At 31.1% G+C, this 144,179-nt stretch overlaps 1 protein-coding gene across 1 annotated transcript; it reads right to left on the bottom strand.

Moving 5' to 3' along the window:
* Positions 1 to 74,201: 74,201 nt before the first annotated feature.
* On the bottom strand, positions 74,202 to 130,267 carry LOC148313305 (orexin receptor type 2-like; the record flags this gene model as incomplete). Its single annotated transcript, XM_088264509.1, has 6 exons — positions 74,202 to 74,634; positions 93,315 to 93,427; positions 104,528 to 104,684; positions 115,463 to 115,581; positions 129,414 to 129,555; positions 130,114 to 130,267. Coding segments are annotated over 6 exons (996 nt in total), but the record flags the coding sequence as incomplete, so codon positions are not given.
* Positions 130,268 to 144,179: the final 13,912 nt, after the last annotated feature.

Genomic DNA, 144,179 nt, shown 5'->3' with positions numbered 1-144,179 from the left:
AGCACACTTATAACTTTTGGAACTTACATATTTTATCCATTAGTTTTTTTAATGACTTCATCAATTGATTCGGCAGTCACTTTGTGGTAAAATCTTTCCATTTTTAATTAATGTTTTACTTAGTAAATACCACTATTTCTTTAAATCTACTGTGACACGTGTTTCGATGCATTCCGCATCATTTTCAAACACCGTGTTTGAAAATGATGCGGAATGCATCGAAACACGTGTTACAGTAGATTTTAAGAAATAGTGGATTTACTAAGTGAAACATTAATTTTTTTAATGACATAACTAACTAACTAACTAACCATCACGCCGCTTCCCCGCAGGGGTAGGCAGAGAGAATAGAGCGCCACACCACTCTGTCCTTGCAAACATTCTTCGCCTCTTCCACGTTCATGCATCTCCTAATACATAACCGCCGATTGTTACGACTCCTAACCTGACCACTTTCAAGTATTTGGCATACCTGATCGTGCCATGTTTGTCTCGGTCTTCCTCTGCTTCTTTTCCCGCTAACATTCGCCTCATAAATTTGTTTTACCGTTCTTTCCTCACTCATTCGTTCTACATGTCCAAACCATCTCAACACACCTTTCTTAATTTTATCCATAATGATATTTATTTGTTAAATACATGAACAAACTGACTTGCATATATGTATTTATGTAAATACATTAATTTAAAAATTCATAAACATAATCACCATTTTAATTTTTGCAGAGACCTACCAAACAAATTAACTGCCTTGTCAGTGGAGTTCTTCGTACAAAGGTTTTTAAAAATTATTATTTAACATAATTTACACATATAAAAGATAGAAAAAGTCATATAATTCACACGTCATTTCATATGTGAGTATCTATGGTTTATTTATGTTGAGTTGAGTAAGTTTTTTTTATTTAGTAGAGACCCTTATAATTATTGTATTATATTTTTTGAGATCCTTACCGTGTTATTTCGAAATTCGTCTAGCTCAATTCTACGAAATAAACTAATTTTACGTTTGGACTCTTATTCAAATTACTTTTTTTGGAATTTTCTAACCAATTGTCAATCCAAATTAACTAAAAATAGTAGCAAGAATACGAACAATTTAAAATTCCTGAAAACCTGAAAGCTTCTGAATAAATTCGTATTCAGTCGGCTGGGAAGTGGAGTGGTGCCAAATGAATGTATTCACGACGCCTGGCGCATAGGCAAACTGCACTACTCCATACTACTTGTAAACTCCATTAGGTGGGTTTAATGGGTGCCATTCAAAAATACGACTGAAACTAATATTTATCTGTACATACCATCCACGTTTGGATGGAGATTTATTAGAATTTGTACGTGCACATGACAGGCGCAAGTAAATGGTCTTTTTATGAATTAATGAATCGGAAATCCAGTGCTGTAACTTAAAAAAGGGAATAATAATAGTAATTTCAAAATTACCATGTTCAAGATATGAGAATGATTAAATGATAATGATTACTTTGTCCGCTTCCGTAGTGTAATGGTCAGCACGCTCAGCTACCCGGGTTCGATTCCCAGGGGGGTAAAATAAATATTAGTGATTTTTTCACTGTAATATTTATTCAATATTATCCTGGACTGGTACCTGAAGCGGATGGCTGATCACCTTTCCTTCATGTGTAAACGATCAAGATAACACTGCGTTTATATGACGCAGTGCCCTATGCACCATTGGGGTGCGGATAAGGGTTTTATTTATAATTATATATTATATTGTACTCATTACTAAAATCAGTCCAGCTTTTGTTTTCATTAAACAAAATTATTATTATAATTCCCTAATGTTAATAAAAATAAATACTTTCATTTTGTATATTAAAAGCATTGATAACCTTGTGGTATGGTAATAAAACACTCTCCTTATCATCCATTGTTTACTTGCGTAATACCAATTTTAATATAAATGTGGTATTATACAAAGTTAACAATGGATGAATAGGAGAGTGTTTTGTAACTACTTTTATTCGCAAAGATGGAAATCATTCGCCGGCCAACCGCCGAAGACGTAACACCTCTTTCCATGCCCGATTTTTTTAGAAGAATGTGTTTTTTTGTTTTTAAGAATATATCGGAGTCATACAGGAGAAAGTGACAAAGTGCATTTTAAAAAAAAAACCTGATTATTCACTACTTGATATCTTACTAGCTTAATATTGCCCTGACAAATTCGCAAAGCGATTTTAAACTTGGAAGTATAATATATTGACTTGTTAAAAATGACTAACTACATTGATGTTTATTTTCTTGCTTAGCATAAGTGACTTAAATGGCCCTCCTGAAAATTTTACGTTTTGTCAGTTGGTCATTTTCTTCTGTACGACTACGATATAAAAAATAAATCTTTTCACATATTTCAAAAAAAAATCCTAACCTTTAATTTAAATTTTACTTGGTAAATGCCATTTTTTCTTAAAATCTATTGTAACATGCGTTTCTATGCATTCCGCATCATTTTCAAACACCGTATGTGAAGCTAAGCATAAATTAAGAGTAGTGTGCTTGGGACGTTGAAGGTTGAAGCAGGGTAGGAGCTTTTTTTCGAAGATTTTTAGGAGGATTTTTTTCTAATTAAATAAGTTCAAATATCAAAATTATAAAAATTGTTTTCATTTCAATAATGTTTCCCAAAAAATGCTAAAATCACTAAGGAAAACATGAGTGCTGCAAAAAATGAGTGCTGCAAAAAATGCTAAAATCACTAAGGAAAACATGAGTGCTGCAAAAAATGAGTGCTGCAAAAAATGCTAAAATCACTAAGGAAAACATGAGTGCTGCAAAAAATGAGTGCTGCAAAAAATGCTAAAATCACTAAGGAAAACATGAGTGCTGCAAAAAATGAGTGCTGCAAAAAATGCTAAAATCACTAAGGAAAACATGAGTGCTGCAAAAAATGAGTGCTGCAAAAAATGCTAAAATCACTAAGGAAAACATGAGTGCTGCAAAAAAATCATCCGAGAAATAATATTCTAAATTTACATTTGAAATTGCACATAGTCCACAAATGGTGCTAAAGTTTGAAGAGCTTTTCGTGAGCTTTTATCAGCTTGCACGAAATGGTGCTGCATGAAAGGAAAATGGGTCTGGTTTTACCAGAGACTAGACATACTTTAGTCCAGGACCGCTCAGGAGTTATTTTAATATGCATTTTCACTTATTCTCAACTGAACAATACCGGCAGCCAAATTCTACAATCTTTAACAGTTACAGCTCACAATATTTTGAGTGTAAAAAGTGATGATTTAAACCAGCCATTACTCGACAAATACCCAAACTTTTATTTTCTTCTTCATCCATGTTTAGATGTATATAAATATATATATATATATATATATATATATATATATATATATATATATATATATATATATATATATATATATATATATATATATATATATTTATATATATAAATATATATATAAATATATATATATATATATATATATATATATATATATATATATATATATATATATATATATATATATATATATATATATATATATATATAAATATAAATATATATATATATATATATATATATATATATATATATATATATATATATATATATATATATATATATATATATATATATATATATATCTATATATATATATATATATATATATATATATATATATATAATTATATATATATATATATATATATATATATATATATATATATATAAATATATATATATATAAATATATGTATATATAAATATATGTATATATTTATATATATATATATATATATATATATATATATATATATATATATATATATATATATATATATATATTTATATATATATATATATATATATATATATATATATATATATATATATATATATATATATATATATATATATATATATACATATATATATATATATATACATGGTGTCCCATAATCAGACGTATACCTTTTAAGGGGTTTGAGGTCAGCTTATGTCTCACCAAAAAATTAAAATATGACTTTAGTAAAAGTGCCTTGGTTTTCCAGATATTTCCACAATTATGAATTTTCTGAACACCTACGCCTGAGATCAGTTTTTTGAGTGTCACTTTTTGAATTTTTCGTATTTTAGGATATTTATGGCAAATCCAGATTCCTATACAAGGAATTTTGTTTAAAATTTGAAAAATTTGTTAAAATCTTGTGAATAAAACCGGTCAGTTTATAAGTAATATTTTATAAGGTATTTTTTGTTTTTTTTTTCATGCGCATGTTAAATAATTCGATACGAAATTGTATGGTCATGTTCAAAAGAATCTTTGCTAAATTAGAGCTAACTCAACTCAACCAAAGATGCTGCTGAAAGATAACTCACACGTGAAAAAACGTGTCAATTAAATGATGTATACTTTCCAACTACCAAATATTTGAGCACCGTAGAATGGAGCTACTTGAACTTTGATGTGTTACTTGAGTCCAGTACAAAAAAATTTAGATCGTGGTATCGATGTTTATTATCGTGACAATAAGTGTCACCTGTCAGGGAAACAATGAATCATGTCGATACGTTCATTATTGTAGACCAAATACAGATTATTTTTTTTTGTATTAGGCTCAAGTAACACATCAAAATTCAAGTAGCCCCGTTCTACGGTGGTGTGGTCGAATGGTAAATATTATTTTACAAATATGTAAAGTGATTACATACATAGCCGTTTGATAGGTCGTAAGCCCTGCAAATACTCAAAACGTTCATACGCCCATTTATCTATGTTGAGATATCAAGAAAAATGACTTCTAATTGGAGTTAAACACAAAATTTGTGAAAAAAAATAAGGACATACTCTAAACATTGTGGCTAAAATTTTGCCTTGCAATATGGACTAACAGAAATTCTGGAACTCCTGTATCGGGCCATGGAATGACGCTGAAAGTTTCAAATATTAGTGCAAATGAAAATGTAATTCCATATTCCAGCAATGGTGTGGAAAAGGTCAAGAACAGTCATTATATTAAGAGGAAACGTGACAATTTAAACTAGTTTTATTTCCATAAAGCGCATTGTAGTGCTTCCCTTATTATCCTCGGTATCTGAGACAGGACTCCTAGATCCCAAGTGGGTGTCGGGGTTCTTATTTACCGGTGGCTCCTCTCCACTCCCAAATGAAAACAAGTTTACATTTTAACAGTAATTTATTATAAATAAACAAAACTTATTTTGATTAACTAACCCTAAATTTATCTAAATATAAAAAGTACAAAAAAAATGCAAAACTTAAATCTAAAAACTAACCCTAAATCTGATTGTCATGATAACCTGATGATTTAAAGAACGGAATGCACAAGGATGGTACTGACTGGTGCGTGGCTGGTGTGTGGTGACGGAGAAATCTGAGTGGTGAAGTGAAGATTGGCTCCAGGATCGCCTGATCCCGGCGGTGGGACGTGGCTGGAGTGTGGTGACGGAGAAGCCTCAGTGGAGACCTGAAGTGAAGATTGAAGTGAAGAAGAAGACACGTTCACACACTGATCTTCATTTGACGCGACGTGTGGTTATACTTTTAGGTTAAGTCACTTTTTCTGTATGTCGAATTGACAACTGAATCCTCACTCCCTATCGCACTCACATAAACACCATTGTTAGATTAACGCAGAGAACATCATAGTCTAAGCTTAACTCGAAGGTGCACAGTTTACAGCGTGCTTTTACCACCACGCCGTCGTCACGCGCGCCAAACGAAGGAAGAGTCAGCGGGGGGGGGGGGAGACAACGGCCGCTTGCAGTTTTTTGAAAAAGGGATAAGTAGGAATCTGTTTTTCTTTAGTCATGCGCAAAGCGCAGTTTGAGTTTACGTAACAGTTTTTAGACTGTTACACATCCTCCTAAGTTGTATTAAATAAAAAAAAGTGTCTGAGTTACAGGTTATCATGGCAATTACATATTATCAGCATAATTACTAGAACACAAGTTATAAACATAAATTAACCTAAAAGCATTACAGAACAACATGACAAAGATAACGAAGATATACGAATACACAGATAAAATTAACACCAACGAAAATTGATATGGTAAACCTTCAGACGTCTCCATTGGTTAATACTCATACCTTCGAGGAGTCTCTCCTCACGACTAGTTATAAGCTGTCAAGCTATCATGTTAATAGAGGAATCTCTCCCCGCGACTGATTATCAGCTGTCAAGCTATCATGTTTACAGAGGAATCTCTCCCCGCGACTGATTATTAGCTGTCAAGCTATCATGTTGACAGAGGAATCTCTCCCCGTGACTGATTATCAGCTGTCAAGCTATCATGTTTACAGAGGAATCTCTCCCCGTGACATTTTTAACTATACAAAATAAACAACAACAACAAAAATACAAATAAGAATTAACTAAAATTAACCGTATTCAAGCAAACGGGGCACGTTCACTCTGTAAAGGTCCAGTACTGATTATTTATGAAACTGCCAACTAATGCGGCTACAGTCTATTCAAGTGGTCTTTGTATCACAGGTAGGACCAGTGCAGAACGAAAACAGGGCGCCAATGTTGTGATAATATAATATTGAGGCATATAAGTATGTTAACAAATATGGCTTGTTTTAAAAATAAAATTATCCTAGATTATAGAGTGAACCGGCAAGAAGGATGTGTGATTGAGTTTTACAAACTCAATTTGAATCTAGAAGACGGGTTCCTTTTCTTTGGTTGATACTAAGGCATTTATACAATACAATTGGCCAGAGCCTAGTCAAGAAAATATTTGATAATCCAAGTTAGTTTAGCAAGAGAAAGATTGATTTTTTTTCTTAGCCTACCATAAGCAGTGAATGTAACAATCCAATAGTACGCTCGGAGCATATGGAGGAAACAACAACACGATATAAAAGACGATTATGATAATGGTTCACTCCTTGTAAGATAAATTGGTTTAATTCGGTACACATAGTTATGCACAAATATACAAAAGTTTATAAATACAACAATCTGGTGAGATGGATCAATCTAAAAGTCCACTCAAAAGAAAAAGAGAAACACAAAACAAGAAAAAATACGAAATCTTAAGTTAACAAACATTTTTTGTGAGATGGGTCAATACAATAGCCTACTCGAGAAAACAGTTTTAAATCACATTTCGAACAGAAAGGTTCGAGGTTGAGGTAAAAATTTAATATTCAACTCTGGGTATGACACATAACAATACAAGACTCAAGAAATAAGTTAAATGGTCAGTGGACTGTTTGTACAAGTGAGTTTAACAATCTAATAGTAAACTCGTAAGTATAGTCCACTGCGAGAGTATCGCGCGTATGGAAAAGTTTGAGTTGCTGACAAGAAGTGCAACTGGGAATGACAAAGACACACAAAATCAGGACGCAATGCAATCCTTATATGGTTCGGTAGTGTTAGTCTGGCCTACGCAAACCAAGGTAACGTAACGTTCTTTCCGATCGGTGAAACAGGTAAAATTAACACAGGCATACATCTCAAACGTTTCTCATACATAAATCACGCTGGGCATACAAAGGTTTCAACTCGCAGGCATCTATCATTCAGACGAAAACTTGGTCTTCAAAGAAGACGTGACCGCATGGGCCAGACAAACAAGAGAAACAACGGAAGGACAAAAGGAATAAGGATAATGTCGTTACTGGAAGTGTGTAGGCAATTATCCGAACGTATGGATTGACACTCGTGAAGAATAAATGTAACGACAAGAGCTCGGGGAACCTGGGAGCGCGACCCAAATTCAAAACCTAGGAAGTGTCAAAATTCCTGGGAAGATCATGAATCCCCTGGGGAACAGCATCTACATTATGCTCTCCGAATGGTTTATACTCTAGAGGATTTGTACCTCATGGGCAAAACAAAACCTAAAAAACCAGCCTCCTATTCCTTTTCCGGGAAGGTCACGGATCTTCGTAGCAAGGTTATTCTTGTTTCGCAATATCTTTTATGTGGAAGCGACCTAGAGGCCGACCATTGAAATCCTTTAATTGATACATCACATCAGATATTTTATGGGAAACAATACATTTGACAAAGCGGGGGCACAGTTTGGCCGATATATACTTTGACGCATCCGACTGGATGAAGGCACGTCTCCAGACAGTTTGTCCAACCGTCAAAGCTCCTGGCCTCCGTCTCAGGTTATAGCGTGCCGCGTTCTGTTGAAAGGCTTGCAAGAGGGCACTAGATACTTCCTCGTAGATTACTTCCATCTTGCGTAGTCCCGCAGCGTATGTGGAAATGGACTCGTTTTGGTTGTCGGGATTCCGTTCATCTGTATACACATCGTGGAATGAGGCATGTGGAGCGCTTTCGAAACCATGGACCAGGAAAAACGGAGTATGGCCAGTGGCCGCGTTGACCGTGTTATTCAAACAAGAGGATATCCTGGGTAGCTGCGAACACCAGGTCCTTTGGTTGTTACCAACGAGGATGGCTAGGGCCGTAACAACATTTCGGTTGTATCTTTCAACAACATTGTTCTGAGGGTGGTAATGGGCATTGTAAAACAGATCGCGGATACCGTACGAGGAAGCGAACGCTCGGAATTCTTTGGACACGAACTGCTTTCCATTATCTAAGACAATTGTTTTAGGGACAGAATATGGTAACAGTATTTTCTCCTCGAGGATCTTGATCACCGATTTCGAGTTGGCGGTTCTCAGGGGAAATGCCCATAGAAACTTAGTAAAGTTGTCGACCACTGTCAATATATGCATATTCCTTTGGTGGGACAGAGGCAAGGGTCCTACTAGATCAACTGAAATGGACATTAGCGGTCGCGTTAATCGTTTAGGTACTGTCATTAATCCTAGGGGCGCCTTGTTGCTAGATTTGTATTTTTTACAAGTGTCGCAAGCAGATACAAATTTTTTCACTGAATTGAGCATTCCTTTCCAATAGAATGTCTTAGAGAGGGCTTTAAAGGTTTTTTCAGAGCCCGGGTGACAGAGGTTAAGGTGAAAGTCCGATATAATGGAGATTCTTTTTTCCTCGGGCACTACGACTTTCCAAGTGAGCCCGCCAGAGGTCGATGATTCATCGTTGCCTCGTTTTGAATATCTATAAAGATGTTCATTCCTGACCATGAAATTTTTGACAGACTGAGGGTTGGTAGTACATGCTCGAAATAATTTTTGATACTTTTGGTCGATCGTGCCCTTGAACGGGGGCGGGAACGTCAGTGGGGAGACTTCGATACGGCTGAGAGCATCAGCCAGGTTGTTTTCCGAGCCCTTCTTATATACGAAGTCAAAATTGTATTGTGATAGACGGCAGGCCCACCTGGCTAGTCTTCCACTAGGTGATGACAGATTGTCCAGGTACTTGAGGCAGCCGTGGTCACTTTGTACTGTGAAATGCGTCCCATCCACATAACTTCGGAAGTGGTGTATCGCATCTACAATGGCCAGTAGCTCACGTTCAGTAGTGCTATAAGATCTTTCCGCCGGTGACAGCTTTCGAGAAAAGTAGGCAATGACATGTTCGGTTCCGTTGGGCATTTTTTGTGACAAGAAGCCCCCGATGCTAACGCCGCTGGCGTCGCAGGTAAGTATGTATGGAACAGTATAGTCGGGTGGCTTCAGTATCGGGGCGGTGGTCATGGTAGTCTTGAGGTCGTTGAACGATTTTTCCGCTTCCGTGGTCCACACAAACGCTGATCCTTTCAGTTTAATGCTAGTTAGCCTGCAAAGGGGGGCCGCGATTTCAGCAAAGTTAGCTATGAATTTTCGGTAGTACGACGCACAGCCAAGGAAAGACTTGACTTGTTTCACGCAGGTGGGACGCGGGAATTCTAACATGACTCTAATTTTGTCGGGGTCGGTACGTATTCCCTCCCTATCAATCACGTGCCCGAGGTATTTGAGTGATTGTTTGCAAAATTCGGACTTGTTAAGTCGGATAGTTAGATTTGCCTCCTTCAGTCGTTGGTGAACTAGGCGTAGGGTCTTCATGTGCGAGTCGAACGTTGGTGAACAGATCAGGATATCGTCCAAGTAACAAAAGACGTGGTCGCCGAGATCCGAAAAGAGGCTGTCCATCAGCCTTTGCATCTGGCTTGGTATGTTGGCTAATCCAAAGGGGGTTACTTTGAAGCAAAACTGTCCTCGACCTTCCACAAAGAAAGCAGTTTTAAGTTTAGAGTCATGGGAAAGAGGCATCTGCCAAAAGCCCATGCTCAAGTCGAGTGCCGAAAGGTATTTAGTGTCACGCAAATTGCTCAAAATTGCATTGATGTTTGGAAGCCGGTAGCAGTCAGCCTTGGTGACAGAGTTCAGTTTTCTGGGGTCTAAGACAAATCTTCCCGTACCGTCCTTTTTAGGGACCATAAACACGTTGTTAAGCCATGGACTGCGGCAAGGTTCAACTACATCTAGCGTGATCATGCGGTCCAGTTCCTCAATCAGCTGGCTCCGACGCACGTGCGATTGCGGAAAGGTTCTTTGCTTAACTGGTGGGTGATCGCCGGTGTCAATTACGTGCCGCACGAGGTGAGTGCGTCCTAGGCCGACCTTTTCATAAGAAATGTCTTCAAACTGGAGTTTAATTTGATCTAGTTCTCTCGACTGGGCGAGTAAGAGGTCATTGGAGGAGACAAGACAAGAGGGGTGGGTTTCTAGGGAACCAATCTCACGGGGCGGACTGTCCTCCAGAAGATTAACTGAGGGGCTATCAGGAAATAGTAACGGGGCCAACCTAGAATTTCTAATGAATGGGACGCCTAATATAAAGTTATCGTTAAGTGACGGGACAATAGCGAAACGCACTTGCGTTACTCGGCCATCGTAATGCAATGGTAGTATCATGTAACCTAAAACGGGATGTGGGCTACTATCCGCCGTGTGTACCATACTATCATCTGGTTGGATCACATAGCCGAGTTCCTGGAATGTCTTGTGCAGGTGTCCGCCTAGGACATTTATTGCGGCACCCGAGTCGATGAGGGCTCTGAACGGTATTGAGCGGATTTTAAAATGTAGAAAGGGGCGGTCGTCAGTTCCGTGGGATATCCGTAAGGTGTGGAGGTGGTAAGTCTTCTTAAAGAGCTCGACCGAGTTAAGCCAGTCTCTCCATTCCGGGGTCCGAGACACGGAAAGGGTCGTCGGGGATGACCGGCTTGCTATTCGTTTTTTGTCCAGTAACTCATTTTAGGAGGGGGTTGTGACGTATCGGGAAAGGGAGAGCGGCGGGGTTCACGCTTCTCTAGTCTGGGGGAGCGGCGAGGAGGGTTTGTTTGGCGAGAACGGTTTGATTTACGGGGACACTCTCGTGCAAAGTGTCCAGGGGCTCCACAAGAGTAGCATTTACGAATGACTTTGTCCGTGGGTGACACTGATGAAACAGTGGGGTGAGGTTGACCATAGGGTCTCTGTTTCGTGGTGGTTTCTGTTTTGGGTCGGTGCAGGCCCTCAAACGCGCGACACATTTTGTCGAGGTGTATTACCGAGGTCGCAGGGGCCGCCACTAGGATAGGTGCAAAGGACACGTGGAGGCCTTTAACCAGTACCTTGATCAGCTCGGTTTCTGGTAGGCTGTTACCTCGTAGCTGAGCGTTGAGGTTGGCTGTCCTCGCGATGTACTCGCTCGAAGACTCCGAGATACCCTGTTTAGAGTTCCATACTGAAATTTTCTTTGTAATCATGAGGTCGTCGTCCTCATACCTATAGAAAAATTGGTCCTTTAAGTCAGACCACACCGTGCAATTCTGGCAATGAGCCCTGAAAAAGGTTAATGCCGTTCCCTTTAAAAATTCCGGTAACACGGTAGGTAGATTGGCTATATCGAAACGGCGAGCCTTCGATATTTCTTCCAATCTTACGAAAAATTCGCGGACGTCACCGGAACCATCAAAATGGGGAACAGGCCACGAGGAAAAATTGGTATTGTACGGGGGTGGTGTGCGGGCGGAACGTGCAATTGGAGGGTTTCCCATGGAAGGAGGGACGATGTTTACTCGGGTCGGAGAATCATTCTCTGTTGAGGGTCCCGTGGATGTTTCGGGAGTCAAGGGGACGTCTCTTAACAAATCTAGAGAAGAGTTGAATTCTAAAGCCTGGTTGCGTAGGGACGCAAGGGTGCGGGCTGGCACTATTCCCCGCTGTTTTAAGGCCTTTTCAATGGTCTTGAAATGTGAGGATTCTATTTTCTCGATATGTGCCATGTTGTTTTCATTTGTTCGCGGAGGAGTGCCGACCAATATTTTTTGACCCGCGTTGAGGCGCCAGTGTAGTGCTTCCCTTATTATCCTCGGTATCTGAGACAGGACTCCTAGATCCCAAGTGGGTGTCGGGGTTCTTATTTACCGGTGGCTCCTCTCCACTCCCAAATGAAAACAAGTTTACATTTTAACAGTAATTTATTATAAATAAACAAAACTTATTTTGATTAACTAACCCTAAATTTATCTAAATATAAAAAGTACAAAAAAAATGCAAAACTTAAATCTAAAAACTAACCCTAAATCTGATTGTCATGATAACCTGATGATTTAAAGAACGGAATGCACAAGGATGGTACTGACTGGTGCGTGGCTGGTGTGTGGTGACGGAGAAATCTGAGTGGTGAAGTGAAGATTGGCTCCAGGATCGCCTGATCCCGGCGGTGGGACGTGGCTGGAGTGTGGTGACGGAGAAGCCTCAGTGGAGACCTGAAGTGAAGATTGAAGTGAAGAAGAAGACACGTTCACACACTGATCTTCATTTGACGCGACGTGTGGTTATACTTTTAGGTTAAGTCACTTTTTCTGTATGTCGAATTGACAACTGAATCCTCACTCCCTATCGCACTCACATAAACACCATTGTTAGATTAACGCAGAGAACATCATAGTCTAAGCTTAACTCGAAGGTGCACAGTTTACAGCGTGCTTTTACCACCACGCCGTCGTCACGCGCGCCAAACGAAGGAAGAGTCAGCGGGGGGGGGGGGAGACAACGGCCGCTTGCAGTTTTTTGAAAAAGGGATAAGTAGGAATCTGTTTTTCTTTAGTCATGCGCAAAGCGCAGTTTGAGTTTACGTAACAGTTTTTAGACTGTTACAGCATAAAAGGTGCTATTCTCAATATTTTGTTCACTTTTTTAAAATTTAAATATGTGTTCAATTCCAAATCGAAAAACAGCCAGAATCAAACGCATTACTGAAAATCATTCATCATTAATCTGTCATATTTGAATATCGCATCGGAATTATGTGCTATGGTTTATTTGATATTTTAAGGATATGAAATGGTGTAAAAAACATTTTTTAATTAAATTACCCGCAAAGCCTTTTTGAGAGACTTGTCTGAGGTAAGGATTGGTAAGAAAATGTGAAAAATATATCACAAACACCCAGAGAAAACTGAAAACAAATCGATTTTTAATTTATTTTGCATTTTGTGAGAATCGAACCCGTGACGCCTGCTCCGTAGTCGAGCGTTTATCCAACTACGCCACAGCGCCTGTCGAAAGTCAAATAAAAAATCCAGGTCGTCAGCCCCGTAAATGCCCAGCCTTCCATATTCTTCTTCATCTTAGATGAGATGCCAAAAAATAAATCCTATAATTGGAGATAATCCAGATTTGTGAACAAGTATTTGTACACACTCAAAATGTTGTAAAATGATATATGCTATATAAAGCTTTCTAAATGCAATTATAGATGGCTGTTGCGAACTTAATCATAGAACGTCATGTGATTGATCATATATGTATGTCTAATAATAAAATTAGTAGTGTGGTTGTCATAAGTAGAATGGTATATCAAGATGTTTCCGAATAGCCCCAAAAGGTTGATCACTTTTATAATGAACTTCAACTTGTCAACTGAAGAGGTAATTCTACTCTAATGGCTTCGTATTAAAAACGTTTACAGATACAATTTATTTCATGAAACTCATCGCTCATTAAAATCTGCCAAATTGCTTCTCAACGGCATAAAAAATAAATAATTGAAAATACAAATTCGTAACAAATTTTGGCAATTCGCTCACTCCTTTCAAGAACGTCATAAATCAAAAATCGTAAATTTTCAGTTGTGCATGTTTTCGGAATGTCCAGAAAATGTAATGTATCCCAGCAAAAGAGGCATATTTTTAACTTAATATTTACCCGCTACAGGTCAGAAAGTGTTGTTTTTGCATTTTGAAGAAAAGGTATTGTTTAATGATTTTTTTTAAATATCTTAAATATTTTCAAATGGGGGAAAAACCTTCAGGGTTAACCTAAAAAGATCTGTTGCACAGTAAAAAGTTCAATAAGTGGCTTGATAATTTATTTTAATACATTGTATTATATTTTTAAACTTTAAAAACGTTCTCCTGAAAAATCAAGTATTTTGATTTATGACGTTCTTGAAAGGAGTGAGCGAATTATGAATTCCGGAAATAATTTTTTTTTATTTTTCATTTTGCGATTTTGTAAAAGGGATCATTAAGGATTCGTGATTCTTAAAATTGTAAATATTTATTGTACATAAAAAATCATTTACTCAATTATACATTTTGATCTATTCTATATTAATTCATTCGGCAGTCACTTTGTGGTAATATCTATTCATTTTAAAAAAGAAATTTATTTGGTAAATATCCCTATTTCTTAAAATATATTGTGACACGTGTTTTGATGCATTCCGCATCATTTTCAAACACCAAAATAAGATTTTTGGTAATCGTAATATTTATCGTAATATTTATCAAGTTTTCATAGTTTTAATAGAAGTATTTATTTATTTATCAAGTTAACTTTTAATAAAAAAATATTTTCTAATATCCTTATTAAATTTTATTTGATAATTAATTTAAATTAAACTATATTATAGTGATATCTCAACAAAAAAGAATTAGGAAAGAGTATTTATAGGGCTTACGGCATGTCATTTAGTGATCACTTCATACACGCGTAACATTGACCATTCTGACAAATAGTGATTCTTCAGGCGTTTATTGAAAAAAAGTATTCAGAGGTAAATATAAGATATAAAGAATATGAAAATATGACGTATGAGAAATAACTTAGTAGCGGTGTATAATGTACCACCCTCTAGAGAGAAGAACGCTTACGTGGGAACTTTATTGAAGGCTATATCATGTTATGAAGTTTTATTTACGTAGCTGTTAGATCGAAAATACTTCTTCGCTACTTGTAGAAATATTTATAATCCTTAACCTTTGCGGGACTTGTTTATTTACAGCTAATAATATACATGTATTTTTTAATTTTATAAAATAAAATAACTTTGTTTTAACCACTTTTTATTGGTACACTTTTTCCAACCGGTTTCTCAGGGTTTATGTATGTTTAGTACATAAACCCTGAGGATGACAAGGTTCTTGTAGAAACCGGTTAGAAAAAGTGTACCAATAAAAAGTGGTTGAAACTAATTTGTTTTATTTTATAAAGTTTATAAAATGTGCCACAAATTCATGAAATATAATAAGTATGCCTATTTTAGTACAATTTTCACCTAATGTTTAAAATTAAGCGATGATTATTAATCTAGGTTTTACTTATTTTAAAGTTTTGCATTTTTTTAGTACGTATTTTAAAACGGTTCCATCGCTAGAAAGTTTGACAAGTACTGCGGTAGATAATTTTATTATTTTAACACTATGCGTATATTACATTCCTTTCCATGCTAATAATTTATGCGAATAATAAACACCTCCAAACCTTTACTCTTCACTTTTCTCTACTCCATTCACAGTGTTTTTCACGTATGATTCAATTTGGAGGATAAGTAATCGACTGAGAGATCTTCAGAACTAACAAGAGTGCTAGTATTATGTATATTGCATGATTTCAATACCTGCCCACAGTCACGACCCATTTTATTGTAACCAAAATTACTATTATTTTTTGTATTATTTCAAATGCTTATTCATATCTAAACATCAATTAAAGTCAATGATTAAAGAAAACACTTCGTTTTTTACCACTTGAGTTTTATTATAGACTACATGTTTCAGAAGTTAAACTTCCATCATTCAGGTCTGTATAATAACTAAAATATAAAACACAAAATTGTTCTATAAATAAGGAGAGGGGAAAGTAAGGGGAAGGGGTTAGTCAAGGGACGGAGTTTGAAAACAAAGGAAAAATGGAAAGCAATGGTGAAGAATTTTGAAACAACATATTATTTAATAAATTATTATAAGAATTCAGGTTTTTTGGATTTCTAAATTTTCAAGATAATTTATAATTTGGCCTTAATATGGAACAAGGTGTAATAATTTTAATTTATGAGAGTGAAATGAGTGATTAGTATCTATTATATGATTTGCAAATTTCGAAAAATAATTACTAACAAGACCGCTATGATGTTCAATTAAAGTCATTTCCAAAGCTTATTTACTGTTTTCGAAATTCCTGTTTAATATTCTGATTAAGTCTGATATAAATTGCTATTTGAATGTTATTAAAAGTCATTTTCAAAGCATTTTTAAAATAACCAAAATTTACGTTTAAGAATGTGATTAAGTCATGTTATATATTGATATCTTAACATTGATAAAAATAATTCTCAAAGCTTTTATACTGTAATAAAAATTATTGTTTTTTATTTTATTATTATTTCATTTTATTATTTTCACCAATGGATGAGGACGTCAATAGTTCTCGAAACTAGTCGTGTTCACGTTAATAAACTCAGAAATCAAGGCTTTTCAAAGTGTTTTATTTTTATATTTAAATCAAAAAATTTTACAAAGTCATTGCCAAACCAATAATAATGATGACAAAAAAATGTAAAAAAAACTCCCAAGTAGAAAAATCCGAGATTTGTGAACAAGTATTTAGACACACTCAAAATGTTGGGAATAACAAGGCGTTATACGTCTACACTCAAGTTTGACTAGTTCTTTAAACTGGCAAATTTTAACAGGTTTCTAGAATACCCCCACTGACGTGATATATGTATTCATCCCTACAAAAATGTGATCATCCCCTGTATTACAAGATGTGTGAATTACAACATCTGAGGGTGTTTTTGATGCTTTCACGACTCGATTCTCAGAAGAATATTTTGATAACTTGTTATGATGGTAATTTTACAAAATATTCAATTGAATTTGACGCAAAGGCTTTTTTGGAAGAAATCTATGTTAACAAAATTGCAAACAAGATTAAGATTTGCATATTGTTTTAGCTCATGCAAAAGGCACTAAGTACTAAAAAATATAAAATTTTGAGTGTGTCCAAATACTTGTTCACAAATCTGGATTATCTCCAATTATAGGAGAATATCTGTGAAAAAAGATGGAAGTCTGGGCATCCCTGGCCTTACGACTTGGCACATGGCTGGTTTAAGTGACCATTTATAAACTTGTGTAACGTTCACCATTCTGCCCATTATTAAACATTCATATTGCAATACTAATCATTGTTTATGGCGGGAGGTGTGCTTCTTGACAGCTCATGTCACCTTGCATTTAAATTCATATTACACAGCACTGGGAAATTGAAGATATAAATTTGAAATGTTCGCTTTCTATTTTCTTATTTCCATTTAATCAGACTGAGCCACAGTAACGTGCGACCGGGTACAGCTAGTAGTTATTATCTGTTTTGAATATGTGAATGATGTAAATATATATTAACCCTTCTCACACTTAGTATAAAAATTACATACTCTCCAAAGGGGGGTATTTAAAAGACCCCATTGCCATTCATAGGAATATTGTAATGTAATAATAATAATACGGAGCTTACGACACGCGACGTGCAGTCAGTAGGACGTGCACAGATCGACTGCGTGAATCATGTCACGAATGATTGGAATAATTCAGTTTACGATTCCTGTCTCGCTTCCACACAATTGTAGCGCGCAGTAGTCAGAGTGAAATAAATAAATTACTAAGGTAAATATAAATAAATGTTTTGTATAAAAGGCATTGTTGACATTGTGTAATGGTAATATAACACTCTCTTTATCTTTCATTTAACTTCAAGTTCGCTTTTGAAAATATTCCCATTGTGATGCCTTTATATTCTCTCTCTCTCTTTCAAATCATAAATTAATATTAATTTATTTTATTTTATGTAAATAGTAGATAGTAGCAATTTCATTTTAGTTAACTATTGCCCTTATAATGGTTGCCATGAAGTAGTGTTTTTAGGTGGTAAGTATTACACAAAGTGAACGATGAATGATAAGGAGATTGTTAAATATAAATAACATACGGTGACACGAACCGTTCGATCATAGGATCACGGATATTTGTATTAAACCGTGGATTGCGATAGTATTTATATAAAAATCATAAATCGAAGATGGTATGTTTTGAATTTTGTAAAACAAAACGCACAGTAAAACTTCAATATAACGGACTAATTGTTGGAAATGGAAAAAAGTTAGAATTAAATAAAAAACTTTAAAAAAAAAATATATATATATATATATATATATATATATATATATATATATATATATATATATATATATATATATATATATATATATATATATATATATATATATATATATATATATATATATATATATATATATTTATATATATATATATATATATATATATATATATATATATATATATATATATATATATATATATATATATATATATATATATATATATATATATATATATATATATATATATATATATATATATATATATATATATATATATATATATATATATATATATATATATATATATATATATATATATATATATATATATATATATATATATATATATATATATATATATATATATATATATATATATATATATATATCTATATATATATATATATATATATATATATATATATATATATATATACATGAACACTGTATTTAGATGTAAATAAATCGGTAATCCTGCTTTGATAAAGGAATTACGTTTTGTTTTTACTTTTGATGTTTTGAAACAAAATTTGTGATTATCACGGCTGCTTAAAATTGTTTAGTTGAATTGAATTTAAGCATGTAATATATAATATTAAAAGGGAGTATATTTTTTTAAGTTTGACTGGACTTTTCGTCCGTTATATCCAAAGTTCGTTAAATAGAGATCCGTTATATCAAAATTTTACTGTATTATTTTAAAGATTTAAAAAAAAAAAACTGCTTCAATGATTATTAAGTTATGGAGTATTGTTGTTTTAGGGGGTTTTGAAATCCCCCTCCAGGTCTGGGTAGATTGATAGTCCACGAAACAACGGGACCACAACACACAACGTAGGTACAAACGTAGTTTGTGCACTTGGCAAGTTTTGCCTGGAGGGCGACGTATACGAGTAGTATGTAAATAAGTGTACGAGACATTATCATATTACGAAGATGCCTTATTCAAGAAAAGGAGCTATCTACCAAATATTCATGAATGTTATACGTTAGTAAAATATATTTATATACTTTGTTTATTTCATCGTAAACATAGATACAAATAAAAAAAAAATATATCCACAATGTGCCCTAACTGAACTTTCCCGTGCAGAGGGCATAATTTACAAAATTTATTTAAATTGAGTAGTAAGTGAAACTATTTGAACAAAATAATATTTACAACATTTTGAGTGTGTCCACAAAATCTGGATTATCTCCAATTACAGGAGTTATTTTCATTTTATTTTTTAACATCTCAACAAGATGAAGAAGAATATGGAAGTCTGGGCATTTATTTGGACACACTCAAAATGTTGTAAATAAATTATCTGGTCAAATTATAAGCTTAATAATAAACATGAAAATTGTATTTTCTGGCGTTTCTCATGTGTGTGATTATAATCCAGGATTCGGACCTCACATACTAATATAAGAGTTTCTGCTTAGTTAAAAGCTTCTTTACATCTCACCAATAGATGTCTCAAGTGAAGTTCTAGTGATTCAAGAACAAGGTTTCTAAATTGGTTCATATATATAGAACTTCCAAGAATTTGAGTAGTGTGGTTGTCAATAATGGGTAGAAGTGGTGAATGTTACACGTGTGTAAAGTGATCACTTAAACCAGCCTATGACGATCGTCAGCCCCGTAAATGCCCAGACTTCCATATTCTTCTTCATCTTTGATGAGATGTCAAAAAATAATATAAATAATATTTAATTTAAAAAAAATAATATGTATGTTAGACTATCCCTTGTTATTGAAAATGATAAATATTTGCGTCCAAATCAGAAACACGAGAAACCGTCATATATTTTATGGGTAATAACAGCCGGACAGTGTCTGGATTCAACACTCCCATATACCGAATGCAAAACCTCGGCAATGATTTCACGGACCATATCGACATATGCATAATTTCTTGCTTTTTAAATGTTCATCCTTGTTTAGATAACTACTTTTTGAACCAATAATAAACTTAAAAAGAAAAGAAACATTTTTTATCATAAAATATACATGTAATTTATTATGTACAAATTAGCTACGGCTAATGGCAATAAAGGAAAAAAATGTTTTTTCAAACAAATTCGATATGGGTGAATGATCTCACTTCCATTGTTCAATTTTATACTAAGCTAATCTTTTTAATGACTTTATAGATAAATAAGCAGGTTGTATAATTTTATTGCGTAATAATCAAAGTTCTTTTGACCAAAAGAGGTATGTGTAAAAAAAAAAATTAAATCTTGATATTTGTATGAAAAGTTTTCATCATACACTTGAAACCAATTTAAAATTTATAATAAATACTAAATTGTTTATTAGTTTATTATTTAAAACGTTTTAGTAAAGTATTTTTAACGTTTGTTCGAATTATTTATTTTCTATACGTTTTTTCCTCTGTGAATTCAGAAAATTAAATTATTATTAAAACTAATAAAATTTAATATCCTGTTAATATTTGTAGAGAGAGTCAACATAATATTCTCATTTTTAAAACATAATACAAACAAATTAAATGAAAATTAATTAAGCTTATTATTTCAATAATTGCTATCGGTTGTTCCTGTTATAATATTTACTGAGTCTTGAATTGTTTACATGAAAAATATAATTTCTAAACGTTATTGTTAAATTATACATTATCGCTTTTTCACATTAGTTTTTTTCTAGAGACGTTTTGTATTTAAAATAAAATATTCATTTATTTTCTCCATTTTAATTTATGTATTGAATGTTAAATCAACCACTGATTTTTTTCGTCTACTAAGTTGTATTTAATTGTTTAAAAAAGATATACAAATCAATGGACAATTCGCTCACTCCTTTCAAGAACGTCAAATCAAAAAACTTGATTTTTCAGGAGAACGTTTTTAAAGATTAAAAATATAACACAATGTATTAAAAATCAATATCAAGCCACTTTTTAAACTTTTTACTGTGCAGCAGATCTTTTTAGGTAAAACCTGAAGGTTTTTTCTCCATTTGTAAATATTTAGTATATTTAAAATAACAATTAAAACATACCTTATTTTTTTTGACATCTCATCAAAGATGAAGAAGAATATGGAAGTCTGGGCATTTACGGGGCTGACGACCGTCATCGGCTGGTTTAAGTGATCACTTTACACACGTGTAACATTCCCTAATTCTACCCATTAATTCTACCCATTATTGACAACCACACTACTCAAATTCTTGGATGTTCTTTATATATGAACCAATTTAGAAACCTTGTTCTTGAATCACTAGAACTTCACTAGAGACATCTATTGGTGAGATGTAAAGCAGCTTTTTACTAAGCAGAAACTCTTATATTAGTATGTGAGGTCCAAATCCTGGATTATAATCACACACATGACAAACGCCAGAAAATACCATTTTCATTTTTATTATTTAAGCTTAAAATATTCCATATTCCATATTCTTCTTCATCTTTAATGAGATGTCAAAAAATAATATGAAAATAACTCCCGTAATTGGAGATAATCCAGATTTTGTGAACAAGTATTTGGACACACTCAAAATGTTGTAAAACATACCTTATCTTAAAAATGCAAAAACAAAATTTTCTGCCCTGTAGCGGGTAAATATTAAGTTAAAAATACACCTCTTTCGCTGGGATATAGTACATTTTCTGGGCATTCCGAAAACAAGCACAGCTGAAAATTTACGAATTTTGATATATGACGTTCTTGAAAGGAGTGAGCGAATTGTTTATGGCATGGCACGCCTATGACATTTTTAAACCAATGTCTAGATTCAAAATAAATAAGCAAGTTATATGAATCCGCAAGTAAATATGAAAAATGAAGTAAAACTAGTTACTTTAAAAATGTAATCTCAGTATTTTAATTAACTTGAAGGAGAGATAAGAAATTCAATGCTTAGCAAGATGAAAAACGAACGCAGGCGCCTTCAGCATTAAGTTGTGAATTATGTCCAGATTGCAGGGAGGATTAATATCAAATCCTGCGCAGGAAATATTTATAGCACAAATTAAAAATGACAGAGGAATACATACTTCCTTTTGAGTCAACTATTTTGAACGCTGAGTTGCTTCTAGTTATTTTAAAAGTTATTTTCAAATATTTCTTTAATGTTTTTCGCTAATAATGAAAGCGAGTGCTTCAATATAAAAACGGCAGCATCATTTCACGACAAGTGTTCGGAGGCAATAATTAGAATTCTGTTTGTATTTTATATTGCTTATTAAAATAAATATTTTCATATTTTATGTGTCCGCCTCCGTAGTGTAATGGTCAGCACGCTCGGCTACCGTTCTGGTGGTCCCGGGTTCGTTTCCCAAGGGGGGTAAAATAAATATAAGTGATTTTTTCACTGTCATATTTATTCAATATTACCCTGGACTGGTACCTGAAGCGGAGGGCTGATCACCTTTCCTTCATGTGTAAACGATCAAGATAACACTGCGTTCATATGACGCAGTGCCCTATGCACCATTGGGGTGCGGATAAGGGTTTTATTATTATTATTATAATGTGTTTATGTTTTTCTGCCACTAAAATAAATATTTTGGTTCCCTAATTTTGGGACACTCTGTCTGGCAATTCGTATGACCATGTTAATCAAGATTAACTGTATTTATCTGAAACATTTATTGGTAGAATATACTTGGATGATACAAAAATCAGTGATTTAAGTTATACCTGCTCCGGGCCAGACATTGTAGCCTACGGAACTGCCTACTAGATCATACTGGCCAGAATGTCTGGCCTACAGAGTGGTAAGAGTAAAGTGATGATCTAAGATTGAAGAATTAGTTCTCCAGCCTCCAACCCAGAAGCTTGCCACCTCAAATGCAAAGCTGTTATGATGTCAGCCTCTGAGTAGCATGCAGGATCTGTAGTTACTTATTGTTTCGGCATTCTCTCTGTGCAGTGGCGTGCACAGAGAATTGATTAGGGAGGCAGTAGAGGTAGGTAATGAGAAAATCTATACTACTACTAAGGATAGGCAGGAGAGGTAGTTATTGAGGTAAGCTAGGTACTACTTCTCCGCCTCCGGGGTGCAATGGTTAGCACGCTCGGTTACCGTTCTGGAGGTCCCGGGTTCGATTGCCAGGGGAGGGATCAAATAAATATCAGTGATTTTTTAAAATATATTTTTCATATATTTTATTTGACCATTTGATCAGTGACCAAGTTTCGTCATTATCAGCAGCATCAGACTGAGAACTGATAGACCTGGATAAGATTGAAATGTATCCTTTCTCAAAAATACAAGCGAAATATTATTTATTATTTTATATTTAATATTTTAGGCTACGTTAGTTTTCAAACTATTATATTTTTTTTTGACATCTCATCAAAGATGAAGAAGAATAAGGGCATTTACGGGGCTGACGACCGTCATAGGCTGTTTAAAGTGGTCGCTTTACACACGTGTAACATTCACCAATTTTATTGTCAAAAAATAATATGAAAAATAACTCCTATAATTGGAGATAATCCAGATTTGAATTTGTATTAAGTATTTGGACACACTTCAATTTTTTCAATTTTTGATATTTTTTTAAAACTTAATCTTATTTGTGTTGAAACAATTTACACTTAATCTTATTTGCACTTAATCTTATTTGTGTTGAAACAATCACTCATCTTGGGTCTTGTTTGCCAAGTCCCAAAATGAGTGATGGAAATTACTCATTGGGAATATTATAAACATGACTTATGTATGTTATAAGTTTTTATGAAAAATAAATAAATAATGCGAGATTCTAACCGCATTATTTTACGTAATGCAAAACACATGAAAACATGATCTTCACTTTAAATACAGCTTATAATTTGACCAAATTGTGAATATATTATGTACATACACATTTAAAAAATTAATGTAATACGGATATCCACTAATGGATAAAATGGTGAACTTAACACAAATTTAGTTATCTCTCTCATAATTTGGTTAGATTATGAACAAACGTACATCTTTTAAAAATTAAAGAAATATGTTATTTATATTCTTATTTTAAACTTCTTTCGCAGAAAAAAATCCTTTGATCACTCTCATTCATTCCTCTCCTTTCCTTTTCCTTCCTGCAAATTATATTTTTCATAACCTTACCCTTTTACACCCTTTCTCACACACACACACTACCACTCTTTTTTTATCTTTTAATGTTTGAATAGTTATTAAAACATAAATGTGGAATTGTTTATTTGGCTTTATTTTTATAAATGTAACTATTTTTGTTTATGTAATGTAATGTTTGTTATTGTTAATGTAATTTTGTTTTATTATAAACTTTTTTAAATGTGAAGCTGTATAATTCCCGAACAAATAAATAAAAATCAATAAAAAAATATGGATATTTACTAATGTATAAAATAGTGAACTTAACACAAATTATTGTGAACAACGTACATCTTTTTATTAATGTAATCTGGATAATCAAATTTTGATTATTTCCAATTACAGGAGTTATTTTCATATTATTTTTATTAATGTAACTATTTTTGTTAATGTAATGTAATGTTTGTTATTGTTAATGTAACTATGTTTTTTTATATACTTTTTGAATGTAAAGCTGTACAATTCCCGAACAAATAAATAAAAATCAATAAAAAAGTATAGATATTTACTAATGTATAAAAATGTAAACGTTACACAAATGATTGTGAACATACATAATAATAAAATAATAAAACCCTTATCCGCACCCCAATGGTGCACAGGGCACTGCGTCATATAAACGCAGTGTTATCTTGATCGTTTACACATGAAGGAAAGGTGATCAGCCCTCCGCTTCAGGTACCAGTCCAGGATAATATTGAATAAATATGACAGTGAAAGAATCACTTCTATTTATTTTAATCCCCTTGGGAATCGAACCCGGGACCTCCAGAACGGTAGCCGAGCGTGCTGACCATTACACTACGGAGGCGGACAAACATATATACATCTTTTAATTAATGCAATCTGGATATTCAATAATAAGCAGAAAAATGAACGTTACATACACGTATTAAGTGATACCATAAGCAAGGCTAATGCCAGGTCGTTTGGTCTGGGAAGCTCAGACTTCCATCTTCTTTAGTTTAAGAAGAAAAAAAAACCAGAAATGCTTTATCTCAAGCTAAGACACCAATAATATATATTGATAGAAAAATAGAGAGTTCATTTATTATATTTTCTTAAAAGCTTTTTGTACAAATATTCTGAATCCACCCTTAATTCTATTGAAAATTTTGCAAAACATACCCCTTTGTTAAGAAATCTTGCTTGTTATGTTCCACTGGGGGTAGTGAAATTTCCAGAATGAATTCACTCGAAATTTTTCTATCGGAGGAAAAATTAAATTAGGCTGTGTGTGAAAGCTAGAACGTACAATTGTCGCGAACGTAGAACACCCTTTGTTCGAAAGAGAAATTGTACATTTTAGTTAATGCGGAGGATGCTTTTTAAAATTAAATTATATTAAAATCGAGGTGCAGTGTATTCTGTGTTAAAAATATATGAAATAAATGAAAAGTTCATGAGTTTGTTTCGTAAGAGATTTAACAAAATATGGTGCTTACGAACCTGACCACGTCCTGGAAATACAAGTAATAATAACTATTTATTGATTTGCGTTTAATTTGTACAACTCCATTGTAATTTATGTTTTAATTTTAAATCAAACACAGATTTTTTGAGTCTACTAAGTTGTATTTTATTAACAAAAACACATAAAAAATTATATTGTGACAACTGTTTCGCCTTGTTAGGGCATTATCAAAATTGACATTCGTTTCTAAAAAGCCCTAACAGTAGTAACTTAGTAGAATCAAAAAATCTGTGCTTGATGATAAATGAATACAGAAAAAAGTAATAAAAACACATAAATGCAATAAAAACTTTTCTTAAATGTTTTTCGCAGATACTTTGTGGCACATTTTATGAATTTTATAAAATTAAACAACTTTGTTTTAACCTCAAAAAAAGAATTAAAACAAAGTTGTTTAATTTTAAAAAGCAATAAAAACTGCCATAATATATATATATATATATATATATATATATATAATATATATATATATATATATATATATATATATATATACATATATATATATATATATATATATATATATATATATATATATATATATATATATATATATATATATATATATATATATATATATATATATATATATATATATATATATATATATATATATATATATATATATATATATATATATATATATATATATATATATATATATATATATATATATTTATATATATATATATAAATATATATACATAAATATATATATATATATATATATATATATATATATAAATATGTATATATATATATATATATATATATATATATATATATATATATATATATATATTTATATACATATATATATATATTTATATATATATATATATATATATATATATATATATATATATATATATATATATATATATATATATATATATATATATATATATATATATATATATATATATATATATATATATATATATATATATAAATATATATATATATAAATATATATACATACATATATATACATATATATATATAAATATTTATATATATATATAAATATATATATATATATATATATATATATATATATATATATATATATATATGTATATATATATATGTATATATATATATATATATATATATGTGTATATGTATATATATATATATATATATATATATATATATATATATATAAATATATATATATATATATATATATGTATATATATATATATATATATATCAATACAACAGACAAATCAATGTTTTTTAGACAAAGAAGTTGAATGTTGTGAATATCACACAAGTCTTGAGACTTGAATATAGCAAATAATACGCTCGTTCCTGATATTCATAAGAGTTCTGAGAATTCAATGCTTCTTTTTATGCTTCGAAAACGAAGGCAAATATCGTATTTCCCATAGGCTAAAGCATACTTCGATTTGTATATGTTTAGTTTTGATGAAATGGAAAGTTCGTTCGGAGATTTTGTGTACTTTGCGAGTGGAAAGAACTCAAATTTATTACGTACATAAGTAAATTTGTTCAAATCTACGCACTTTGAACTGGATTATAAACGTAAATACTGTAAATGAATCTAAACAGATTATTTATCTTTAGCCAACGTAGACTCAAAGTTGTCTCATATGGTATATCTACGTACTGTTATATCCTTATTCATATACATATTTATTACCTGTGAATGTTGTTAAAAGTATAAAGTTATATTCAAATAAACTTTATAAAATTCAATAACTTTGTTTTAACCACTTTTTTATTATTGATACAATTAAACCTACCGGTTTCGACAAGAACCTTGTCATCATCAGGGTTTATTTTAATTCTAAAACGTTGAAATACACTCATCAAAAACTTCCACACACTCCGTTAAAATCCTCACGGAGTGTGTGGAAGTTTTGGTGAGAGTATTTTAATGTTTTTAATGTTAATTAAATTTACTTGGAAATTTAAGAGATCAGTTTTTATTTTAATTTTTTTAAATTAAAATTAAAATAAATACTTGAAATCTATTGTGACACGTGTGTCGATGCATTACATATTTTCATATTTTTATCATCAGAGTTTATTTTAATTCTAAAACATTAAAATACTCTCATCAAAAAATCCACACACTCCGTGAAAATCTTAAAAAATAAACCACGATGATGACAAGGTTCTTGTGCAAAACGGTATGTTAAATTGTATTAATAATAAAAAAGAGGTTAAAACAAAGTTATTTAATTTTATAAAGTTTATAAAATGTGCCACAACGTATCTGCGGAAAACATTCAAGAAATATTCAAATAACTTTACACCTATTAAAATACCTTCTTTATTTTTAATCATAGTTTTACTTGGTAAATGCCTTTTTTTTCACCGTTATCGACTCCCAATGGTGCATAGGGTACTGCGTCGTATTGACGCAGTGTCATCTTGATTGTTACTTATATGAAAGCAAGGCGATCAGCAGTGTGCTTTTTGTACCAGTTCAGGGTTGTTGTACCAATTTTTATTTTGACCTCCCTGGGAATCGAACCCGGAACCTCCAACACGGTAGCTAAACACGCTTTTCGATGGAAGATGAAGATGTTTGAAGATCATTGTTATTAAATATGTGAAAAAGCAAGATGTGAAGCCTAAAACTTGAAAAATAAAAATTATTTAAATGTTTAAAAAATTAAAAGATGATTAAAGAAAACACTTCGTTTTTTACCACTTGAGTTTTATTATAGACTACATGTTTCAGAAGTTAAACTTCCATCATTCAGGTCTGTATAATAACTTAAATATAAAATATAAAATTATTCTATAATGTATATTTTATATTGTTATATATATGTATAACATTAAAAGTCAAAAGTCTTTCAAACAGATAGTGCTCTTTTAGATTTCCGATTAAAAGATGTTGTCGAGAAAAAAATAGTCGAGTGATCAGTCTCTAAAAAAATAATCTCCATAAATCTGCTCCAACTGGATCAGAGACTTAATAATTGGGGGAAAGAGGACTTGCTTTATTTTTAAATAATTATATAGATCACTGGAGCAAAAACAATTTTTTTCAAGTAAACTCTAAGTAACTTACTTACTAACCACCACGCCACTTTCTGCAGGGGTAGACAGATATAATAGAACGTCACATCACACTCTAGCTTTATATACCCACCGATTATTCTTAACACAGCTTATATTTAGACCTGAAGATGGAAGCGAAGTTTCCGAAACTATTCGTCATAATAAAATAAACTCAAGTGGTAGAAAACAAGTGTTTTTCTTTTACAATTTCTTCATCATGTCTTACCACAAAGCGAATGCCGAAATAATAAATAAAATATTCTTAAAAAGTAGACTGAATGCAATCGAAATGCGATCTCACAGAAGAATGTGCGACAAAACAATGTATGATAGATGTTCGAATAGTGAAATAAGGAAGGAATGCAAAGCAGAGATAAGCATTATTGATAAAATTATGAAAGGTGTGTTGAGATGGTTTGGACATGTAGAACGAATGAGTGAGGAAAGAACGGTAAAACAAATATATGAGGCGAATTTATTTGGAAAAAGGAGCAGAGGAAGACTGAGAAAAACATGGCATGATCAGGTATGCCAAATAATTGAAAGTGGTCAGGTTAGGAGTCGTAACAATCAGCGGATCTTCTATTTTGCCTTTTATGATTAGGTGCAATAGCTCGCACTTGTCTCCTCTCAGCACATGCCCCAGATAGGACACCTTCCGGACCTTGATATCAGTCAGCAACTGTCTACTACTCTTGCTCTTTGGAGCACATTTGCTTTGCTGACCATATCGGTCATGGCACTTACATTAATTTAAAAAAAAATAAATGTAATAACAAAAATCCTACATAGGTAAACCTGTGCGTAGATAAACAATATGAGTAAAATATCTAGTAAAAATAATTTTAGGATTTTAATGGAGTACGTGGAAGTTTTTGGTGAGAGGTTCTTGTGACAAGGTTCTTGTCGAAACCGGTAGGTTAAATTTTATTAATAAAAAAGTGGTGAAAACAAAGTTAATTAATTTTATAATGTTTATAAAATGTGCCACAAAGTATCTGCGGAAAACATTCAAGAAAATCAATTTTATTAATTTAAAACAAAAAAATGGTGAAAAACAAAGATAAAAAATAAAAATGTGAGGAAAAATACATATAAAATGAAATTTTAATGTGAAAATCAAGGAGTTTTTGGATTTGAGTTATTTTGATATTAATTTAAGGACACAATATAGAGAGTCCTCCGTAAGAAAAATCTATGAATAAAACGCAAACCCTCTTTCTCTCCCCGTCGTTCCGTTCCAATCACCCCAGGACATCTGTTCCGTTTTCAAACTTTGAAATTCACGATTTTAAACTCGTACTTTTCTTATACTTGTCTCACTACCCTTATTTATTAGTGAACTTTAGAGTAAAATAAGTTTATTCTTATAAATATTTAGAAATTTAAGAGATCAAAATATATTTTTAATGTAAGTTTAACATGGTAAATACTATATTTCTTGAAATCTATAGTGATACGTGTTTCGATGCATTCCGTAATTTCATCAGTATTAATTTACTTATCGTATGGTCATTAGTTAATAAGGTTATCCGCCTCTATAATGTAATGGTCAGCAAGCTCGTCTACCGTTCTAGAGGTTCCGGGTTCGATTCCCAGGGGGGGGGGGGGTCAAATAAATGTAAGTGATTTTTCACTCTAATATTTATTCAATATTACCCTGGGCTAGTTAGTACCCGAAGTGGAGGGCTGATCACCTTTCCTTCATGTGTTAATCATCAAGATAATACTGAGTTTTGAATTCAATTCAATTCAATTAAATTGAATTCAATTTATTCAATAATTAATAAACGTTTTATTTTTTGACATCTCATCAAAGATGAAGAAGAATATGGAAGTCTTTGATGAGATGTCAAAAAATAATATGAAAATAACTCCTGTAATTGGAGATAATCCAGATTTTGTGAACAAGTATTTGGACACACTCAAAATATTGTAAATTAATATATACATTACAAACTAATATTTAAGGCGTATACATTAATAAAACAGATTAAAAAGTAAGCAAGAAGACTCTTGTTAAATGTGTAGAAGAATCGCGCTTCGGAAAACTCCTTCGGACACATGGAACAGATCAATATCTAATGTGATATTGTTCAACATAGCGGTAGCTTTTCCTACAGGCATTACCATCGGCAGGTTGGTCTTGTTTATATGATGCAGTGAGTGCCCTATACACCATTGGTGTGCATATAAGGGTTTGAATGAAAAATATCTTGTAGTTAGTAAATAGTAGATAGTTAAAAATAACAAGTTAATAGTTTTTTTTTTACTTGTAACTTTCCAAATGAAAAAAATCCATAAAATAAATTGGAAATAATGGCTTTACTCAATTTGACACATACCAGTACTTCATATTTTTTTCAACAAAAATTCTTTTAAAGGAAAATACCACCCCTGGAGAGTACAAAAACACTTATATTAGCTTCGAAAGAAAATTTAGAACTTTCCTTTGTGAAAATATGTATAAGTGATTATTTTTTCTTCTTCCATGAATAAAAATCGAATCCTGTTCGAAGTAATAAATTATTACACGAGTCAGTATGTGAGTGTGTGTGTGTAATTTTTCGTTGTTGTTTAACATTTAATTTTTATTATACTAATCCTTACTTCAGAAATTATTCTTAATTTTCTTATTTTTGCAGTTCATATTTATTTTCACATATTTTTTGGTTGAAACTAGTACATTCAAATATCGTACTGACAAATATTTATTGACATTAATTTAAAATGAAATACTTTATCCATAACTTTTATGTATGATAATTATTATATAATATACTACTAAAATTCATTCTATTTGTATTCATTGTGTCTGAAAAATCATATAAAATCATAATTTTCAACCTATAACTTATTAATAGATTTATATTATCCACTGCCACTTCGTGATGGAATTGCATTTTAATATATTATAAGATTAAAACCAATATTTTTAGCTTTTCCACTTTATTTTTATTTGACCAGCGACCGGGTTTCGTGGTTACCGACATCATCAGACTGGTGGGAGGCTATACAAATTGTTATGTTATATATAAAACAAGGCAGGAGTTGATAACCATGATTTGATATAATTTTATCAACTCCTGCCTTGTTTTATAATATAAAAATAAAGTGGAAAAGCTAAAAATATTGGTTTTAATCTAATAAAAAAAAAACCTTATCCGCACTCAATGGTGCATAGGGCACTGCGTCATATAAACGCAGTGTTATCTTGATCGTTTACACATGAAGGAAAGGTGATCAGCCCTCCGCTTCAGGTACCAGTCCAGGGTAATATTGAATAAATATGACAGTGAAAAAATCACTTATATTTATTTTACCCCCCTTGGGAATCGAACCCGGGACCTCCAGAACGGTAGCCGAGCGTGCTGACCATTACACTACGGAGGCGGACGAGGCGGACGAGTTTAATCTAATAATATACTATAACTTATTGTTGTGTTTATATAACACGGAAGGGAGTTTCTTCTAGCTTCCCACCAGTTTGATGATATCCGTAATGATAAAACCCGGTCAGTTGTTAGAATAAAATAAATGTGAAAAAAAACAAACTCTTTATTCATTTCATTATAAAAATAAATATATATGCATATAGAAATATAAAAAAAACAACCGTTAATTTATTGATATTGGAAATTTGAAGAGTCAAGAACCCTCAAAGTTGGCAGACAAGAAAGCTTCCCATGAAAAGTTTCAAAAGCTCGTTGCACTGAAGAGCGTAAATTGGTTATAAACAAGGGATGCGAGATATTAAATTATTGAGCTTTAATGTCAGATTGTGAGTCAGAGTTTGCTCTTTGCTCCGTGATAAATAATTTATAAACTCAGTGCTCAAAATCTTTGAGATGTTAAATTACAGGAATGAATTTCTATTTTGTTCTGTGTGAGAGTATAATTGGATATGGCATAGTGGGTTGTAGTATAACTTCATTCACTATGTTAGAGCAGAGGTCGCAAACCTATTGGACCAAAAGAGCCAAACATGAGTAGCAAAACGGTTTAGAGATTTTTTTATTGTTATTTTTTCTCAGATTATTTTTATAAGCTGAGAAAAGCCTGAAAACATAATTTTCATTTACATTTTTTATGCAGCTTATAATTTGACCAGTTTTTTTTATTCACAACATTTTGAGTATGACTTTTTCACAAATCTGCGTTTTGTTCACTAACAAATTTATATATTTTTTTTACATTTGAACAAAGAGGAAGATGAATATGGAAGTCTAAGTACTTACGGGGCTTACGACATATCAAAGGTTAGTTTAAGTGATCACTTTACATATGTGTAACATTCACAATTCTACCCATGATATAACGCTCACTCCTTTCAAAAACGTCATAAATCTAAATTTGTCTATTTTTAGTTCTTCATGTTTTCGGAATGCCCAGAAAATGTACCAAATGTAGAAAATTCCAGCAAAAGAGGCATATTTTAAACTTAATATTTTCCCGCTACAGGGCAGAAAGTGTTGTTTTTGCATTTTGAAGAAAAGGTATTGTTTAATTATTTTTTCAAATGTACTAAATATTTTTTAAATGGAGAAAAAACCTTCAGGTTTTACCTAAAAATATTTGTTGCACAGTAAAAAGTTCAATTAGCAAAACGGTTTAGAAATTTTCGGAGATCCAATATTTAATTTATAATGATTTGATTTTATTCATGTATGGTCCTTCAATATAAAATAAAACCTCCAAGTATTTTTTTTTTATAATAACAATAATAAAACCCTTATCCGCACCCCAATGGTGCAAAGGGTACTGCTTCATATAAACGCAGTGATATCTTGATCGTTTATGGTACACATAAAAGAAAGGTGATCAGCCCTCCGCTTCATGGTAATATTGAATAAATAAAACAGTGAAAAATCACTTATATTTATTTGCCCCCCCCCTGGGAATCGAACCCGGGACCTCCAGAACGGTAGTCGAGTGTGCTGACCATTACACTATGGACAAAATTTTTTTTTTAAGCAACATGTTTTATTTATTGATTTAGTGTTTAATTTGTAGAACTCCATTGTAATTAATGTATTCATTGTTAAATTAAACACAGATTTTATGAGTCTACTAAGTTGAATTTAATATAAAAAAACACAAAAAATTAATGTTGTGACAATTTTTACGCCTAGTTATGGCCTTTTCAAACGCATGAGGTTCGTTTTAAAATGTCATAACAATGTGAAACAATTGTCACATAATTTAAAATTTTATGTGTTTTTTGAACAATAAAATACAACTAAGTAGACTCTATATTTTCTTACAAAAAGTTTGATTTATATTGTTTTTATTTTAAGTTTTAAATTGATATTTGTAAGACATGATAATGTTGGAAACGTTTTCTTTTGTTGGTAAAACTAAAAGCTTGTACACTTAAATTAAATTCATAAAAAGTTTTCAAACTTCTGAATACAAAACACCCTCAAAGAGTTGTTAGCAAAAAATCTTAAGAAAATACTTTCGAAAATAATTTTGAAGTAAAGAACCAGAACATTTTAAAAAATTATAAAAGAGGATACAATTTTCGAAGGATAGAGGACTGAGTTCTTAATTGTTTTTTAAATCCTTTTCTCAAAAATGACATCACTGAATTGTGTGAAGAATGAAAGTTTATGAATCAGGAGGTGACATTGAGTTATTTCCTTATTTTTTTGACAGATGAAAGCTATTGTTTTTGAAGGCATTGTTCAAAATACTCAAGGCAAATTTTTAGAAATCTTTGTGTACGTAATTGATGTTGTTAGTTAACGTAAGATTTTATGTTTTTACAACTATCAAATAGCTGCCTTCTACTGTTATATTTTTATATGTTTGTTTAGAAATAAGTGATAATTTACATATTTTTTAAAATTTTTTTTTGAGACTCCAAAAAATTAGTAAATTATGGCATTATTGCAATATATATATATATATATATATATATATATATATATATATATATATATATATATATATATATATATATATATATATGTATATATATATATATATTTATATATATTTATATATATATATATATACATATATATATATATATATATATATATATATATATATATATATATATATATATATATATATACATATATATATATATATATATATATATATATATATATATATATATATATATATATATATATATACATATATATACATATATATATATATATATATATATATATATATATATATATATATATATATATATATATATATATATATATATATATATATATATATAATAGATTTGAATTTATACGTAATAATCTGAAACTGGTCAAAATATAAGTTTAAAAAAGTTAAAATCATATTTTGAGGCGTCTCCTAGAAAAAAAACATGTAAGAATATTTCATACTCGTTTCATACAAAAAAGGTCTCTGATTATATCTTTACTCAACTCAATCAACATTTTTCAGTTTACGTATTTTTTTTTTCAGTAAAAGCACGTGAAAATAAAATCGATCAAGCCTTTCCTTGCATGTTTCCAAATCCCCACTGTATCATATATAACCTTCATACTTTTTAGAAGCCTTGCTCACTCATGCACGTGTTTCTCGCCCTTGGAGGCTTAGCAGCTAGTTACAGGGTGTGTTAAGTAGAGTTAAGGGTTTGTGCGGCTTATTTCCTTTGTCCGTGCCTCCCCTAACGTTCCTCGAGGCCTCATACGTACAGCAAATATGAAAACCCTGTTGAAAACGGGTATATGGGTAGAAATCGGAGTTAGCCAAGGCGTCGCGTCGACCGCGTTTCTAGACTGATATGTACATACAATATGAAGAGCTTTTAGAATATATGCAATATCATGTTTTCAGCGTATCCTCTGATATGAAATCAACATAAAAAATGTATCAAGAGGATAGAAATCTCCCATACATGAATTTTAATTCGATAAATTAAGTAAAACAATAAACAAAAACCAAGTCACAACCAAAATTTGAAATATATTATCATATATTTATAAAGTAAATGCCAAAAATGCACTTTACGATGATAATAAAGACACATCTATATTATTTTTGGATATCTAAATAAAGATGAAGAAGAATATGGAAGTCTGGGCATTTACGGGGCTTACGATCGTCGCAGGCTGGTTTTACACACGTGTAACATTCACCAATTCTAACCATTTCTTGAATGTTTTCCGCAGATACTTTGTGGCACATTTTATAAATTTGATAAAATTAAATAACTTAGTTTTAACCACTTTTTTATTAATACAATTTAACCTACCGGTCTCGACAAGAACCTCGTCATCATCGGGGTTTATTTTAATTAAAAAACATTAAAAAACTCCACACACTCCGTAAAAATCATTAATGTTATTTTTTGTATTCGTAAAAAGTGGTCAAAACTAAGTTATTTAATTTTATAAAATTCTAAACATGATTGACAACCACATTACTCAAATTCTTGGAAGTTCTATACATGAAATTAAATATATAAATATGGTTCAATTTAAAATGTAGTGCTTGAAGCACTAGAATTTCAAAAGAGACATCTATTGGTGAGATGAAAGAAGCTTTTAATTGAGCAGAAACTCTTTCAGTTGTATGTGAGGTCCGAATCGTGGATTAAAATCACACACATGAGAATCATTTGTGTTAATTTTGTAGAACTGCATTTAATATAATAAAATAACAATTACAACATTCACTTTGTGGAAAGACATGATGAAATTGTATAAGAAAAACGCTTGTTTTTTACCACTTGATTTTATTTTATTATGACGATTAGTTTATATTAAGACTAGAAACTAGTCGTCACAATAAAATAGGCTCAAGTGGTCAAAACAAATATTTTTATCATACAAAATAACAATTTTAAAGTGTTTTCGTCATTAATTTATTTGACAACATTTTGGATGTGTCCAAATCCTTAATCACAAATCTGGGTTTCTCCACTTTTACGTTTTGACTAGTTATTTTTACGTTTTAGCATCTTAGTTTCAGGTTAATAATCAGGTTCTCGCCACCCAGGACGACCACTGCTGACAATTCGTCAGCAGTTCTCGTCAGAACTTCGGGACTCGGATCTGACTTGGGAGGATGCTAGGGAGCTGGATACAGTTTGTGGACTCCATATGCTCCATATAGGGAGCGGACATGGTTTAATAATAATAATTTATCTCAATCTAAATGAAGAAGAATGTGAAACAATCTGGTATGTCAAATACTTGAAAGCGGCCGGGTCAGGAGTCGTAATAATCGTCACGTATGTATAAGGGGATGCATGAATGTGGAAGAGGCAAAGAATGTTTGCAAAGACAGAGCGGTGTGGCGTTCGATTCTCTCTGCCTACCCCTGCGGAGAAGCGGCGTGATGGTTAGTTAGTTAGTTAGAATATGGAAGTCTGGATATTTACAGGGCTTACGTCATAGGGTCCTAGGGTAGTTGCTTGATCTGCTTGCCCTTGCGGAGAGACGGATTGATGGTTGGTGAGTTTAAAATAAAATGTATGAGGACAAGAGTTTGACTAAAAGCTTTTTAATGGTAATACGACGGTATTATATTGCCCGTCCTGAGAATTTATTTTTCCTTTCAGTAGACTTTAACAAATGACTGGGAAAAATGAAAAATTCCGTATTCAAATATATCTTCGTAAATGTGTTATTCTGGAAAATTCACCTTCTATGAAATAAGGATTTATAAAAAAAAAAAATAAGTTTATAACAAGCAATTAGTATTGTTGTAACTTTTTATCTTTAATATGTACATATTATTTTTTAGCATCGCAATATATATAATAAAACCCTTATCCGCACCCCAATGGTGCATAGGGCACTGCGTCATATAAACGCAGTGTTATCTTGATCGTTTACACATGAAGGAAAGGTGATCAGCCCTCCGCTTCAGGTACCAGTCCAGGGTAATATTGAATAAATATGACAGTGAAAAAATCACTTCTATTTATTTTACCCCCCTTGGGAATCGAACCCGGGACCTCCAGAACAGTAGCCGAGCGTGCTGACCATTACACTACGGAGACGGACTATATAGATGCGGCATCGCAATATAGATGAAGAATAATATAGAAGTCTGGGCATTTACGGGGCTTATGATCGTCATAAGTTTAAGGCTGGTTTAAGTTATCACTTTACACACGTGTAAAATCAATTCACCAATTCTACCTATAATTGACAACCACACTGCTCTAATTTTAAACTTCTATATACATGGAACTATGTTGAAACATAGTGCTTGAATCACTAAAATTTCACTAGAGACATCTATTGGAGAGATGAAAGAAGCTTTTTTTTTGAGCAGAAACTTTTTAATTTTTTTAGCCTAGTAAATGGCCTGACTTCTATATTCTTTTTCATCTTTGTTGAGATGTCAAGCAATAATATGAAAAATAACTCTTTTAATAGGAAATAGTCCAGATTTGTTAACAAGTATTTGCACACACGAGAAACGTTGTATACATATATATTAATGTGTATTTGTAACACGCCGCGAATACCTAAGCGACTTATACGAAGACATGGGCTGCTCGACGTATGAGGAGCTGAAGAGGACTTCCGAAAATAGGCGAGAATGCGAAAGAGATGTGATCGGTTGCTACAGACCAATCCGCAGGATTGAGACCAAAGAAGAAGATATGTAACCGGCAGTAAACAACGGAGTTCTGGTACTAATGAATGGAAGCTAAGCATGAAGTTGGAAAAAGCAGGATATTAACCAGTTTTAAATGGTAAATATAACTCTTTTTAAAAGAGGGTATAAACTAAATAAAACACAATAAAAAATTATATGAAATCAAAAAATTTTTAAGAAACTCGAGAAAGAAGGATGAAAGTAGACTGGATGCTGTCTAAATGCGTTCCCTCAGACGAATATGCGGAAAAATTCTGTATGACCAAATGAGAAAATGAGAAAATTTTTCAAAGCCGAGTATAAGCATTATCGATGTCGAAAATAAGGAATATATAAATCTATATATATGTATATATATATATATATATATATATATATATATATATATATATATATATATATATATATATATATATATATATATATATATATATATATATATATATATATATATATATATATATATATATATATATATATATATATATATATATATATATATATATATATATATATATATATATATATATATATATATATATATATATATATATATATATATATATATATATATATATATATATATATATATATATATATATATATATATATATATATATATATATATATATATATATATATATATATATATATATATATATATATATATATATATATATATAAATATATATAATTATAAATATATATATATATATATATATATATATATATATATATATATATATATATATATATAGTATGTATATATATGTATACATGTGTATATATATATATACACAAGTAACAATATGTTAAACAATGTTCCTAAAATCCAATTTTCAAGGTCAGTGTTAATAATTATTTGAAACTTTAGTTAGGGTCATAAATTCGGTTACGCATATAGAATTTTGTCAACTCCATTAAATTAAAACAAAAGGGTGGGTTTTATAATTAATTAACTGTATAATACCCTTTTGCATTAGCGCCAAATTAATCAAAATTATTCCGGTATATATGGAAGGACACCCCTAATGAATGAGCGAAGCTGGGTGTGTGTTTTATTTAGAGTTTTGCCAAAGTGTTCTGTACCAGATAGAGCTTTGATTTTGCTGAAATTCAACAGGATGGCGATATTTAAATGAATTATGCTTTTCGAAAATGATGCAATGCCACCAAATACAAGAGAGTGAAAATTAACAACATTTTAAGTGTGTCCAAATACTTAATTACAAATCTGGATAATCTCCAATTATAGGAGGTTTTTAAAGTCTGCCCATTGTTTGTAATTATAATTCAGAAAAATAATTATTATTTCTAAAATGGTGCAATCCCACCAAATACAAGAGAGTGAAAATTATCAACATTTTTAGTGTCTCCAAATACTTGTTCGCAAATCTGGATAATCTCCAATTATTAGGATAGGAGTTATTTTAAAAAACTGCGCATTGTATGTAATTATACTTCAGAATTCGGACCACACAAACTAATAAAAGAGTTTCTGTTCAATAAAAATCTTCTTTTCCTCTCACCAATAGATGTCTTAGTGAAGTTCTAGTGATTCAAGAAGAAACAGTGTTTCAAAATTGGATCATATATGTTTGTAGAACTTTTAAGAATTTGAGTAGCGTGGTTGTCAATCATGGGTAGATTTGGTGAATCAGTTAAACCAGCCTATGACGGTCGTCAGCCCCGTAAATAACCAGACTTCCATATTCTTCTTCATCTTTGATGAGATGTCAAAAACTAATATGATAGCTAAACATCACGCCGCTTCCCCGTAGAGGTATGCAGAGAAAATAGAACGCCTCACCACTCTGTCTTTGCGACCGTTCTTTGCCTCTTCCGCGTTCAGATGCATGCATGTGGAAGAGACGATTGATAGTAATGACTGAGTGGTGTGGGTGTTTTATTCTCTCTGCCTACCCCTGCAGAGAGCGGCGTGATGGTTAATTAGTTAGTTGGTATGTTAAATGTGCATCCATTCCTTATAAAACGTTGCCCGAATAGGATGTTTCTAGAATAAAACGGCAGACGATAAAGCACAACGTTATTAACCTTCCAGCGGGCGTGCTGTCGTAAAATTTACGACAAATGCGTCGTATTGTTTCCTCCACTCTTGCCACTTAGTTGCAAGCATCGAGCTCCGAGCTATTCGAGGGTCACTCTCTATCTTAACTAAATAGGCTGGTTTAAGTAATCACTTTACACACGTGTAACGTTCACCAATTCTACCCATTATTGACAGCCACACTACTCAAATTCTTAGAAGTTCTATATATGTATATGAACCAATTTTGAAATATTATTCTTGGATCACTAGAATTTCACCAGAGACATCTATTGGTGATATGTAAAGAAGCTTTTTATCAAGCAGAAACTCTTATATTAGTATGTGAGGTCCGAATCCTGCTTTTGTGAACAAGTATTTGGACACACTCAAAATGTTGTATTTTGTTTTCATCTATTTTATTTTTTCGGAAATTGTACAGTCTTACATTTTAAAAAGTATATGATAAAAAGTTACATTAACAATAAAAAACATTACATCACATTAACAAAAATAGTTACATTAATAAAAATAAAGCTAATCAAACAATTCCATATTTATGTCATAATTACTATTAAAAATATTAAGAGAAAATTAATTAAAAACATTTCAAAAATATAAAAGGATTGTGTGTGTGAAGAAGGGAGAAAAAGGGTAAGGGTATGGTAAAAAAAATTATTTGAATAAAGCGGTTAAAGGATTTTTTGAATGCATCATTTATCATTATTACCTTTCAGTAATTCCCTGACATTTATACAAAGAAAACAAATTTCATTCACAACACATTCAAAATTCAACATATTCTCTATGTAGAGAAAACTTGATGATGTAAAATTTACGACAAAATCAAGGGAAATTTCTCAACGCGCCCGCTCAAAGGTTAAAGAATTGAGTCTAAAGCGAGCAGGCCCAATTCACCCTTGGAGGAATTAATTTTCTTATTAAGGTTTTCTTATTAAAAGGGCCGGAATTATTTTGTTCCTGGCTACGTTTATATTAACAAGATTTTTCCGGGCGCTTTAACTAACAATCGACCTAAGAATATAAGCAAAGAGTACCTACGTTGTACTTTAATACTGTTTATCTTGTATTATAAACACTCCCCCGATGAAATTGTGGCGGTAAGAGAATACCTTTTAGTTAGTGAGATTTCAAAAATATGTTATATTTCTAACCACGCAAATAATTCCATATGTTGATATCACAATGCGGATGATGATGAATATGGAAGTTTGGGTATTCACGGGACAGTAAACTATACGAAATTAACTGTTTTTTCATAATATAGTAGAGTCTCGATTATCCGACCTAAACCGGCCGCGGCAAGATCGGATAAGAGGAAAGGTCAGACAGCACGGAAAATGATAACAACGACATTAAATATGTATTAATTTTACAACATTTTAAGTGTGTCCAAATACTTGTTCACAAAATCTGGATTATCTCGAATTACAGGAGTTATTTTTATATTATTTTTCAACATCTCATCAAAGATGAAGAAGAATATGGAAGTCTGGGCGTTTAATAAATTATCTGGTCAAATTATAAGCTGAATAATAAAAATGAAAATGGTATTTTCTGGCATTTCTCATGTGTGTGATTATAATCCAGGATTCGGACTTCACATACTAATATAAGAGTTTCTGCTTAGTAAAAATCTTCTTTACATCTCACCAATAGATGTCTCTAGTGAAGTTCTTGTGATTCAAGAACAAGGTTTCTAAATTTGTTCATATATATAGAACTTCTTGGAATTCGAGTAGTGTGGTTGTCAATAATGGGTAGAATAGGTCAATGTTACACGTGTGTAAAGTGATCACTTAAACCAGCCTATGACGGTCGTCAGCTCCGTAAATGCCCAGACCTCCATATTCTTTTTCATCTTTGATGAGATGGTAAAAAATAATATGTATTAATTTTATTTGCACATCGAAAACTTTTCAAATTTGTACATGTAAATTTTTAATTTCTTATACATATTTACAGGGATTTTTTTCCGTTTATTAAAATTTCATTTGAATTTAAATTGAAATTAAAAAAAAAAAATTAAATAATAAATATATACATGACAAACAATGTATTTCAGGCGTTTACATTAAAAGTAAGCAAGAAGACTTAAATATGTAGAAGAATCCCGCTTCAGAAAACTCCTTCAGACATATGGAACAGATCAATATCCAATGTGATATTGTTCATCTCTTCCTACAGGCATATCCATCGGCCGGTTGGTCCTGTATATAGGAATGTGAAACAATCTATGCCGAGGCTGTCTTAGGTAACTATCGGGAACATACAGACCAATGCTCCGGATAATTTCTGGATTATCGACCATACCGCGCAACAGTCGATAAAAATGCGTAATCAAATACACATTCATTCTAGTCTCTAAACTATTTTAACTAAAACAACAAAATGCATTTACGGCTTAGTAATAAAACATGTTTTGTAATAGGTACTTAAGTACTCACAAATATAATGCATGCAGTCGGGTAAAGGAATGGGGCGTTGCCTAAGTAGGTCGGATAACCAAAGGTCGGATAATCAAGACTCTACTGCATATTAAAAAAAATACAAAGTTACGAAAAATGTTATGAATTAATTCATTCGCTAGACTTTTTTTACATTAAATATATCTTCATACTAGTTACGTTGTTCCTCAATTTTTTTCTTTGTTAATTAACTAAAAATCATATCCCCAAAAGTTGTTTTTTTGTTGCAAATGAAGATGTGGTCAAGAAAATATTTTAATGATATTTCAGCATGTAATTAGTAGTGTTTTGCCATAAGAATATGGGATTGTGGATATTGCTGGGATCGTGACCTGTCTTTACTTAAAAAACTTACTTAACTTTGAAAGTAGACTGAAAGTTAAAATTTTTAAAAATTGTAGAGAATAAAATAATTATGATGATTTTTTTTGTAAAAACTACAGGTATTCAGGAATTTCTAAGGGTTGTAGTGAATAGCAGTACTACTTAGGCGGCCGATACACAAAAATCGGAAGTATTACAAAAATTGTCGTCATGGTAGTTCCAAATAGCTTAGATTGTGTCAATTTTCGACAGATTTTATATTTTCTTTTAAGAGTAAAAAAAATAATCTTAAGTTGTCATGAGCAGGTCTACCCGCTAGTGCCCGCTTATCGTTGAATTTTGGGATAAACTACATATATATGGACCTATATATGAAAATTTATATATTTTTAATAATTGCGCATAAAAATAATAAACTGTTAAAATAATTTTATTTATTGTTTCGGCATTAATTTTGTGGTAAGACATGTTACAATGATTAAAAAAAAAAAAACTTGTTTTTTACCACTTGAATTTTATTATAGACTACACGTTTCAGAAGTTAAACTTCCATCACTCAGGTCTGTATAATAACTAAAATATAAAAATATATGTATTTTTGTTATTATACAGACCTGAATGATGGAAGTTTAACCTCTGAAACATGTAGTCTGTGGTAAAAAACAAGTGTTTTTTTATTTATTTTTTTTTATTTTTATTATTTTTATTTTTTTTAATCATTATAAAATAATGTTGAAGAATGTTTACATACATGATCTTAGCGTAGAATGACGTAGATTCATTGTGAAAAATAGTTTCCTTACGTGAGCTTTAGTAAGCTTTACGTCGGGGTTAAGGATTGATAAATCCGGTTAAGGGTTGATAAATTCAGTAATAAATTTAAGTTGCAGCTTTACAATCTTGTTTCACCAGAACAATTTCAAGTACTACGAGTTCTATCTACGTTAGCTGAACCGTCTGAATGTAGTTGTGTGTTAAGCCTGGTTTACATTCGTAGTGGAGTTTGGAAGTTGAAGAAAAGGAACATATGTATATCGGCTTTTACACCTATGTTTAATTGAAAAAGGCTTTAATTTCAAAAAGTTTAAGTTAGTTCTATCTACGATACCAATGCGATGTTTCCTAAACTGCATGTACACAATTACATAATAAATGCCGCATAAATGTTCAAACATGGTCAGAATGGTGAACGTTGCAAAGTGTATAAAGTGATTACTTAAGTAGATCAGTGCTGATTTGGTACTATATATATATATATATATATATATATATATATATATATATATATATATAATATATATATATACATATATATATATATATATATATATATATATATATATATATATATATATATATATATATATATATATATATATATATATATATATATATATATACATATACGAGTATATTAGTATTCTCGATTCGAACCCACTCTGCCATAATTTGATACCTATTTCTAATAATGAGCCGTTTAGGCTCACAGAAATAGCATGTTATTGAAATATTTGTGTAAATAATAAAAACCTTAATATTTCTCTTTTTTATTTACATGAAAATTAAAAAAAATATAAATATATATACGAATACACATATATAATGTCGAATGCAATCTCTCAAAATGATGAATGATAGATGTTCGATTTATGATTTAAAAAATACTATAAGACAGAAATAACTATTTTAGATAAAAATAAAAAATGTCTGTTGAGGTAATTCAGAAATATAAGTTTTAAACTTGGCATAGTCAAGCATTTCCAAAGCTTCAATCAAAAACTACATACAATATTAATTTTTTATATTTTATTTATTGTTTTGGCATTCACTTTGTGATAAGACATGATGTAATTGTAAAAAAAAACACATGCTTTTTTACCACATGAATTTATTTTATTATGACGACTAGTTTCGGAAGCTATGTTTCCATCTTACCCCTCACCTTATTAAAAGAAAATTTAATTATTTATAATGTTTTAGTTTACATTTAGACCTGAAGGAGGAAGCATAGCTTTCGAATCTAGTCGTCATAAAATAATTTCATTAATTGATTCGGCAGTCTCTTTGTGGTAAATCCTATCCTTTTTTATTAAAATTTTACTACGTAAATACCACTATTTATTAAAATCTACTGTGACACGTGTTTCGATGGATTCCGCATCGTGTTTGAAAATGATGTAGAAATAACCGAAACACGTGTCACAGAAGACTTTGAGAAACAGTGGTATTTACTTAGTAAAATTTTCATTTAAAAAGTTATAAAATAAACCTAAGTGGAAAAAAACGTGTTTTTTTACATTTTATTTTTATTTTTATGTTTAATATTAGTAAATTTACCGATGTAAACTTGCCCTGAGAGCAAATGCACAATGTCCTCTTTTAAAACTTTGAAGAAAATGCTGTATGAGATAAAGGACCAGAATGTTACAATTTTCTTTGCAAGTGTTTCCTTGTCATATTGTAGAAACGTATTTTGAACTGAAACTTTTATTTGTTTAGAATTTGTTCGTTTTCAAGTTACATATTTGTTTCAATACTTTTGTGCATTGTCAGGAAAATTACTTTATAATTTTATAAAACTGGTCAGGACTCAGGAGTTTGAAGCAAAAAATATATTAAAAAAAAATATGTTTTGATAATTGAGTCTATCAATGACGATATTTGACTTAAATATATATTTTTTAATATAAAAAGAGAAAAATGTGTCATTTTAATATTTACACTTTTTCATACTATTTCTGTGAGCCTAAGCGACTCATTATTTGAAATAGGTATCAAATTGTAGTAGAGTGAGTTCGAACCGAGAATCTCTTACTCCGCGACATTAACCACGGGACCACAACCTGACACATGTTAAAAGTATCCGATAAAATACGAAGCTTTTAATATACATATACATCAAACAATGGATACAATATAAATATACACATACAATTAAAACACACTAGAAAGTCCAAGAATTTGAGTAGTGTGGTTGTCAATCATGGGTTGAATTGGTGAATGTTACAAGTGTGTAAAGTGATCACTTAAACCAGCCAATGACGGTCGTACGCCCAGTAAATGGACAGACTTCCATATTCTTCTTCATCTATGTTGAGATGTCAAATAATAAATGAAAAGATACTTACTGGAAAGATATTTTATTTATTGTTTCGACATTTACTTTGTGGTAAGACATGTTAAAATGATTAAGGAAACACTTTTATACCACTTGAGTTTATTAATGACTACTAGCTTCGGAAACTAAACTTCCATTGTCAGGTCTGAATAATAACTATTAGTTATTATTCAGACCTGACGATGAAAACTAGAAGTCATTAATAAACTCAAGTGGTATAAAAACTAGTATTTTCTTAATCGTTTTAATGGAAAGATATTGGTGATAGTGATAACTTAAATTTTCTTTTTTTTCCTGTGACATGCTTCTCACTTTATTTATTAAATGCCTATTTACTGTACCTTTTTTGCTTTATTTTTTCCATTTTGCCCTGTGTTTTCCTGTTTGTTACTTTCTTATCTGGTTTTCCGTCTCGTTAACACTAATCCCATGTCCCGAAATGAGTAATGGAAAATACTCATCGCGAATATTACATATATTTTACTTGGGAATGATATATTAGTAAAATTAAATACAAAAAAAAAATAAGATTACTGGGAATAAAATTTTATTGATAAACAAGTATTTTTAAAAACCTATATTATATAGAACTCGGAATGTAAAAGTGACGGCTTTTTTATAATTTTTTTTTATTTTTATTTTTTTATTTATTTATTTTTCATAATACATAGATACATTCAATATACATATTCATTTCATATACACATTTATTATACGTATTACGGCTCTTTAGGCATGGCCTGTGTTGAGCCGAATACTAACATGGTAATACAAGTTTATATATATTTTTTTAAAATTTTTAATATACATATATTTTTTTTAATGATTAGATAATAAACATAACATACAGGAGATACAAAAATAATTTATGTTTTAAGGTTTTTTAGTGTGATAATTACACCTGGACTTTAATTAATTCACTTTCCACCTTGTCCCTTCCAATGTTAAGTAACCATCGACGGACACTGTTCTTAAAGACCTGATCACTCCTGGAAATCTTAATGGTTTGGTTTTTAATTTGTGACTTATATATCGCTCACTCCTTTCAAGAACGTCATAAACGTTTTTAAAGTTTAAAAATATGTATAACACAATGTATTAAAAATAAATATCAAGCCACTTATTGAACTTTTTACTGTGCAACAGATCTTTTTAGGTAAAACCTGAAGGTTTTTTCTCCATTTGAAAAATATTAAGTTTATTAAAAAAATAATTAAACAATACCTTTTCTTCAAAATGCAAAAACAACATTTTCTGCCCTGTATCGGGTAGCTATTAAGTTAAAAATATGCCGCTTTTGCTGGGATAAAGTACATTTTCTGGGCATTCCGAAAACATGCAAAACTGAAAATTGACGATTTTTTATTTATGACGTTCTTGAAAGGAGTGAGCGATATGTAAAATGTTATCTGAATGTAAATTTAATATGAAGTTTATTTAAATTAAAAATTCCTTTTTCTTTTAGACGTATCACTCATGTAGCACATGCTATTTTTTCTTTTTCATCTTTTTTACTTTTTTATTATTTTATTATTTGTTTTCTGTTAAAATCGAGTATTTGTAGTTTATATAACAACTTTTATTGTAATTTTTACTCCGTATAATATCTTTTATATTCTTACCAGTGCCTAAATATAACTTACTATGACCTAAATATAATGTATACCCACACAGGCCATGCCTTTGAGGGATCTTTTTTGTATTCATATTATATGTATATTTTTTGTAATTATATTTATTTAGTATTTTTCTACCTCCGTAGTGTAATGGTCAGCACGCTTGGCTACCATTCTTGAGGTCCCAGGGGGGGATTGAGTAAATATTAGCGATTTTTTCACTTAAATATTTATTCAATATTACCCTGGACTGGTACCTGAAGCGGAGGGCTGATCAATTCAAATAAATAATATAAGTGATTTTTATACTCTTATATTTACTCAATATTACCCTGGACTGGTACCTGATGGACAGAAGTGATAACCTTTCCTTCGTGTGTTAACGATCAAGATTACACTGCGTTTTTATGATATAGTGCCTTATGCACCATTAGGTTGCGGATAAGGGTTTGTTGATGATTTATAATGTGTTGTAAAATGCAAGAGATAAAATAAAGAAAAAATAATAATAATAGAAAAGAGAGTTGTAAAAACAACAGCATCTTAGAACAGATTTTCTTAACAGTTCTAGCATTTTGCAGTTTCATTACAAAAAACTTATCCCACGCTCTCTATCGATTTGAGCAGACGCAATCGACAGCTGCAGTTGACATGCGGTCGGGTGTAATCGAAATGAAATTTTCATTTTGAAACTCAGTGACCACCTGCGGCAAATTTCCGTACTTACATTGCACAGACTCTAAATAATAATTAAAAAAAAGCAATGAACTGTTTTTTTAAGTATGTCTCAACAGAGAGGATGCACATATTTTTTATATGAAAATAATAAAATAATAAATTCCCATGACGAACAAACATTATTCGCCTCTTCCTTATTCATGCATATCCTCATACATATTTTCAGATTTTTCCAACCCCTTACCTGATCCTTTCAATTTTTTGACATATTTGATAATGCCAAGATTTCCGGTCTTCTTCTGCTCCTATTTCTAACGAAATTCGCCATTTAAATTTCTTTTACCATTCTTTCTTCACTTTTTCGTTCCGCAAGTCCAAACCTTCTCAACAAACGTTTCTTTGATCCTTATTTCACCTTCTAACATCTATCGTACATCGTTTTGCAGCACATTTATCTGAGAGATGGCACTTCGACTGCTTTTAGTCTACTTTCATTCTCCTTTTACAAACTTTATGTTTAACTTAACTTGTCCGCCTCCGTAGTGTAATGGTCAGCACGCTCGGCTACCGTCCTGGAGGTCCCGGGTTCGATTCCCAAGGGGGGTAAAATAAATATAAGTGATTTTTTCACTGTCATATTTATTCAATATTACCCTGGACTGGTGCCTGAAGCGGAGGGCTGATCACCTTTCCTTCATGTGTAAACGATCAAGATAACACTGGGTTTATATGACGCAGTGCCCTATGCACCATTGGGGTGCAGATAAGGGTTTTATTATTATTTTATTATATTAGGGTTGGTACCAGGACTGCATTGTGTATCCTTAGTTTAAGTATCGTGGTTAGACTTTAAGGACACATTTATAGGTTAAATATTAATATAACCTACACATGTATTAATGTATTGATATCCAAAATCATTGACGTCATTGCTGATATTGCATATTAAAACCACTCATTACAGACACGTGGGTATCACGTTTTCTTTCATAATAGTCACGTGGTCTCAAATAATTCCGGCGATTGGTTCCAAACAATCGGAAAATGTGACGTCACAAAACGTGTATTGTGATATAAAATATATTGGCCAAACTGCGAGAAATTTAAAGATTAGAATTAAAGAACATCATAGCGGTCTTGTTAGGAATTCTTTTTCGGAATTTGCAAATCACATAATAGATACTAATCACTCATTTCACTCTCATAAATTAAAATTATTACACCTTGTTCCATATAAAGGCCAAATTATGAATTATCTTGAAAACTAAGAAATCCAAAAAAACCTGAATTCTAATAATAATTTAATAAATAATATATTGTTTCAAAAATTCTTAGCATTGCTTTCCATTTTTCCTTTGTTTTTAAACTCCGTCCCTTGACTAACCCCTTCCCCTTGCTTTCCCCTCTCTTTATTTATAGAACAATTTTATATTTTAGTTATTATACAGACCTGAATGATGGAAGTTTAACTTCTGAAACATGTAGTCTATAATAAAACTCAAGTGGTAAAAAACGAAGTGTTTTCTTTAATCATTGTAACATGTCTTACCACAAAGTTAATGCCGAAACAATAAACAAAAACGTGTATTTCATTGAGGGATACATTGCCATTCCATAAAATCCTGCTCCCAAATTTTGGATCTCCAAACACTTAGGATATATTTTTATCAATATGTTTTTAACTTTATAAAATTAAATAACTTTGTTTGAACCACTTTTTTTATTATAAGTACACTTTAACCTACTAGTTTCTCCAAGAATCTTGTCATCATCAGGGTTAATTAAATTCTAAAACATTAAAAATACCTTTATTTTATTTATTGTTTCGGCATTAACTTTGTGGTAAGACATGTTACAATGATTAAAGAAAACACTTGTTTTTTACCACTTGAGTTTTATTATAGACTACATGTTTCAGAAGTTAAACTTCCATCATTCAGGTCTGTATAATAACTCAAATATAAAATATAAAATTGTTCTATAAATAAGGAGAGGGGAAAGTAAAGGGAAAGGGTTAGTCAAGGGGCGGAGTTTCAAGTGGTAAAAAACAAGTGTTTTCTTTAATCATTAAAAATACTATTACGGATTTAGTTTTTGGTAAGGGAATGTAATTTATTATGAGTATTTTAATGTTTGTAATGTTTTAGAATTAAATAACCCCCGATAATGACAAGTTTCTTGTCGAAACCGGTAGGTTAAAGTGTACTTATAATAAAAAAGTGGTTAAAACAAAGTTATATTTCATAAAATTAATATTTTTCTTCATCTAAATAGGGATATCAACTTAAACTGTTTACAACATTTTGAGTGTGTCCAAATACTTCTTCACAAAATCTGGGTTATCTCCAATTACAGGAGTTATTAAGATAATCCAGATTTTGTGAACAAGTATTTGGACATACTCAAAATGTTGTAAATAAATTATCTGGTCAAATTATAAGCTTAAATAATAAAAATGAAAATGGTATTTTCTGGCATTTCTCATGTGTGTGATTATAATCCAGGATTCGGACCTCACATACTAATAAGTGTTTCTGCTTAGTAAAAAGCTTCTTTACATCTCACCAATAGATGTCTCTAGTGAAGTTCTAGTGATTCAAGAACAAGGTTTCTAAATTGGTTCATATATATAGAATTTCCAAGAATTTGAGTAGTGTGGTTGTCAATAATGGGTAGAATTGGTGAATGTTACACGTGTTTAAAGTGATCACTTAAACCAGCCGATGACGGTCGTCAGCCCCGTAAATGCCCAGACTTCCATATTCTTCTTCATCTTTGATGAGATGTCAAAAAATAATATTAAACTGTTTATATGATTTGTTTTATATTATGTTATATTATCCACGTATCGTTTACGTACTATGTTGGATTAGTTTAAACTGAGTACGTCAATTCGGTCGAAATAATTATTCATTAGTTCAACGGAGTGTGTATTTCCTCTCTCGTAATGCATGCATTAGTGCATTTGATAAGATTATGCGCTCGGAAAACAACCCTTAGCGAAAAAGATCTGTTTTCCAAAAAATAAACGAGATTTCTAGTGCATGAATTATTTTTAGTAATAAAGTTTTTATTAAATGAATGAATAAATAACTACGAATACGATATTTTGTGGCACATTTAAACTTATATAAAACAACTTTGTTTTTATATGTATTTTTTTTACATCTCCGCCTCCGTAATGTAATGGTCAGCACGCTCAGCTACCGTTCTGGAGGTCCCGGGTTCGATTCCCAGGGGGTTCAAATAAATATTACTGAATTTTTTCACTGTAATATTTATTCAATATTACCCTGGACTGGTACCTGAAGCGGAGGGCTGATCACCTTTCCTTCATGTGTAAACGATCAAGATAACACTGCGTTTATATGACGCAGTGCCCTATGCACCATTGGGGTGCGGATAAGGGTTATATTATTATTTTTGACATCTCATCAAAGACGAAGAAGAATATGGAAGTCTGGACATTTACGGGGCTGACGACCATCACTAAAACCAGCCTATGACGGTATTTGGACACACTAAAAACGTTGACGTCGCCCACCTTATCAAGCTGATATACCTTGTGAATATTAGAAGGAGGGGTAGGGAGATGAAAGAAAATTCTGCACAAAAAAATATACTTGCATTAATTTAATTAAAAATATCAAAATTATATGAAAGCGACTTTAACTTAATCTTATCTTAAATTGCTATCTTAAATTAGCTTAAAGTTAATTAATCCTATCTTAAATTAAACTTATTCTAACCTTTGGTGAAAAAGATGCGCCATGATGCTGGGGTGGTCGTGATCCTTTGTGAAAAAGCTGCGCCGTTGGATGCTGGGATGAGGTTCTTCTTATGACGGGCCGCCGTGCGATGATTCTTGCTTCTTGTCTTCTTCTTCTCCTAGTAGAGCTTCAGCTCTTAATTTTGAAGCTTATGACCCGGCGTGGGTTTGCTTTTGATACTCCGGATGAGTAACTCCTTTTTTTCTATCTTCTCTCTCCCTGCGTAGAGCTCCCGCTCTTCTCCTCACTTAAGTCTTAAAACCTGGTGTAGGTATGCTCCTTCTAACTGATTTCTCCCAACTGCTCGATCCCCCTGATCTCTCCCGACTGCTCCTTCCAACTCCTCGATCCCACTGATTTCCCGAAATAATAATGCCCCTTCCAACTGATTTCTCCCCGTTATATTCGGTTTCTCTCCTTGAAGATCACGCCCTCGAAACCATTTTTCATTGGCTGACGGTGCGCTTGTATCCACCCCCAAAATTTTCAACGTCTAGACATTTCAATTAGCCTTAATTTTATTTGCGCTATATAATAATAAAGAACCATCGGCAAATATCTTTAATCCCTTTAGCCAGCGGGTTGGCGACAGTTTTTTTATGATTCAAACCTTTTAAATACATTTTAATTTTACGACAGGTAAATTATAAAAGGTCGGAGCCATAAAAATATTTGCGCGCACAGAAATTTTTTTTACCTAAGACTAATTAATTAAATGGATTGACGATTGATTTTTTTAGCCAGCCTGAAAGGATAAACGTGGTTTCACCACGTCAACGTTGTGAATAAATCACCTCTCAATTTGAGTTTTGAAAAAAAAAACATTGTGAAGAACACTTCCTCGCCATAACATATCGTTCTTCAGTAATTCCTTTTCTGTCCAAGCGGCCAGACTATGGAATGAATTACCGCGCCTTGTAAAAAATGTACCTTCTCTAATAACTTTTAAGAAACGCTTGAGACATTACTAACTATCATTAGAATCCTAACTGTCCATCAAACCTCATCCCTTTTCCTTTGCCTGCCTCATTATTATCAAATTGAAATTTATGTTTTTTTTTATGTTCAAGTACTATCTACCCTCTGATTGCAAAAAGCTGTATATGGTATCAAAAGTTTTAAACAATATCACTAGTTTGTGTTTGGTTGGTTGGAAGATATAGCTTTTTAGTAATATGCCCGCATATTAATAAAAATATGAAGACATTATTTTCTTGTCGCCCTAAAGGCGACACTAGTAAAACTAATTACGCCGCTTGTATGGCGGCAATGCCACCTACATGGCAGTATTCGAATGCTTAAATAAGATAAATAAACCAAAAGCCCTCGAAAGCTTTTTGATGTTCCGTAAACTCAATGAAATTCCTTGACTTAATACTTTGTAAACGTACGTATATGGTTTTGGTTAAATTTTAATTAAAATAATAATGCGTTAAAAAATATCGAGAAACAAGAGTGGACTGTTCCTACCATAAAGCGGAGGGCTGATCACCTTTCCTTCATCTGTTAACGATAAAGATAACTTACTTCTCGAAAGTTTTTAGTATTCTGTCAAATTCCTTTACAAATTACTTTTTATTGAACTAATATGATTTTTTCACTCTAAAATTGATTTAATATTACCCTGGACTGGTACCTGAAGCGGAGGGCTGATCACCTTTCATTCATCTGTTAACGATCAAGATAACACTGCGTTTATACGATGCAGTGCCTTATGCACCATTAGGGAGCGGATAAGGGTTCGAATGAAAATGAAAAATATGATTCCAGTTAAATTTAAGAAAGAAATTAAATATGTCATAAATATTGAGAAATAAGAGTTTCTTTTCATGCCGCCATACAGGCGACACTCAAGTAACACGGCAAATTATACATGCCGCGTCTGTGGCGGCGCTCAAATGCTAAGGGTTAGCGTAATTGAAGACCTTGTCAATGCCTTTATGACGGAAATTATGATTAAATAATGTAATAGGAAAACAGGAATGACATTATAAACCAATCTGGCTGTCTGGTAGAAACCAACGCAATCACTGCTCGAGAAATGTCGTTAATTGCATTCGTTACGTCTTGGTACACATCGCATATAAAATGTGATACAATTAATTAATTTTTACTTCATATCTAGAGAAAAGATTTTTTCATTAGTTCATTCGGCAGTCACTTTGTGGTAAAATCTATCCATTTTTAATTAATGTTTTAATGTTTTTAAGAAAAATGGGAATATTTTTTCTCCATTTGAAAAATATTTAGTATAATTAAAAAAATAATTAAACTTTTTTTTTCAAAATGCAAAAACAACACTTTCTGCCCTGTAGCGGGTAAATATTAAGTTAAAAATTTGCCGCTTTTGCTGGGATATAGTACATTTTCTGGGCATTCCAAAAACATGCACAACTGAAAATTGACGATTTTTAATATATATCGTTGTTGAAAGGAGTGAGCGATATGGCTAACTAAGTATTGCATCCATCACTTAGTGAAGCTGGAATAAAAAAATATTATTATATTATTATTATACGCATTTTCCATTTTCCTTTTAGAGAGTTGATTATAAAAACAAGTGGAAGAATTTGTAAGTGTAAAATTATTGTAATTTTTAGTGTTTATTGTGAAATAAAAATTAAGAAATAAATAAATTAATGGTGTGACATACTAAGACAGGGATGTTTATTTTGGCCCGCGTTCTATATTTGGACCAGATCTTCCTTAAGGGTTGGGGTAATAAAGTTAAGCGCACATAACATATCTCTCGGGGGGTGTATCCCGTCTCATGTTTGCTTGACAAAGTTGAGCCTCATTGCCATGCATTATTCGTATTACTGTTTCATACAGTACCTGAGATGTCTCATTATAATAACGGCTTGTCGCTAAGGTTCATAATCGCACAGAGCATACACAAGATGTTCACTAATACAGTGCGATACGTTTTATATGTGTCTTAATTTGGTATTATTTTCAAGACTTTGGCCCCGCTCATTCCCTTCCCAAAAAATATTTAATTCATCCCAGCGAACAGGAACCCAAATTATATGCAACCATTAACTTACTTTTTAAAAATATTATTCATTAAAATCAATATTATTAGCTTTTCCACTTTATTATTATTTGACCAGCAACCGGGTTTCGACGAAACCCGGTCGCTGGTCAAATAAAAATAAAGTGGAAAAGCTAAAAATATTGGTTTTAATCTAATAATATATAAAAATGCAATTCCATCACGAAGTGTCAGTGGATAATATACAATATCTATTACTTTTTAAAAATATTACGGAATCAATTTAAGGTAAAATAATAAGTTTAACGTGATTTATAATTATATCATTTTATTTAACTTCACATAGGCAAAAGAATTAAACTCTTATTGCAACGCAATTCTAACATTTTGAGTGTGTCCAAATATTTGTTCACAAAATCTGGATTATCTCCAATTACAGGAGTTATTTTCATATTATTTTTTGACATCTCATCAAAGATGAAGAAGAATATGGAAGTCTGGGTATTTACGGGGCTGACGACCGTCATAGGCTGGTTTAAGTGATCACTTTACACACGTGTAACATTCACCAATTCTACCCATTATTGACAACCACGCTACTCAAATTCTTGAAAGTTCCATATATATGAACCAATTTAGAAACCTTGTTCTTAAATCACTAGAACTTCACTAGAGACATCTATTGGTGAGATGTATTTTCTGGCGTTTCTCATGTGCGTGATTATAATCCAGGATTCGGATCTCCCATACTAATATAAGAGTTTCTGCTTAGTAAAAAGCTTCTTTACATCTCACCAACAGATGTCTCTAGTGAAGTTCTAGTGATTCAAGAACAACGTTTCTAAATTGGTTCATATATATGGAACTTTCAAGAATTTGAGTAGTGTGGTTGTCAATAATGGGTAGAATTAGTGAATGTTACACGTGTGTAAAGTGATCACTTAAACCAGCCTACGACGGTCGTCAGCCCCGTAAATGCCCAGACATCCATATTCTTCTTCATCTTTGATAAGATGTCAAAAAATAACGTAATTCTATTTAAATAAAATATACATAAAAACTTGGTATTAAATATCTCTGAGCATCCTGAGGCATAGGACCTGTTAAGTCAATCTCGGGCAGTCCTATAACTATTTCATATTCTTCTTCATACTTCTAAGCTTTTATTTAGCAGATAAGTTTTTTCGTTTCACTTTTTTCTAGCTTGTCAACATAGATGAATTCTACTGCTTGTCACGGTGGTGCCTTCTATAAAGCCTAGCGGAGACACTTTGAGAACCCCTGACGGGGATGGGTGGTTAATGATATTTTTAACCGTAATCCATCTTCATAATACTCGTAATCGAATAACAGAAATATTACAGTAGGACGAATGATTTCGTAATATTTGCATTGTTGGAACGGTGATCAATCATTCCATTACTGTACAAGTGAATTGGACCAATCTTCTGATAATCAAGAAAATTATATTTTCAATGGGTGTCTGTTGAAAATCATTTGTTATACGAAGTGTTCGACAGTCGTTACCTTATTTTTTTCATGAATTTCGCCAAGTCATCCATAAGAGAGGAATGCAATATTTTATATGAACATGTCGCTCACTCCTTTCAAGAACGTCATAAATCAAAAATCGTCAATTTTCAGTTGTGCATGTTTTCGGAATGCCCAAAAAATGTACTTTATCCCAGCAAAATTGGCATATTTTAAACTTTATATTTACCTGCTACAGAGCAGAAAGTGTTGGTTTTGCATTTTGAGGATAAGGTATTTTTTAATTATTTTTTTTAAATATACTTAATATTTTAAAATGGAGAATAAACATTCAGGTTTAACCAAAAAAGATATATTGCACAGTAAAATGTTCAATAAGTGGCTTAATATTAATTTTCAATACATTTTATATAGACGTTGTTGAAAGGAGTGAGCGATATATCGCTCACTCCTTTCAAGAACGTCATAAATAAAAATAAAAAATTTCAGGAGAACGTTTTTAATGTTTAAAAATATAATACAATGTATTAAAAATAAATATCAAGCTACTTATTGAACTTTTTACTGTGCGAAAAATCTTTTTAGGTAAAACCTGAAGGTTTTTTCTCCATTTGAAAAATATTTAAAATACTAAGTTAAAAATACGCCTCTTTTGCTGGGATATAGTACATTCTCTGGCCATTCCAAAAATATGCACAACTAAAAATTGACGATTTTTGATTTATGACGTTCTTAAAAGGAGTGAGCGATATGTTTTACAAATATAGGATTGCAAAATGAAATTAAAATAATTAACAACAAAAATAGAGATATAATATAGTAAAGAATGCGTACTTTATGAAAACCAAACTGGCAATGCACATCGGAAGCCTGATTCTAACCCTAATGTATGGAAGTGAAGTATGGAGTTGGCAAAAGGAGGATGAAAGTAGACTGAATGGAGTCAAAATGCCATCTCTCAGAAGAATGTGCGGCAAAACAATGTATGATAAATGTTCGATTGCTGAAATAAGGAAGAAATGCAATGGTGAGTAAGTATTATCGATAAAATTAAGTAAGGTGTGTTAAAATGATTTGGACACGTGGAACAAATGAGTGAGGAAAGAACGGTAAAACAAATTTACAAGGTGAATGTAGTTAGAAAAAGGAGCACAGGAAGATCGAGAAAATTTGGCACGATCAGGTATGTCAAATACTTGATAGCGGTCAGATCAGGAGTCTAAATAATCGACGGGAATGTATGACGCGATGCATGAATGTGGAAGAGGTAAAAATTGTTTTCAAAGACAGATTGGTGTGGTGTCCTATTCTCTTTGTCTACACCTTCGGAGAAGCAGTGTGATGGTTAGGTAGACAGTTAGTCAGTTAACGAAAAAATCATTAAATGGATAAAACCCTAGGAGGCTGAATTGTAATTTTTAAATAACAATTAGTAGTAAAAATAATAATAATGAATTTTGATCATTTAAATAGCACCATTTTCGTAAAATACTCCCTCCACGGCGCTTCAGCGAGCTGTTTGAGAATAGCCCCCAATTGATGTTAATGCCCTCTTGAATTATTAAGGGAATCAGGTGGCCTGTAAAAATAAACGCGTTTTATTGTTCACAAAAGAGATCAAAGATCTTCAAATAACTGTATAAATGATAAACGTGGAAGGATAAACACCGACATAAAAAAGTTAATGCCATCGCACACGAATACAATTGTGTCGTAAGACAAATAAAAAAAAACATTTCCGAAATAATTACAAAAATAAGTGTTCCATCGTTTATTGCAACAGACCCCTGTCAGGATATAATTTTTTTACTAAAATTTCACCCAAGTGGAAAAAACAAACTTAATTTTTTTTTAATTAAACAATTTTGTTTTTACCACTTTTTTATTGGTACTCTTTATCCAACTGGTTTCGATAAGAACCTTGTCATCATCAGGGTTTATTAAATTCTAAAACATTAAAATGCTCATGATTAACTACATTCCCTAACCAAAAACTTCCACACACTCCGTAAAAAATCCTAAATGTTCTTTTACTTCAGGGTTTACGTACTAAATTCTAAAAACATTGGAAAACTCGTAATTAATTATCCTTCCCCTACTAACAACTTCCACAAAAACGATATGATAATATGATTTAAATCATACATTTATATCATTATATCATTAATCATATGTTTCATTATATCAATGTTGTTTAATCAAATATATCATAACATGATTTAAAAACAACATTTAGGAGTTTTTAAATCATATTTTCATATGGTGTACGGAATGTGTGGAAGTTTTTGGTAAGAGAGATGTTATTAATTATGAGTATTTCAATGTTTTTTTGCGTTAAGTAAATAAACCCTGATGATGACAAGGTTCTTGTCGAAACCGGTTGGATAAAGTGTACCAATAAAAAAGTGGTTAAAACAAATTTGCTTAGTTTTATTAAGTTTGTAAAATGTGCCACAAAGTATCTGCGAAAAATATTCAAGAAACATACATAATTCCCTAAACCATACGAAACATACTTAACACAAAAGAATTACTAAAAAAAATACTACACTTTGTGTCAGTCTATTCTATAGTGTGATTATTGGTTGGGGTGGTATGAGTACCATATGTTTAAATAGTGTTAATGTTGCCCTAAATTCAATAGTGTAACATTTATGTATAGTGATTTTAAAACAAAGTTACATTTTAATTATAAAATAGAAAATCACAAAGTTAGTGCTTCAAATATAAATAATAATTAATATTTAATGTATATAATATTTATGTATTTTTTGAGTCTACTAAGTTGTATTTTATTCACAAAAACACATAAAAACCAACAATTGTATTTAGCTTAAAAATATTAATTCTCTAAAAAAATTGCCATGTCAATAAATTCTTTCTTTCCCAGAAAATAAATATAAGGGTACATGCCTACATCCCCCATTAGCTACTGTTGTCTCCCATAAATTATTGCTGCACGTGTTAAAACTGTCACTTAGAATTGTATGCTACATAAGTCTATTTGATCTTTACATTCGTTTGATAATACTCTAACATGGCGAAACAACTGTCACAATTTAATTTTTTATGCAGTTTCGTGAATAAAATACAACTTAGTAGACTCAAAAAATCTGTGTTTGATTTAAAATTAATACATAAATTAAAATGGAGTTCTACAAATTAAACGCCAAATCAATAAATAAATATGTAATATTTAATACTACTCATAACGGTCAACCAACTAAAAACAACTTATGTCTCAGTTTTGAAAATCTAACAACTTAACTCACTTGATACTGTATATCGTACGACAAGTCATACAATATGTTGTATCACGTGCGAGAGAGCTTTAAGTAAATGGGTTTTCTAAAAGAAACAAAAGCTATCGTCCCAACACAAATTGATTGGAGATCACAGGTAAATTTTATCACAAATGTTTCTTTGTATTTACAATTAAGACCATTTTAAAGATATCCATAAATCTTTGGAGCGAATGATTCATGTTAAAAAGGTTCCTTTAACAAAACAAAAGTGAAAACGAAATTGACTGTTTTTTCATGTTTTCATTCCATCAGACATTTTTTTACTGTATCCTAAAATAACGAAATAAATACTAAATACTTAATATATTTATATATATATATATATATATATATATATATATATATATATATATATATATATATATATATATATATATATATATATAATGAACTTCCAAGAATTTCAGTAGTGTGGTTGTCAATCATGGCTAGAATTGGTTAATGTTACACGTGTGAAAAATGATCACTTAAACCAGCCAGAAGGTTGAAAGCCCCGTAAATGTCCAGACTTTCATATTCTTCATCATTGTTGAGGTGTCGAAAAATAATATGAAAAATAACTCCTATAATTTGAGATAATCCAGATTTGTGAACAATTATTTGAACACACTTAAAACGTTGTTAACAATACTTTTTTACAAATCTATTTGCATGAAAATTTAGTATGAAATGCAATCATATATGAATGACATGGTTGAAATTACATTTTTAAATTATAATATTTTTGTATTATATTTTGGTGTCCACTATCAAGTATTTGACGTACTTGATCATGCCAGGTTTTTCATGGTCTTCCTCTGCTCATTTTTTTTTCTTCATTCAGTCATTTCACGTGTCCAAACCATCTCAAAACAACTTTTTACAAATGCACCTCTGTGGTTAGAGCGCTACGTGTAGCGCAGTCAAGGGATAACTGGAGAAGAGTCATTGCTTCCACAAGGGTCACAACCCTCAGTAATGAGGAAGTAATGAGGAGAAAAACGTTTTAAAAATAAAATAATTTTGGTAGATTTAAATGAGTGTTTGATTTCATAAAGTATAAATATGGATAATATATTATACAGAGTAAGTCAATAAATACAGATGCATGTTTTTGTCTTTAAATATTTGGTATGTATTTATAGAGTCACTGATAAAGCTGTGTGCGGTATTTACAAAATGTGTTCACAGATATTTAGGCGGATTTAAGATACATTAAACTTTTACGACCCAACTAATGTGAGTTTGTGTTGGGTAAATCCAAAAATATCCGGAACTTAAACAATGTGTACCCGTATAAAGAATTCCTCTAGTTTGCAAAGTGATATTGTTTTTTGTTGTTGTTGAAGACATATCTTTTTAACGTTTCTCGGCTTTATTGTGAATTCAAAAAGTTTTGGCATGACACCCTGTTGTAAATAATATTTCAAGGCGTATATATATATATTTATATATATATATTTATGTATATATATATATATATATATATATATATATATATATATATATATATATATATATATATATATATATATATAAATATGTATATATATATATATATATATATATATATATATATATATATATATATATATATATATATACATTTGTAATGGTCAGCATGCTTGCCTACCGTTCTGGAGGTCCCGGGTTCGATTTCCAGGGGGTTTAATAAATATAAGTGATTTTTTCACACTAATATTTATTCAATATTACACTGGACTGGTACCTGAAGTGAAGGGCTGATCACCTTTCCTTTATGTGTAATCGATATATATATTTATATATATAGACCGAAATAGTCAAATACTTAACTTGGTTAATTCAGCAAGTGATGCACGAATGTGAAAGAGGCGAATATTGTTTGCGGGCAAGTGACGTGATGGTAAGTTTATTTATTTTGGGATTGGGGGGAATCGAATTCGCGACGCCAGCTTCACAGTCGATCGTCAACTCAACTGCGCCACGCCTGTCAAAGATTTAAAATGTAGTGCCCTTTTCACCATTTGGTACGGTTATGGGGTAGAAGAAAGAAAAAATGCTTTACAAAGAGAAATCGGTTCCACTCATTCACTGGTGGTGTAAATTTATCTGTATTTTTAAATGTAAAGTGGGATTTAGTAAATGTCCTTAGACGGTTACAAACTGTAGTAAGACAAATGTGGAAGAGTGTCACAATAACCCCGCGGCGCAATGTGGCCCCGGTTTCCATTTTCACAGCGCCTTCTCTATTCTTGATTACTTCGCAGATAAACTTCATAACTGTTACATCTTAATACTTTAAAATGAAACATAATATGCGTAAGAAGGTATTCAGTTGACAAAAATTTATGAGGCAATAGGACATAAAAATCTTTCAGATTTAGTGGTGTCTTATTTAGTCCGCCTCCGTAGTGTAATGGTCAGCACGCTCGGCTACCGTTCTGGAGGTCCCGGGTTCGATTCCCAAGGGGGGTAAAATAAATATAAGTGATTTTTTTCACTGTCATATTTATTCGATATTACCCTGGACTGGTACCTGAAGCGGAGGGCTGATCACCTTTCCTTCATGTGTAAACGATCAAGATGACACTGCGTTTTTATGACGCAGTGCCATATGCACCATTGGGGTGCGGGGTTTATTATTTTTATTATTATTTAGAAAATACGAAAAAACAAATAAGACAAAAAAATGAGCTATGTGACAAATCATGATTGATTAAGACATTGAATTCCCTCCTCTCTTGCTTAAACTTGCTACCTGATTCTACCAATTTATCATTAGAATCCTAGAATACTTTTTTGTCTAATTGTTAATAATTGTTTTTTAGTTTTTTGATAAAATCTATTACATCAGACAATAATATGTATTAACTTTTAAAAACGTCTGAGACATTACTATCTGTCATTAGAATCCTAACTGTCGATCAAACCTCCTCCCTCTACCTCCTTCCCTAAACTCCCTTCTTCCTTTGCCCTCCTTATTATCGTCTTTTGTTAATTTATGTTTCTTTTTAAATGTCAATTTGTAATTTATGTTTTTTTAAATGCTCAAGTACTATCTGCCCACTGATTGCAAACGGCTATATATGGTATCAAACGTTTTGATCAATATCACTAGTCCGTCTTTGGTCGGTTGGAAGATATTGCTTTTTAGCAATAAGCCCGCCAATGTACTTTTTATTTTCAGTACATGAAGTTTAAATAAATAAATAAATAAATAAATTCATGGGATCTATTGTATTGTTTTGTATCTTTTGCATTATTTTTAGGAATCAGCCTCATTGATTTATTATTAACTTATCACGTATCATTTTTAAGATATACGTATTGAAAATGCTATAAATCTATATACTCGTACATAATAAGCTACGAAAAATTTCATAGCCAGCATAACTTTCTTTACATTTTGCCTTTTCTAACCGCACTGGCATCAATAACTTCATTAAACTAACTAACTAACTATCACGCCGCTTCCCCGCAAGGGTAGGCAGAGAGAATAGAGCGCCACGCCACTCTGTCAATGCAAACATTCTTCGCCTCTTCCACGTTCATGCATCTCCTCATACATACCCGCCGATTGTTACGACTCCTAACCTGACCACTTTCAAGTATTTGGCATACCTGATCGTGCCATGTTTTTCTCGGTCTTCCTCTTATTAACTTCATTATTTAGCAGTTAATTTGTGGTTTTATTAACCAAGAAATTTTCTAATTTAAATACTGGTTTTTCCCAAGTAAAAAAAAAATTAAAAATGGGTAGATATTACCTAAAAGTGCGGAATCAATTAGTGAAATTAGAACAATTATTTTTGTTGTATTTTTTAGAGTCCTTTTTTTGAGTTTGTATTTTTTAGAGTTCACACAGCATCGTAGTCGGAGTGCGTACATTTTGACATATTAAAAGTCGTAAGGACGTTCTTATTCTTGTTTCGCCCATCAGTTATGGAGCCTTGTGTTACAATTTTAGAATTTCTTTGAGTTTGTGTCGAGAAACATGTACTACATATTGTGAAGTGAAAAAATAAAAGTGAGGTTAGTTTTGGAACCATATGTTGCCATACAACTATGATATACAAATGAAAATAATTAAAAGTAATTAAAAAAAATAACACACTGAAGATTATGATACATGTATTGAAATAGAAATGATTTTTGCAGTACAGTATATGATGTTTATATTTAATTATGCAAAATTGTTACTTTTATAAATAACATATCGCTCACTCCTTTCAAGAACGTCATAAATCAAAAAACTTGATTTCTCAGGAGAACGTTTTTAAAGTTCTAAAATATGATACAATATATCAAAAATAAATATCAAGCCGCGTATCGAACTTTTTACTGTGAAACAGATATTTTTAGGTAAAACCTGAAGGTTTTTTCTCCATTTGAAAATTATTTAGTATATTGACAAAAATAATTAAACAATACCTTTTCTTCAAAATGCAAAAACAACACTTTATGCCCTGTGGCGGGCTTTTGCTGGGATAAAGTACATTTTCTGGGCATTTCGAAAACATGCACAACTGAAAATTGTCGATTTTTTATTTATGACGTTCATGAAAGGAGTGAGCGATATGTTGATTCACCGTCGTTGATATTGGAAAAGGTGCATAGGTCCTAGATCACGAACAGTCAATTCTACAGCAATGTAATAATATACTTTTAAATGCAATTATTAGCTTGACCTTAAGGTATCGACTTATCGTCAAAAAATGCAACTTTGAATCACATTATTCATTAAAGCGATCAGAAATCGATTAAACTTTAGATACAGAACAAACGTATATTCCTCATGTGTGGGTGTCATATCAAGTCCTCCTGACGACCATCACTTGAGATTAATTGTCCTTGTCTAAGGCAGCTCTAAACAGGTCCTGATCCCCATCCAATCTCGTATATTCTAGAACCAGGAAATCTGTCTTCTGCCCACACCTCGTCGACCCTCTATTTAGCCTTTTATTATTAGGTGCAATAGCTTGTGATTCTCTCCTCTTAGCACATGCCTCAGATAAGACACCTTCCGGACCTTGATATCAGTCAGCAACTGTCTCCCTGCTCTTGCTCTGCGTTTCGGACCATTTTGGTCCATGGAATGCGTAGCATTCTAAGATGTAGCCACATTTTAAATGCCTCTAATCTCTGATCTGAATGTGTTTAAGCGAGTTTATTGCTAGGAAACTATATCTTATAACAAACAGAAAATTTTGTTCCACATAGAGAGACCTTCGCCATAGTGACCAACTGACCGTGAACTTGAAAGACGAAAAAGAGTGTTTTAAATTATGGCATAAATCGAAAGACAATTTTTTGTTAAATGTAAAAATATGAAGATAGATCACTTTGGATGCTAGGTCTTCATTTTGTACACAAACTGAAAAGCTCTATCTAAAGTCTTTAGTGGGATTTTAGATAAAGCTTTTCAATGCGCGCTTAGAGAGTTTACCAAAATCTCCATTATGACTGAATTTATGAGAGTGTAAGGGAAGAATTATAAATATTATCCAGCGAATATAATTCATGCTGTAACATATTAAGTTTTGGCATTTTTCAAAGTAAAATAATAAGAAAAACATATTTACGCGTTACGTGTAATTGCGCTCAGTGTTGTGAATAGTTTAAACTTTGTATAAAATATATTCTAACTTTGTATAAATCACAACAATATTTTTAATTTTTTTTGTGGATTTATTTGTAATTAGGTACTTTAAAAAAAATGACGTTGCATATAGAATATATTGCTTTTGCCAATGTCAATTTAATTAAATAATACTATTTAGTTATAAATTATTAAAACTTATTATTAAACTATAAATTGATTGTGTTCAATTAAAAAAAAAACAGTATATAGTTGGGTTCCTGGTCGCTAGGGTGAGTGGATTATTTATAGGGAGGGGAATGAGTTTTTTTTTAATGTTGGCATTTGATCATTTATTAGGTAAAAAAAAAACTAAATGGTTTAGGTTTTCTTCTTCTAAACGACACTAGCAAATGGGGGAGTCAAAGACTATTATTTCTTTTAATCTATAAAATATATAAATGATGTATGATAGATGTTTGAATGGTGAATGAAGGAAATAGTGCAAGGCTGAGATAAGCATTATCTATAAAATGAAGAAAGGTGTGTTGAGATGGTTGGGGAATGTGAATCGAATGAGTTAAAAAAAGGATTGTAAAACAAATTTAATGTGTGAATGTGGTTGGTAATAGAAGCAGAGAAAGACTGAGGAAAACATGGCAAAGTGAAACATACTACTGCTACCATCACACCGTTTCTCCGCAGTGGTAGACAGGGAGGATTCACTCTTCTGTCCTGATATACACTCCTAGCTCCCTTCATATCCAGACATCTAGTCATACATACATGCCCTCCGATTACGCTGACTTTGACGCCAACAGATTTTAGGTTTTGATTGATCTGATTGTGTCGAGGTTTTTTCGGCAGTCTCCTATTTGTCCTCCCGTTCGATTTGCAGAACAGCTTGTCTCTTTTTTGGAGATGTAGAGTGTTTGAATATATATACATATATATATATATATATATATATATATATATATATATATATATATATATATATATATATATATATATATATATATATATATATATATATATATATATATATATATATATATATATATATATATATATATATATATATATATATATATATATATATATATATATATATATATATATATATATATATATATATATATATACATATATATATATATATATATATATATATATATATATATATATATATATATATATATATATATATATATATATATATATATATATATATATATATATATATATATATATATAAATATATATATATATATATATATATATATATATATATATATATATATATATATATATATATATATATATATATATATATATATATATATATATATACTACTACTACTACTACTACCATCACACCGTTTCCCCGCAGGGGTAGGCAGAGAGGATGGAACTTCTGTCCTGACATACACTCCTCGCCTCCTTCACATCCATACATCTAGTCATACATGCCCTCCGATTACGCAGACTTTTGATACCGCCAGATTTTAGGTTCTGATTGATCTGATCGTGCCAAGTCTTTTTCGGTCGTCCACGTCTATACACATATATATATATATATATATATATATATATATATATATATATATATATATATATATATATATATATATATATATATATATTATATATATATATATATATATATATATAATATATATATATATATATATATATATATATATATATATATATATATATATATATTTATATGTATTTAACGGTATGTATGTATGTGTGTTTTTAAATGCAATTTAGGATCATCTCTTAAGAAATAAATCTTATTTTACTAGGCTTTAAATGGCTATTGAAAGCAAAGTTATTAATTGAATTTGTAGGGAGATATTTATCTCCAACCAGTTAAAATTTGGGTTGAAATAAACCAACATCAAATCTACATGGGTTTTCTCAGCAGAATTCCATAGTCTATTATTATTAATTAAATATCATGTTGAATCCTTCTAAGTGAATGTCGTTTAAATTAATTAATTTTAGGAATATTGGCCCTTACTGCCTCCTCCAAAACGTAATCTATCTACTCGGAAAACCGACATTTAATAAATGTCGTTAAAGAATATAAATGTTTGAACCCGATTCATGCTCGAAAAACCGAGAAAACATATCTTGGTATTTTGTCGATGACGAATGGCATATTCATATGACTGGACTTTCAGCTGTTTCAATGCGGACATAGAGAAACACTGCTTTTCAGTGTTTGAGAGGTTTTTTATACGAAAAGTATTGAAAATAACTAACTAACTAACTAACCATCACGCCGCTTCTCCACAGGGGTAGGCAGAAATAATGGAACGCCATACCACCCTATCTTTGTAAACATTATTCGCCTCTTCCACATTCATGCATCACCTCATACATACACGCCGATTATTTCGATTCTTGACCCAGCCGCTTTTAAGTACCTGACAAACCTTATTGCGCCAAGTTTTTCTCGGTCTTCCTCTGCTTTCCAACTATATTTGCCTCATTAAAAAAATGAGAATTGATTAAATGTTTGAGGATTTTAGTTAAAAAACAAAATTCGGGAAATTTCACACGTATTTAAACTGGTATTCTGTATGAAAATCTTGCAAAATTTGAAATAAGTAAAGCAGTTGATAAAAACCGAATATTTTCCAAAAACGAAAATTCACTAAAATGAAATGCATTTTACGAAGAATGTAATTTATTTATTTCACAGTCACTTAATTTATAGCATTTTCTTATATTCTAACATTTTGGTTTACAATTGTAATGTATATAATTTTATTTCATAAAATAAAATGTATTATACTTTAATTAGATGTGGATATTTATTTATTTTTTAAATTTACATTACATATTTAGAAATACATATACAACAGAAATATATGCTAAATTAATCACATTAATTCTTATTTTGTCCCCTTACATTCAGGAAATTGTCCCGTAAATTTAATTTTTTTTTTGTTTCAAAGACTTTTTTTATTAATAAAAAAATACCGCATCGTAGGGAATAATATATATTTATATTTAAAAAAAATCCGAAATGAATTTGTAAAATATCTTTTATTTGTAAAATAATTTAAAATGGAACTTACAAATATTTAATTGGTATACCAGTATATTACTGAAAGATAATACCAGTTTTTAAACACCGTTTTTTTGTTGAAAAAATAAGTAAATGGATTTGGGAAGAAAAGAGTTACTGAAAGATAAGGAGCTGAAAAACTTTTTTTACAATGTTAAAAAATCTAATTCCATTACATATCCCTCACTCCTTTCAAAAATGTAATTTATAAAAAAAAACTTGAATTTTCAGGACATCGTTATTAAAGTTTAAAAATATAATAAAATGTCTCAAAAATGTATCAAGCCACCTTTTGAACTTTTTACTGTGCAACAGATCTTTTTACGTAAAATCTGAAGGTTTTTTTTTCCATTTCAAAAATATTTAGTATATTTAAAATAAATAATTAAACAAAACCTTTTCATCAATATGCGAAAACAACACTTTCTGCCCTGTAGCGGGCAAATATTAAGTTAAAAATATGCCGCTTTTGCTGGGATATAGTAGTACATTTTATGGGCATTCCGAAAACAGGCACAACAGAAAATTGACGATTTTTAATATATATCGTTGTTGAAAGGAGTGAGCGATATGGCTAACTAAGTATTGCATCCATCACTTAGTGAAGCTGGAATAAAAAAAATTATATTAAATTATTATTTTACGCATTTTCCTTTTTTTAGAGAGTTGATTATAAAAACAAGAGGAAGAATTTTTCTGGGCATTCCGAAAACATGCACAACTGAAAACTAAAAGTTGTTGAAAGGAGTTAGCGATGTGCGTTCTAAAAGATGACATATGGATGAGATAGGTCTGACTTCTTGCGCAGTCGATCCCTTACTGAATTGGATGTTTGCAAGTTCACCTTAAGTGAAAAATACATTTACTGTCTTTTCCTGGAATTCCGGCTATTACTGAAATTCTAATAATTATAAAATTGCGTTGCGAATTTAAACCGTATCGAAGCTTAAAGCATAATTCTTTTTTTTCTGTCGGAAACGTCAAAGAAAACCTTCCTCAATTTATCATTCCTGAAATTTTAAATTTTAATATCTCTTTGAGTGTCAAAAGCCTTCATTTCCCAATCAGGAGAAGCACCTTAATTTGAAATGTTTGTCTTCTTTTTTCGTGTTACGTATTTTCAATATATTATTTTTAAATATTTGTTTTAAAATTTCAGAGTGCTCCGAAACTCAAAAATGTTGTCATAGTACTTTGTTAAAAAGGTCCTTCATTTTTTTTTATTATATATTCTTCATCATAAACATAATTACCTTTACTTGAATGTTTATCGCAGATAATTTGTGGCACATTTTAAAAACTTTATAAAATTAAACAACTTTGTTTTAACCACTATTTTATTATAAAAAAACATACAACATTACATAAGTGACTTCACACTGTTTTTGGGTGATTCTATAAGTTGTTATTTGGGGTTGCTTGCATAATAAAATAACATTTAGGATTTTTTTATATCCATGTCTGTTTATCGTACCATATGTATTTGTGTAAATAAGTCAACATATTTACGTTAAAGTTTCATAAGAGACGATGATAAATATGAAAGTCTGAATAATATTGTGAATACAGTAACTGATCAAATTATTTGTTAAATATCAAAAATCATTTGTTACTGCTGTAAGAATTGTTATACATATATAAATGCGTGTTTTACATAAATGGGTAATAAACTCTTTATATAGGTATAAGATAATATAGATGGCATCTTAAGTTATAGATAATATATAATATTTTAATATATTTAACCATTACTATTTTATTATAAATGTATATATTAATATTTTTTTTTCAGCGTCGATGTTCCCCAAATTGCTTAAATGTTACATTTATAATAAACATACATTTACGTTTCTCACTATGTACATTTTTACAATTTTATAAAATATATATACATATATAAAATATATATATAAATATATGTATATATATATATATATATATATATATATATATATATATATATATATATATATATATATATATATATATATATATATATATATATATATATATATATATATATATATATATATATATATATATATATATATATATATATATATATATATATATATATATATATATATATATATATATATATATATATATATATATATATATATATATATATATATATATATATATATATATACATATATGTATATATATATATATATATATATATATATATATATATATATATATATATATATATATATATATATAATACAAATCAACATCATATAACTATTGTGTACCTTGTCATACAATATTTTTTTTTTAAAAATTAACTATATTATTTTATTATGTTGAATATATTTGTTTTATCTCTAAGGTGTGTGTGTTAATTTATGAGATAATAGAAAATATTTTTGAGAGGTTTACAACAATTTTGTTCATTTAGTGTTCACTTTTAATCATAAAATTACTTGATAATTACGACTTAAAAAAATCTTTGGGACACGTGTTACGATGTGTTTAGCATTTGGGTATCGAAGCTGGTGTCGCAGTAGATTTTAATAAATAGTTGTATAAAGTAGAACCTGAATTAAAAATTTAAAAGAAATTACTTTATATTTGCTGTCAAATTATACATTAAATTCCAATATTAAAGTTTTTTTTAAATGTTAAAGGTATATTGGCTGATCTGTCATCGGCTAGTTATATCCATTAATAAATTTACTTTTGTACATAACATTTTTCTGGTGACTGAAAAAACATTTCACTCAAATTTTTAATATTTTATATAAGTTCAATTTGATTAAAATTACTCGTTTTACATCATATTTCAGTGCTGTTATTTCATGAAATGTAGTAAGAGCTAAATTATCTTTATATTTGTAAAACGAACTAACCATCACGCCGCTTCCACGTTCATGCATCTCCTCATACATACCCGCCGATTGTTATGACTCCTAACCTGACCACTTTCAAGTATTTGGCATACCTGATCGTGCCATGTTTTTCTCGGTCTTCCTCTGCTTCTTTTCCCTCTAACATTCGCCTCATAAATTTGTTTTACCGTTCTTTCATCACTCATTCGTTCCACATGTCCAAACCATCTCAACACACCTTTCTTAATTTTATCGATAATGCTTATCTCAGCTTTGCATTCCTTCCTTATTTCACTATTCGCACATCTATCATACATCGTTTTGTCACACATTCTTCTGAGAGATCGCATTTCGACTGCATTCGGTCTACTTTCATCCTTCTTTTACCAACTCCATGTTTCACTTCCATAGATTAGAGTTGGAACCAGGACTCCATTGTGCACTGCCAGTTTAGATTATCTTTATATATGTATTTGAAATTTATTACAATCATTTCAAATACTTTAAAACAATTTTTTTTTAATTATTATTTTATGATTATTTTACGGTTATTTTAATTTGGATGACGCATTTTACAGTTATACTGGATTTAATAAAAACGCCCTCTGGTTTTTTGATAAACTAATAAAACTCTGGATAACAATCCACCAAACACATTCAAAATACTATTTATATAATACAAAATGGAATCAAGTTAAGGTTCATAATTTGTAAACCAATAAATAAAAAAATTAAACACTTGTAAAACACAATTTTTGAGTTTTTTTTTAATGTAAACATGACTAGTCTTGAGAACTACAGACGTCTTCATCAATAGGTGAAGTATTTTAACCCGTTGATGTGAATATTTCTATTTTGTTCTCGAAACTAGTCATGTTAATCATTTATATCAAACTAAGTGATTTATGAGTGTTTTATTTTCATATTTAAATCATTATATTCAACTATGTTAATTTATGTATATATATAAATATATATTTTTATGTATATATATATATATATATATATGTTTATATATGTATATATATATATATATATATATATATATATATATATATATATATATATATATATATATATATATATATATATATATATATATATATATATATATATATATATATATATATATATATATATATAAATATATATATTAATATATTTATATATATATATATATATATATATTTATATATATATTTATATAATATATATTTATATATATTTACATAAATATGTATATATATATATATATATATATATATAAATATATATATTTATATAAATATATATAAATATATATGTATATATATATATATATATATATATATATATATATATATATAAACATATATATATATACATATATACGAACTGTATGTATCCCTATAAAGTAAAATTTTCACAAAAACAAAAAATATATGTTTTTATTATTTACAACCCTTCAAAATGAAGTCATTAACAGCTTTCTGTCTGATTTTTATTGGAAAAAAAAGGTTTAAATAATATAATTAATTAAAAAAATCGTAAAAAATATGCTTTAACAAGTTGAAGGAATTTATAAATATATTCTTTTGCAATTTTTTTGATTTTTGATGTTTTGTTTTATCCAAGACTGTATACTTAAGATATATCCAATTCTTGAAATAATTAGATAATATTTATTCAAAAAAACTTAAGTGCAATTTTTAAATTTATTTTCAAATTTTTATTTGTATACACATATTTGTAATCCCTTAAATGATGAAACATGTAATTAATAATTATATCTTACATTTTTAATGTCACATTTAAACACTTATAAGGTATGTATTAATTACCCTTCATTGAAGCTATATTTAATTACTTACCAATATAATTGCAATTTAATCTTAAGCTTATTCAAAATTTACAGACTTTTTCTTTTTTGAAAAAAAACCACCACGCTTCTGAGCGCTGTTGGATTCTCCCAAGATCTTTCGTTTATTATTCACATTCATTAGTACCACGACGTCCTGGGTATTACTCGAGTACAATACTGAATCTCCCGTATTATTGGTGTACTCCATGGAGTTGTTGGTAGGATATTTTATGCTACCAAAATGCTGCGCGGAGCTGTTGGTGATATACTTCGGGCTGTTGGAGTACTGCGCGGAATTGTTGGTGATGTACTTCGGGCTATTGGAGTATTGCGCGGAGTTGTTGGCGAGATACTTCGGGTTTTTGGAGTGCTGCGCAGAGCTGTTGGATAGATAATTTGGGTTATTGGAGAACTGCGCGGAGTTGTTGGTGTGATACTTCGGGTTATTGGTGTGCTGCGCGGAGCTGTTGGCGAGGTATATCGGGTTTTTGGAGCTGTTGGCGAGATACTTCGGGTTTTTGGAGCTGTTGGGGTACTGACTCGAGTCGTCCTGGTAATCTTGACCGGAGAGTGCGTTCGGATATGCGAAATGATCGTAATCACCGTATTGCTGTCGCTGCTGCGTGCTGGCGAACCGGCGTCATTGCACCGAGTCCATGTCGACCGTCAGCCTGGTGGCGGGGTTCTCGCTGACGGAGTCCGACCGGATTTGCTTCCGGTTGTTGTTCTCCACGAAGGACGTGTGGTTCCGAGCGGGGTTGCGCGTCCGGTCGCGGTCGCAGTTGGACAGGTGCGTGAGGCGGTAGCTGTTGCACGTGTCGCTGCGGCGCGTGCCGGCCCTGGAGGCGCCTCGGCCGCAGGCGGCAGAGGCGGAGTGGGCGCCGCGCGCCGGGCCCAGCCCGAGGCAGCGGCACTCGAAGAACGAGCGCCGGAACTCTTGCCTGAACTTGCCTGGGAAAAAGAAAAACATTACTTATAAACAAATAAGCAAAAATGAATATTTCGTAGCCATACAGGAGAAAGTGATCATCGACTATTTGATATCTTACTAGCTTAATATTGCTCTGAAAAAATCCCAAAGGTAAAATCCTTGTTTTTTAGAATATATCGTAGTCATACAGGAGAAAGTGACCAAGTGCATTTTTTTTTACAAAAACGTGATCATTGACTATTTGATATCTTACTAGCTTTATATTGCCCTGAAAAAATCCCAAAGGTAAAATCCTTGTTTTTTAGAATATATCGTAGTCATACAGGAGAAAGTGACCAAGTACATTTTTTTTACAAAAACGTGATCATTGACTATTTGATATCTTACTAGCTTTGTATTGCCCTGAAAAAATCCCAAAGGATTTTAAACTTGGAAGTATAATATATTGACTTGTCAAAAATGACTTACTGCATTGATGTTTATTTTCTTGCTAAGCAAAAGTTACTTAAATGACCCCCCGGAACATTTTACGTTTTGTTAGTTGGTCACTTTCTCCTGTATGACTACGATTAGTCATATATTTTGAATTATTTAAAAATAATAATATTCATTGAACATTTGTTGCACATATTGAGCACATGATTTATTATGTCTATTTATTATGTCCGCCTCCGTAGTGTAATGGTCAGCATGGTCAGTTCTGGAGGTCCCGGGTTCGATTCCTAGGGGGGTTTAATATAATAAGTAATTTTTTCACTCTAATATTTATTCAATATTACACTGGACTGGTACCTGAAGTGGAGGGCTGATCACCTTTCCTTCATGTGTAATCGATCGAGATAACACTGCGTTTATATGAAGCAGTGCCCTATGCACCATTGGGGTGCGGTAAGGGTTTTATTTATTATTATGTTTAATTTATTAAGCACCGAGGTGCCATGTATTCTTTGTTAAAAATACGTACACGAGTGTCTAAATAAATGAAAAGTTCATGAGTTTGTTTCGTAAGAGATTTAACAAAATATGGTGCTTACGAACCTGACCACGTCCTGGAAATACAAGTTATAATAACTATTTATTGATTTGTGGTTTAATTTGTAGAACTCCATTTTAATTTATGTATTAATTGTTAAATCTAACGCAAATTTTCTCAGTCCACTAAGTTGTATTTTATTATTTAAAAACCACATAAAAATTAATATTGTGACAATTGTTTCGCCCAGTTATGGCATTTTCAAACGAATATGTCAAACGACCATCACGAAACCGAGGAAAACTTGGTATAATCAAGTATTTCAAATATTTAAGCGAGTCTGATCAGGAGTAGAAATAATAGCTTGCGGAGATATATAAATGTGGAAGAAACGAAGAATGTTTACAAAAACAGAGTATTTATTACCTTAACGGCCAAATGGTCAGTTTAAAAATAAAAAAATCTTAAAGATAAATATTTGTGTTTTTATTATTTACACAAATATTTCAATTTCATACTATTTTTGTGTGCCTAAGCGGCTCATTATTAGAAATTTTATTAGAAATTTTATAAACCTAAAAGGGTAATTCTATTCCCAGTCCTCTCCTTTTCTTCTTTTCCTATTACTGTCATCTTTTCTCTTTATCCCATCCTTATCTCATATCTCTTCTTATATATTGACTTTTCCTATGCATAAATCGCTCACTCCTTTCAAGAACGTCATAAATAAAAAATCGTCAATTTTCAGTTGTGCATGTTTTCGGAATGCCCAAAAAATGTACTATATCCCATCAAAAGGGGCATATTTTTAATTCAATATTTACCCGCTACAGGGCATAAAGTGTTTTTTTGTATTTTGAAGAAAAAGTATTGTTTAATTATTATTTTAAATAAACTTAATATTTTTCAAATGGAGAAAAACCCTTCAGATTTTACCTAAAAAGATCTGTTGCACAGTAAAAAGATCAATCAGTAGCTTGATATTTATTTTTAAAACATTGTATTATATTTTTAAACTTTAAAAACGTTCTCCTAAAAAATCAAGTTTTTTTGATTTATGACGTTCTTGAAAGGAGTGAGCGAAATGTGAACAACTGTAATTGGTATTCATGATTTTTTTTGTATTCTGATTTATCACATATTGAAACTGTTGTTTTTCCTTCTAATAAAAAAATAAAAAAATAAAAAAATAGGTACCAAACTCTGACTTTAAGAGTTTGGTACCTATTTATTTTACTCTGAGTCCGCGACACTAACCACGGGACCACATCCCTACAAAAAAATAGTAAGTTTAGTAAGTAAGTTTATCATTTTATTAAATTTCGTTACTTAATATACCATATTTTTGTAAGAAAATATATCTGATATTGTAAGTATTTCGTATATAAAGATACTGTAAGTATTTCGCTCACCACTTTATTTAGCTGGAATGATATTTTATAAAGCTCTCATTATCATTCATCGTTAACGTTGTGAATGATAAGGGGAGTGTAATATTACCATACCACAAAGTTAACGATGCTTTTAATCTTCAATTCGAACTATTATTATTATTTACAACATTTTGAGTGTGTCCAAATACTATATAGTATTTTCTGGCGTTCCTCATGTGTGTGATTTTAATCCAGGATTCGGACCTCACATACTAATATAAGAATTTCTGCTTGGTAAAAAGCTTCTTTAAATTGGTTCATATATATAGAACTTCTAAGAATTTGAGTAGTGTGGTTGTCAATAATGGGTAGAATTGGTGAATGTTACACGTGTGTAAAGTGGTCACTTAAACCAGCCTATGACGGTCGTCAGCCCCGTAAATGCCCAGACTTCCATATTCTTCTTCGTCTTTGATGAGATGTCAAAAAATTAAATATTATCATTATCATAAAGATTGTTTACAATACTATGTTTTCACTGAAACGCGTAAATTTTGTGAAAATATTGATGAAAACACAAAACATCTTATATCGTTCTAACGCTGTTTCTAAGTTACAAAGCTGATAGATAAATAGTACGGCGAAAAATATGTATTTTATCCATTAACTTTGATTCATAAATTTTGTTTACTCATCAGATCATATTTGTGCATTAGTGAAATTACTTTCTACCGTATACAGGGTGATCTCGCATGTGTATTTCAGATTTTGGTGGTAAAAACTTAAATATTGGCGAAATAATACTTTTTTTGGTAAGCAGTATGACGATATGGCTTCCATAACTATTTTGATAGATTTTATTGGAGATTATGTAATTTTATATTTTGATATTTATGCTGTTATTTGGATTTAAATGACATGTTGGATTTCCTATAAAACTTCAGAGATAGATTAGTTCTGTGAACAGACACAAAACTGATGAGATTTATGATATGTGTGTAGTTCTAAAACATTGAGAAGTGCAGTTATCAATCATGGGTAGAATGGTGAATGTCACAGTGTGGAAAGGGATCACTTAACCATTCTATGACAGGTCATGAACCCTGTTAATACTTAGAATTCAATTTGATTTTTCCATATTCATTTAAGTGATTTTTTTCACTATAATTATTATTCAATATCACTCTTGATAGGTACCTGATGCGGAGGGCTGATCACCATTCCTTCATGTGTTAACGATCAAGATAACACAGATGTAAAAAATGATGACATTTAAATGCGAAAACAAAAATTAAATGAATTTTAAACATTTACAACATTTTGAGTGAGTCCAAATACTTGTTCACAAAATCTGGATTATCTCCAATTACAGGAAATATTTTCATTTGTTTTGACATCTCATCATGACGGTCGTCAGTCCCATAAATGCCCAGACATCCATATTCTTCTTCGTCGTTGATGAGATGTCGAAAAATAATTATAGTAATTAATTCTAACAAAAAAAAATCACATTTTTAAAAATAAAAATAAATTATATTCCAACAAACATAAACAATAAATAATAAATGTATGTCCCTCTCCAAGCACAACAGCTTAGTCTCTTTATTGGGGAGAACTGCGTTATTAATTTTGAGATTGTTAAAATAAAAATGCGTAGAAAATTAATTAAAATTATAAATATAACTTTTTTAACCATATAACATTTTATGTAGAAAAAAAATATATGTTGAGATGCCATATGTGACAATATATAAAATTAAGTATAGTATAAAACATATCTATATTTAATTATTTTTTTATTTATTTATCGAAGTTATGGGAAATTCAATGAATGTTGTACCCACCTTGATATGTTCTACTCCAATCTTTCAAACTTTAAAGCTAAATTGTTCGAAACCTTATAAACCTAAAAAGGTAATTCTATCCCCTGTCCTTTCTTTTTCTTCTTTTCCTATCACTGTTATCTCCTTTTCCCTCTATTCCATCCTTGTCTCATGTCTCTTCTTATATATAGACTTTTCTTATGCATAGTTGTGAAGAACTGTAATTGGCACTCATGTTTTTTTTGTATTCTGATTTATCATATATTGTAACTGTTGTTTTTCCTTCCAATAAAATAAAACAAAAAAATCAGTGATGTTGGACATTATTTTGGTGAAAAATAAAGCTTGCTACATATTTTTTGTCGCGCCTGTATTATGTAAGTATCAATTACTGTCAACGCCACGTCAAAGTTGCTGGATATTGATGGTCGTCTGCTCCAAAAGCAGAGAAGAAGAATAGAAAATCCAGATTCAATAATATAACTCCCCTCGTTTTTTATATGAGATGAATAATGCTAGTACCTGGCAGGAATCAATAAGCGAGAACAACCTTACCTCACTTGACTTGATATCGTTATATTAAAGTTATAAAAACAAACAAAGGTATTGTTAAATATGATAATAATACAAATTACTATGATGATTTTTGTCCGTCGCTAGGTAATGGTCTGTGTAATGCTCATCACGCTCAGCTACCATACTAGGGGTCCCGGGTTCGATTCCCAAGGGGGGTCAAATAAATATAAGCGATTTTTACACTAGTATTTATTCAAAACTACCCTAGATCACTTTTTACTTGGAACAAAGATTAAGATACAACTAATTGTGATTTTTAACAATATTTTAAATTTATGAGGCGAATGTAATTGGAAAAAGAAGCAAAGGAAGACCGAGAAAAACTTGGCACAATCAAGTATGCCAAATACTTGAAAGTGGTCAGGTTAGGAGTCGAAACAATCCGCGGGTATGTATGAGGAGATGCATGAACGTGGAAGAGGCGAAGAATGTTTGCAAGGACAGAGTAGTGTGGCGTTCTATTCTCTCTGCCTACCCCTGCGGAGAAGCGGCGTGATGGTTAGTTTTTTAACAATATTTTTATACCAATATTGCTTTTTTTCGTCTTCATATTTTACCATCATGCAGCTTTTATGGAATTTAGAAGAATATAGCAAGATTTTCAGTGTTCAATGAAAATCCCACCAAATCGATACAATCTTTTCCATTCTGATTACAGTGCCTAGTTAGCGAACGTCGAAAGTAATAAATGAAATGTATCGGGTTTATTGAAGCTGATAATGGCGCGTTCCGCATAGAGCTCACATTCCGTTGTATGGATCCAGCCGGGGAACGGGCATAGCGAATTGAAATCGCTACCATTTGAAAGATATTCAAATAAGGAACTTTCACATTTACTGCTGCAATCTACGCTTACGAGCCCAGAGAAAAAGTGATGTGGAGTTCTGAAAAATATATATAAGAATAGTAATCTTTATAAACCAAAACGGGGAGACGTGGCGTATTTTTTTGAAGAGAAAAAGTGTATGGACATACATATTGTATATAACATTTTAAGTGTGTCCAAATACTTGTTCACAAAATCTGGATTATCTCGAATTACAGGAGTTATTTTCATATTGTTTTTTGACATCTCATCAAAGATGAAGAAGAATATGGAAGTCTGGGCATTTACGGGGCTGACAACCGTCATAGGCTGGTTTAAGTGACCACTTTACACACGTGTAACATTCACCAATTCTACCCATTATTGACATCCACACTACTCAAATTCTTGGAAGTTCTATATATATGAACAAATTAAGAAACCTTGTTCTTGAATCACTAGAGCTTCACTAGAGACATCTATTGATGTGATCTGGTCAAATTATAAGCTTTAATAATGAAAAATAAAAAAGTTATTTTCTGGCGTTTCTCATGTGTGTGATTATAATCCAGGATTCGGACCTCACATACTAATATAAGAGTTTCTGCTTGATAAAAAGCTTCTTTACATCTCACCAATAGATGTCTCTAGTGAAGCTCTAGTGATTCAAGAACAAGGTTTCTTAATGGGTTCATATATATAGAACTTCCAAGAATTTGAGTAGTGTGGATGTCAATAATGGGTAAAATTGGTGAATTTTACACGTGTGTAAAGTGATCACTTAAACCAGCCTATGACGGTCGTCAGCCCCGTAAATGCCCAGACTTCCATATTCTTCTTCATCTTTGATGAGATGTCAAAAAATAATACATATTGTATTATTCTCAATATTATTCATATTTAAAGCATTAACTTTGTGGTTGGTTCGTTATTGAAAAATGTATTTTTTTTTAGAATATCATTACTATACGAGTATGTATTAGTTACTTAGGTACTGAAATTAAAATGCAATGCAAGTTTTGATGAATACAAATATTTAAAAAGGTGTTCTCAATAATATTAATATTTAAAGCTTTTACTTTGTGGTAAGTCATTTTTACTTAACTTTTTTTTATACAAAAATGTTAAAAATATCACTAAATAACCACTCACCGAGATTTTTATGTCTGCCGGTTTCGAGACGTACCCGTCTCTTCGTCAGGACAATCCACATAACACCATTTATGCATATAAAAAAATGGTGTTATATGCATAAATGGTGCCATGGTGGTGAAGGGTGGTAATGTTTGCAGGCTGTGGTGGTGATTGTCCTAACGAAGAGACGAGTACGTCTCGAAATCGGTAGACATAAAAATCTCGGTGAGTGGTTATATACTAATAATATTAACATTTTTGTAAAAAAATACATATTATTTTATATGTTATCAAACATGTGAGCTAAAGCGTCTCATACATGTCGGAAGCCAATATTTCATTATTAAGGTATTTTTTTATTGTAATTTTAGAAGGTCTCATACTCGTTTATAAAGGAAAAATAATTGTACACGTCAGAAGCCAATATTCTTTTTTTTATGAAATTATTTTTATTGAAATTTTAGAAGGCATCAAACGAAGCTTATATACGTGTTTATAAAGGAAAAATAATCGTTCATGTCAGAAGCCAATATTTCTTTTTTTAAATATATTTTTTTGAATTTAAGAAGGCCTCATAGAAGGTTAATTTACTCGTTTTTAAAAGAAAAATAATTGTACATGCCAATATTTTTTTAATACGTATTTTATGGAATTTTAGAAGGCCTCATATGAGGCTCATTTAAAGTTCTTCTTATAATAAATAGTTGTATTGTAAAATGTATATTAATATTTGTATTTTAAATTATAAATAAAGCAGTTCATTATTCGAATAGTATTTGAACGAATTTTACATCCTTCAATTGAGAGATAATTCTTATTAACATTATTGATGTGTATGTGTGTGTCCGCCTCCGTAGCGTAATGGTCAGCACGCTCGGCTACCGTACTGGAGGTCCCGGGTTCGATTCCCAGGGAGGGTTGAATAAATTTAAGAGATCTTTTCACTCTAATATTTATTCAATATTACCCTGGACTGATCTGAGGGCTGATCACCTTTCCTTCATGTGCTAATGATCAAGATAACACTGCGTTTATATGATGCAGTGCCCTATGCACCATTGGGGTGCGGATAAGGGTTTGAATGAAATGTATGTGTGTGTGTGTAGTAGTAGTAAAAAATTGTGAATGTGAATAATAGTTTTTTTTTAAAGTCTGGTCCAAAATAGCTTTTTCAGAATATAACTGAATCTATGGTATAAAATTGAATGTGGCCATTTTGCAGTTATCGAGTATCATGTGTTTGGGGACGATTTTGTATAAAAAAAACGGTATTTTTAACACTCGATAGACGCTCGGCTGAGCGTACACCCTTAAAAAATGTTTTCAATTTTCCCCTCACAAACTTTTGGCTAAATTCGTTACAATTATTTTCCACAATGGCCATTACGTTTCGAGAGTATATAATTTATATGCATTGTTAATTATTTTCGACTATTTGCGAGAGGTTTTTATTACAGAAAGGTTTTTAAAGTTTTACAAAATATACAGATAAGTGAGGATTGCGTACTATATATAAAAAGGTTCACAATATTCAAGCAGTGAAAATTTCAAACATGCCAATATATAAGCTAATGTATATGAATAAAATTTCCTTTATTAAAAAATGTCAGCCTATGTAGTGTAATGGTCAGCACGCTCGGCTACCGTTCTGGAGGTCCCGGGTTCGATTTCCGAGGGGTGTAAAATAAATATAAGTGATTTTTTCACTGTTATATTTATTCAATACTACCCTGGACTGGTACCTGATGCGGAGGGCTGATCAACTTTCCTTCATATGTAAACAATCAAGATAACACTGCGTTTATATGACACAGTGCCCTATGCACCATTGGGGTGCGGGTAAGAGTTTTTATTTATTATTTTTTGTTATTAAAAAAAAAATCGTTAATCTTTATTAAATTAAACTAGAACTCGTAGAAACTTTTTCATCCACATTTATTTTAAGTACTATTCTTCAACCAGTTTTGAAAAAAAATAATCATCAGTTGCCTTGGTAAATTCTCCTTGCCTATTATGAACAAGGATTTATAGAATATTTAGTTTATATGTCTTAAAATTATAGTTGATATGTTTAGTTAATACTAAACTAATCATTTATATTATCCACTGACACTTCGTGATGGAATTGCATTTTTAATATATTATTAGATTAAAACCAATATTTTTAGCTTTTCCACTTTATTTTTATTTGACCAGCGACCGGGTTTCGTCGTTACCGACATCATCAGACTGGTGGGAGGCTATACAAATTGTTATGTTATATATAAAACAAGGCAGGAGTTGATAACCATGATTCGATACAATTTTATTGAGAAATTCATTTAATTTGAGTGAATTTAAGTATTGTATGATATTTATAATTTTTTTTTAAATATCATACAATACTTAAATTTACTCAAATTAAATTAATTTCTCAATAAAATTATATCAAATCATGGTTATCAACTCCTGACTTGTTTTATGTATAACATAACAATTTGTATAGCCTCCCACCAGTCTGATGATGTTGGTAACGACGAAACTCGGTCGCTGGTCAAATAAAAATAAAGTGGAAAAGCTGAAAATATTGGTTTTAATCTAATAATATAATAAACTAATCAGATTGATCCCTAAAAGCAATACAATAGATACATCGATACAACACACACAATAGATTTGATATATTATGTCAATCAGGATTTGTCACATAGCTCATGTTTTGTCATATTTTCAAAATAAGACATCACATAAACACATAATTAATCATATCATATAATAAATCTGAAAAACCATTATGTTTCCAACCGGTTTCGACATGAAACTTGTCATCTTCAGAGATTGACAAATACTCAATCTAAAACTGTAAAATATTCATACTTAGGTGAGTAATTAAGTAACGTTTGAAGTGAGGGGGGATGAGGGTATTTTAAACTTTTAAGGAAATAAGTATAAATGCAGATTTTTTGATATATCACTGTGGGGTGCTAAGATATATATATATATATATATATATATATATATATATATATATATATATATATATATATATATATATATATATATATATATATATATATATATATATATATATATATATATATATATATATATATATATATATATATATATATATATATATATATATATATATATATATATATATATATATATATATATATATATATCTATATATATATATATATATATATATATATATATATATATATATATATATATATATAATGTAAGATTGTCTCTGAGAAGAACTAAGGGAAGTTTAAAATGATTCGGGTGTGGAAGGGAGCATTCCCTAAGTGTAGTACCTTAAGCTTGTAAAAAGTTGAAATAGACAAATATTAGCATGTACAAAAAATATACTTAACTATGTTTTTTTTCACTTTGAAACCACATATGCTGTTTATACAGTGGAACCTTGATATAACAAATCTCAAGGGGTTTTAAAATAAATCAGTCTATTGGGTGATTTGTTGTGTTGATGTTTGGATGGCTTTAAAACCTGTTATGTTGAGGGTCACTCTGATGTTTGTGGACCACTATATAATTAAATCTATGGAATTCAATCTCGTCAAAACGATAAAATGTGAACTGTGAAAAATAAAAAAATAAAAAGCGTTATTGAAATATGTAAATTTTTTTTTTACATATCATTACTAAACGAGTATGTGTCTCGCCTACTTTCAAAATCCGCCAGATCTAATTTTATAAGATTTTTAAATAAATACTCTATCGGAATGCTAATTGTGGGTTCTATTGTTTAAAATATTTACATAAACACTTGAAAACCCTGCTAAAAAATACTTAAAAACAGTGATGTATTTCAAATTCCGCTATATTCATGGAACTTGCCTTCTGACCCACATCGGCCAATCAGAGAGCGAGGATAAGTAAAAAAATAAAGATGACATCATTATCGATTTGCGTCTCGTGTTTTTTTTTAATACTGAAAAAAATCTAAAAAAATGTGAAAATTCTCTATTTCATAAAATTTTATCTAAAGATAGACAAATCTTTTAAACATAAATGTTAACCGGAGAGATTCAAGAACAATATTTCCAAATTGGTTCATATGTATAGAACTTCCAAGAATTTGAGCAGTGTGGTTGTCGATAATGGGTAGAATTGGTGAATGTTACACGTGTGTAAAGTGATCACTATAAACAGACTATGACGGTCGTCAGCCCCGTAAATGCCCAGACTTCCACATTCTTCTTCAATTTTGATGAGACGTCAAAAAATAATATGGATAGATTATTATATATGGAGGTTTGTTACATCGAGATTCCACTGAACATTGATTTAAAAAAAATATATAAAAAGCATCTTTTGTGCATGTACGCATGGCGCGATATAATAAAAGCATTATTTTTGTATTATTGAAAGGGGTTTATTAAAAAATAAATTAAGTGAATACATTGAGTGCTTTTTCTAATTTAACTAACCTGAAAATCCCGGGAAGCCTGCGGAACATTGAAAAGCATAATTTATTTCATGAATTCATGAAAACATATAATACTTTAAAATAATTATAAAGTAATTTAGCAATGATCTTTATTGGAAATGATTGCCTGTTTATGAAAAAGTAGTTTTCTTTTAAAACGATTTCTTGGGCAAAATTGTAAAATGAATACATTTAAAATTAAGTATATTTTTTCGCAGATACTTTGTGTCACATTTTATTAATTTCATCAAATAAAACAACTTTATTGTAACCACTTTTTATTGGTACACTTTATTCAACCGGTTTCGACAAGAATCTTGTCATCATCAAGGTTTACGCACTAAATTCTAAAACATTGAAATACTCATGGTTAATTACCTTTCCCTTACCAAAATGCGTCATTCGGAGTTGACGTATTCGCTACGCAATGCATAAAAAAAAACTTTTAGGAGTTTTTTAAATCATTTTTTTCAAATCGTATTTTCATATGGTGTAAGGATTGCGTGAAAGTTTTGGTAAGCTTTAAAAACGTTGATATATGACGTTGTTGAAAGGAGTGAGCGAAATGTGAACACGATCAGTTTGTATTTTCAACTATAAAAGGGAACATCTATAATTTTTGAAACTAGTAATGATAACATTATTTATTGATTCGGCATTAACTTTGTGGAATAACATGATTATTTTAATTAAATTAAACACTTGAATAATCCACTGAATTGAGTTTTATTTTTATTTACGACTAGTTTCGAAAACGACAATTTTTTTCATCTTCTGGTACAAATTAAAACTAACGAATAAAAATATATTTAGGTGTATATATAGGTTGATAAATATAGGTAGGGAGGTTAAGGAACAACATTTTTTGTAAAAGGAAACATTGTTAATAATATTAACGTATTTTGAAACAGTATATTATTAATTATTGCTTTATCTGAATTAAAATTTGTATGTATTTCTAAATTTTCTAAATTATTCATGACTTGACCTTTATTTGTAACAGAGTGTAATAATTTAAGTGTATGATAGTCAAATGAGTGGTTAGTTTCCATGATGTGATTTGCAAATTCCGAAAAATAATTACTTGTTAGTCCACGACGATGTTCTTTAATTCTAATTCTTAGACTTCTCGCAGTTTGGCCAGTATATTTTTTATCGCAATCACCGCAAGAAAAATAATAAAAATAAATCTCAATTCAGTGGATTATTCAAGTGTTTAATTTAATTAAAATAGTAATGATTAGATGAATTAACTCAAACTTTGTCTCATAAATTTAAGATGACTGTTTTCAGGTATATTAAAGTTCGGTTCGGTTTTACAAACTAAAAAAAGACCTGGCTTTGCAATCTAATAACAAAAATAATATTTAAAAAAAGGTTTAAAAATGAAGGCTCATCTAATAAAATTGTCCGTAACATGCAGTATGTATCAAACAGTTTTAAAAATTTCCTGATTTATTCTAACTAGCTTATTTTCAAAAAAAATATGACTCAAAGGTTAAACTTTGATTCAATATCTAAATTGATTATCTCGTTTTTAAATTGGAGAAGAAAATAAGGGTCGATAATGCCGAGGGAGTTCAAAATATTTCAGGATAATTAATTTTCAATACTCACTGAAACAGAAAACTTTATTAAATTTGACCTTTAAATTTCGTAAGAAGTCTCTAATAAAGAGGAAGATTCCTTATTTAAAGGATTAATAACATCCTATTATGAATTTCGTATCCAACCATTTCATTAAAATTTTATCAGATCATCTCAAATTTCTTCAGAAATGTAATAAATTCTTGAGTGGTCATGAAAACATCAAAAATATACAAACACTAGATGTACCCGGCCACGCGTTGCTTTGGCTCAGTCTTATAAAATAGAAAAGAAAAAAAGGAAGGACACACTTCTAATATATTCGATTAATTATCGCTCGTAAGATCCAAAGAGGGTCAAAGAAAAGGGAAAACTAAAGATTTTTGTCCGCCTCCGTAGTGTAATGGTTAGCACGCTCGGCTACGGTACTGAAGGTCCCGGACTCGATTCACAAGGGGGTGTGAAAACATATATATTGGTGAATTGACACTTTAATGTTCATTTAATATAACCCTGAAGCGCAGGAGACATCACCTTGCCTTCATGTAAGTAACAATCAAGATAACACTACGTCAATACAATTCAGTGCCTTATGCACCATTGGGTGCAAGTAAGAGTTAGTAGAAGATAAATATAGTTTTTTCTTCAAATATTTTATTTGACCGGTGATAGTTTTTATATTTATTTATTGATTTGGTGTTTTATTTGCAGAACTCCATTTTAATTTATGTACTACTAATTTTTAAATCAAACACAGATTCTTTCAGTCAACTAAGTTGGTAGTCAACAACTTAGTAGACTCAAAAAATATGTGTTTGATTTTAAAAATCAATACATAAAATAGTTTTTATAGTTACTCCCACCTTTATTTTAAATGTCCGCCTCGGTAGTGTAATGGTCAGCACGCTCGGCTACCCTTCTGTAGGTCCCGGGTTCGATTCCCAAGGGGGGTAAAATAAATATAGGTGATTTTTTCCCCGTTGTACTTATTCAATACTACCCTGGACTGGTACCTGAAGCGGAGGGCTGATCACCTTTTCTTCATGTGTAAACGATCAAGATAACACTGCGTTTATATGATGCAGTGCCCTATGCACCATTGGGGTGTGGATAAGGGTTTTATATATTTTATATTATGTACATTTTATTTGACCAATAACCGAGTTTCCTCGATACCAACAAAACCCAATCACTGGTCAAATAAAATTTATGTTGAACTTTATAATTTATATTTTATTATATAACATACATATCCAACAAGAAATGTCAGTAAAAAACTTAAAATACATAAAAAGTTAATATGCATTTCATATTTTTAAAACATTTAAACCAGAAACATTGAAATTTGAAAAGATACAGCTGGTTGTTTTAACCAAATCTCCTGTTTTAAAGAGTGTTACGTCATATTTATTGACTCTAATTAACCCTTTGTATAGGAGGCGCCCTAAAGTCTTCCGGGTTAAGGACAATATCACATAAATTATAGAGCGTCCCCCCTTAAAGCGCTTTCGAATCGGGATATTTTTGGCAAGTTCCCGGAAAACTTGCGTAATGTATTAAGAGAGACTTTTGAAAAGAAGATTTGTAATTTTAAAAAGAAAATGAAAATAAGTTTAAAAAGTGAAAACTAGTCGTGATAACATTGATTAAAAAAATAAATTAATGTAAACACGACTAGTGTTAGAAATACTTTCATTTTCATTTTTAATCCCATCAAATTGTAAACTTATTATAAACTTGAAATTTTTTACAATATCTTAGTTCAATAATTCTGAGTTTTCAGCAGATATGAAGTAAAAAACATTTTTTTTCAAATTAACCGTGCTTATCAAAGGGCTTGTTAAAGTGATCACTTTACTCACGTGCAATAGTCACTAAAGAAAGTATTTTAGATAAATAAGTAAATGAAGAATATTTCATCCATGTTGAGATGTAAATTTTTTGTTTTGTTTTGTTTTGTTTTCTATTGTTTCTTAGTCCGTCTCCGTAGTGTAATGGTCAGCACGCTCGGCTAACGTTCTGGAGGTCCCGGGGGGGGGGGGTTAAATAAATATAAGTGATTTTTTCACTGTACTATTTATTCAATATTACCCTGGACTGGTACCTAATGCGGAGGGCTGATCACCTTTCCTTCATGTGTAAAAGAGCAAGATAACACTGCGTTTGTATTACGCAGTGCCCTTTGCATAATTGGGGTGCGGATAAGGGTTTTATTATTTATTATTGTTGAGAACATCCGTAGTTTTCTAAACTAGTCATATTTACATAAATAAACTCAAAAATGGTATTTTTATTAGTGTTTCATTCAAAAATATATAAGTAAGTATATCAACTTTTCTTTTACAATAAAAATAGGATATTTCATCGAAAAATAATGTAAATTGCACGACCCTGAAATAAATTATATTTCAGATCACTCCACATACATTTTTTAAAATTTTGGTCAAAAAATATTTTTTCATATTTTTTTAACCCACTGATTCTCCCGGACACGTCGATACGTGTTCGCTTGAAAGCTCATATAAATTTTACTTTTACGTTATTTTCAGGATGATATGTAAAATAATTCAAAGCAAACATGCTCCCTCGGGATTATTTTAACAAAGAGGATAATCCAAAAACCCCGAATAGAAAAAATAACTCCTCTTGGTTCATTTGGATTATATTTTGCTTTCGTAAGATAATTTATTTTTATATTTTATTATTGATACTTGTCAGACATTGGATTTTTCACATGAGAATTATCAAACAATGATTTAAGAAAACACTTCGTTTTTTACCACTTCAGTTTTATTAGACTACATGTTTACTTTCCCCTCTCCTTATTTATAGAACAATTATATATTTTATATTTTAGTTATCATACAGACCTGAATGATGGGAGTTTAATTTCTGAAACATGTAGTCTAATAACACTCAAGTGGTAAAAATCGAAGTGTTTTCTTTAATCATTGTAACGTGTCTTACCACAAAGTTAATGCCGAAACAATAAATAAAATAGAATTATCAAACATTTATTATTGGTGTCTCAACACGTGTCACAGTAGGTTTTAAGAAATAGTGGTATTTACTTACGAAAACATTAATCAAAATTTGTATTTTATTCTTAAAAAACACATAAATAAACTTGTGACAATTGTTTCGCCTAGTTATGGCATTTTCAAACGAATGTGAAGATTCAATGAAGATTAAAATCTCATAATTATTATCTGTTGTTTTACAATAAAATACAACTTAGTAGACTCAAAAAATCTGTATTTTATATAACAATTAATAGGTACATAAACTAACAGAAATTATAAGACAAACGTTTCATTGAATGAAACGACTATCACACAACGACCTTTTTAATTTTTTTTTGGGAAATATGAGAGGGTTTGCGAAAAATCTTTATTGTTGAAATCTGTAAGAAGGTCACGGGTTGTTTACGACAAGAAATAAAGTATTTACAATCTTTAAACAGATCGAGATTCATCAGGCGTAAAAGTCTGATTATTTTCTGGAACAAATCCAGAATTTTTTGATAAGTTTATTATGAAAGAATCTGTCCTGTTTTATGTATGCAAGCTAATGCAAAAATAGAGGGTGGTTCAGAATTGCGCCCGTCAATGAATAAAGTAAAATGTTAAGATGTTTTGAATATTGAAAGCATTAACTTTGTGGATCATATTGATATATTATTTTGAGAAATAAAAAGACATTGTTTTTTGATTTACTCACATTGTGTGATGATGAACAAACATAGATGTGAGTGGATCAAAAAACAAAGTCTTTTTATTTCTCAAAATAATATATATTGAGAAGTTACATGTTCAAACTTTTCACCTTCCCGACGCACACACTTATCTCAATGGTGTTTCCACTTTTGGAAACAGACCAGGACTTCTTCTTTTGCGATGTCCTTAAGCTTCTTCGTCGCATTTGGTTTGATCTCGTGAAATCTCTTAAATATTCTTTCTTTCAAATGTCTTTGAGTTTAGGGAACAAGAAGAAGTCAGAAGGGGTGAGAACAGGTGAGTATGGATGGGAAAAAACAGTGATCGAGTGAAGTGTTTGAATGAACTCTCTATATATAAATATGAATATATATATATATATATATATATATATATATATATATATATATATATATATATATATATATATATATATATATATATATATACATGGACTAGTACCGGAAGAGGAGGGCTGATCACCTTTCCTTCATGTGTTAACGATCAAGATAACGCTTCGTTTATATGATGCAGTGCCCTATGCACCATTGGAGTGTGGATAAGGGTTCGAAAAAATAAATATAAAGTATACCAATTTTGATGAACGATATAAAATAACTTTGTTTAGAGTTTGTTCTACTCGTTGGAAGCGCTAAAGTGTCAATTGCCCTGGTGATTCTACTGGAAACTCTAAAAGTTCCAGCAATTCCGGCGATATAAACCTTATACAAAATACGCAAAGTGAGTTATAAATGTAACTACCATTTCTAAAAGAAAACTATTTATACGGATAAAATACCTGAATAAAGCTTAAATTAACAAAATTTTCAGTTACGACATTTTGTGCGGAGAGCGGCGTTACTAATGCGTAAACAAAAGTTTTACGAGATGTACGAATAATTTGAATAAAATTTAAATAATACGGTGACCGGCCAAAGCGTATAGCGCCGTTTAAATACTCGAATGTGAATTTAATTTTCCTTTTGAATTTTAGTACGGATATCGCGTTAATTTTCATAGTGACTCATTATTAATGCCAAGCTAACGAATTCATTAAATTTTAATATGCATGGACAGTGAAACGCTCATAAAGAACACTCATCTACGCTATCGTGAATAAACTTTCAACTTTATTACTATAATTTCACTGAAAACTATAGTTTACTAATTAATTACCCTGTTTATATGGGGTAATCGGAGTGCATTAATGATTTAAATTAGAGGAAATTAAAATGTGTGTATATTTATGTATTATTAAATTGATTTTTTTTTTCATATTTTATTCGTCCCAAAAGTAGAAACCATTTAAAGAAAACAGCCATTCTCAAACTATTTAAGGGTGAAAAATAATTGCATCTAAAGAAAAGTACAGCTTCGAGATACTTAAATGACTTTTATAAACTGGACTGTCATATAAAAGAACGATAGATTGAGACACCTTTTATACTCATACAGAAGATCCAAAATTCAAGACAGCATTATTTTTTTAAATGAGTTAGTTTTGTTTATTTAAAAAAAAATACTTTCATTTGTGTTTTTGTCACGTTCATTTATTACTTCTGTTCTGACTGTGTTTTAAAAAAATATTATTATTTAATTGTTTTACTAAATCTCCACTCTTTGTTTTTTTACGTATCCTGTTTTATTTATGAGGCGAATGTAAGTGGAAACAGGAGCAGAAGAAGACCGAGAAAAACATGGCACTATCAGGTATGCCAAATACTTGAAAGAGGTCAGGCTAGGAGTCGTAAAAATCGGCGGGTATGTATGAGGAGATGCATGAACGTGGAAGAGGCGAAGAATGTTTGCAAAGGCAGAGTGGTGTGGCGTTCTATTCTCTCTGCCTACTCCTGCGGGGAAGCGGCGTGATGGTTAGTTAGTTTGTTTTTTAGTATCCTGTTTAATTTGTTTCTTATATTTTTTTTCTGTAGGTACCTTTTAAACTGTAATCCTAAAATAAGTCATGGATTTATTCATCGGAAATATTATTATATGTGCTACTTTTATGTTTGTAAAATGTGTTTTTTTTTAAATAAATAAATGTTTCAAATGTTTCATAATGTGTTCCGAATTAACTGTGAATTTACATGTAATAATTTATAATGTCAAATAAGTTGAAAAATTATTCATTTTTCGTTTTCAATTATTATTAAATACAGTAGAACGGTGTTTGATAATGACACTTAATACATTGAAACACGTGTCACGATAGATTTTTAAGAAATGGGCGTTTTAACCAAGTAAAATTTAAATTTGAGGCAAAGTTTTTACTTACCACTCATGAAATTGTAAATTAGGGGATTTATGGCACTGTTTGCGTAGCACAGCCAATGTGCTACAAGTGCTAGGAATGCTATGACATCAGACTGCTGCATACCAAACGCATATCTGTAACAAAAAGATTGACAAATGTTAATAATAATAATAATAAAACCCTTATCCGTACCCCAATGGTGCATAGGGCACTGCGTCATATAAACGTAGTGTTGTCTCGATCGTTTACGCATGAATTAAAGGTGATCAGCCCTCCGCTTCAGGTACCAGTCCAGGGTAATATGGAATAAATATTACGGTGAAAAAATCACTATTATTTATTTGACCCCCCTGGGAATCGAACCTGGGACCTCCAGAACGGTAGCCGAGCGTGCTGACCATTACACTACGGAGGCGGACGTAATGACAAATGTTAGAACATTATATTATTTTAATTTCACAATTTATTCATCCAAATTAGCTTCTCCATTTTCTTCTTTGTCAGCCGTCTCTCCACTGCTGGATGAAGGCCTCTTCTAATTTTTTCCAGACTTCAGGAAAACAAGAATTACAAATGTTATTTTATTAATCTTTTAGCATAATTCTATTTTAAATTTTAAAACAAAATACTTGTAGATAGGCAGGCGCCATGGCGTAGTTGGGTAGACGCTTGACTGCAAAACTGGCGTCGCGGGCTCAAATCCCGCCAATTGCAAAATGAATTCAAGAAATATTTATTTTCAATTGGTCTGGGTGTTTGCGATGTATTTTTCACATTTACCTTCCCTAGCCTTACTATCCTACCTGCAGACAAGCATCTAAAATAGACGCTTTGCGGGTTATTCCTTTAAAAAAATACTTGTTTATTTATTTAGTTAAGTGTACAAAGTAGGCATTAACACATAATTTACAAAAAAATAATGTAATTTAACCTGTTGATGAAAACATCTTTATTTACCACTCTCCTTATCATTCATCGTTCACTTTGTGAAATTCAACTTAAAACGGTATTTTAAATGGTATTACACAAAGTAAACGATTTATGATAAGTCTCTTCAATACTCTCGTGTTATATTGCCATACCACAAAGTTAAAAATGGTTTGGATATACAAAATACATCAAAAGTTCTCTAAGTGCCCTAGAGGCGGATTTTATGGAAATGGCTCATGGAAAAATCATCCGTTTTTATTATTTTTTCTCAAAATTAGTCATGTTTACTTGGTATATCTCAAAAAAGTGGTATTTTATAAGTGATTTACTTTTATTTTAAAATTATCATATTATTTCACAAAGCTAACACCAAAATTAAAAAAAAATCTAATATTTTGATACGAAAATTATGTTCTTGCTTCAAATCGATAAAGTCTTCAACCTTAAATCCTTATCTACACCCAATGGTGCGAAAGGCACTACACATCGAATAGTTTCAGTATTCTCTCTCAGATTGTTATTTATTTGCAATTAAATTAATATGCCAGTCGAGGATAATATTAAATAAATAATTGCAGTAAAAATGATCGAAATTAATTTTTACCCTTCCGAAAATCGAACCCAGGGTCTCAAGCACGTTAGCTTAACACTGTTACCATTACACTACGGAGATGAAAGATAATTCACCAAATATTATATTCCCCTTACTGACAAACTAATTGAAATGTCAGCGTCTCTAATTCAAGTCTTGTAATTTCCGAGATGTACCAGGATAGCAGGAGCTACATGAAGATAAATATTGAAATACCAAATGGACAGACAGGATTATACTAAATCCTTTGTACGGTGGTCCAGCAAAGGGACTAAATTGTAATTCACAATCATGTCTTCGCAGTCCGAAACGATGACATTTAATCCCGGCAAACATGACACAATAAATCAAACATGTTTCCTTAACATTCATCGTTCACTTTGTGTAAACGTAATACAACATTTTGAGTGTGTCCAAATACTTGTTCACAAAATCTGGATTATCTCCAATTACAGGAGTTATTTTCATATTATTTTTTGACATCTCATCAAAGATGAAGAAGAATATGGAAGTCTAGGCATTTACGGGGCTTACGACCGTCATAGGCTGGTTTGAGTGATCACTTTACACACGTGTAACATTCACCAATTCTACCCATTATTGACAACCACACTACTCAAATTCTTGGAAGTTCTATATATATGAACCGATTTAGAAACCTTGTTCATGAATCACTAAAACTTCACTAGAGACATCTATTGGTGAGATGTAAAGAAGCTTTTTATTAAGCAGAAACTCTTATATTAGTATGTGAGATCCGAATCCCGGATTATAATCACACACATGAGAAACGCCAGAAAATACCATTTTCATTTTTATTAGTAAATGCCTAGACTTCCATATTCTTCTTCATCTTTGATGAGATGTCAAAAAATAATATGAAAATAACTCCTGTAATTGGAGATAATCCAGATTTTGTGAACAAGTATTTGGACACACTCAAAATGTTGTAAATAAATTATCTGGTCAAATTATAAGCTTAATAATAAAAATGAAAATGGTATTTTCTGGCGTTTCTCATGTGTGATTATAATCCGGGATTCGAATCTCACATACTAATATAAGAGTTTCTGCTTAGTAAAAAGCTTCTTTACATCTCACCAATAGATGTCTCTAGTGAAGTTTTAGTGATTCATGAACAAGGTTTCTAAATTGGTTCATATATATAGAACTTCCAAGAATTTGAGTAGTGTGGTTGTCAATAATGGGTAGAATTGGTGAATGTTACACGTGTGTAAAGTGATCACTCAAACCAGCCTATGACGGTCGTAAGCCCCGTAAATGCCTAGACTTCCATATTCTTCTTCATCTTTGATGAGATGTCAAAAAATAATAAACGTAATACCACTTAAAAGTGTACAAAAGTACTTTGTGTAATATACAATGTGAATGATGAATGATATGGAGAGTGTTATATTACCATATCACAATGTTAACAATGCTTTTAGTATAGAAAATAGAATATTTATGATTTTAATAGGCCGAATAAAGACTGAACAAGTGGTCAGCTTACTCTTTAGCAAAAATCCATAGCCTAACTAAGATTTCTTTGAGGGTCGAATTTCTTGAACTTAAAACTATTTAGAAGAGCAATGTTTATGAACTTGATATACAAGTTTTACATATATATGAATAACACTTTAGGTACCTCTTAAAACCCATCTATATAATTGCACAAAGTTTTTAACATGTCCAAATACTTACTCACAAATCTGTTTTTTTTTTCACTTGAGACACTTATACTTATTTTTTTTTTACCATAATTCGATTCTGAACAAATGCAGCAGTTAGTAAATACCATATCACTCACTCCTTTCAACAACGTCATATTTCAGAAATCGTAAATTTTCATTTGTACATGTTTTCGGAATGCCCAGAAAATGTACTATATCCCAGCAAAAGCAGCATATTTTAAACTTAATATTTACCCAATACAGGGCAAAACGTTTTGTTTTTGCATTTTGAAGAAAAAGTATTGTTTAATTGTTTTTTTAAATGTACTAAATATTTTTCAAATGGAGAGATCTGTTGCACAGTAAAAAGTTCAAAAAGTGGCTTGATATTTATTTTTAATGCATTTTATTGTATTCTAAAACTTTAAAAACTATCTTCTGAAAAATCAAGTTTTTTGATTTATGACGTTGTTGAAAGGAGCGAGCGATATGTTCACAATTTTTGGTTAAAACGTTAAATTGATATGAAAAGATGAATTTATTTAAGTTTTGATAAAGGAAAGATTTTAAAATAACTTGAAATCAAATTAAGTGACTTGTCATGTTGATATAAACTAATAAAAGTTTGAGTGACACTAAATACTTTGCTTATGGAATCTCAATTTTTAAATCGTCTTTTTCATTTTGATAAGGTGAATGTACGAAATGACATGTCACTTTTGGGGTTTGAGTTAAAGACTTTGTTTATTTTTATTTCGCAGTTTTAATTCATTTTGTCGTAATCGACATCATCAGACTAAAATGTTGTTAACATCGAAACCCAATCATTGGTCACATAAATTATATTTGAAAAAAACAACTAATTTGTTATTTGATTATATAAAATGCAGATCCACAAAAAAATGTCAAGACAAAATTTTATAAAATAAACATTTCTTGTTTTTTAGTTAGAGACTTAGTTTATTATTTTAACTTATTATTTTATCAACAAATTTATACCCAAAGTAAATCATTCAAACACAGTAATCCCCTTAAAAGATTGACATAGGTTTCGCGTTATCGGAGGGAACGTTATAAGGTGTTATTGTATTTTCACATTTTAAACAGCGGATTTGAATAAATTAAAATTGAAAGAGTACAATAAAAAACATTTACCCCATATAAAAATTCCCTCCGATAACGCGGTACCTATCTCAACGTTTTAGGGGGAATTACTGTATTTATAATATTGAGAATATAAAATAAAAAATTTCTACGATATGTGGATATACTTTGCTTCTCTGCATTGTATGTATGTCCCTACTAGAATCAACATCACACACACACACACACCCTCTTACACATGCACATTTTCTCTCATAAATACATGTTCATTTGCTAGATCTACACTAAATAAATTTTACTAATCTTTATGTTTCTGTGGTTAAATATAATTGGATTTTTTATGTATATCTTTCAATGTCGTTTTTTACATATGTTGCTGTTGTTGCCCCAAAGAAATAAATTTAAAAAATAATAAAATAAAAATCTAAACATATTGAATGGTAAATGAATATTTTTAAGATTCAGCAGCAGAGCCAGTTGAGTTTGGGAAACTGCAATAATTTTCATATTCTACGAGGAACGCTTTCTATTAAGAATGTGCTTGAAGCAGGTTAGACAGGATGAACGAGCTTCAAGAAGTCTTAAAATATATTTAGCGTGAAGAAAAAATGGCTGAAAATAGCTCCAAAGATTTTCCTGAAAGCGTTTTCAGGATTTATTTTCAGGAGTTATAGAAACTTTTTAAATTTAATCAACCCTGATGATACAGTATGGGATTATTGGTTGGGGTGGTACGAGTTATGCATTGTTTAGTAAAAATAATAAATTTTATTTTTCCTTTTTGCATATTCCAATTTATACCATACAATTACCCTAATGGTATTTTCACACACACACACACCTACCGTTTCTTCTCTTTTCTCTCTAAATATACAACAATGTATTCATAACATATATGTGGAGTTATTTAAATGCCTACATAATTGTCTTACGATTTAAAAATATTTTTACGTTATAAGCTTTATTATTACAAAATAAATAAACAATAAATATTGAAACTAAAAATATTGCCATTTTCGTTTAATATTTCCTCAAGTTATTTTGAAAATAAACTAAAAATTCTGAGACGTCCTTCTCTGTACCAGTCTTTCTACAGAGAAAATATATGAAAAAATCACAACGTATGACAGTCAAACAACTATACTCGTATGCTACAACAATTTGTTTTCAACAACGAAACAAAACATTCAACAAGGTCTTCTTCTTCTTCTTAACAGAAGTATACCTCAACAAGGTCATATATAAAAAACCTTTTTCAGGAGATCGTTTTAAAGTTTAAGAATAAAATAAAATGTATTAATAATAAATATCGATTCACTTATTGAATTTTCTACTGTGCAACAGATCTTTTAAGGTAAAACCTGAAGGTTTTTTCTCCATTTGAAAAATATTAAGTATATTTAAAAAAAATTATTAAACAAAACCTTTTCTTCAAAATGCAAAAACAACACTTTCTGCCCTGTAGCGGGTAAATATTAAGTTAAAAATATGCCGCTTTTGCTGGGATATAGTACATTTTCTGGGCATTTCGAAAACGTGCACAACTAAAAATTGACGATTGCTGATATATTATGTATATATATATGAATTTAACTATTGCTTTCACATAACACATGACAACACCTCCCAGTAAAGGGACCCAGCGCAGGATCAATATTGAATCCAATATTACACCCGAATATTTCATTTCATTAACTTTTTCTATAATTTCATCATCTTTAAATACATTCATCCTTGGGTTTTGTTTTCTTCTAACTAATAATTGTAATTTATAACTATATTTTAAATAAAATAAATATATAAATTAATAAACTAGACGACATTTTTCATTTCAACGCACGAGGAGCTGAAGAGGGTGGCGCATAATATACCTGAATAGCGAGGGAGTAGTCATTTGATGGTGCAAACCAATCCACAAGATTGAGACCACAAACGAGTTTGTACCAGTTGTGAAATTCACTATATTTTGAGAGTCTTAATTTTTGTTCAGTGACAATTGCGACTTACCCAAAATATTTTAAAAAACAGATGTCTGCTGCCGACAAAGGACGACATTTTCTTCAAATTATTAGACCGCAAATTTAAATATTCAGCTGTACTGTACAGAATTTTCAGTGCTACAAAAAAGGACCTCTGTATTTCAGGGACTAACAACCTAGACGTCACCTTATAAACCTTGCTTTTGAGTATCACCACAAATATGAAAGAGCTGCTCAACATATTGTGTCAGAATAATTGTTTATTTTAAAAATAAAATAAGAAATTAACGAAAATTCTAACGCGATTTGAGAGATATATTAATGTGAATGCAGTATGAATAAGAATATATAAGTCTGGTTAAGTCATTACTTTACACACGTGAAGCATGGAGCTGGCAAAAAAAGATGAAAATAGGCTGAATGGGCGACAGCACGATATATGATGGATGTTCTAATAGTGAAATAGGGGAATTCAAGTACGATAAAATAAAGAAAGGTGTATTGAGGTGGTTTGGGCATGTGGGAAAGAACTCTAAAACATATTTGTGAAGTGAATAAAGATGGAAATAAGAGCAGAAGAAGATCGAGGAAAATATCCCATGATCAAGTAGGTCAAATACTTGAGCGTGGTCATATCAGCTCGTGGTCTGAATAATCGAAAAGTGTACATATCGCTCACTCCTTTCAACAAAGTCATATATCTAAAATCCTCAATTTTCAGTAGTGCATGTTTTCGGAATGCCCAGAAAATGTACTTTATCCCAGCAAAAGCGGCATATTTTAAAATTAATATTTACCCGCTATAAGGCAAAAAGTGTTGTTTTTGCATTTTGAAGAAAAGGTTTTTTTAAATATACTAAACAATTTTCAAATGGAAAAAAAAACCTTCAGGTTTTACCTAAAAAGATCTGTTGCACAGTATAAAGTTCAATAAGTGGCTAGATATTTATTTTTAATACATTGTTTTATATTTTTAAACTTTAAAAACGTTCTGCTAGAAAAATCAAGTTTTTTGATTTATGTACTATATATTTTTCAAATAGAGAAAAAACATTCAAGTTTTACCTAAAAAGATCGGTTGCACATTTCATTATATTTTAAAATTAAAAAAAAATCTCCTAAAAAGTCAAGTTTTCAAAAAAAAAGGAGTAGGTGAAATATGAGGAGATGTTTAAATTTGGAAGAGGGCTAATGCGCTTCTTCTCTGCTTACTCCTGTAGAGAAGCAGTGCGATAGTTAGTTCAGTTTTAGCTTAGTTTGATAAACACCAACCGTTAGTTAAAACTGACGGAAGTTTAAACAATATCGCCAGAAGCAGACCACACAAACGTGGCAAGATACATCTAAGTAGGAAACCGAAACCATCGGACTAATGTAACCGATTTGTTTGGCTAGAATAACATTTTCGTCTTAACGGTTGACGTCATAAGGCAAGGTCACATTAAGAAGGTACAATTAAAGTACAAAGGCAAGTATGTGTTGAATTACATCTACTTTAAGGCCTTACTCGCAACTGAATAATTAATTTTAATTTTTTATTATTTTGTTCATTGTTTTTTTGACATCTCAACAAAGATGAAGAAGAATATGGATGTATGGGCATTTACAGGGCTTACAACTGTCATAGGTTGGTTTAAGTGATCAATTTACACAGGTACAACATTCATCAATTCACTAATTTTTCTTAATAACTATTGTGATACATGTTTATATGCATTTCACATTATTTTCAACGAAAATTTATGCGAAATGCATCGAAATACATGTCACAATAGATTGAGAAATAGTGGTATATACCAAAGTAAATACAAATTAAAAATGGATTGATATTACCACAAAATTACTGCCTAATCAATGAATAAAGTAAGTAATTCTTTTAAAAAAAATTATAATATAGTTTGAAATTTGGAAATCTAGGCAATGAAAAAATCAATGAAAAAAAAATTATTCATACTTTTTTTTTCGCTGAAATTCCTGTAAACTTGTGTGTGTTTTTTTTAAATAACTAATTATCTATCACGCCGCTTCCCCAAAACAGAGAAAATAGAATGCCACACTATTTTCATTTGCAAAAATTCTTCACTTCTTAACAAAAATAAACATACATCTCTTTACACATTCATCTCTTTCAAAAACCTAACTGAAAAACTGACCTGAAAAAATGATATTTTTAGTTGGACAAGGATTTATCAATATTCATCAGCAAATCATTTAGATTACACACATAATTTTTTTTTTTTTTTAAACTCTGTATTCCAGCTTGACTAAGTGGTGGGTGCAATACTTAGTCAGCCATATATGTTTTACAACATTTTATTTAAACAATGAAATAAAAAATAAGAAAAAAATAAGAAATTGAAAGAAAAAAATAATAAAAAATAAAAAATAAAAATAAATTATAAGTCTTTTTCTCGAGGGTTTTATTTTACCTGTCTCACGTTTGTCAATTTTGCTGTCGTGGCCAAAGGTTGTTTACCCCATCGTTACGTCATGCGGCTGAGGGTTAGACAACAAACCAGACTCCATAAGGGCAGCCACCCAATCGAATAGTCCTTTGAAGGGATTAGACTGACAGGAGCAGGGCCGCTCGTGCCTTGGGCCGCGACATGATGCTACAGTAATGGGAGCTAGAGGCTTATCCGTATCCGGGTCTTATTTGCCAATTATGACGTTAAAAAGGGTAAGCATACCTTAAGATGGATAATGTTGATTGTTTCTTGGAAGAATTGCACAGTTGATTCGTGTAAACGAGAAATATATTCGCAAACTTTTTTCTATTCAAGGTACACCTACCAAATTAAAAAATTTCATATTTTAAAATTATCGTGAATATATTTATTATTTTCACTGTAATATTTATTCAATATTACCATGGACTGGTACCTGAAGTGGAGGGCTGATCACCCTTCTTTCATGTGTAAACGATCAAGATAACACTGCGTTTATATGACACAGTGCCCTATGCACCATTGGGGTGCGGATAAGGGTTTTATTATTATTATTATTATTATGGTTATTATACAATATACAAAACATGGTAAATTATTATTTTAAATTGCATATTTACCATTCACCCATACCTCGCTATACGGCCGCTCTTTATACGGCATTTCTCTATTACCGCCCTTCTTCAATTAAGGCACGTTTTCGATTTACAGCTTAAAATGTTTCGCTATAACGGCGAAAAAAACACATTTTTGATGAATTAACTCCATTAAGCCATTAGTTGTTATAAATCACTGAAAAACTAAATAGACAAGAAGGCGAGACAAACAACGTTGGACAAGCCAGGCCCATCCTTACCAGCGAAAAATGATGATGATAGTGATCTGTAAATTACCATTTCTTCATCTTCTACAGATTAAAGCCATTAAAAAAATGCATGTACATATACATACACATATTTTATGTAACATGAAGTTTTTTTCATTTTCATTTTTTAGATTATTGTTGGTTTTTGGAGTCTGTTATTATTTTACGTACAAATGTATGTGTTTGTTATGTATGTATTTTTGATTTAAATGAAATAAAACTATTAAATGTATTTTGAATGATAAATATTACATATATAATAAATTTGGAACCAATCCCATTGAATTTGTAAGAATTTGTATGAGAATAATTGATTCCTTATACGGCTTTTCGTTTTGCGTCGAAGTTACGTATCTAGGCCGTAAAGCGAAGTATGGGTGTATTATGGAACATATTTAATAAATTATGTTTAATGCGAAATGTGAACCTACTTCACTGAGCACAGGCAATCAAAATTTGGGGCAATCGTGTTATTTTCACAAAACTAGACTTTTTTCCGCCGCACACCAACTAATCACCACGGTACACAAGTCGCTCACTCCTTTCAAGAACGTCATAAATCAAAAATCGACAATTTTCAGCTGTGCATGTTTTCGGAATGCCCAGAAAATGTACTATATCCCAGCAAGAGTGGCATATTTTTAACTTAATATTAACCCGCTATAGGGCTGAAAGTGTTGTTTTTGCATTTTGAAGAAAAGGTATTATTTCATTATTTTTTAAAACATACTAAATATTTTTCAAATGGGGAAAAAATCTTCAGGTTTTACCTAAAAAGATCTATTGCACAGTAAAAAGTTCAATAAGTGGCTTGATATTTATTTTTAATGCATTGTATTATATTTTAAACTTTAAAAACGCTCTTCTGAAAAATCAAGTTTTTTTATTTATGACGTTCTTGAAAGGAGTGAGCGAAGTGTGCCGCGGCACACACTTTACAGAACAATGTTCTAAACAATAACCTCAGTCTGAAACTTAATAAAATACAGATTTCAAGAATTGATGCAATATGGATTGTTCAATAATGGGCAGAATGGTGAACGTTACACAAGTGTATAAAGTGATCGCTTAAGCCAGCCAAATGCCATTTTGTAAGTCCAGGAATGCTCAGACTTTCATAGATTCTTTTAGAAGTTTATAAAGATACCTGAAGAATTTAAAATACAAATATAACACGTCTACCTAACCACCTTTTGTGTTAATTAATGGAAACATCACTTGGTTCCAGAACTACAGATGTTTGAAAATACAAACATGTTGATGAAAACATCTGTAGTTTTATTTTAAGTAAATGATTTTGCTAAAAGTTCGTTATGAAATATGCTTCCAATCACTTATCATCCCTGATCCCTTGTGACTGTGTCTGCCAATCAACACAAAAAAATAAAAGCCACTTAAGATCTACCCAAGCTCCTTTGCCTAGCCATCAAAATATTTTGGATTTTGTTAAGTGTTTTAGTATAAATCAGTCTTGATAAAAAAGCGGTTAGCTTCGAAACGGGTAGACATTATAATTAAGTTATAATAAAATATTTATAGTGGTTTTAAAACAATCACATTTTAATTAAAAAATGGAAAATCACATTTATATATTTATTTATTATAATTATTGTATTGATGCCGAATCATTGAGTAATATAATACCTGAGGACGCTGAAGAGATGCACTGGGAAGTAGCAGACGGCGAACATGATGACCACAGCGACCAGCATCTTGGCGGCCTTCCTGCGAGTGCGCACTTGGGCTTCCGTGCTGGAGTTGGCGTGAGCTGACATGGTGCTGCGCCGGTTGTTGGTCACCCCTGAAGACAAAGTAAATGCCTTGTTAAGACAGACATAAAAAATTCCCCTGAAAAAAGATACCACGCTCGTCTTTACCTCATATGTCTATCTTTTCCTCATCCAGTTAAAATCATTATTTTTTTTTTTTGTACTTGGTGAATACCACATAAGTTAAAATCTATATATCGTGGGTGTACTGGCAAAAGACGTCAACTCAAAAATATACAATTTGACTTAATGATGCATATTATAAAGTTTTCAACGTTCTTTAAACTGGCAAAATACAATAAAGTGGTATGAATTCTCAAGTAAATGTGATTTGAAAAGTTAATACAACTTTAAGTTCAATTAATCAGGCTAAAAGCTTTAAATAACAGGGATTAGCCAAACAGAGATTTAAGAGTTAACGTTTGCCAGCATACCCAGGATATGTTGTATTTTTATATTGGGTAATCATAAGGTAATCTCATTAGTTGTTAGCCATATAATTGTTTAACATATGACAGTTTTCGTGTAAATCGCCTTAAGGGCGCTTTAAAATTTACAGTAATTTTTAGTTTTGCAGTTTTCCATTTATACAATTTGATATTTACAAACATGCAAATAGTAATGATTAAAGAAAACACATTTGTTTTTTACCACTTGAGTTTTATTATAGACTACATATCATTTTTTGACATCTCATCAAAGATGAAGAAGAATATGGAAGTCTGGGCATTTACGGGGCTTACAAAATTTAAAAGCCCCGTAAGCCCCGTAAATGCCCAGACTTCCATATTCTTCTTCATCTTTGATGAGATGTCAAAAAATGATATGAAAATAACTCCTGTAATTAGAGATAATCCAGATTTTGTGAACAAGTATTTGGACACACTCAAAATGTTGTAAATAGGCTACATGTTTCAGAAGTTAAACTTCCATCATTCAGGTCTGTAAAATAATATTTTAGTTATTAAACAGACCTGAATGATGGAAGTTTAACTTCTGAAACATGTAGTCTATAATAAAACTCAAGTGGTAAAAAACAAGTGTTTTCTTTAATCATTGTAACATGTCTTCCCACAAAGTTGATGCTGAAACAATAAATAAAATATGCAAATAGTAATGTATTTAACATTATTTTTTGATATCTCATCAAAGATGAAGAAGAATATGGAAGTCTGGGCATTTACGGGGCTTACGACCGTCATAGGCTGGTTTAAGTGATCACTTTACACACGTGTAACATTCACCAATTGTACTCATTATTGACAACCACACTACTCAAATTCTTGGAAGTTCTATATATATGAACCAATTTAGAAACCTTGTTCATGAATCACTAGAACTTCACTAGAGACATCTATTGGTGAGATGTAAAGAAGCTTTTTACTAAGCAGAAACTCTTATATTAGTATGTGAGATCCGAATCCTGGATTATAATCACACACATGAGAAACGCCAGAAAATACCATTTTTAAAAGCCCCGTAAATGCCCAGACTTCCACATTCTTCTTCATCTTTGATGAGATATCAAAAAATAATATGAAAATAACTCCTGTAATTGGAGATAATCCAGATTTTGTGAACAAGTATTTGGACACACTCAAAATGTTGTAAATGTATTTAACAAATGCCGATGGTGATAAAAGCAGAGAAAAAAATGACATGCTGGAGAATTTGAATCACTTGAAATTAGTAAGGTCTGGAACAATCAGCGGGTATATGAAGATACATGAATGTAAAAGACGCGAATATGGTTTACAATGACAGATTGGTGTGGCGTTCTATTCTTCCAGCCTACCTCTTTGGGAAAGCAGCATGACGGTTATTTAGGTACAACATCACTCCTCGAATTTCATAAGTTATATATATTCTATGTGTATGTAGTTGTATACTATTTATCCATAGTTTGAGCATTGTGGTTGTTGTTTGGATAAATGATGAATTGTACACCTGTTTAACCAGCCTATAACAGGTCGTAAACCCTGTAAATACCCAGACAACCATATTTTTCTTTATCTTTTTTTATATATCAATAGTAACATTATTTGATTAATAACCAGCGTACTTTACTCTTACTCGTATAGTTTTTTTGTTTGATATATCGCTCACTCCTTTCAAGAACGTCATAAATCAAAAATCGTGAATTTTGAGTTGAGCATGTTTTCGGAATGCCCAGAAAATGTATTATATCCCAGCAAAAGGGGCATATTTTAAACATAATATTTACCCGCTACAGGGCAGAAAATGTTGTTTTTGCATTTTGATGAAAAGGTATGGTTTAATTTTTTTTTAAAAATAAAATAAATATTTTTCAAATGGAGAAAAAACCTTCAGATTTTACCTAAAAAGATCTGTTGCATAGTAAAAAGTTCAATAAGTGGCTTCATATTTATTTTTAATACATTGTATTATATTTTTCAATTTTAAAAACGTTCTCCTGAAAAAGCAAGTTTTTTGATTTATGACGTTCTTGAAAGGAGTGAGCGATATGCATTTCCTAAATGAAAACTCATTTGTTGTACGGTATACATTTTGTTCTGTTAAACTAATGAGTTTGCCGACCGCTGGCCGAGACGACTTGGTTCAGAAAACAGGAATGAAGTCGTGACAGATAAGGGGTCGAACCCTGAGTTTCTGACTCAAAGACGCAACCACTATACCACAAACCCACTCGATTTGTTTGAGTGCGCTTGGTACAAAAGGATCTATTGATTATTCAACAACAAAATTTGTTTAATTTTTTGAGATAAAGAATAATATAGTAGTCTGGGCATTTACAGAACTTACGACCGTCAAAAGCTGGTTTAAGTGATTTTGAATCCAACCCGCGACGCCAGTTTCGCAGTCGAGCGTCTACCCAACTACGCCACGGCGCCTGTCTTAGTTGTTATTTTATTCTTCAAAAAACAATGTCGAAATTTATAAATGAGAATAAGATTAAAAATAAACGACATTATAAATACAGCTATTTCAGTCGGATTTTCATAATAAGATTTTTCTTTCAAGGATTTAATAAGATTCCTCATATATCCCGAGGGGACAGAAAATTGAGGAAATCCTAAATGTGGGTATTTAATATAATCGTATTATAATGTAGTATAATATTTCTGTATTTAAGAAATAAATGATGAAGACCAAAATAAAAACGAAATTCAACGAGAAAAACATTTAGAGTATGTCCAAATCATCTTCTTCTTTTTATGAGCTCTCTGACCTCCTCTGCTGGATATAGGCCTCTTCCCCTTCTTTGCATTTTCTCCGGTCGGTTGCTGCTTGCAGCCAGTTTCTATCCCCCACAGCGACTGTGTCGTCAGACTATCTCTTTTGGGGTCTTCCGACACCTCTTTTGCTCTCCCAAGGACTCCATCGTTGAATTCTAGGGGTCCATCTTATGGGGTCCTATCTTGCAATCTGCCTACTGCCATTTGAGATATGCTACGCGATCCATGATGTCCTCTACATCGGTTTTTTCGTGGTATATTAATTTTTTTATTGTATCCCTCCGGCTAAAACTAAGCATGGATTTTTTTCATGGATTGCTGTGTGTGATCAATTAAGCTTCTCTGCATTTCTCCCTGTCAGAGCCATAGTCTTTAGTGCACATATGCTCACTGGCAGTATGCAGGATTCATAAACTTTCTTTTTAAGACAGGTTGGAATGTCCAAATACTTGTTCACAAATCTGAATTATATTATTTTTTGACATCTCATCAAGGATGATGAAGAATATAGCTGGTTTAAGTGATCACTTTACACACGTGTTACATTCACCAATTCTACCCATTATTGACAACCACACCACTCAAATTCTTAGAAGTTCTATATATTTGAACCAATTAAGAAACCTTGTTCTTGAATCACCAGAACTTCATTAGAGATATCTATTGGTGAGCTGAAATAAATTTGTGTGTAAAATTATTACTTAAACCAACCTATGACAGTTGTCAGCCCCGTAAATGCCCAGACTCCTATATTCGTCAAAAAATAATATGAAAAATAACTCCTGTAATCGGAGATAATTCAGATTTGTGAACAAGTATTTTGACGCACTCAATATGTTGTAATCTGGATTATCTCCAATCATGAGTTATTTTCATTACATAATTTTTGACATCTCAACATAGATGAAGAAGAATATGAGAGTATTAGCATTCACAAGGCTTACTGTCAAAGGCTTGGTTAAGTGATCATTTCACACATAAATTGGAGAAAATTCAGATTTTTTAACAAGTATTTGAACACATTTAAAATGTTACGCACAAAATTTTCATTAATATCTTACTACTTGAGAGGTTTTATTGATCAATAAATAAAAACCAAATTATCTTGTATGACATTAAGGATAGTTAGTTCTCTCTTCATGTGACGCTATGCTGACGTACGTTTCGTATTGACGGGGTTTGAAGTGTCTGTATTAGCAAAAAACGTTAAATACAGCACTACAACTTTGTATTACTCAAGAAATAAGTCCATTAAAATCACGTCTTGTCCAATTACTAAGGGTTTTAGGGGTGGGTTCCTTCATTTATCAATTTCAACCCTGAATTAAAGTAGAGTTCATTCTTAATGGAATGCTGAAAGGGGAACTGAATTTCAAGAGTGAATCACTAAAGAAGATCTTTCCGAAGGAAATTCAATCCAAAATATTAATATTTAACAATATTCTGAGTGTGTTCAAATCTTTCTTCACAAATCTGGGTTTCTCCACTTTTATTTTATTTTATATTTTATAATTTTTGACATCTTAAATATTATGAAGAAGAATATTGAAGGCTGTCTAAAAGGGTCTCTGTTAAATAAAAGCTTTCTTAATGCAATATGGATTGCAGTTAAGTGATCGATTCACCATTGTACCCATGATTGACAACCACGCTACTTAAACTTTTGGAAGTCATGGATATATGATTTACAACATTTTGAGTGTGTCCAAATACTTGTTCACAAAATCTGGATAATCTCCAATAACAGGAGTTATTTTCATATTATTTTTTTACATCTCATCAAAGATGAAGTTACACGTGTGTAAAGTGATCTTCCAAGAAAACTTCCAACAATTTGAGTAGTGCGGATGTCAATAATAGTAAGAATTGGTGAATGTTACACGTGTGTAAAGTGATTACTTAAACCAGCCTATGACGGTCGTCAACCCCGTAAATGCCCAGACTTCCATATTCTTCTTCATCTTTGATGAGATGTCAAAAAATAAAAATTTCATTCTTGGTTAAATGCGACAAATAGGGAGTTATTCTCGGATATCTTTGTAAAACTCAATGATAAATAAATTAGATCTTAGAGGAGATAATCGCAAACCTGGGTTGTCAGTTTAGGACCATCAAGTATTACGACATTCAATTTTACGTCTGATCTGAGTTCGGCTAGAGGCTATGATAAAACGGCGTAAAAGTTTAACTATCGCGTTTCCCCTGTGAAAGATACGGCCTAAAGGTCAAATTTAATGCCACGGATCATCAAGATAGTCATAAATATTCGACTATGTGACTTGTATAACCCAGGGTTATCAAATTTTCCTCAGAAAATTGAGAATAAACTACCCTTAAGGGTGTTCTCTCAAATATACAAATTCAGTACGTGACCGATTGCGCGAGAAGCTACACGTGTAAATACGAGAACTGCTTCTTCTTCTTCTTCAAACCCGGGTTGTGGTCCCGTGGTTAGTGTCACGGTATCTTAAGCCAGAGTTTCTCGGTTTGAACCTACTGAACACAATTTGATACCTTTTTCTAATAATGAGCCGCTTAGGCTGACTAAAATAGAATGAAATTGAAGTGTTTTTGTAAATAATAAAAAAATATATCTTTTTTTTTAAATATAAATGGTAATGTAATATACCCTTATCCGCACCCGATGGTGCATAGGGCACTGCATAATATAAACACAGAGTTTTTTAATCGTAAACACATGAAGGAAAGGTGATCAGCGCTCCGCTGTAGGTACCAGGCCAGAGTAATATTAAATAAATATTAGTGTAAAAAATCATTTATTTATTTGATCCCCCACCCTAGAAATCGAACCCGGGACCACCAGTACGGTAGATGAGCGTGCTATCCGTTATATTTGGAGACGGACGAATTACTAATTTATATGTGCATATAATTTTATTTATTGTTTATGCATTAACTTTGTGGTAAGACATGTTACAATAATTAAAGAAACACTTAGTTTTTCACCACTTGAGTTTTATTATAGACTACATGTTTCAGAAGTTAAACTTCCATCATTCAGGTCTGTATAATAACATGTTTTTCTGAAACATGTAGTCTATAATAAAACTCAAGTGGTAAAAAACGAAGTGTTTTCTTTAATTATTGCATATAACTTACATATAACATTAAATATTAACTCGCGTGTAAAATAAATATGCATTTAATTTTTCTTTCGGGTATTTCTTTGTATAAATAAATCTCTACGAATCCATACAATTTCTCAAAAAAAACTTATGGTCTTATGTTAATATCATTAAATCAATCTTTAATTTCGTATTTTTCTTTCAAATTGGAATCTCTAGTAACGCAAATAAAAAAACCTCCAAGAAGATAACAGTGAGAAATCCTCAACTCAAATAGCTAGCTACAATCCATAGCTACAATTCATTCAATCCATAGCTACAATCATGGTCAAAATGACATCATTGAATTCATAACTAATGAAGATATTCAAGTTCTAAAACTGACTTCCACAGAGGAAATTAATTAATCACTTAAGTTTGTTTTGATTTAAAAATTGGCTTAAATTGTTTATTTAAAAAAAAAACAGATGTAAGTATTATACCTTATTCTTTTAAATGTATAACTCAAATACTGTAGTACATATTTGCTAACTTTTTTCGTTTTCATATATTGTTTATTTTGTGTTAGAATCACTATCACAACTAAAAATAAAATGTATACTCACACACAGGCTATATATAAATATTTTTTATTTTTTTTTTAATTATAATAATTATAATTTGTCTGCCTCCGGAGTGTAATGGTGAGCACGCTCGGCTACCGTTCTGTAGGTCCCGGGTTCGATTCCCAGGGGGGTTCAAATAAATATAAGAGATTCCACTGTATTATCTATTCAATATTACCCTGGACTGGTACCTGAAGCGGAGGGCTGATCACCTTTCCTTCATGTGTAAAAACGATCAAGATAACACTGCGTTATATGACGCAGTGCCCTATGCACCATTTGGGTGCGGATAAGGGTTTTATTATTATTATTTATTATAATATATTGTGAAATGCAAATAAATTTAAAATAAAATATTACCACCCCAGCCAATAATCCCGAACTGTAGAATAGACTAACAAAAGCCTACTAAATTTTACTCTTTTGTATTAAGGATGTTACTACACTGTTATAAAGTAAGAATCAACAGCTGAACGTGTGATGATGAGACACCTCAAGATGTCCCTCACCTGTTGCCATTTCACCTTTCAAAGACAACAGCTGGAGGAGCGTTGCAGGAGCCTGGGTGAGGATCTATCCGATATCGGATCCATATCAATTCATAAGAAACTCTCACGAAAAGTGGTTTCATATATCGCTCACTCCTTTCAAGAACGTCATAAATCAAAAATCGTCAAATTTCAGCTGTGCGTGTTTTCGGAATGCCCAGAAAATGTACTAAATCCCAGCAAAATAGGCATATTTTTATCTTAATATTTACCCGCTACAAGGCAGAAAGTGTTGTTTTTGCATTTTGAAGGAAAGGGTATTGTTCAATTATTTTTTGAAATATACTTAATATTTTTCAAATGGAGAAAAAACCTTCAGGTTTTACCTAAAAAGATATGTTGCACAGTCAAAAGTTCAATAAGTGGCTAGATATTTATTTTGAAAACATTGTATTATATTTATAAACTTTAAAAACGTTCTTCTGAAAAATCAAGTTTTTTTGATTTATGACGTTCTTGAAAGGAGTGAGCGATATGGTAACATTAGTGAAGAACATTGGTACCATAAACCAAGCTAGTATGCAAAATGCCGAATCCTCTTCTAGTGGAACGGAAGGTCTGTTGACAACAGTCAACAGTCTGGCTTCTCTTGAGGAGTTTAACGCGATTACTCCCAGCAATTAGCAAATGCTGATGAGTTCCTGATTGGCCCACATTAGATTATCCCTGCTGTTTGACTGTCGTCAACAGGCCTTCCGTTCCACTAGAAGAGAATTCGGCATTTTGCATCCTAGCTTGGTTTATGGTACCAATGTCCTTCACTAATGTTACCATATATGAAACCACTTTTCGTGAGAGTTTCTTATGAATTGATATGGATCCGAGGCTTCTTCTGAGGAGTTTTACGTGGTTTCCTCCCAGCAATGAGCAAATGCTGACAAGTTCCTGATTGGCCCACACTAGATTATCCATCCTGTTCCCAACACAGATTAAAATAAAACATTGTTTTCAGCTAAAAGAAACAAAAATCCACTTAATGATCTAAGTGGATTTATAAAATAAGCAGTGTTTATAATATATGCAATTGAAATTTAAAAATAAAACAAATCACTACTGAGGTAGACAATTCATATTCTCCTGTTAGTTCATTAATAAAATTGCTTTGTATTTAAAACCTATCAGCGAAAGCTAAAGCTTAACTGGTAGTACACAACGGAGTCCTGGTTTCGACCCTAATGTATGGAAGTTAATGACGGAGTCGGCAAAAGAAGGATGAAAGTAGACTGAATTCAGTCGAAACGTGTTCTCTCAGAAGAATGTGCGACAAGACGATGGATGATAGATGTGCGAATAGTGCGATAAAATGTTGTATATGTTGATAGATGCTCAAAAAGTGAAATAAGGAAGGAATGCAAATCAGAGACAAGTATTTTCGATAAAATTAAGAAAGGTGTGTTGAGATGGTTTGGACATGTATAATGAATCCATGAGTGGGGAAAGAACAAAACAAATTTATGAGGGGAATGTAATTGGAAAAAGGAGCAGAGGAAGACTGAGAAAAACATCGCCCGATCAGGTATGCCAAATACTTGAAAGTGGTCAGGTTAGGAGTCGTAACAATCGGCGGGTAAATATGAGGAGATGCGTGAACGTGGAAGAGGCGAAGAATGTTTTCAAAGACAGAGTAGTGTGGCTTTCTATTCTCTCTGCCTACCTCTGCGGGAAAGCGGTTAGTTATTTAGTTAGTTCTTTATATAAAAGTTTAAGGTTATCGTATCAGATAAAGTAATGAACTCAAAGCGTTCAATGTAAAAATACTATTTTAACTTTAAGTTTTGCTTGGTAAATACAACCATTTTTTTAAATTTGGGCGTGTATTATGTTCCACGACTGTACATACGTTTATTTTCGTACGTTAAGCCTTGTTGGAACTTTTATATAACGTTTATTCAATCTAATATGATAAAAGACGTCTCACTTAATGGCAATATTGATATCCGCCTGCGGCGTATTGATTTTGAATAATACGGGAAAACAAAACTGCGATTGATTTAAAAAGCGTGTGGTCTCTATTTTCACATGAATATTCCATTATAACGAGAATTCAGAAGATGTATGAATAATTTTATACGAGTCTATTGATTTGGTATTGAGTTTGTGGAATAACATAAAGAGTTAAATATTATTTTTTGACATCTCATCAAAGATGAAGAAGAATATGGAAGTCTGGGCATTTACGGGGCTGACGACCGTCATCGGCTGGTTTAAGTGATTACTTTACACAAGTGTAACATTCACCAATTCTACCCATTATTGACAACCGCACTACTCAAATTGTTGGAAGTTCTATATATATGAACCAATTTAGAAACCTTGTTCTTGAATCACTAGAACTTCACTAGAGACATCTATTGGTGAGATGTAAAGAAGCTTTTTACTAAGCAGAAACTCTTATATTAGTATGTGAGGTCCAAATCCTGGATTATAATCACACACATGAGAAACGCCAGAAAATACCATTTTCATTTTTATTATTTAAGCTTATAATTTGACCAGATAATTTATTTACATTTTGAGTGTGTCCAAATACTTGTGTCCCGTAAATGCCCAGACTTCCATATTCTTCTTCATCTTTGATGAGATGTCAAAAAATAATATGAAAATAACTCCTGTAATTGGAGATAATCCAGATTTTGTGAACAAGTATTTGGACACACTCAAAATGTTGTAAGAGTTATATATTTATTTTCGAAGATTTTTATTTATTTATTATTTAATATGGTTAAAAGATTTTTTTTATTAATTTTGTAGATTTTTCTTTAATTTGACAATCTTAAAATAAAAAAAAATGTTACGCTATTCTCTGCAATAAAGAGACTTCAATAAAAATCTCTTGTGCTTGGCTGCGGACTTACACTTTTTATTTATTATTTATGTTTGTGGGTGATATTTTTTTTATTAAAAGTATTTTTTTTCTGGATTTACGTGCTTACGTCATTTCTTTTATTTTTTCATTTTAATGTCTTAATTTTTTTTTGTATCAGTAGAAAGTTTATCGATGTATTTGATTCCCAAAATATTTAAAGTTCTGTCAGAATTGCTTGGAATATAAAAAACTAAACGCTTGCATCAGTTGATTATTTGAGTTAATTTATGTAAACTTTGCCAATTGCAAAATGAATTCAAGAAATAATTATTTTCAATTCAATTGGTTTGTGATGTATTTTTCACGTTTCCTTCCCTATCCTTACTATCCCACCTGAAGACGAGCCTCTTAAAAAGAGGCTTTGCGGGTTATTCTTTTAAAAAAAGACACTATTTAAAGCGGGTTCATCCTAGCCAAAGAGAGCAATGTAAATTACTGAGTCAGTTGAATACTGATTTTATGAAATAATGATGAAGACTGTACTCACATTTCGGAGGGCTGGCGGAAGTATACTTCTGTGATTCACAGTGGCCGGGGATGTTGTTGGACTTCCACAGGACCCTGACTATTTGGCAGTATGCTATGGTCATCAGCAGGAGTGGCAACCTGGTTGGAAAAAATATCCTTTATTTTTAAAATGTAAATTTAAATATTGGGTTTGATACAGAGTAAATTAGTATATTTTAGCCATAAAAGAAAAAAGTGGGAATTTTCGGATTGTAAATTTATTGTGTGTTTGTGCGTGTGTGTGTGTGTGTGTGTGTGTGTGTGTGTGTGTGTGTGTGAGAGAGTGAGTGTGTGAGTGTATAATGCAATAGCAGTGCCATCAGTTGCACGTTACAGATACACGCACAATATTAAGCATTGCTCATGGCACTTAGAGTGCTTCTTGACATTTGATAAAATACTGTTTATTCATAAGCATTGCTTAATTAAACATAATATAAGAAGATATATGTGCTATGTGTGTTTTTTTTAAATTTATTTTTCATGTAACCGAATGTGGAAGAAGCGAAGATTGATTAATAAAGACTGATTAGTTTGGCATTCTATTGCCTCTGCCTACCTCTGCGGGAAGCGATTTGATGGTAAGTTAGTTTGTTAAGTTAAATTTACTTATTTGAAATTATCTTTATGCAATAATATAATGGCGTCAATAATAAAACTAATTATTAAAACTTTTGGATAATACCACTTTTTGAGTTTTCATCTATAGGCAGAAATATATTGTATTTAAAAGAGAACATTTCTAGTTCTCTAAACTAGTCGAGTTTGCGATAGTTAACTCAAGTGGTCTTATACAAGAATTTTATTTTTATACTGAACAATGCGTTTGGCTGAATTGTATATTTGAGAGTACTTCCTTAATGAGATATCAACTAAGTTAAGTAAGTAATAAAAAAGACTGAAGATTATACGAAACAAAAATATCGAGTTTGAAAAGTGTATTCATAAAAAAAGTTTTTAAAATGAGGTGATAAATTAGCTCCCATAGGACAAATCGCCAATAAAAACCAATGGTATCTTTATTTGGAAGAAGGGAATATAAAAAAAGAAAGGTCTTAAGATAACCATGAAACTTTTTCGACAACCATGGTTTCTCTGTAAGAAACAACATTAACTCAATAAAAAATACGGATGTTATGATGTGTTTTTTATGGCCTTTCTCAGAAAATGATGCTGGCCAATGATTCATTGGATGTAAAAGAACTGCCACTCAAAAACAACCGATTATAGAAACAGCCGCCATTTTGCCGTATTTATTAAAAAAAAGCTTTCTAAATTAAAAATAACCATTGGCATCGAATACGAAATACAACTAACGAGATATATATATATATATATATATATATATATATATAACGTGGTAATATTTTCCTTTTGAAAATTAAGTGTAAATAATATGTAAAGTGGGTGTATAATAATAAAATAAACAATGTGTTGCTTTTTAATTAAAGAAACGACAATAAAAGTTTATTCTTAATTAATCTTTACAATAATTTTTATATCTATATGATTCTGACAGTTAATAATATTATCGGAAGTCTTTTGTTTTCTTTTGAGTGACGCATGCGACATCTGTTGGTAGAACTGTTTTATGTAGGTACTATTTGTAGGTACTTAATAAAATGTATAGGTAGGTACCTAGTTATTTTATTACATCTCCCCCCTTGGGGATGAAAATTCATAGTAAAATTTTCACTCGTCCTCCGGATCATCTTCTTGTAGTGAAGGGACTGGTATAAGTTTAGTGATATGATAAAGGTTTGATTTTATTTTTTTGTGACCTGTATCAATTCTGTATATTGAGTTAGAAATTTTTTCAATAATTTTATAAGGTCCAATATTTAGTTCATCCAATTTTTTTCTGTTTAGCTTGTTTCCATTTTCCACATACACCATGTCTCCTACGTTGAATTCGCAGCCTATTCTATTTTTGTCAAATAATGTTTTATTGTAATTATGTGATTTTATTGTATTTTCAAGCGCTATTTTCCTGTCTCTAATCCAGTCATTATTAGATTTTCCTTGTTTTAATTCGTTGGGTAAAATATTTACATCTGTACCATATAAAAGATAACTTGGGGAAAAGTCAGTGACTGAGTGATTAGTATTATTATATTTATTAACACATTCTTGAGCTATTGTGGTCCATGCTCTTTTTTTCCCTTTTTCATTTATTTTGCATCTGATTTTGTTCACCAATGTTTGATTCAGCCTTTCATTTAGGCCATTTGAGAATGGTGCATTTACTGCAGTGAAGATTATTGGGATCTGCTTGTCATTTAAGAATTCCTTGAATTCTTTCGAGTTTATTCCTGGGTATTGATCGGTGAGAAGCATACCAATATCCTCGGTTTCTGTTATTTTCATGACTAGTTTTATAAAATCATTTGCATTCTGAGTTTTCGAGGTTAAAATAAATGCGTATCTTGTAAAGTGATCCACTAAGAGATGTAGATATTTTTTTGTTGATCTTGAACCTCCTAAACCTCCAATTGTGTCTAAAGATATTATTTCAAAAGGCTTTGTGGCCGGGCCTAGATGAGACATAAATCCAAATTTCTTTTGTCCTCTTGATTTATTTTTAATACAAATTTCACAATTTCTACAAATTGTTTTTATGTTTTTCGTCAAATTTTTGGCTGTGTAATGTGGACTAATAGTCTTTTGCATTTGTCCAATTCCAATATGGCATAGGTTTTCATGTATGTCTTTTATGATTTCGATGCTAAACGGTTCTGAAAGAATTATTTTTTCTTTTTTCTTGACCTTTTTAAAATAGACATTGTTTTTTTCAATCCATTTGTTTTTTTTCTGTTGAATTCTTTCATTTTTATTCTGATCTCTTAAAATATCTTCTAATTTAACCAAATTTACAACTTTTAATTGTTCATCTGCATTTTCACTCGATTCTAATACTGGATTCCTGCTTAGACAATCTGCTTCTAAATTCTTCTTTCCTGGATTATATTTTATTTCAAATTCATATTGCGATAAATAATATGTTAAATCACCTAACTCTTCATCGGTCCTAGATTTCAGATTCATATTTTCCAAAGGTTTGTGATCTGAATAAACCGTAAATGATTTACCTATTAACCAGTATTGCCAGTATCTTACTGCTTCCTTAATTGCTAAACATTCTAAATATATTGCTTTTTTTTTCTTCTGGGCTTCATTTAGTTTTTTTGAAAAGTATGCCACTGGTTTTTCTCTACCATCGGGCTGCTTTTGTTTCAAAATGGCCCCAACACCTTCTAAAGAAGCATCGGTATAAATGTTGATTGGTAAATCCTGATCAAAAATTTCTAGAACGGGCTGTGAGCAAAGCATGCTTTTTGTTATTTCAAATGCTTTTTGGCATTTATCACACCAAATAAATTTTTGATTTTTCCTTAGTAAGTTATGCAATGGATCTAGTATTATTGCACTCTTTGGTATGTATTCATGGTAAAAGTTTATTTTCCCCAGAAATTGTCTTACATTTTTTATCGTTTTTGGAACAGGAAAATTCTTTATTGAAATCAAATTATCCTTTACTGGTTTTATTGAATTATTTTGAATTATATGACCTAGATATTTTACCAAGTCTGACGCAAATGCGCATTTTGTAAATTTTAACCTGAAACCTTCCGTTTCGATCGCTTCCAGCAACTGTGTTAGATGTTTAATGTGCTCAGCAAAAGTTTTAGAAAATATAAGAATATCATCTATGTAATTAACGGTGAAATCAGTAAGTTTATACTTTCTTAATATGTTACCTAGTATCCTTTGAAAAATTGCTGGTGAGGTCTTCAATCCAAATGGTAGGCAAGTCCATTGGAAATGTCCTTCTTGTGTAACAAATCCCGTCTTTTTTCTGTCTTCGATTTGTAAAGGAATAGACCAAAACGCTGAGTTTATATCTAGTGTTGAAAAAAATTTGCAATTCCTGGTCTTTATCATTAGGTCTTCAATTAAAGGAAATGGTTGAGCTTGAGGCACTACTATTTTATTCAAGTCTCTGAAATCTAAACACAGTCTGGATTTTTGTTTTCCTCTTTTTTAAATGCCAATGTAACAGGTGCAGCAAATGGACTGTAGGATTCTTCTATTAGCTTATTATCCAGTAATTTTGCAATTTGTTTTTCTATCTCTTTTTTATCTTCTACAGTACATCTGTAAGGCCTCTTACTGCAATATCTGTCTACTAGTAAGTCTATCCTCGCTTCGTATCCACTAACAGTGCCGATATCATATTTGTCTTTTGCAAAAACGGATTTATATTTGCAAATCAGTTCATTTATTTTAGATTTTTGAAATTGATTTAAATGATTTATTTTTATTTCAAAATCTTCTTCTTTTACATGTTCATTATAATTTATTTTGCATTCCTTGCTGTTGTTATTTTCTGTATTTTTAAATTCACTATTTTTAATTTTATATTTTGTAGAAATTTTTTCTACTTTCTTTTTATTTTCATTTTTCAAGCATTGTCTTTGTGTTATTTTTAAGTCTTCATTTTGGATTAGTTTAAAATTTTTTATCATATCTAATCCTATCAAAAAATCATATTTGAAATTTTCTTCATCAATAATATATACATCAACGTTTTTTTCCAATTCAAATATTTTTATTTTCAAAGTCGTCAAACCGTTTGTCTTTTTAACACCATTAATTGTTACTAAATCTGCTTCATTCATATTGTTTCCTTTTCCTTTTAGTTTTAATAACTTAGAATTTATTAGAGAAACATTTGAACCTGAATCGTAAATTCCAAATATTTCAATTTGATCATTTAGTAATAGTTTGACATTTATTAATGGTGTTACTATTCGTTTTTTTGATCGGTTTCGTTTAACTTAGCTTCTATAACTGAATTGTTTACATGTCTGATAGTATTTTTATTATTAAACTTATCATCCTCCTTTGTTCTAAACCAGCACGTTACTTCAGGGTGATATCGAGTTCCCTTATTTAATTTTTCACAAATCTTACATGGACTTTTATCTTTAATTTTACCACTAGTTCTTAGATTTCCATATCTTCTTTGATCCGAAAACCTTTTTTTATTTACAATGTTTTCGTGTTTTTTTACTTCATTGAATAAATCGACTGTATCTTCTAATTTTTCTCTATCAATCTTATTAATTATAAATTCTGGTAAACCAGCCACAATAAGATCTACTAAGGTACCCATGTCGATCGTTCTTCTCATCTCCAACAAAAGTTTTTCCTTCCTTATGGCATAGTCTAACAAGGAACCGTCGTTATATTTAAAAGATAATGCAAACATTACATGGTTCCATCCCTTGTTTGTAAATGTTTTACAAAAGTTGTTTTTCCATACTATCCATTCTGAGTTCATGGAAAATTTTATCATCATCGAACTGTACCAATCTTCACAACTTTTATCCATAAACAATCTTAGTATTTCAATTTTTTTCTCATCCGTTGTCACCTCAAAACGTATACATTCTTTTTCAAAAATATCCATCCACTGGTTTGCATTAGGATTTTTGCTTGTAAATTTTTCAATGATGAACTTCTCTGAAATATCTTTTGAATTTTGATGTTTGCTTACCTGAGCATTTTGTATTAATTTTTCTAGTAAGTTTTGTAATGTTTGAGGAGCAGTATCCATTTTTATTTTTATTTTGTTTCTTTATTTTTGATTAACAAAATTGTCGTTTTATAACGTGGTAATATTTTCCTTTTGAAAATTAAGTGTAAATAATATGTAAAGTGGGTGTATAATAATAAAATAAACAATGTGTTGCTTTTTAATTAAAGAAACGACAATAAAAGTTTATTCTTAATTAATCTTTACAATAATTTTTATATCTATATGATTCTGACAGTTAATAATATTATCGGAAGTCTTTTGTTTTCTTTTGAGTGACGCATGCGACATCTGTTGGTAGAACTGTTTTATGTAGGTACTATTTGTAGGTACTTAATAAAATGTATAGGTAGGTACCTAGTTATTTTATTACATATATATATATATATATATATATATATATATATATATATATATATATATATACAAATATACGTTAATATATATTACAGGAAAAGAACTAAAGTGGAGGTTATCATGGATCGCGTAGCAAAACTCAAAAGGCGATGGGCAGGACATATTGCAAGACAGGATCCCATAAGATGGACCCCAAGAATTTTACTATGGAGACCTTGGGAGAGCAAAAGAGATGTCGAAAGACCCCAAAAGAGATGGTCCAACGACATGGTCGCTGTGGGGAAACTGGCTGCAAGCAGCAATCGACTGGATGAAATGGAAAGAAGGCAAAGAGGCCTATATCCAGCAGTGAAAGATAGAGGGCTCACGAAGAAGAACTAATCAAAAACATACCAGTGATGTTGGTCAAAACATTTGATACCTTATATAGCTGTTTGCGATCAGAGGGTAGATTATACTTGAACTTAAAAAAAACGTAAATAACAAATAACTTCCAACCCTTATTCGCACCCCAATGGTGCATAGGGCACTGCATCGTATAAACGCAGTGTTATCTTGATCGTTAACAAAAGGAAAGGTGATCAGCTCTCCATCTCAGGTACCAGTCCAGGGTAAACATTGAATAAATATTAAAGAGAAAAAATCTCTTATATTTATTTGACCCGCTCCCTGGGAATCGAACCCGGGACCTCCAGAATGGTAGCCCAGCATGCTGACCATTACACTATGGAGGCGGACGTTACAAATAACTGTTGTATTAATTTATCAAAAACATTTTTATTTATAATTTATAATTGAAGCACTTACTGTGTGATTTCCCATTTTATAATTAAAATGTAATTTTGTTTTAAAATCACTATAAATATCTTATTATAACTTAATTATAATGTCTACCGGTTTCAAAGATAACCGCTTCTTTATCTTCGAAACCGGTAGACATTATAATTAAGTTATAAAAAGATATTTAAAGTGATTTTGGAACAAAATTACATTTTAATCACACTTTTTTATTTTATAAATATTTATGAAAATAACAAATTGATGATAATAAGGAAGGCTAAGGAAAAATGGAGTTTAGGGAAGGAGGTATAGATGTTGCTAAGGGATAATGTTTGATGGACAGTTAGGATTCTAATAATTCTTCTCCGTCTTATTCCTCATTGCTGAGGGTTGTGACCCTTGCAGAAGCAATGACTCTTCTCCAGTTATCCCTTGACTGCGCTGCACGTAGCGCTCCAACCACTGAGGTGCCTGCTGCTGCGTAAATTTGATCGGTCCATCGTGTGGGAATCTTCCTCTCCCTCTCTTTCCCTCCAGGCTACCGATCACAACTAGTCGTTCCAGACTATCCTCGTTGCCACGCGCAACGTGTCCAAAGAACTGGAAAATCCGTCGGGTACAGATATTGGCCAGAGACAAGCCATCCAAGCGTAGTTCCTGGCGAATGGACTCATTGGTGCGTCTAGCTGTCCATGGAATTCGGAGCATGCGCCTCCAACACCACAATTCGAAGGCATCAATTTTTCTCCTTTCTGCTGCTTTTATGGTCCATGTTTCAGCAGCATAGAGAAAAATGGAGTGGACCAAGCTCCTGACAAGCTAATGATAGATAGTAAGTAATAAAAATAATAAATTTGGATAACTTACAAAGCGCCATTTTCGTAAAATAATACCTCAAGGGCGCTTGATGTCGCAGTAACGTCTCAGACATTAATTACCATCTTTTACTAGAATCTATATGGGTTTGCGTTTAATAAATTAAGTTCTCAAAAAAATCTCAATCGTTGTACTGTGAATATTTGGATCTAATTATTTTAACGACCACTGGCAAAAGCCTATGAGAAAAGTATAAAATGAAATTTTTATATGTGGGTACAATTAAAAACATTAATGTTTTTCATAGTTTTTTGCCTTCAGAATTCGATTTCAAATTCACTACGAGTATATCCATTTTGATAAATATAAAATGAGAGGGTCTCTATTATTTCTTGGTAATACCGACAAAATATTATTTCAAATTCGTTAATCTCACGCTGTTTAATGAGAATTGAATTCATTCCTATATTCTCCGTTGAACAGGGTGTTTCCTAAAGGCGTTTGAGAAATGATTAAATATGTATACCATATATATTTTTTTAAATTTAACAAAATACTGCAATACTTACTACTACTACTGCTGCTACTACTACCATAACGCCGTTTCTCCGCAGGGGTAGGCAGAAAGGATGGAACGCCACACTCTTCTGTCCTGACATACATTCCTCGCCTCCTCTACATCCATACATCTAGTCATACATGCCCTCCGATTATGCAGACTTTTGACACCACCAGATTTTAGGTTCTGATTGCTCTGATAGTGCCAAATCTTTTTCGGCCGTCCTCGTTCTGTTTTCCCGACCAAATTCACCACATATATTTTTTAGTCATTCTCTCGTTATCCATTAGCTTCACATGTCCATACCACCTTAAAGAACTCTTCCTAATCTTTTCAATTATTCCTTGCTCAGCCTTACAATTTTTTTCTTATATCTTCGTTTTTAATTCTGTCATACAATGATTTTAAACACATTCGTCTGAGGGAGCGCATTTCAACAGCGTTCACTCTGCTTTCATCCTTCCTTTGCAAGTTCCATGTTTCATTTCCATACATTAGTGTTGGTACCAGCACGCCGTTGTGAACCATTAGCTTGGCTTTTTATATGTGTTTTGGGTTTTATGATTACTAGACTTAAAAAAAAAATAGCCCTGATAAGATTTAAAAAATTTTAACACTGAATATACTTTAAATTTTGACAAATATTTGTGCTAAGATTATTATTAAGGGCTGACTTCAGATATCAGCTGAATAACCATGCCTACAAAAAGAGACTTTCAACATTATATTGATATGTCCATATGCTCTATTAGATTTTGATGAGAAGTGGAAAAGAACGAACCAAAAAGGGAAAAAAATATACGACATTAAAAATAAAATATATTTTGACATTTCAACATAGATGAAGAAGAATATGGAAGTCTCGGAATTTGAAGGGCTTTCGAACAGTCATAATCTGGTTAAGTGATCACATTCACCATTCCACCCACAATAGACAACCACAGTACTCAAATTTTCGTAACTCCTAGATAAAGTGATCAATCTCGTGACCCAGTAAATGTAAATATACAATAGCCATCTATTTTGGAATGAGGAAATCATTTATTAAGCAGAGACATTAAAGAAAAAATCTCACCAGCCTATGACAGGTCATAACCCCTGTAAATGCACAGACTTTCATATTCCTCTTCGTCTATGTTGAGATGTCAAAAGTATAAATTAAAGCTCCGTAACAAGTATTTGGACACACTCAAAAAGTTTTTAATTTTACCCCACTGCTTATAAAAAAATATTCTGACACGTGTTTTGATGCATTCAGCATCATTTTAAAACATTGCATAGGGTACAACATTTTGAGTGTGTCCAAATACTTGTTCACAAAATCTGGATTGTCTCCAATTACAGGAGTTATTTTCATATTATTTTTGACACCTCATCAAAGATGAAGAAGAAAATGGAAGAAATATAATAAAAAGCTTCTTTACACCTCACCAATAGATGTCTCTAGTGAAATTCTAGTGATTCAAGAACAAGGTTTCTAAATTGGTTCATATATATATATATATATATATATATATATATATATATATATATATATATATATATATATATATATATATATATATATAGAACTTCCAAGAATTTGAGTGATGTGGTTGTCAATAATGGGTAGAATTGATGAATGTTACACGTGTGTAAAGTGATCACTTAAACCAGCCTATGACGGTCGTCAGCCCCGTAAATGCCCAGACTTCCATATTCTTCTTTATCTTTGATGAGATGTCAAAAATAATTGCATAGGGTGTTTGAAGAGATATAAAAAATATATAATTTTTATTTTCAGTAAGTTACTTTTTCTTCACCGTGTACTTTTAACAGATATCAGAAATACTTTATATTTAGTTGTTTAATGTTTTCGATTCTGTCGTTATTCGCGTTAAGGGATATCGAAGATAAATTCCAATTAGAAAATCTATTAGAAGTATCAAATATAAATTCATGAAATATAATGATTGGCTCGTGTTTTGCAAATAGCAATTTTAACAAATTTGCTGAAAAACTAGTTAACCTGTCCGGGTGTGAGTTTTTCCGGACAAAACTGTATCTGAGGAATGAATTTGTTTTTGTTTTTTTTTTTACTTTTACAATTTTATATTATAGTCTATGCTATAAGCAACATATTTTCTTGAATAAACAAAGATGTTTACACCAGTAAACAAGGTTTATATCAAAATTATCGAAATATCGATAAATCATGTTTTTAACATGTTTTGATATAAATCGTGTCATAAATCATATTTTGTATCGGCCGTACATGTACGTCCATACTCTTTTGAGAAAAGTTTGGTATGGCCGTACATGTACGGCCATACTCCCGGACAGGTTAACAGTGTGGGAATGATGGTTTTTTGTTCTTTTTCATACAAAAAACATAAGTACGTAGTCTAAATATAGAAACATTAAAAATTTGTTTTATTTCGATAGCAGAAAATATGTGAAATTTGCCAGTATATATTTCGTTAACCAAATATTTTGCTTAACGAAATACCTTGTTTTCATTTCAAATTTGATGTTTTCAGATACAACTTTCAATTATGAGAACTACTTTCAATTTATTTTTTAAAAAAATTCTGAAGGTTTTTTCTCCATTTGAAAAATAAAATATTAAGTATATTTAAACAAATAATTAAACAATAGCTTTTCTTCAAAATGCAAAAACAGCACTTTCTGCCCTGTAGTGGGTAAATATTAAGGTAAAATATGCTGGGATATTTTTTGCTGGGATAAAGTACATTTTTTGGGCATTGCGAAAACATGCACAACTGAAAATTGGCGATTTTTGATATATGACGTTGTTGAACGGAGTGAGCCGTGTGACTTCTCCGGTGGTTTCCGGTGGAATGAATTCTTCGTTTGCGAATATCCCCTTAAAATACGTCTTTTATTTTATACTCCTGTATAAAAGGGATTGGGAATCAAAGCCTTCAATGTTCATTATCTATTATTGGAAACCAATTGATTTGATCGATTGAAACCTATTTATAAAACATGCGATGAAGATTCTTCCATTAAATTCATTCGTCAGTCTGAAAAAGGTCTAAGAAAAAATGCCAGTAATAGATCATTGGGGAAAAAATGAAAGGGAGTGATTGCGATCGTTTGGGGTAAGTATGACGAAAAGTGAAAAGGTCATAATAAAAAATAATCGTGTTGATAGAAATGTCCATAATATAAAATCAAAGACCCATTTGTATGCTTTAAGACCACAGATGAAAATATATAAAACTGTTGATAAGATCACTGAAAAATAATTTTTAATTATTTATTGATTCAACATAAACTTTGTGGAACGACATGTTATTTTTTTTTAATTAAACACTTGAATATACCACTTTAATGAATTTAAAGTGGTTTATTCACTTTTCAGTTTTAATTTGTACCAGAAGATGAAAACATCTGTAACTTTTCGAAACTAGTCGTATAAATAAATAAAACTCATTCTAGTGGTTAATTTAAAAAATATATATTTTTATTATTTAAACTCAAAGTAATTATTTATTGATTTTTTCAGTCTACTAAGTTAACACAGATTTTTTGAGTCTACTAAGTTGTATTTTATTTTTTTAAAAAAATACATGAAAATTAATATTGTCAATACTGGCTTGCCTTGGCGGAAAATAAAATATTAATGCTTGGTCAATGATTTTAAAATAAATCTTTAGTTAACTTTGACTCTTCACCCTGAAAAAAAATATGACGCTAACCTGGCATGTTATTGTAAAAAGTTTAACTATCATAAAATGTTGTAAACATTTACTATCTTTTACATTAGAAAAAATGATATTGCTTTTTGAATGCGAATTAGCTGATTTTATAATTATTTAATTTAATAGGAGTTCCGTTGTAAACAATTGCTTTGATTTAGTAAAGTGAAAAGTGTTTATGTTAAATTAAATAATATTGTGTTTCATTGTGAAAGATCAATTAGAATCCTAAAATATGAAAATTTGAAGGAGTGGCACTCAAAAAACTGATCTCAGGGGTAGATTTTCAGAAAATTCATAAATTTGAAAATATCTCGGAATCTAAGGCACTTTTACTGAGATGATATTTTCATAAGCCATAAGATGGCCTTACACCCTTTAAAAGGAATACGTTGGATTATGGGACACCCTGTATAATGTCGCAAAATCACGACATGTTAAATTTACGTGAAAACACATCAGAGCATCCTTATAAATAGAGAAGAACAGCTGCTGTTTGAAGTTTGATCGCAGGTGTGCCTATCAAAATTTTGGCGAAATTACATCAGCTCTGTTTACACTGAGCCAATCCTTGACTCGCTCGGAATTGAGGAGTGTTCGGAAAGCATTTTAATGCCTTGTTAAACACCTTTCCTTAACGATTCCAAGTTACCGAACGGATGTCTACAAACGTTAAAGCTGGTTTAAAGAAAGCTTTTAACTGCAGTCAATTATCCGTTATAAGATATAACAGTTTTTACTTGAATAAACAAGTAAACTTTGAATAGGCAACGGCTGCCAGTTCCAAGACGATTAATTTTATCGCATAATGTTTTTGCGTAACTATCAAAGTTTGCTTTGATCTGCTGGAAGATTATATCACTGCTCTTTATATGCAAATATATTAAATACATTGAATATAAACAAATAGTGAATAACATCGAAAGATCTCGGAACTATGTGGTCGCGTTTAAATTGATAAATTAAAAAATGGTCTTATCAACGTGTTTCATTTTTCAACTTAAATTGTTATATTTTAGCATGGCAAAAAATCAAATGGCGCATTCTCTAAGTAAAACAAAAAAATCATATTTATATACTACAGGAAAAGTAGATTCATCCCCTAAGTAAAGTCGATTTTAACTTGTATTTTCAAAAAACATGATTAAAAGTGGACAAAAGAGATAAATTTTAATCAACATTTCCTAGTCAGAGTTGACTTCACGTAAGGAAAGTTAATTCTTAATTCACAAGTTACTAAAAGTTCACTTTTGCTTAACCTAACCTTACCAAAACTAACTACCTGCAGTTATATTGGAGAGAAATCAAGAAGATTTAGAATAAACCATTTTTTTAAAGATGCATTAAAAATTTACCTAGTTTATTATCTACAAGACTTACAAACCATTTTGTAGATTAAAGTTTTTTATAACTAAAAAAGATTCAAACGAAATCTGTGTTTGGAATAGGAGGATGGTCTAGTGTGAGCCAATCAGAAACTTCTCAGCATTTGATCAATTCTGGGAGGAAACCACGTAAAACGTCTCAGGAGAAGCCGGACTGGTGACTCGTCAATATACTGTAGTACCAATGTCCTTTTTATAGAACGTAGAATATGGAGGTATGATATATTGATAAAAATATGTAAATCTTCCATATTCTAACCAAGTTGAAAATGACAATTGCTGCAAATTTGTGTTGAAAAGTGGAATGTGAGCATATTCTCCTATGAGGATCTTTAATCGATCTTATGTACGTCTCCACTAGATTTAACATAACACACACTCACACACACTCTCTTACACACTTCACACATGCACATTTTCTCCCTCATAGATACGCGTTCATTCGCTAGATCTACACTAAATGTTTTGTACTAATCTTTTTATGTTTCTGTGGTTAAATTGGCTGTATTTAATGTTTATTCTTTAAATGTTTTGTTTTATATATGCTGCTTTTGCTAACCCAAATAAGTAAATGTCAAAAATAACTAAACTGAGTTTAGTAAATCCAGATTTGAGAACAAGTACATATTTCGACATACTCAACATGTTGAGAGTCAACTCTGCCTAAAAATTGTTTTCCTGTGACACACATGTACAAGCTGTAATCTTATGTAGAGTGATATAGGACTCACGTGTATAGGATGACAGCCTTGATAATGTGCCACGTAAGATCACTCTCAGTGGACCACGTCGGAGCACACTGAGTGAAGTAGTCGAGGTCGAATCTGACAGCGGAGCTTTTCTTCATCTGCAGCACCACGAACTCCGGAATATCTGCAAGAAATATCATTTTTTAATTAGAAAATTAAATATTTTTTCATTTATTGATTTGGCAGTCACTTAGTGGTAATATCTATTCATTTTTAAATCAAGTTTATACTAAATAAAACTTTTTCTTAAAATCCATTGTGACGCGTGTTTAGATGCATTCCGCATGATTTTTTCAGCCAGATGCTAGGTTGTAAGCCCTGGGTTGATCAGACTTCCATCTTCTTCCGTGTAAAGAGGAACTATATATATTTCATGTTGAGTTGAGATACCGATAATATGAAAAAGTTAAGAAACCCAGATTTACGAACAAGGATTTGCACATACTATTTGGTTGTTGAACAATTTAGAAATGAATGTTTGTGTTTGATAATGTCCTAAGAAGATGAAACGCGTCACGTATTAAGATATGCATAAATAAATGTGGAATTCAATCCAACAAAACCTTGTTTTATTTGGGATATATTACCCAACAGATCAAGATAACACTGCATTTATATGACGATGTGCCCTATGCACCATAAAAAATAGTTGATTTTTAATAAAAATAGTTGTAATACTCACTGAAGCCAAGCGATAGAAGCCAGATCACAATGATGGCGGTTTTGGCACGCCCCGTCGTGGATTTGAACTTCAGAGGAAAGCAGATCGCATACCAGCGGTCCACCGAGATGAACGTCAGTGTCAGAACTGACACAGTGACAGATACAGACTGAAACAAAGAGATGAAAGTGATGATTCAACAAGAAATACCAGCAAGAAATTTGGAATTCCGATGAAAGATTTGTTTCTTATACAAAACGTTTTTAAAAATGTTTTTAAAGAGAAAAATTATTTACAACATTTATTTAGGCATAGCCTGTGTTGAGCCGAAATACTTACATGTTAATACAATATATTTTCTTTAATTACTTTATATAAGCTGCAGCCATCTCAGGATGCCTGAAAAATGCTATATGGAAAAACCCTGAGATGAAGATCGGCAGCAAGATCAAGATATACAAAACTTGTGTCCGACCCATCATGACGTATGGAATCGAAAGTAGAGTAGACACCGTTGCGTTGAGTGTCAGAAATGAAGACTCTGAGAAGCATAACAGGCAAGAGTCTTCGAGATAGATTGAGAAATGCCAAGATCAGGGAAATATGCGAGATCGAAGATGTCGTTAGGTGGGGAAGGCAACGAAGAAGACAATGGTATGCGCATGTGAGGAGAATGGAACCATCCAGACTCCCCCACATCGCATTGTACGGCCAACCGCATGGTAGACGACTCCAGGGCAGACCACCAAAGAGATGGGCCGATAGCTGGGAATCGACGTCGTAGGAGGCTAATCCCTCTTAAAAACAGGCCGCAAGGCCTATAATAATAAGAAGAAGAAGAAGAAGAAGAGGATACAAAAGTTACAATAACAATTGACAGTTGAAAGGTTTTACAATAAAATAATTACACCTGGAATTAAATTAATTCTCTCTCCACCTTGTCCCTACCAACGAGAAGCAACGATCAACGGATAATGTTGAAAAACATGTTCACTTCTGGAATTCTTAATGGTTACGCAAAATAGATGTTCATTACAGTTAGAAATAAACTTTTATGAGTTAAATGTAACTTTGTTTTTAAATCACTGTAAATATTTTATTATAACTTAATTATAATGTCTACCGGTTTCGAAGCTAACCGCTTCTTAATCAAGACTGATCGATACTAAAACACTATCTACTAAACAAAATTCAATATATTTGACGGTTAGTCAAAGGAGCTTGGATAGATCTCAAGTGGCTTTATTTTTTTGTGTTGATTGGCAATCACGGTCAAAAGGGATCAGGGATGATGAGTGATTGGAAACATATTTAGAAAAATCATTTACTTGTGTGTTTATTAGTTGTAAACAATTATTAATTGCCTTTTTACTTTCTAATATTTCTAAATAATCTAATTTAAATCCTCTATTGCATATGTGTAAAATATTAAGACCTTTATTTTTATCAAGTGAGTGATTATTTTCTATTTGATGATTGGCAAAAAAAACTTTTATTCATGTACACATCAAACGTGTATAAATATGCATTTTACTAACTTACTAGCTACCTATCATTCCGCTTCCCTGTGAAGATATGCAGAGAGAAGACAATACCACTCTTTGAAAACCTCAAATGACCACTTTCAAATATTTGAAATCATACTTAACCAAAGACATAGAAAGGAGAGTGAATGCTGGGAACAAAGTGAATGGTGCACTGAAATCAGTTATAGAAAATAAAAACCTATCAGCGGAAGCTAAACTGGCAGTGCACAACGGAGTCCTGGTTCCAACTCTAATGTATGGAAGTGAAACATGGAGTTGGCAAAAGAAGGATGAAAGTAGACTGAATGCAGTCGAAATGCGATCTCTCAGAAGAATGTACAAAATACATGTTAGAATAGTGAGATAAGGAAGGAATGCAAAGCTGAGACAAGCATTATCGATAAAATTAAAAAAAGGTGTGTTGAGATGTTTTGGACATGTAGAACGAATGAGTGAGGAAAGAACGGTAAAACAAGTTTATGAGGTGAATGTTATTGGGAAAAGAAGCAGAGAAAGACCGAGAAAAACATGGCACGATCAGGTATGCCAAATACTTGAAAGTGGTCAAGTTAGGAGTCGTAACAATCGGCGGGTATGTATGAGGAGATGCATGAACGTGGAAGAGGCGAAGAATGTTTGCAAGGACAGAGTGGTGTGGCGCTCTATTCTCTCTGCCTACCCCTGCGGGGAAGCTGCGTGATGGTTAGTTAGTTAGTTAGTTATACTTGACGATGCTGTTTAGAAGTTTTCCTAGGTATTCCTCTACGCTTCTTTTCAACTACACTCGCCTCACAAATTTGTTTTTTTTTGCAGTAAGACAGGCAGAGAGATGAACATCATACTGACTTTGTAAACAATCTTTGTATTTATGCAACTCCTCTACGTACCTGCCGATTATTCCGACTATAAAGTAACTACTTTCAAATATTTGAAATAGTTGGTGATGCTTTTAAAAGTTTTCCTTGGTATTCTTCATCTATTCCTGTTTCCAAATACAAATTTGTTAAGTCTACATTTAGATACATATTTCTTAAGTTTTTTCTTAATGCTTATCTCAGCCTTGCATATTTCATCTTTCAAAAATCTTTCATACATCGCTCACTCCTTTCAACAACGTCATATATCAAGAATTGTCAATTTTCGGAATGCTCAGAAAATGTTCTATATCCCAGCAAAACAGGCATATTTTTAAGTTAATATTTACCCGCTACAGTGCAGAAAGTGTTGTTTTTGCATTTTGAAGAATAGGTATTGCTTAATTTTTTTTTAAATAAACTAAATATTTTTCAAATGGAGCAAAAACATTCAGGTTTTACCTTAAAAGATCTGTTGCACAGTTAAAAGTTAGTTTAAAATCAATATATTTTATTATATTTTTAAACATTAAAAACGATCTCCTGAAAACTCAAGTTTTTTGATAAATGACGTTGTTTAAAGGAGTGAGCGACATCATTTTGCTTTATATATGTATGTATAATAGATATAAACAAATATTTTAATTTCACATTATTTTCGCTTCTTCTTCGTCGCTGTTCTCAATGCTAAGGGATATACTTTAAGTCATGACAAAAATTTATTGAAATTAATGGTCCTATATCATATTTGAATAGCCATCCCGAAAATCATCCCTAACCTACTTTGGAAAGACGCACTAAATCATGGCTCTAGCGATTATCCATTCCTTAACGGCAAATTCCTTTGAAGAAATTTCTTTGTATTCTAGAGGTCGAATGTGCGAGATGTTTTTTTCATAAATCGTTTTAAAATTATGACACAAGACATTGATAAATTGTTATTAAATTTACGAGGCGAATCTGGTTGGTATTAGAAGCGAAGGAAGACCAAGGAAAACTATGCATGAACAAGTATTAACAAAAATTGAAAGAGGTCAGGGTAGGAGTCGGAATAATCGTCAAATATGTATGAGATGCTTGCACGTTGAAGAGGCAAAGATTGTTTGCAAGGACAGAGTGGTGTGGCGTTCTATTTTTTCTTCTGCTTACCCCTTGTATATATATATATATATATATATATATATATATATATATATATATATATATATATATATATATATATATATATATATATATGTACATTTTACTACCCTTCATTTCATATCTACCCACGAATTTACTGTTGCCATCTTCCGCCCCGCGAATTATCGAGAAAATTGGTTTTCCATTCACATTTTTATGAAACCTGTTAAGATAGGTCATTATTGCTCATTTTATCGTCAATCCATCGCCATAAATTTTGCTTGGGAATTACAGCCATAATGGATCCGATGGATATAAATAATTATTACGTGAACAATCGACGAATTTTTCTGTGCCAGACCCATTAGACATTGGCGAAATTATATTAAAGCTTTTATTGGCTTAAGCTGATGTGATTTATAAAGGGATGTTGAAAGCTTTTCATACATCAGTGTGGTAATTAAAATAATGGGTATCGATTAAACCCTTTTGATTTTTAGAAATACCAACCTGTTAGTGTAATTCAAACAATACTGAATAATTTAACTTTTGCTATACTTTGTACAATAACACGATGTTTTCAAAATGTATTAAAATCAAACACTTGCAAAAAAACACTTCTGAGTTCATATTTACACTTTTTTATCGAAACTAGTCGTGTTTACATTAATTTATTACAGAAATCTCGTTTCTGTGCAGGGGTAGACTGAAAGGATGGAACGCCACACACTTATTCCAATTACAGGTTTTCATTTAAAAGTAATTTAAAGAAATACTGTCATATATAGTACATAAGTATAACTATCATTTCATTTATTGTTACGGTATTCACTTTGTGGTAAGTAAGACATGATGAAATTGTAAAAGAAAAACACTAAAATTATATTTAGACCTGAAGATGAAGGCATAGCTTCCAAAACTAGTCGTTAGAATAAAATAAACTCAAGTGGTTAAAACAACTGTTGTTCTTTTACAATCCGTTAAATCATTTAAAAAATTAAACAAAATATAAAATTTGCAACATTTTAAGTGTATCCAAATACTTGTTCACAAAATCTGGATCACGTAAACCAGCCAATGACGGTCGTCAGCCCCGTAAATGTCCAGACTTCCATATTCTTCTTCATCTTTGAGGATATGTCAATAAATAATATGAAAATAACTCCTGTATTTGGAGATACTCCAGATTTTGTCAACAAGTATTTGGACACACTCAAAATGTTGTTAATCAAAGTATCTGGTCAAATTAAAGGCTTAAGTAATGTAAATTTAAAATAGCTATGCATAAATGGATTATAGAGGTGGATAGGATTGAAATAAATCGCATCATTCGTATGTGGCGTTCAATGATCTCTGCCTACCCCTTTAGTTTGTTAGTTTAGTTAGGTTGTTAGTTTAACATTTAAGATTTTTAATTTCTTACTAAAATACAAAATTTTTTCACAATTTTAAATGCTTAAAATCGTCATTTAATTTTTTTTTTAACCACATCATATCAGCCATCACTCCCCTTGTTAACAAAGTTATTTTAATACGTCAAACATCTTGTTTTTTTTTTCAGAGAATTTGGTTATATTATCGGAGCTTTTTTGTACTTTTAACGAGGGATTTTCTCGCTACGTGGGTGGGTTCTTCATTCATCGTGAAAAAAAGTTCGCATGTTTTCAAATTAGGGTCGCACATTGAAATTGGGAGATATTCTCCCTTAGAATTTGCACGTTCCGTTAAACACATTGGAGATATAATATTAGCAAGTCAAATGGAGACATTACTGGTGTCTCGCAGAAACTCTGTCGAAGCGTGTTTGCAGCACAAGCATTTCACAAAACGTCGCAACTTACATTGACGGCCAATCTGTCGGGATATTTTGGGATCTTTTCTCGTTTTCTAGTACCTTATTACACTCTTATGATCAGTGAATGAAATTATTGAGACCACCTTAACTTGTCAACTTAGCTTTCACTAAAGTATAGTATGTATGGAAAGCATGAAAACTTCTTTACTGTGAATGTATGGCAGTAAAGCATGGAGTTGTAAAAAATTGATAAAATTAGATTGAATGCAGTCTGTGCAGTCTCAAAATGCGATCTCTCGGTACGGTAAAACCATATCGCCCACTCCTTTCAAGAACGTCATAAATAAAAAAAAAACTTGATTTTTCAGGAGAACGTTTATAAAGTTTAAAAATATAATACAATGTATTAAAAATAAATATCAAGCCACTTATTGAACTTTTTACTGTGCAACGGATCTTTTTGGGTAAAACCTGAAGGTTTTTTCTCCATTTGAAAATATTTAGTTTATTTAAAAAAAAATTAAACAATACCTTTTCTTCAAAATGCAAAAAAAAACACATTCTGCCCTGTAGCGGGTAAATATTAAGTTAAAAATATGCCACTTTTGCTGGGATATATTACATTTTCTGGGCATTCCAAAAACCATGCACAACTGAAAATTTACGATTTTTGATTTATGACGTCCTTGAAAGGAGTGAGCGATATATGATAGATGTTTCAATGTGATATAAATAAATAATGCAATGCTGATATTACAATTATCGATATATCGATATCGTAAAACAAATTTATTAGGCAAATTTATGTATGAATGCCTATTTGCTGTACCTTTTATTGCTTTAAATTTAACATTTTTTCCTGTGTTTTTTTTCTTTCTTATCTATTTTTCAGTCTTGTCAACCTTAATTATATGTAGGACCAAAATCAGGAATATTGTGTATGTGAATTGAGTATTTCATATGCTTAAATAAATACATAAATGTAGACAGCAATGTTGTATACACATTGCACAAGCCAATAAAATTCAGTCCAATCGTTCCGCAACACGACCACGGTAACAAAAATGGTTTTTTTTGCTTGTTTTTAATATTTTCTCGCTCGTTACTGTGCTTTGAATCAAAGCGTAGAGTACGCGTTTAAATATGGTCGATGACAACGTAACAAGATCGAACGCCAAACATTTATATTTTTTATTCGCATCAAAGCGAGCTACGTGTACGGTGTATATGTTGGCATCGATTCGAATTGGAATATGAAATAACGCATTCTTTATTTTTTTCATTTCCATATTTGATATTTTCGAAAGGATTTCAATTTAGAAACGAGATACAAAGACAGCTTGATTGCTCTGTATTGAAAACTGTGAGTTGCAGGGCTGTATGATGTTTCAATTTATTCAATTATTAGTATTTATTATATTATTAATATGTAACTTTGTTTTAAAATCACCATAGTAAAATCACTTTAAAGTGATTTTAAAACAAAGTAGCATTTTAATTATAAAATGGAAAATCATAAAATTAGTGCTTAAAATATGAATTATATCATTTATTTATTTAAACTTCATGTACAGAAAATAAATAAGTACATTGGCGGGCTTATAGCCAGAAAGCAATATTTTCCAACCAACCAAAAACAGACTAGTGACATTGATCAAAACGTTTGATACCATATATAGCTGTTTGCAATCAGAGGGTAGATAGTACTTAAACATAAACAAAAAAACATAAAATACCAATAGATGATAATAAGGAAGGCAAAGGAAAAAAGGAGTATAGGGAAGGAAATAGAGGGAAAAACTAAGGGAGGAGGTTTGATGGACAGTTAGGATTCTAATGATAGATAGTAATGTCTCAAATGTTATTAGAGAAGGTGCATTTATTACAAGGATAGGTTATTCATTCCATAGTCTGGCCGCTTGGACAGTGAACGAATTACTGAAAAATACTGTGTTATGGCGAGGAGTGGTAAGTGTGCTTTTTTGGGAAAAACGAAGTGATAGACCATGATGTGAGAGGAACATAACAATAATATATACATAATATACTAGAAAAATGCTCACTAAGCCGCCTTGTGTGTCTTGTCGGTGGTGTTATTTTTACGTACGTTTTTAAAAATTATTTTTATTTATTTTAACATATAAACACACACAGATATAATTTATTATAAAAAAATGATTTAACATATGTATATCAATTAGATAATTATTTAGTCTAAAAACTCACAAGTTGCTCACTCCTTTCAAGAACGTCATAAATAAAAAATTGTCAATTTTTAGTTGTGCATGTTTTCGGAATGCCCAGAAAATGTACTATATCCCAGCAAAAGAGGCATATTTTTAACTTAATATTTACCCGTTACAGGGCAGAAAGTGTTGTTTTTGCATTTTAAAGAAAAGGTATAGTTCAATTTTTTTTTTAATATACTAAAGATTTTTCTAATGGAGAAAAAGCCTTCAGGTTTTACCTAAAAAGATCTGTTGCACAGTTAAAAGTTCAGTAAGTGGCTTGATATTTATTTTTAATACATTATGTTTTATTTTTAAACATTCAAAACGTTCTCCTGAAAAATCAAGTTTTTTTATTTATGACGTTTTTGAAAGGAGTGAGCGATATACACACACAGATATAATTTATTATAAAAAATGATTTAACATATGCATATTGATTAGATAATTATTTAGTCGAGAAACTCACAAGTATGATTTTTTTACTTTAATTTAAAAAAATTAGATAAAAAATATTTCACTAAAAAAAGGGTATTTTAAAGCTTCATCTTTACTGAAAATACCTGCCTTATTCCTGAAAAATAGACTTCTTACAGCGGATACAAAAAAGTCATAAACCAATTCGATATCTGAAAAGAGGTTCATTTCGGGTTTTAAATGGACATTTTCAATAGCTCGGATACCGGATATTCAATTTTTATCTTGAGGTTTCTCATGGATTTACGTAGGTCAAATTCTTCTTATCCTGAGGGATATCTCTCGGCTTATATAGCGATTACCCGTTTATTGAATTATTTTTTAGCCGATACGGCTTTCTTCCGATTTTCCTCTATTCGAGACGACAGGTTATAATTAAATACCTTAACCAATTGCTGAGGTTATTTTAGAAATATAATAAAATCCTTCTAAAACGATCGATAAATAGGTCAAATAGTAATTTCCTTAATCTTTTGCCAACCCTTATTTATTTTATTAATTAATTTATTTAAATACAACATTTTAAGTGTATCCAAATACTTGAATACAAATCTGGATAATCTCCAATTATAGGAGTTATCATATTATGTTTTTGACATTTTATTTATTTATTTACTTTTCAATATTTTCAACCAATTGTTAATACTGGGAATTTAGCATTAAGTTTCAAATAACAATTAAAAAATATATTTAAGTGAATTATTTAAGGCTTTGTATTTTAGAATTAAGAGTTAATTAATTAAAGCAATATGACAAAGAAAAAAAAGCCTTTTATTTTTAATACCCAAAATTGAATAAAATATATCAAACTTAGGGATATCTAAAACATTCTTCACTCAAGTAACCGAGCCTTTCAGCGTCTCCAAGTCTCAAAGGTTTATAAAAAATGGTTTGTGAGATTTAGCCTCAGTACGCACGATCAAATAAACTGTTACATTTCAAATATTAAAAAAAAAGTTTTATACTGACATTTCCTTGTGGAACAGCATTTTATAAATAAAATCTGTTCCGAATCAGTTCAGAACCAGTTAAAAATTTTAAAATAAAAACTTCGTTGTTTTTTCTACATTAATTTAATTTGTTCTACTCGACATTGTCAGCACTGAGATTGCGTACATAGTAAGTCAATATTCATATCGTGGTGTGGCGCAATTTTCACATAGTCTTGGATAAGAGCTATGATCTCTCCATTTTCCCATTTTTCCTAGCTCCGTCCCTTTTCCATGTATTTATATTAAATTAAATGTGAAAATTTGTAAATGAAATATTACAAAAACCTGTTTTTTTTTAATCATTAATGTAAATGTATTTATGTAACTGCTCTGTAAAATAAAAAAAAAATAAAAAAAAAAACAAAATAATAGTTGAGTATATTATTTTTCGACATCTCATCAAAGATGAAGAAGAATATGGAAGTCTGGGCATTTACGGGGCTGACGACCGTCATAGGCTGGTTGGTTTAAGTGATCACTTTACACACGTATAACATTTACCAATTCTACCCATTATTATCAACCACACTACTCAAATTCTTGGAAGTTCTATATATGTATATGAACCAATTTTGAAACATTATTCTTGAATCACTAAAACTTCACTAGAGACATCTATTGGTGAGATGTAAAGAAGCTTTTTACTGAACAGAAACTCTTTCATTGGTATGTGAGGTCTGAATCCTGGATTATAATCATCTTTGATGAGATGTCAAAGAATAATATGAAAATAACTCCTGTAATTGGAGATAATCCAGATTTTGTGAACAAGTATTTTGACACACTCAAAATGTTGTAAAAAATGGAGTTGATTCCAAAATTTCTGAAATAAATAATATTGGCTTTGTTTTAAAGGAAGATTACTGCATTGTAAAACGAACGTGGGCAGTGCCTCTGAAACCCCATAAAAATCCTTCTTATTTTTTCAGCCAAGCGCCCAATTAGTGCGTTAATGAGAATTTTTCAGCGCTGAAAAAGTCTTCAGATTTTGAGAGATTTTCCGTGTCATTTATTCGAAATCTTCATTAATAAAACCATCTGCGAGATGAATATATTCAAAGGGCTTTAAGAAAAGGCTTTTTTATACTATTCATGTACTTTTAAATATCAAAAGAAAAATGAAAGGACGAAATGTATTGACTTTGTGATCCTGAAATATGAACATAAATCGGCTTATTTTAAAAGGTTGCAGAATATTTTATAAAAATATACAAAAACATTGTATCTTATACAATGTTTTAACGTAAGTATAATTTTTTTATACTTACTTTTTATACGTTGGATATTAAAAGCATTGATAAATTTGTGGTATGGAAATAAAACACTCTCTTTACCATCAATTATTAACTTTTTGTAATACCGCATCCATATGTCTCTATTGACATTCTAGTGATTCAAGCACAATGTTTCGAAATTGGATCACACACTTAAGTCTATATAACTTCCAAGAATTTGAGTAGTGTGGTTGTCAATAATGGGTAGAATTGGTGAATGTTACACGTGTGTAAAGTGATCACTTAAACCAGCCTATGACGGTCGTCAGCCCCGTAAATGCCCAGACTTCCATATTCTTCTTCACCTTTGATGAGATGTTATAAAATAATATAAACATGTACATTTGTGATCGGGTATTTTATTACTCGTATAATGGAATATTGCAAATTTTGTACCAGTTTAACGTTTGTTTTCGTACAAAATCTGAAACGTTTTACGTCAATAGGATGATGTATACACACATATTACAGTGTATAATAATGAAAAGCAGAACACATGGGATAGGAGGCACCGGAGCACTTGTTTCTGACGTAATTTATGCCATTGACTATAAATTATAAACGTACAAACCGTATACACGCGAGGCCTCAAGTCGCAGACCACTCAATTTGAATGATTAATTAATTAAAAAGGTATATTATTTTTTGACATCGTGCAAAGTTGTATTTGACATTATTTCTAAGAAAAATATGGAAGTCTGGGCATTTACGGGGCTGACGATAGGCTGGTTTAAGTGATCACTTTATACACGTGTAACATTCACCAATTCTATCCATTATTGACAACCACACAACTCAAATTCTTGGAAGTTCTATATATATGAACCAATTTTGATATATTTTTCTTGAATCTCTAGAACTTCACTAAAACATCTATTGGTGAGATGAAAAGAAACTTTTTAATTAGTAGAAACTCTTATTATTAGTATGTGCGGTCCGAATCCTGGATTATAATCACACACATGAGAAACGCCAGAAAATATCATTTTCATTATTATTATTTAAGCTTATAATTTGACCAGATAATTGGAGATAATCTAGATTTTGTGAACAAGTATGACACACTCTAAAAGTTGTAATTTAAAATGGCTTCTCGAAAGCTGGATTTGGTTAATGTAATTTTAAGTCCAAAACATTTTTTTTAAATTTGACAATTTAGTAGTATGTGTTTTAGCCAGTTGCAGCAGCCGGTAAAATATTAAATCTTCTACCGTTTTCAGCTTTTAGGTATTTTAGAAAATGAACTGTCGATCGGCATATGAAGTTTTGCAAGAGTATTGATTTTTCTATTCCATTTTATTCTTAACTTATAATTTTAGCAGATTATGTTTATTGTGGACGTTAATATTTTGTAATTTGTATTTTTTTTTAACATAACGTAGTTTGTAAGTTGACTAGTTATTTGTGAATTTAAAAACGAGATATTTGAGTTCTATAGGCAAGTAATTAATTCCTATTTTATTATTATTATTATTTATTTTTTGACATCTCATCAAGGATGAAGAAGAATATGGGCATTTACGGGGCTAACGACCGTCATAGGCTGGTTTACGTGATCACTTTATACACGTGTAACGTTAACCAATTCTACCCATTATTGATAACCACACTACTCAAATTCTCGAAAGTTCCAAGAATTTGAGAAACATTTCCCTATTGATGACGAATTGTTAAAAGGCAGAGTTTTGCGACTTTGTAATTTGGTATAATTTTAGATAATTTAAAAACTTATTTTTTGTAAAAAAAATACTATCTCAAGGATGTTTACAAAGGCATGTAGTATAGAAGTATATAAAATATATTGATTTTTTATAATTTACCTTAAAAAATATTTTTTTACTGGGGAAAGGGTTGTATTATGTCCACCTGTCAAAAATTGCAAACATCAGTACACGGCAAACTTTCCCAACACGAACTGGCAACACTAATGCATTGATGAACTTCACCCAACAACATCCATTAGAGTCTCCCAACTTTCTATACCATTTTGAGAACCGCTTTGAATTTGTGAATAAAACCAATTAGAACTCGCGTTCAGAAATCCGTGCTTTTCACTCGGTCATATTGAAAGCCAAACAATGTATTGTAGGTACAATACAGACGCCTGGAGATAGCTAATTGAAACTTGTCGACATTTCCTTAAGCCGATACTAACTAATTATTTATTTTAACTTTATAAACATAAACACAAATATATTTTAACCACTTTTTATTGGTACACTTTTTCCAACCGGTTTCAACAAGAACCTTGTCATCATTAGGGTATATGTACTAATTCTAACTCATTGAAATACTCTTATAGATATTTACTCTTTCCTTACGATGCCAAAAACTTCAACAATACCATAAATCTGGATTATCTCCAATTATAGGATTATTTTTCGTATTATTATTTAACATCTCAACATATATAGATGAAGAAGAAAATGGAAATCTGGGAATTTACGGGGCTTAGGCTGTTTTATGTGATCACTTTACACACGGGTAACATTTGCCAATTCTACCCATGGTTGACAACCACACTACTCAAATTCTTGAAAGTTCTAAATATATTATTCAATTTCAAAACATTGTACTTTAATCCCAAGAAATTTCACTAGAGACATATATTGATGAGATGAAAAACCTTTTCATTGAGTAGAAACTCTTATATTTGTAAGTGAGGTCCGAAACCTCTATATATATATATATATACTGTTCAAACTGGAAATTGCTTGAAACACTAGAATTTTACTAGAGACATCTATGGTGAGATTAAATAATATTTTTTTTATTGAGCAGAGATTCTTTCATTTGTATGTGAGGGCCGAATCCTGGATTATAGTTGGATAATCTTCTAATAGGAGAAAATCCAGATTTGTGAACAAGTATTTGGACACTCAAAATGTATCGGGTTGTGGTCCTGTGGTTAGTGTCGAGGACTCTGTCACGATATCAGAGTTTTTCAGATGTTCGAACATGCTCTAACACAATTTGATACCTATTTATAATAATGAGCCGCTTAGGCTTCCAGAAAAAGTATAAAATTGAAATATTTCTGTTAATAATAAAACCACAAATATTTTTTTTATATTGTAAAGGTGTGAATAATATTTAATTTCTTTTCCATTTAATCAGAGCTTAAGATTAAAAAAAAATTCTCTCTTATTTTTAAGTCTCTTTTATAGCGACCGTACACACGTTTCTTTATTAAAAAAAATACCAGTTTTCCACTTTACCGATATTCGTACAACATAATACCCTGGTTTTGACAGATTTATTGAGACAAGTGTCAAATGCACACGTCACTCGAAAGCAGTTGTACGCCATTTTTGTTTTAGGGTGACCAATAATTTTATAACAAATTATAAAATAAAATAAATTGTGGCGAGTAAACTAACCGAGTCAAAAAAATAGCCTGACTAAAAGTACAATTTAAGTTAAAATGGTTTTACCTTAACATATATGTGATTGCGGTTGGTATTCGATGCAAAGGAAGACCACTACAAACTATACCAACCACTCATTTGACTCTCATACACTTAAATTATTACACTTTGTTACAAATAAAGGTCAAGTCATGAATAATTTAGAAAATTTAGAAATACACAAGCATTTAAATTCAGAATAAACATAAATTAATAATATACTGCTTCAAAATACGTCACCATTATTATCAATGTTTCCTTTAACAAAAAATCTTGTTCCTTAACCCCCCTTCCTTTATTTATTAATCTATATATATATATATATATATATATATATATATATATATATATATATATATATATATATATATATATATATATATATATATATATATATATATATATATATATA

The sequence above is a fragment of the Brachycentrus maculatus genome, unplaced genomic scaffold (assembly GCF_059751285.1).
Source record: "Brachycentrus maculatus isolate JH-2025_06_01 unplaced genomic scaffold, ASM5975128v1 h1tg000015l, whole genome shotgun sequence".
In the NCBI taxonomy this organism is placed as follows: Eukaryota; Metazoa; Arthropoda; class Insecta; order Trichoptera; family Brachycentridae; genus Brachycentrus; species Brachycentrus maculatus.
Note: the sequence above shows the minus strand (reverse complement) of the source record. Positions and strands in the feature narration are given on the sequence as shown.